This window comes from Manacus vitellinus, unplaced genomic scaffold (genome assembly GCF_001715985.3).
Source record: "Manacus vitellinus isolate BGI_N305 unplaced genomic scaffold, ASM171598v3 scaffold_12_pilon, whole genome shotgun sequence".
In the NCBI taxonomy this organism is placed as follows: Eukaryota; Metazoa; Chordata; class Aves; order Passeriformes; family Pipridae; genus Manacus; species Manacus vitellinus.
In genome coordinates this window covers 9,935,000-10,076,744 of record NW_021938949.1, presented here as the reverse complement: position 1 = coordinate 10,076,744, position 141,745 = coordinate 9,935,000, and the positions used below count along the sequence as shown (strand labels likewise).

Below are 141,745 nucleotides of genomic sequence, written 5' to 3'. Positions count from 1 at the left end.
TGTTGTAACCAAATAATCCACTCACTAAAATCCCCGTTTGAAATTGTTAAACAGGAGTTGTTCTGGTACCTAAACCTTCATTTTGCTTTTGGATTTGTAACTGAGCGAAGAGTTACACTGCCCAAGCCTTGTTCCTAAGGCAATACTCAGAGCCAGCAGTCAGTGACCACTTGATGTGAAAAATGCTGTTTTTTGAACATTACACAGAACAGCAGCCTGGGAAAAGCAGAATTCAAAGGAAATCTGCATGAAAGAGGATGTGGGCAAAGACAGTGATATTTTTAATTTATTTTTTAAACTTAAATGTTCTACTGGCCAGAGGGCTATTTGTGAACATTATGAGATTCTGTTTTCCTCAAGAAAAGCTAATCAGTATAAACTGAGGTTAAAATTTTGAGGGAACTGCTACTTCTCTACCTCAATATGGGGGAGAGGTGTCAGAAGATTTGTCAGTTTGTTTCAGTGCACATATGAAAGAAGTTCCACCTCTTGCACCTGAATGATTTACTGACAGCTGGGGCAGGAGGAGGCAGAATGTCAGTTGGTAATGGTCATATTTACCTTAGTATTTACATGATTTTCTCTGCAACAATTATGCACACAGAGGAAAAAGGTTTCAGCCACACAATAAACACTCGTTCCTAAATTAGTTACATCTATGTTCTTTCTTCAGGGAGACCTAAGCATGCAAGGACATGCACTTCATAAACACTTAGGGTGCAGAAAGGTAGACAAACATTGTAAACATTGTTCTAAGTACACAATTAACTCAATGCTTGCAAAATCTGGGCTCATATTGTTATTTCAGCAGTTCATTCAACCTAACTTTTCAGCATGTAAGGAGGGAATGCAGCAGGAAGTGTGGTACAAACCCCGATATCCTCTTGTTGATGTTGTACTGTTCACAAATGTCCGATGCCAGCACGGTGAGCTGAGGCCCAACAATGCTGTCCAGCTTCCGGCAGAACTCCAGCGTGGGCGGGATCGAGGCTGTGCCAGGGAAAGGAAGGGCAGAGGTGGGATTCCCTTCCCACAGCTGAAGGTACAGTTTCTGTAGTTGTTCTCTTTAAACATCAGTATGAGTCCAAGGACAAATTTTTCTCATAATTACAACCTTATGGGTGATTTTGAAAGTGGCTCACTGAAGCAGTATTTAGTGTGTAAATTGAATTACTTAAACCATTGGAGCAGACTGATAAAAGCACTCATGAAAAAGAGACTCAAATAACAAATTAATGTATTTTTCAAGAGTAAAACAAGCTGCATGTGAAAGTATTTTGTACTAACTACGTCTTGCCAAAGAAGTGATGCTGACAGGTACTTACCATCAATCATAAAGCAGACAGCTGCACTCATGGCCTGGAACAAAAAAAGTTAAAGCAAAAAAACCATTTACAACAGGTTACCTCAACTACCTCAAATAAATGACAATACTTCAGTGAGGTCACACACAGGTGAAGCAGTTAAATTAAAGAAGAAATTAAAAAAAGGTAGCATTTCAACAGGATAATCTCTTTGCAATCCTACACAACAGAGTCAAGCTATGATTTTCAAATCAGCCCAGTTAACAGTTTAAGTTGTAGGGGAAAGGTAAAATTTGGTAAAAATGCATTTATGCAAAGATGTCTTCAAGAAATTTGGATTTAATGTAAAAAAAATTTATTTTATTGATTAATCCTACTCAAGCCAGGTATGAAATCACTTAAAGCAACTGAAGGCTGGTACTTTGTTTTAATAAAACAGCTGCTTGTTTTGGAGAGGGTACAAGAGAGGGGGAAAGAGGATTCAGGCTTTGAAGTTGGTTGCTAGAAATGTTATTTTTCTGTCTCTTTGCTTTAACCTGGTCATATCTGTGCACCTTTCTATACATTCTTAAGTACTTCACATCACTGTCTTAACTGTACAGAGATTCCCAATTCTGTGGAGGAATTGCAGAGAAAATGATAATACCTTATAAACAATTAAATGAAGCTCCTCGTAAGTGTCATCAGTGTTAACAAATATTTTGGGGAAACGGCATTTTGTTTCTGGATCATTAAGATTTAAAGGTCCAGTAAGAAACCTAGAAAATAATTCAACAGGTGAGGTGAGATGAATTCCTGTATTTCAGTTTCTCCAGTTTAACAGGTGTTCTCCAAACTAACAATTATTTGCATGTATGAATAGATTTGAATACAGTGAGTTTTCAGCTATCCACACAGGCATAGAGCCCTTTGTACATTATCTCAACACTCTTACATTTTTTAAGGATTATTTGCAAACATGCCTCAAAGAGTTACAGAAACAGCATCAGAAATGCAGAATAATGCTAAGGAAAAGCTGTGCAGATCATCAAAGAAACAGCAACAAAATTCTTTCCATCTTCAATGTGTGAGTATCTTTAAAACCCCTTTTTTGTTGCTATGGGGAAGCCCCTTCCTCTCCTGTCCAACAGTACATCCAGACTAGTTTGGTGTAGGAAGGGGTGTACTAGAAGCACCTAAACTTGGGAGAGGGGTGTAGACAGGGAGTGTGTGCCAATGTCTTGATCCCAAAGGAATACAATAAATCAAGGAAGAGGAATTCTTGTGATGAAGGATGTCCAAACCCACAATTAATCAAAATTATGTTGCCCAGCTGTTTAAGTGCAGAATTCCCCACCCTGATGCTGAGTACAGAGGAAAAGCAATTGGTAAATCCTAGATTAAATCTACACCTTTGTCTGGAGTGTCTGATTGAAAAGAAGTGACTGGAGCAATTCCCAAATTTGTCAGGCAGTGCATTAAGAGCAATGGGAAGAAAAATAAATGTGAAGTTACGTTAACGAAGCATTTTCTCTTTTTTCCAGAGGTTAGGTTTCACATTGCAGCACCTACTGTGCAACCCTCTGGAATGAACTGTGTGTGGGTATGTACTCAAAATACACATACTTCTCCCAGGGGTTTTGCCCTTGAGGGAAGAAGCAGCAGATGGGGACAGTAAAACAGGACCCACCTTCCATAGTGCTGCAGATTTCCCGGCATTTCAGCACGTATTGGAGAGTCTCTTCCCGCTAACTGAAGCAAAAAAGGACACACCAGAAAAACCAGCTTAGAGGCAGAGAGGAGAGAGATATTTCTCCTTGGTATTTTAGCCCTTAGTAGGATCAGAGGTACGGGGAGAAAAGAAAAAATAACAAACACAATACCCAACCCAACCACTTTCACACCCAAAAAACCCAACCCAACTATAATACCTCAGGTTCCATGTGCCTTGGAAACAGAGATGTTGTGAGATATTTGTACAAAATTCTCATGTCATCTTGCTCCAGTCCACTCCTAGAAAAAAAACCACAAATGATGTTTGTGCTGCAGTTCAGATCACACATTTTCCTCCAACCAAAACTCGGGCAGAGCACATAATAAACCAGGGCAGCAACATTTCAGTGTCTCAGTAGAGTCAATCCCAGAACATTAATTTCTATTACAATGTTAGTTTATTTGCTAAATGCAAAACACATAAAAATTAGCCATAAACCAGAAAAGAAATAAAATTATACTTATACAAAGATCCAGTTTGCTATCCTTAAATCCATTTTTAAGTAGAACTCTTCACAAGCATTGCAACTTCTAGTACAGAATTACATGAAGACCAATCCTTAATTTAATTACCTTCACTACTAAAAATTCCTATGGAGGAACCTGTGTATATTCACAGAGGCTCTTGTGATGGAGATGACAAGGACACTTCTCCAGCTGCTCCCCAGGAAGTAATAATTTGATACAGGCTAGAGATTTTAAAGCTCAGACCAATGCCTTTTCTACTGAATGGTAGCATGACTCATGTTTTCTCATTTTTATCCAACTCTTTCACTGATTCAAAAGCTTTTCTATTTTGACACTTATTTATAGGATGAGAAGTTGAAGACACACAAAGGAATTACTGAAGTACCTACCAGATAAGCTGGTCATTGTAGAGGAATGCAGTATACTTGACTATGTTCAGGCTTTCTTCCATCCTATTAATAAACGACTGAATTTTCAAGTAAGTCATTTTATCCAGTGGGAAGAAGCTGATTCCACAAAACACATCCAGCAGATCACAAGACTGTAAGTGCAGTGTCTGCAAGTACTGGGAGAACAATGATAGGTGGCTTTTAGAATTCAGAAAACTGCCAATGTGTAGATTTAAATTACAAATTTGAGTCTAATCACCAATAATCTGGAATAACAAAGAAAGAAAATCCTTCCTGTTCTGCTTGTCTTGGGAGCAGATAATTAGCTTTCAATGTGCAAAGGAAGAGATATTTTCTGTTGTTCTCTTTCTTGATAGAGTGTAACCTTTACCAAGAGATTTCTAATGCACTATCCAGTGCTCTGTGAAAGATGTGTTATCCAATGGCTCCCTCTACAGTCATTTCACATCACCAAAAACACACAAGTAATAATTACAGCATGACAGATTTCTCTCAGTTTGTAATCTGTCTTATTTCTTTTCAGAGTTTCAGTGCAGTGCAAGCCTGCCAGCAACATGTTGTTAACTTGTTCAATAGGGTTATAACAGACAATTTGCACGACTACATTTTTTAAGCTCTTCTAATTTCCTGATGAAAAAGAGAAATTTTCATTAGGTTTCTTTCTATTATACAAATCTATAGAAATTACTGTTTTATCCTCAGTAGGAACATCAAAGAAAAACAATGTTTTAAAGATAAAAATACATTACTTTCTCTTTTGCCATGGTCTATTTTTAATAGACAGAAGCACACATCAACTCATCAAAGTACTCCTTGTGCCAGTGGTGTTTATTCTAAAGCCTACAAGTCTCACAAACAAACAAAACAAGACCCTCCCCAATCCACAAGCAAAGCCTGTACTTCTGTTTACACTGTCACAATCTTGTGTTATTTTAAAAATCTGTTAGGAGAACAAAATTTTAAACACCATTATGCAGTGTCTCCACTCCATGCTTACCAGGGATCTCAGGATTCACATCTCTACCACAAGAGCACTAACTGCTGACAGCAGTCCTGTTTCCTTCTGTGCAAACAAGGAAAATGGGGGCAGGCAGGCACTTGGCTGCCACCTTTTAAAGCTTGATGAAACTTTTTATGTAGGAACTCAAAATTCTGCCAGACTATTCAGTCACTTACTTGGTGTGAAAAATACATGAATAATATTTGATTTCTTGCTCAGAAATAGATTTTGCTTTTCATTCTTTCACTGAAACATCAGCTTTGAAATTATACTCTGAAGACTAGTCATAATGAAGACAATATTTCCTCTAACCTTCTCAGGCATGACTATTAATTCCACCTGAGGGTGTGGTAGGGGGAAGAAGTTAAAAATTTAAACTATTTACTACTTCACCATGTGCACGCAGGGTGTGGAATCTCCACCCCTGAATCTTTTCAAGACTCAACCATCCAAAGCCCTGGGCAGGAGAGTTTAAATACAGTGTTTCCCTGCTTTGAGTAGGAGGCTGAACTGGATGACCTTCCCAGGTTCCTTCCAAAGGCAATGATTCTGCAACAGTAACTCAAATAAAACTCAAAACTGGTATCATAGTAACCAATTCAAACACCAAAACAGAATTTCTGAAGAATGAACATGATTCTGTTAGGTAAAATATCCAACAGCTAAGCTGTTCCATCAAGCCATATCCATGCTTTGTGGTTCAACTCCACTTGAAGAACCTACTGTGCTAGTAGAAGCAGGAACTCATTTGACAAAATGAGTACCCAGATACTTTGTGTTGCCACCACACGTTTTCCACTGCCTATGTTTTATAGTCACACTGCTGCCACTTAGAGGAGATTTTTGCATCTTATTTCCAATGCAGAATCACACTTCATGTGCCTGAAAAATAAGGTCTTACCCGATGGAAGAATTTCTCTAGTCTCTCCTTTAGACCTTTCACACCTCCATCTTCCATGGCCTTCAGGAACGTGCCATTGAAAAGCTAACAGTTAAAAGAAAAAAAAATCAGTTAGTTGGGCAATCATTTACCATAATTTCTTGTAACTTGGCTATGAATATAGCTAGATTACAATACACCTCCCATTCCTCAGTATTTGTACTCCACATCAATCCAAATGTACCCCTTCTTTATTGAAAAAACATCTCAGATTTGCAGAGTCCAGGTAGATATGGCAGCAGAGGCAGAATATTTATGTGTCATTTAAGTGTCTTATGCTCTTGTTTTGTAAAAGGCCTTTAACCAGGGCTGTTTCTCAAGCAGATAACATTTAACACCATCAAAATCAAATACTTATTAGTGTAACTGCCCATGAAACTTGGACTTTACAAAAATTAGAAGGCTTTTATTATTACAATAAGCTATTGAACCAGCACAGAGCTGTATTTTTCTCTTCCATGAATTCCATTTCAGCTGCAGGAAGAGAGCAGATAACAGTGATGAGATGAGAATGCCAAAGCAATGATGAGCTTGCACACCCAAAGGGTACCATGAGGATCTTCTTCCCTTCCCAAGAGGAGCCTCTGGTATTAACTGTACCTTGTACATGCTGTAGCACTGCTGCAGGACCGAGCTATAGACCTTGTCCTGCAGGAAAGAGAGCAGCACATCAGTGCAGCAGAGGCAGAATTACAAGTATTTTGGCTGAGCTAAAAGTAATGTATGTTTCCAAAGAGCCAGCAAAGACACAATTTAGAGAAATCAATCTCTGAAAAGTTAAATAGCATTTTCAGTCAGCATTTAGAAATGCTTTGTACTGTCTTTGTGCTCATAAAGTACAATTTCAATAAAGGGAGTCCCTTCCCCCCTCACATTTAGTACCCAAAGCACCTTACAAACTCATGCCCAAGATTCCAGTCACAAATAGTGCCCTCCCTGAGGCCAGCAGCCAGTGAACATGAACCTACTTCTGGCAGCTCTCTCTTCATCCAGGTCGAAGGCTGAAGGAGGTGGGACACCATAGCAGGTTTTTTGGGGCTGAGATCTTAACCCAGATGCAAAAAGACTATTAACTGGCAGAATAGAGTCCCTATGACACCCATCCTTTTGTTAGCACACAATAAGGAATGGAAGTAGTGCACACTGCAATGAACAGGGGAAGGGGTAACCAACCAGCTTTTTAAATATTACCCCACCTGGCCAAATACCCTTCCTGTATATGATTAAACAGACCTAATGATCCTGCAGTTTGGACAAGAAATCTCAGGATAGTTATGAACTGTTTGGTTTTCCAGATTATTAGTAAATATTACTAGCAGTCTTAAGAAAGTAGTAACATGTATACTTAAACCTCATAAAAATATGTAGACTTAAAATCTTGCGAGAACCTCATTAAACAAACAGATCCTAAGAAATATTCACCTATTCCAAGCTAGAAATATTCACCTATTCCAAGCTAAAGTCTCATAGCTACATATTTTGCTGATGCTTATGGGATGATCTTGAACTGTTCTCTGGATAATCCTCTATCTTGTACTCTTCTTTCAACTTGATTGAAAGTACTTTGCCCTCTTTCCATTTATGGAGATAGATATGGATATATAGAAAAATCAATTTGACAGCAGTTCAAGAAGAATCAAACTAAGATATTTCTGGAAGTACCCATAAAATACAATATAACCCATTAAAAAAAAAAAAAAAGTTCAGTCTTACCAGCAATTCTTCTTCCTGATATTCATAGACTGGCTTTCCATCTTTGTGTTTTTCTATTATGGGATTCCGTACAACCTAGGAAGTGAACAGGCTGGTATTAGACAATGCAGAATGCATGGAGAACATTGCAGGATGGTGCTTTAGGAACATGCAGATCACATGCATAAGTACCATGACCATCCAGAAGTTTTCTTCAGGTTCATGGAAAAATTGTCTGTTCTTCTGTGTATGTAGGGATTTTGCTGGTTTTGTTGGACTAAAGGTCCTGGAAAGAAAACATATATATGGGCACAGGTATTTATACACAGTCACAGCAAGAAGACATATGACTTGAGAGATTTAAAATACAGTGCTTGTGCCAACACAACAAGCCATGCAGTCAGACTTCTTACCTCGTGAATTGCACTATAGCTTCACACAGCCCCACATTTCTAATTTTTTCATTCTTTTCTACTTCATTTGGGTGATAGAAGAGAATCTTCTTTTCTTCCTAAAATGTGAAAAAAGAAGAATCCAAGCAAATGAATTTTAACAGAATCAGAGTTAAAGAATACTGAGTACATGGTTTGCTTGTTTTTTAACTTTAATCCCTGTATTTCCTAGGCAGAATTTTATCTTGTACCAAAATGGGCTTCTGTAATAATGGATAAAAGCATATTTAAGCACATTTAAGCAGTCAGTCATCCCATGATATCTCAAAATACTTTATAAATTGAAGGCTATTGAAATCACTTCTCAGCTAGTTCAAAGCAAGGCAAGCTTCAAAGCCAGATCAAAGCAAGGCTAGTTTCAAAGCCAGCTCAGATTGCTCCAGGCCTTGTCCAGTCATGTTTTCGATATATCCAGAGATGGAAATTCCACAACCTTTCCAGGCCCTGCTCTCCTATTAGACCACTTCACTGCGAAGAATGTTTTTCTTCTAGCTCATCAGAATTTCCCTTGCTGGAACTTAATCCATTAGGTCTCATTCTTTCACTTCAAGAATCCAACTCCACCATCTCCAGCCATTCTTTAGGCTGGTGGAACTGCCCTCAGACCCTCTTCCACATCATCTGTTCTTCAGGCTGCACAAATACAGTTGAAGGCTCTCCTGGCACACCACAGACTGGCTCAAGAGCTTTTCACTAGGCTTGCTTCATCTTGTCGGTATTTTTGCTACCCTGGGAAGCCCTGGAGGAACACAGCACCCACCAGCAGTCCCACACGTGCTGGAGAGGGGGAAGCAATCGCTCCACTGGCCCTGCTGAGCCACAGCCCGGCTCCACTGCCACAAGTGCTGCTGATTCACGTACGACCTGTTGGTCACCAGACTCCCTGGTCCTGTTCTGCAAAGCTGCTTCCAACCAGTCAGCCCCTGACCTGCCATGGTGTGTGAGATTATTTCACCCCACACACAGGACTTTGCCTTTCCTGAGCTCCACCAGGATCCTGCCAGCCCATTCCCCAGCTCGCCGAAGGTCCCTGCAGAGCACAGACAGCTTGCCCGGGGTTGGAGTCACCCAGGAGCTTGCTGAGGGCACGTTCAGCCTCTCTGTCCCGTCACTACTAAGAATGTAAGTACACTGCTCTGTTCAAAAACTATTACAGCTGAAGATTATCACATGAGCCACACAACATGCTGTTTTCTAAAGCTAGAGACCAGAACTTGAGTTTACTTGTTAAGGGTCACAGCACCAAGAGAACATCAGCAGTAACTTGAATTTAACGAAGTTAAACAGTAACCTGTAACAGTAATAGTAACCACATTGTATCTACGTCCAGAAAGTTATTTTTAGAGAAAGTTACAGCATCTGTAAAACATAGTTACTGCCTGTCCAGCTCCCCATCTCCAATACAGGCCCTGCCGGTGACAACCCCCCCAGTCACTGCTCCTGTCGGTCTGAAGCAGAGACCGATCCCGGCCCCGCGGACACCCAAATCCCCGGGGCTGCTGCGGGCCGGGAAAGCCGCAGCTCCGGCCGCCTTTGTCGGGGCGCGGTCCCGGGCCTGGGCAGGGCCAGCCCCGCCGGGAGGTGCCCGCCTGTCCCCGCAGCCCCGGCGGCGACAGCCCCCGGTACCTCTCCCTCTTTGGGCCCCAGCTTGGGGTTGTAGATGAAGAAACTGAGGAGGGTCGGAGCGAGCTGCTTCTCCTGGCCGGCCCCCCCCCGCCGCGCCATCCTGAGCCTGGGCCGCAGCCGCCAGAACACCATCGGGAGCGGCCCGAGGCCGCCCCGGCAACCGGCCACCAGCCCCGGCCCGGCCGCCCTCCGGCCGGGCCCTCCCCTTCGCCCCGGAAGAGCAGGATCGGCCGGGAAGCGCTTCCGGCGGGCGGGGATGGACCCGCAGCGCCCCGCCAGACACGGCGGGCACGGGAGCGGCGGGAGGCCCGGGCAGGGAGAGCCGGGGGGGCCCGGTGTTCCCTCAGCGAGGGGCTGTGCGGGGACCTCCAGCGGCAATCACAGATCCCTGAGGGGCACAGCCCCTCCCGGCGGGCCCGGGGGTGCCGCTCTGCCCCAGCGCACCCCTGTTCGCAGAGGCAACACAGGCGCGGTTCACCCCCCTCTAACTCGTTCAGGGCGGCTGGAAAAAGTAGAAACGATTTATTTTTAGAGTTAGAATTCGATGTTTGAAAGGTGAGATCGACAAGTTTGAGTACGTTGAAGGAAATGTAATCCAGCATGACATAGTGCAGGTAATCCTTTCACCATAAATATTATGTCTGTTCTGATTATTTTTTCAGGTTTTTTGTCTGACATTTTATGATAGTGGCATTTAACTAATAAAATAAGCTTTTCTATTAGTTTTCAATTCCCATTTTAATAAAATTCAGTGTGAACTAAATTAGGAGTAAAAACAGCTATATGTGTGGACCGGACGGGTAGGAGGGACACAACAGGCCGAGCCACAGCATTCCCAGACAGTTGTAGGAAATGTTTCCAAAACTGCAGAGAGAATCTGCTTTATCATTTCATGCAGGTGTTTTCAGAGAGGCCACAGCAGAGGGTGACTCCTGTCCCTTGCCAGCAGAGCAGGATGAGGAAAGGCCCTGCTGTACTGGGCCCCCCAGGGTTTCTCTGAGGAAGCATCAGGCCAAACATGTCAGGATAAGACATCCACATACAGTAATTCTAATTTTCTACCCTACAGCTCTGAGTTTAAATTCAGCAGTGTGTGCAGATGAGCCCTTTCTTTAATAGTCTGTCCATTTGAAGGCTGCAGCATAGCTGAGACAATTTCTGGGAACATCCAGTCAGGATTGAATATATCGAACAAAAAGAGCAGTTCCCCTCCTTGTTTGTGCTCTGCTGCAGGCAGGGGTGAGGTGGTGATCAAGACTGTCAGAGGGGAAGTTAATTTCTTCATGCTATCACTTAAAGCAAAATGTGGAAATTCTTAAAATTGGTGCTATTTATAGTCAAGTTAATTAATTTCTCACCAAAGAAATTATGAAACTGCAGTGACTGTAGATTTTGGGTTGTGTTGGTTTCAATATTTATATAATTGTTTATAAATATTTAGATGTGTATTTGGTCAGGACTTAACAAGATGGAGATTCTGGGCTATGACTAAGGTGCCTGTTTACTGCTGTAATACAAATACTGGTGCAGGGGTTACGTTGTGGAGGCATGTGCAGTTGGACAGTGGGGACTCACTGTAATTGGTGATTGCTAAGGAAGGTGTTTCCTTGCCAAACGTTTCCTAGGAAGGGAATTAATATATGTGTAGTGATTGATAAAATATAATTCTGCTTGGTGCAACCTCATCTGTAACTTGACATTGCTTTTGGTGGAAGTATTTGTGAGAATCTACAAAGTGTAAGTGATAAGAGATTCAATTAAATTATTACATTTCTAATGTACACATTAACAGGGCAGGAAGAAACTTCGATTGTGGTTTCAATTTCATCCCATCTTCTTAATTGTATGTGCAGTAACACCACACCTTGACATTTGCAAGGTGGCATCAGATCACCCCGAGTTTGAAATGTGATTCCTAGCCCATGATTATGTAAAATTACACTGCTGCATAAGTACATGGGGAATTTGCAGGACAACCCCTGCATCAAGAGGCAAGCAATTAACAACTTTATGACTGCTTTCTAATTTATTTTTAAAATAACATGGGAGTAAGAAATAGTATTGTGTAGGCATATGTTTTGGTTTGTTGAACCTATTTCTGGATACTATTTTTGGCATTTCCGTCAGCTGCATAGTAGCAGACTTAACAAAAAGGTATACTATAAATCACTCTGGGTGTTAGAGCTGACAGCTTTAAATAAATACAGCTGACAGCTCAAATAGCTGCTCCATTGACAGTATGTGGTCTAAATGTGTTAACAAATGCGTAGACTCAGCAGTTTGGGATTAGTTTAGCAAATAAATTACAAAATAATGCTGTGATCCAGCAAAAAGCACAATGCCTGTGTATCCCTGGTCTGCAGGCTTTGTTAACACTGTCCCAGGCCTTTGAAGCTCTCTGTGAAAACACAAGCCTGCAGCTGGAGCAGGGCTCCTGCTAAGACAGCGCTCACCTCCCCCAGATTCCTTCTCAGTGTGGTGTCAGGGAGTGTGAGCAAGTGTGAGTGTCGTGGTGAGTAAAGATGGTTTAATAATGGATGTATTTGCTTTGCAGGGTCAGGGATTTCATAAAGGGAGATGGTAACCTTACACTAGCTTGGGTTATGATTAAGGACACAAAGTTACTGAGTAGCAATAAAAAACCGCTTTCGTGCAAAACTGGAGATATTTAAATGTTTTTGGTTTGTTTAATGTGTTGTTACCACAACACATAACATAATACTTGTGAAAGAAAAGCTGGGAAGAGAGGATGATGAAGGGGCTAGACTGTTAAAAGGATTTCAGCTCTGAAGATTAATTATACTAATAAGTTAATTATTTCCCTGATGGTCACTGCAAGAAATGAGAATTGCATGAAGAATGATGTCATAGTTTGACATATTTAAGGCATGGTATTTTTTGTGCTTAGAGGTTGAATAAAGCTACTGTTTATTCTTTCATATTTTAATTGCAACTATTCACAGAGTGGATAGCATGGCACAGGGTATTATAGAGTATATAATGTGACCATGGAACTCTCAAGACCTGTATTTTAATGTAATCACAAGTATTCTGGTGTTTTCCAAAAATGTATTTTTATAGTAGTCGTGTCTAGTGAGTCATTTCAGCGTGCAGTGTACAAGTGATAATTCTGATAACTAGTTGCAACTTCTGTTGCCATCTCTAAGTGTGATTGTCAGTGGTGGCTGATTTCTGACTGCTGCCTTTCATGTCAAATCGTTGTGGTGAGTGCAGCAGTTTGATGCAGCCCTTATTTCCATCCTGTTCATTAAAAATATGCTCATACCCATATCTGTATGTTAAATGGGGGTTAAATATGGCCAACATCTTTAGTTTTTCCTTCCTTGTCAGTCAATAAGACCCTGCCCAGGAGCTTTCTCAATTACAAGTGCCTACTTGAAGCAGTTGGAATTCTACACGCCGTGTCTCCAGAAGGAGTATTTTGGTTTAGGCCAGAGAGCAGACAAGTATCTTTGTCAGTGAGTAAATCCAGTTTGTTATCACTATCACATGTGTTATAAGAGCATTCCAAAATATCATCTAGTGTTTCAAGGATCCCAGGGAAGGAATAAGTTGTTTTAATTTTACAAGTTTCTTCCACTTCAGAAATCCTACAAGTCAGCAAGTGTTTCTTTACTTAAAATGTTCTCCCACAAAGAGCAGTAATCTGCTGGGGTAGGTGCTGTATGATTTAGGTTCTTTAAGGTACTTTTTTTCCTGATGGAAATGCGTGGAAAGAGTCTTTAACTGCAATGTTTTGGATGACAGAGAGATCTCAGAATATCTCAAGTAGAGTAAGTTTATTTTTTCCTGTTTGGTGCTGTAGTGCAAAACTTTTATACAGTAATAAGTTATAAATGAATAATTAAGACATGTTTTGGATTAGTAATGAACAACAACGTTTTTCTGAAGCCTTTACATACAATTCAGTTAAAATTTCATGTCAGGCCAAGAAGTGGTTCCTTTTTGTTTGTTGCCTCTTGGCTGAACCTGAGTACATTTTGTTGTTTTACAGGAACTTCAGATGCAGACAGTTGAGGTATATTCTTCTTCCTGGGGAATGAAGGACATTCTAATTGCACTCACAAATTTGTTGAGGGCCAGGGCACTGCAGGAATGCTCTGTCTACCTGTGCCAGTGACCTGCTCCAGCATGTTACATCTTAGTGGAGAGTAACAGAATTTGTGCTTTGCCTCTGGGTTTCTTTGTCGAGGTTCATGGTGCAAAGGCCGAGGTACTGAGGGGAACTAGAGTTCAGAGTGTAACAGCACCTGGAAAATTCTTTATTTCACATGCATTTGCCTGCCTGATGCAACGTGATTAGTGAAGGTCAGGACACCTAATTGTCAGCGAAATGGAGAGCACTTTGTTTGTTACTTACATGTGAACTACTCCAAGACCCTTCTGTCATCAGACTGATTTCATTGCCAAGAATACACTTTATTTCTTGTGACTATCCTGTGACATCCACCCCATGCTATGAGAATTGCTGTGGGTCAGTTCCTCATGGTCAGACCCTTGGCTTGTAAATCTGAGTAGCTCTGTTTAAGTCACTGATACTCTAGAAATTTATGCCAGCTGAGTGTATTTCATAACATTAAAAAACAGTCTTAAAATTCAATGGTAATTTTTTATCAGTTTGTGTGAGTTTTGCACAGTAAGAGAAAAGATGTAAGTGTCATATGAAATTCTACAAACAACTTGTGTGGCAAATTAAGCTGCTCAAAAACATTTTGAAATGGGACAAAAAATCTGTTTTCATTTGTCAGCTGTTAAGAATTGTGGATTAATAGATACGTGTTTTTTCAAAAGGCAGTAGGTATTTCTTGGCTGGCTTGCCAATGCTTGGCTCCCAAAAGAGTAAATAGCTGCAGAGAGCACATAGAGGAGTCCTGAGGGAGGAATCCTTATGGAATTTGTGTTGGTGTAGTTGTGTAGGGTGCCTTGGAGAATGGCATTGCATGAGCTTTTCTTCACACTGAGTGAAGGAGAATTTTAATGTATTTGACTGCTTTTGCTTTGATGATGAACACTTTTGAAAGCCAACAGAAAATTCTGAATTACTCTTTTGTTAGGTTTGCAAAACACAGGCTGGGAGAGAGCAAAGGGCCCAGCATATCAAAGCATCAGCATCCCCAGAGATGGTTGTGTTTGTGAAGGGCATTTTTAATATGTCACTCATAGCCCAGAAATACCAGGCAGAGGACACTGGAGCTTTTCAACATTCATTTTTTACAATGTCTGCTTCCACACTTTTAGTCCTCTCTATTGAGAAAACTAGAAAATACCACCAAGAAGACATCTTTTGCTTCCCCTCTGCTTCTTAGGACCTCACAGTTCTCTGAAACCTCAAGTCCACGTGGCTTTCCTTTTAATTCTTTCTGCAGGAAAGCATGTGGGTTTTACTTTCCTCATCTATTAATTGGCTAATGCAAAAAAGTGGTTTGAAACTGCAACAATCTCATTCAGAAGCCACTTTTTAAGCAAAAATGTGTGACTGCTCTTCACTTGGAAGTCAGTGAGAGATTTTATCCTCACCTAACTCACAACTGCATCTGAGCTCCTAGTCTTTGATGGACATCTGAGTGTTCTGAGAATTTAGGCTTAATCCAGGAGGAACTCTCACTAATTTCAAAAGATATCCCATATACAAAGGTCTGATAAGACCAAGATCTTGGAGGGATGAACACTTTTAGTTTAAGAATTCACATTTCAGTTTAGGAGACAGAAAAACAGACACAAGCTACAGTATATGATTAATTTTTATTGGGTATTTTTAAGGGAAGTGTCTGCTAAATAGAGTTTAGAACAATGTGAGTGGTCCACACAATGAAAAAAATCAGTAATCAGTGTTTCATTTTGTTACTAAGGTGATGAACAAATAACAGACACCATCAAGATAAACAAGGGACTTCTGATTTTCGAGGGTTTGGAGTGTCTCGTGCAGATTCATCCCAATTCTATCTTGTTTGGTCCTTAAGAATCTCTAAGCCTGCACCATTTCCTGGAATTCTGTGAAAGATAAGAGATTATTTACAGTAGAAATACTAATATGAAAGGATTAGCAGGAAAAGATTAGTAACATATCAAGAGATTTAGAATAGGAACGAACAGAAAACAGTTCCCTGATAGATGACCAGGGAAAAGAGGCATTGCCTAAACATCCTCTTCTAAACAGCAGATGGAAAGGCAGTGTTTTGCTGACACTTACAGGGAGTAATAAAATATTCAGGGTAGCTTTAGCCTTCTCTCTGCATAATATTAATCCTAGGCAAAAATACTGGAATGGCTTATGTAGAATTTGAGTAAGAAGTAATTAAGAGCTGAACTAAAAAAAAAAAATGAAAAGTGAGTCTGTGTGTTTTATTAGCTGTTTGTAACACTTCCATAGTTGAGAAGTGTTGATTTAGAGCACTGTCTAAAGCCAAAAAATTGTGCAGTTCCACGTGGTATGATCCTGGAGTATTGTGTTGTGCAATAAGATACTGTTATTGAAAGGTCTTCTGAATGTTTGGCTTCAGTGAATTAGTGTCTGATCAGTCCTGTCCTGAATGACTATATTAGTATATGGATTGCTTCATAAATCATGTGTGTTTATTCTGGCATAGTTCCTAAGGAACTGGATTTAATTCCTTCCAAAGAAAGAAACAGAAGAGCTCTGTCCTGCTGGTGCAGTGAGCTGGGGAATCTGCCTGCCAGCACATTCCCTGCGTGCTATTCCCTAAGCCTCTTTCATGCTGGCCTGGGCACTTACTGCTCTCCCAGGGCAGTGCCATTGGCTGCCAGCCTTTTGTGTGAGTGTGCTTCGTGTTCAAAACAGGGCTCAGAAATAGGGAATGAGGAGATCAGGAGGTTTCTGCACTGAGCAGCCATTAAATCCCAGCAGCATTTGCAGTGGTGAGTGCAGCCTGCTGCTTCCTAGAACAGCTCCTCCTTCCTGTCGGGTCCTTACCCTGCCACTGAAGACAAATAGCATCCAACACATCCTGCTGGGGGATCTGGTGTTGGAGTAGTGACACTTGAGCATTCTGTTCTCCTTATTATGCAAAACAAATAAGGAACTATGTGCTGCTGGCTCCTGCATTTTGGAAATGTCAGTCAGTGACTAGTGGAATTTCTGTTGGGAAATTGCTGCTGTAAACGAGCTGCTGTGTGTGCTGTTGGTTCCTCTGGGCACAGCTGGTTCTTTGTTCTTGACCTTGCATTTGTGCGTTACAAGTGGTACCAGTGCTGCCTTACATCAGTCAGTGGGAGGAGAAATAAGGGGCAGTTCCCTTCAGAACAACTGGAAATTTGTGAGTGAGAAGCAACAGGAAAGTTCCTCAGTTTTTTTTGACTTGCTTGTACCAAAGCAGCTGCAGGGATGAACCTGTAAGATCAGGGACCCTTTCTGCCTTTAAAAGGTTGCTTCTGCAAGGATTTCAGTAAAATCACAGGAGGTGCATTGATGTACCATCAACATAAAAGAGAATCACACATCATTGCAACACACCCCAGGGAGCCTTGTCCTGCATCTGAACAAGTCAATACCTTCAGCCCCGATTTTCCCGTCCCCGTCGTGATCTGCAGCTGCCAGGAAGGTCTTGGTTTCTGAGGTGGTTAACACTCTGGCTCCACACTCAAACCTCTGAAGGAAATACCTTGGAAGAAAAAAAACTTAGGTTTAGATTTTCACACAATATTATTTTTCTATGCTTGTTATATAATCAAACTGATAGCTATCTCTAAATCATTCACCACAATAGCCAAGTCCTTCAAACACTGCTTTGTTTGATAAGCTAAATCTTAGTTGTATATATTCCTGCTTTGTAAGTCCAACCCTGATACAATTGATTCTGCTATCAAAATCCAGCCCCAGGGAGTTATTTTCTTCTATACTAAGCATCAAAGGCAGGTATTACTAATTTGTTTTTCTCTGTAGGGATTATCTATTTAAATACAAATTTCACAATCTGCTGAAGGATTTATCAACATTTAGCATAACTTGTGTTCACATTTGCAGAACAGTTCTGGAAAGTAGAAAGTGCTGATAGCTTGATAACATCTAAATAGTTAATAAAGTTCTTACTTGAGCTCATCTTCCTCAATATAGCCGCTTTGGTCATTGTCGAGAATCCGGAAGATCTCCTTGAGCTGGCTGCTACTCTTTTTAGACATCCCACTGATCTGAAAGAATTTTTTGGGACTAAAGGAATCTGGAGCTGAAAATAAATTAATAAAAAAATTAACCCCAGACCACTTTGTTCACTGTTCCTAAATGGTCTGAGGGCACTGCTCTGTTACATTAGAGTTGTTCTAAGCATGAACAGTAGGTGAAGCCTGTCAAGGAGAGAATGAATTTGCCCTACTGGCCCATACCCTCCTAAACATCAAACAAAATCTCCTGGGGATAAGCTGCAAACTGCCAAGATAAACCAGTTATGAACATTCTGTGACAGCTGAGTAAAGAGATCATGGAAATCAGTTTAAAGTATGCACTTGTTCAGGATTCCTTCAGGCCTGAGTCAAACCTGCCCTGTGTTACCCAAAATAATCGGGTCAGAGGGTGTGAATTGTTTCTCACCTTGGCAGTCCCGCAGAGCAGCAGCAATATCCGAAGGGCTTAGAATGTCTGTGAGGCTCATTTTAAACCTGTGCAAAAGAGTATGTTGCAAACAGAGTTGTGAAATGCAAATGCATCTTACAAAAAAATTGGTTTTCTTGTGTTTCGAAGAATGCTATAAGGATAACAAGGCTTCTAGGAGTAAATTAATCTAATTGATCAAACCAGCATCTCTGCTATTCCTAAACAAAGGACAAGATTTAGTACACTACCTCCTTAAAAAAATTCAGTGCTGAAATAATGCTCTTTAATGAGATGCTTTACATAAATCATGTTGTGAGTTGATTACCAATTTTTTGTCATTTACCTTCAACCTGTTAAAGTACAGCACATTTTTAAACTCTGTGTAACTATTAATTTAACTGGAACACATGACATCTGGCAACACAAATAACAGTAGATGCAGTGGGAAAAGGAAAGGCAAGAAAGTTTGCTTCTATTATCTCCCCCAACAGCTCTGAAGAATAAAAAGAAAACTGATACTTATCTATATAAGGTCCATCCATATGTAATTTCAGCAATTAAAAGAAAAATCTTAGAACAATGGTTATTGTACTTACTACTGGTGCAGCTCTGCACAGTAATTTCATTTAATTATTCTCAAGTCAGCAGCTCACCTTTAGAGTTTTCTCAGCTAAGTAAAGGAAAAATAGCTGAGGAGACACCAGGCAAAATAGTAATGTTGGCTCTACTTGCTACTCTGTCTTATAAAGGATTCAAAAGGTGACAATAACCACTGCTTAGGTTACACTTTCATGGATCAAATGTTTGAATTGAGACCTGGCTCAAATTTCTTCCTTAACTAATTAAACTTTTCTTTCTATTTATATCCTAAGATAATATGGACAAGAAAAACATTTTATTTTAATAAATCCACTATTGTTTAATTAAGTACAACTCTGCCATCAAAACAGCCTTTCATTCTCCAAGTATGTTAACAGGTAACCTCTGCACCTGAAAGTCTCTCCTCAGAGGAGACTCCAGCAGTCAAATCCTTATGAAAAGAAATGACTTTGTTTTCCCTAAGTCTGTTGATCCTTTGGAATGTGTAGAGGAGGTTGGAGATGAAAGATCAGAGGTGACAATATGTCATTCTGACAAAGATGACTTGTCACCAAGACAGAGGAAAGCAAGCCCTAATTTGGGTGATCTTTCTACAGTCAGATTCATTTCATACTTCCTGACCATGTTCTAAATTACAGAAACAGAAACCAAAGCCTTCAGTGACACAAAACTTTGAACTAAGTAAAGCTGAATAAGTTGACCTTGCTGTGAGTATTCCTTGGAAGATTATTATTATGATCAGGTGGCCTGTGTAATAATCGATTTTGAATATTTTAAATTACATTAAATCAATAATAGACTATTGCTATAAATAATAGTTGTAGTGAGTTGTAGGAATCAGACTTTGTCAGTGTGGAGATGAACTTATATACATCTTATAACACACACTCTCACAATCTATTTCCTTAATAGGACATTTGAATTGGAGGTATAAATAAGTGGTGGTTTATTATATATTTCAAGAGCATTAATTTTGGAACGAAAAGCAGTAAGAAAACTCAAACCAGCAGATATGAGGTTTTTCTTCTCAGACAAAAGTCTGTTTCCAGCTTTAAGCAAGTTTATGTGGACAAAATTCTAGGATGTAAGCCAATAAAACTCACATGTATTTTGGTTAGAGTTTATTGTGTAACAGCCTATTGTGGTATCTAAAGCAATGTTCTCTTACTAGCTGAGCATTGCTTTATTTTTCATTAATTGGAATAGCATGGTCTGCCAAACAAGTAATATTTTTTATAGTAGCAACAGTTACAAATTATACTGTGGAGTAGATCAGTAATATATTTAAACCCTGGTGTAAGTGAATAGACTGCAGTGAGTTTACTCCTGCTTGGTTTAATGGCAGTGACAGAAGTGGCAGTCACAGCAGTTGTTCCACAGCACTGCTTGGGTTTGGATAGAGAAGAAAAGGTACCAGGAGCACAAAAAGCAAACATAATGTAATGATACTTTTACCCTTTTTGCTACATCTTTTGTAAGCAAGAGAAAGTGGCTTAAACCACAAATAATCAGGCTCACCTTTGGTCCCAAATCCCAGCATCCAGTAAGGAAATGATGCTCTCTTCTATCTCTCCCAGTAGGAAAACTGGAAGAAGCCTTTCCTGTTACACCTAAGGACCCTGGGCTATTGTACATCACTATTGTCTGACTAAAACAAATTAAACAAAGCTGAAGGTCTGATCTCAGACCTTTGGGTGTTCTTTCCATTTATCTTCTTCATTCATGAGTACTATATACTCATGTTGCTTTCTGGCTGAGATTTCCATGGTATTATGGTCTATCAGGCAGTGGCAGTGACAGATCTTTCTCCAAATGATCCTGAAATAATGTTCATCCTCGTAGGTACCTTTTTGCACCCCATGTGAGTTTTCTCCTTTATAATCATCTCAAGCTGACACGAGTTTGAACAGAATGGTTGTTTTACTGATTCCTCTTGTCATTTTTACTGCCAACATGTTTCTAGAGAAAAGGTGGGTTTTTTTATACCTCAGTGATAGTGCTTTATAGGAGACTTCCTTTATTTCTGCTGGCTCCTACACAGTGCTCATTGAACTGCTTGCTTTGTTTGAATGTTTGACTTGCCATCCAACACTAATTAGTAATGGAGAGAATGAGGAAATTGAAATGAAGTAGAGAAAAATGACAAGATCAAGGTGAGCATGTAATACTCAAGCTCAAAATATGCCTGCAACTAATTCAGGCACTGCATTAAAATATAAGCACATATGTTCAAGGAACTGCACGTGGTTCCCTCCTACACTGCCATGGCACACAGGGGGCTGAGCTGTTCTTGCATTCCACAGGAGTAAAGTGGCCAGAATTAGTGTTATGGTAAAATATGGTCTCAACTAAAAGTGAGCTAATTGCTGTTATTGCTTACGAAGGGATCTCTGAATGTTTGAAATTCAACACTGACAACAAAAGTGATGCTAATCCTGGCTGAAAGATGGTTTACAAAAGCCTAAAAGAGCTGAATTTCAGAATCAAGTTGATGTCACTGTATATTGATACAGGTGGGAATCTAGGGTTACTGGGTTTTATTTATTTATTAATGACACTTCATCTGAAGTACAGGGTTCCCTCCACTACAATTAGAATGCAATAATCAGGGATTAGTATATTAAGGGATGTTTTAATGAGATAATTTATTTTACAGCTAAATTGTCTGCTTTTCTTATTTCTGGAGTATGTGTTAACCTGGGTGATTGTAATTATTTTATGCATTCAAACAGTGAGATCTATAAAAGCGATTTTTTAAAAGATGTAATGCAAATGTAATGCTATAAAGAAAATCCCCAGTAATAAATTCCCTAATGCTGCTAGGTAACGGGCAGTTAACAGAAGTGCAAAATCTGGCACAGAATCCAAGCATTGCACGATTTCCAGGAATGTTTAGCATCTGTTCCTATGAAAGTCAAGAAAAAATATTAATTTTTCTTTGAATTTGTTTACTTGTTTTGGGTTTTTTTTGCTCTACAAGAGACATCTGAAAGCTCTATTGATTCGTTCATCTGAATATTTATGTACTTATGTATCTATTGTTTTCACCTGAGGTGTCTTTATTAAATAGTATTAAAGAAATTTTTTTTTTTGTTTTCAGACTTCCAGAATTAAACTTGAAGGTGTGATTCTGAGAAATACACAGCATTCATATTGATAAGTTCTTGCCAGGAATCTAAACATATGAAACAATTGTCTTCAAAGCAATTCTCTAAGAATCAGAGGAAAGTTGTGTTTTGGTGAAGCATTGACAGATTGTGGACTACTCCCCTTTGTGTTCTGTTTGGCATCAAGGACACAGTTAATTAGCAGTGGCAATCAACCAGAGCCATGACTTCAAGCAGCTGCAAAAGAACCATCAGCAGTTGTCTCAGGTGAGATCAGAGGAGAGGTGTTAACCTGAGACCAGCTACAATAGTGTAAAGAGATGCTGTAGCAGCTGTTCTAAAGCCCACACAACTCCATCTTTCAGCCCTGGCTGTGTCAGGGCCAATTGTATCATGATCCTGGATAACAGATTCTGCCTTTGTAATGAGTTTGGAAGTAACTGAAATAAGCACCCAGTAACCTGTGTGGATGCTCAGTAGTGTTGATGCCTCAGTGGTGATGGCAGAGAATCCTGGTGTGCTTACAGCCCTAATCATTGCAAAGGACCTTCAAACAAAATGAGATATATCCTACCCCTTCCAGTTTTCTCTTAAGGCACGTGCTTTAATCATATAGAAATAATTGCAAATACTGATTTGAATTGTTGCTTGGACAGCAGTATTTTACCATATTAAACCGAAAAGTTTGAGCACCTGGAGCAGTATGTGGTTTTTTGGTACTGTACCTTTTTGGGATGCAGGATGGAAGCCAGGCCCCAGAAGCCTCAGTGACAAAGCTCCTTTTCCCTGCAGGATGTTACCCTGAGCACAGAGCAGAGGTCTGGACTGTAGAATCTGAGACACAAGACAGATCCTGAAGCACTCTGGTCTGGAGCTAAAGCAAAGCAGGTACTTCTCTCACGTTAGGGGAAATGTCACTTGTGCTTTGCCAGCTCAAAGGGTGTCCTCATGGTTCTGTGTGAGTGGAATGATTTCTGTTTGAACACGACAGCAGAATAGACTGACATGAGGGAGTAACAGTGTCACTAATTCACAGAGACTGGTCTGATCAACATATTTTTTCACTTAAAAAGCTATCCTGGAAGATCTCTGCTAGCATTTGATATGATATGTGTCTTTAAATGCACTTGGAAGTGCTTCTGTGACTCAGTAGCACAATTTTCTGTCTCAGATCCTAAGTGTAATTGTCTAAGATGTTTCTCTCTGCTGTCAACATTACAGACAGCGTCAGGTGGAGTGGTTTTAAGAATCTAAATTGTTCAGGTTTTCTGTGTATTTTGAGAATAAACACGCCCTAAGGTTCGAGGCTGCGAAATAATTTGGATGCTCCCTGTTGTGACATGTAAAAGATAAGTGCAGTGCTACTCTGCTGTTACCAAAGGCCCTTTGCACGTGGCTGCATTTCACTGTGCCCCACAGTGGGTGAACAAAGCAGATAGCACTGAGGTGCCTCCAACTATTTCTGTATTCACTGCCTGCCCTCATTGATGTTAGTGGGATTCCTGCCATTAATTTCAGCAGTAGGAGGATGTATAACCCTTAGTGAGACATAAAGTACAATTACCCTATAATGAGAGTTAACCTTATCATAAATAATCATAAAAAATCATTTCTTTAACAGAAATGACCTTCTAAATAACAGGAAGCAAGTGTCTAGATTCAGACAGGCTCTTAAAACACATGCACCAGGCAGGTGACAAAATTCCACTGACAAAAAGCAACCACGTATTTAGGGTCTCAGACCTCCAAATTTGTGATTCCAGTGGCATGTTCTTTGTTTTAAGGGAGCTGTTTGGCAATGTATGTTTATGATCAGGCAGGAGTCTTTCCAGCTGGGGCCTTACAGGCACAATTTGAAGAGCTTTCTTAAAGCACCCAATAAGTAGTTACAGAAATTTCACAGCACCTGACAGCCCGTGTGAGTGAGAGACACAGAGGAAAAGAAAGTAAATGTGTTCTTGTACATAGAAAGCAGCATTTTCTCCACCAACCTGCTAAGTGGTAATACTGAAAGAAGGAAAGGTCTAAAAACATCTCTAGTCACAAGCTCTTCTTAACTTTCTGGAGGGATCAGTGAAGCTGATATCAGACTTACCTTGTCATTAATTTTTTACTGTTCTTAATGGAATGGTAAGTGGTGAAATTGTCTTAGATTTGTAGGCCTAGCAGGCTAATCAGGGTGGAAGTAAGTGTGGTTAAATAAAGGAGCTGCCTGCTATCTCAGAAGTTATCTGAGCTGTCTGGGCTTCTCTTATTTAGCCATTAATGTTGGTACAATGCTTGAAAATCTCCTGCTGACCCATATTGCATAGTGAAAATGTAAACCATAATATCAGCTGAGATACAAAGCATCTTCTGACAATGATGAGAGCTTTTAGCCCTGCAGTCAGGCTGCGCTTACTAATTCTGCAAAATTTCTTTTTTTCATTGCTCACCCAGGTGACACTGAAAGAATGAATGTCAATTTGTCAGATGGATAAATTTTTTTTCACTCTTAAAGGAAATTCTACAATATTAGGACCTGATTAATTCATTAGAGTTAATGGAAATATATTTTTGGCTAATTTATAAGTCATGAACATTTTATTGAGCATTCATTGAAGTCTTGCAGATGGCTTTAATTTTGTGTAATATGATGAATTTCCCAATATTGTATTGATATTTCCTTCCTTCTCCATAATGTCCCCTCACAAACGTGTTATGCATCAGCAGATAATTTTGAAATTAAGATTTTTCATCTGCGAATACTGAAACATCTTCTTAAATAGCTCCAACAAACAAAGTGTGTGACAGTTGTCTACCAGTTTTTGCAAAATTAGTGTCCAAAAACAGAATTGTCAAGAGTTCCAAATTTTTAAAGAGTATGTAGGAGCAACTATAACGTTTGGGATGGTTAAAGCCATCAAGAATTGCTCTCCCTTGGATTAATTCAGGCAGCTGGAATTCCGGTTTAACTCCTCGGCAGTGGAACAATAGTGCCATCGGGTGGGCACGAAGGTGAGGGATTCCTTGGAGGATTTTGAGTGTATTGCTGTTTCAGTAATCTAGATTCATCCTGGATCCAGTTGATCTTAAATTGGTGGTTTAATTGGTGCTAGGTCCTGCCATATAATTAGTCTCTGAAACATAATCAGTTGTGTAAAGAGTGACATAAAAGCACATGGAACATTAAATACACCTCTTGATTAAATACCACTGATACCAGTTACCATAACCAGGTTTTACACCTGGACATTTTATTAATTCTATTTTTTTCCAACATGTGCTAGCTATTTATGCAAATATTGAAAATTCGATGGCCCACATAGATGCTTTCAATTTCTCCTCTTACTACTTTTATTTGTACCTTTAATGCCCAAAATCCAGATGAGCAGAGCGGATTCCAGTTCAGTCTCCCAGTGGTATAGACCTTCTGCTTAAAACGTGGTTTAAGTGGTGCTTGTACTACTTTAGATGTTTTCCAGCAGTATGAAATCACTTGCCAACAGTCTTTCATGACCTTCCAGGGTACAACATACGTAAATAACTAGTAGACTTGCAATAGGAAAGATTGTTTATGGCACAGATATCTTGGTCTTTATCTTGACTGCTTGTTAAGATTTGACCAGAGCTTGAAACTCTGAAAAATAAATAAAAGAGCAATAAAATGGGACCACATTTTGTAGTTGCACAGTTTAAAAATTACTTTCTTAATTTTTAAAGTTAAAATGGGAAACTAATGATGCTTTTTCTGATAATCTTTCCTTAAAGGAACTACCCATTGTGTAGTCATAGTACTAGGTACTTCAGGCAAAGATAGTGTTGTATAGACCAGTTCCTGTGTTAGATCCTCTCTCCAACCCAGAGCGGATCTGAGCACCTCAGACTCCAATCCATAACATCCCGTGCCTGGAGCAGGGCAGCTGCCTGGAGCTGCCATTAGGAAGTCTCCAAGGCAGGTACTATTCCTTTTACTAAAGGCAGTCTTACCATCCACTCCAATTTTGCCATCTCCATCACTATCCCCTGCTGCCAGGAACGCCTTGGTCTCAGCGTCAGTCAGAGCTCTGGCACTGGCAGAGAAATGCTTCAGGAAAAGTCTGTTAAAGGAGAGAGGACAAATGACTGAGACATGCTCAGTGTTGGAAGAGTTTGGGGTTTGATACTGGCAATAGCTGTAAAATGTCAAGCCTCATTCAGTTCTGCAGACTGTTTCAGTGGCAAAACTTCCTCTAACTTCAGTGAGAGTAAGGGTAAGAAAGCAAGAGTATGCTGCATCACAACATGTACAAATGCTTGATGGCATCTTGGTTTCACTGGATTAAAAAGGCAAAATTAACACTGGCTCTGCAGTGGCAGGAGTCGTCTTCCCTTCCTCATTATCTTCCTTCTTTATCCTAAGATGCAGATCCTCGAGAGTGACAAGAATTTCTCTAATCTTACTTCTAGCTTCAAAGCTGGATGAATGTGATCTGGAAGGTAGAATTCATGTGACAGAAAGAAAGATGAGAGAAAAATAGCCCTTTGAATTCAGTCTAGTAAAGATTCTTGCAATAATAAGAAGCAGCTGTAGCAGAACTGCTATTTTTATCTTCACAGTCTGTCAGTTATCACTACATGAAAGAAATTTTTTTGGTGCTGTCAGAGAGTTTTCTCGTTGTGATCCAGCCTTGCCTTTGTTATTTGAGTTGCAGCTCCTCCAGCACAGGCACTCACACATGTGCACACCCCCCCCATTGTCTCATCCAGAGAGAGAGAGAAGGAAAGGGAGTATTTCTGATCTTGTTTTTAGATGACAGAACACAATCTTGTTGGTAACTCATTTTTTTAATTTACTTACTTCAGTTCCTCTTCCTCAATAAATCCACTCCTGTCCTGGTCAAGAATGCTAAAGACTTTGGTGAGTTCGTCTTTGGACTTGGAGTTGAGACCCACTTTGACAAAAAAGGTTTTGTAATCAAACGAGTCAGCAGCTGAAATAAGCAGGAAGGGGGAGAGAAAAGTAGTTAAAGATCTGGAATCAAAAAAAAATTAGCTTTTTGGTCAAAAACCAGCAAACTATTCTGCAGTACAGTGAGGGTCATCACAAACCCCAAGTAACAACCTTTGATTTTCCTGACTTTACATCAGATTAATGGGATTTTTCCATCAATGATGTCTCAAACCTAGGAATATAAATAATGGCTCTGGTCTTTATCATGCAAGAACATACATTTGTAAATAGATACTTCGCTCAAACATAAATTCACAGAACCTGACGGTAAATATTTTATTGAAATCAGCAGTATTTTTATTATTATTCTCTGAAAAAACAGGATTTCTGCCTCAGGACTTCAGGCATTGGTTTTTTTCATACTTAATACTACTACAATGCACAAGTGATAATGGGTTCCTGTACCTTGGCAAAGATTAAAACTTGCCTCTCTTCCATTACCTTGCCTCCTTTATCTCTTTCTCAAACAGCCTTTTCTGTTTCTATTGGAATTGGGACCTTGAGGTAGTGGGGACAAAAGAATTTGATAGCTAAACTGAGAAGCCAAATTTAACCCATAAATATTACCTTGACAGCTCTGTAGGCCAGCTGCAATTTCAGCTTCTGTCAGGATACCAGAAAGAGCCATGGCAAAGCTACTGCAAAATGAAAAGCACTGTTGGGCAGAGTTCCCACTGCTCTTGCTCTCCCAGCCCGTGGTGCCCAGGAGGACAGACAGGTCTCCCCAGGGGGGCATTTGCAGCCCAGGTCCAGGGCAGAGCAGGGGATCTGCCCTGCAGGAGCCAACTGCTCCATCCTTTAGTCCAGATCTGTGTCCCACATCTGACTCACTGTTATTTCTAGTTAAGGCTTCAGGTGCCCAAGCTGAGGAGAAACTCAAAGGTATTTGTAGAACTGCCCAGCATTTGGGGATCTCAGGTTATTTCCATGCATTCTTTCTGTGAATTATTGTGGTGTCTTCTAAAGCTCCAAAGGAAAGATTGAACTCACCTTGCCTCTTAGTTTCCCCCCAGCCAAGAAAATTTTGTAAGGCAAAAAATCTGCAGAGTCCTCTTGACTTAATTCTTGTTCAAATGGCAGAGATAACGACTTATATAGATTTTAATTAAGTCCTCTTGACCTTTTACAGAAGTCCCAGAGCCACGTGATGGCTCAGATACCCCAGGGGATAAGTTACTGTGACTGACAAGATGTACTAGCTAATCAGATTGATATTTATATCCCAAAGGAATGCACATACTGTTTTAGACAATATGGAAATTTTAGTGCCACATAAAGTAAATCCTTTCAGCTTGCACCTATTTTATTGAAGTAAATTACTTTTGATGTGTGATTTAAAAAAATATAATTTTTTTTATAGCTTAATGATAGCAACAAATGGGCATCTTCATGGGACACTTTGACCTTTGAGGACCTGATCCTGATGGGAATTTCCCATGAAGCATTACTCCTGCAATTGCCCTAATTGTCTTTAAATAATACTAGCACTGGTACATTTGTAATAGATATATCTGACACATCTAGGAATCTAGCTTTGCCTTTATTTCAGATTACTAGGGAATAATTGAGAGTGTGGCCTGGGTTTAGAGAGGATCTGATAATTGTGTCGGAATTAATGAACATGCAAGAAGTAATCCTTGTGAGAAGCCCACACTGAGATTGCAAAGCCTTCATGGATAGAAGTTTTGGAGTATCTCTGTGGCAAACCAGCGCTTGCCCGTAGGTGGCACCAAAGACAGACAAGTCCAGCCGTGACACCTCTCCGGGGCTACTTGGGGTGAGGGAAAACGGAGGAACAGAATGAGAACAGGGTAACAGGTGTAACGGGGTGTTCAGCAGGGAGGAGGAGAAGGGGAAGGAGCAGGTATTTAAAACAAAAAAGTCTAATCTACCAAATCACTTGAAAGACAGGAATATAAAAGACTGAGCTGAAAACTCTGAAATAACTCCAGAGGACTCTCTTTCCATGATGATTACGAAGAACAGGTTAGTTCATCCGTCTAACAAAAACAGGTTTTACTGTGTTTATTTTTATGCTGGCCAAATATTCGTGTCTGTTATGGAGATCACTGCAAATATAAAATCAGTGTGTTCTATAGGCCTGGGAGTTAGAGCAGAGAGTTGGTATCCAGGAAATACAGCTGACTGATATCTAGTTGTGATGGAACTGATGTGATTCCCTGAGTCAAGTATTCACGTGTTCTACTTGGACATAAGTTCCCCCTTGAATTGAGGGTCAGTAAACACCTTTGTGACTGCAGGGTGAGGCATTGTTTCAGGGTACCTTCTTTGATATCATAACTGCTGTGCTGATCTGATTTTCTTTTCTGCAGCTTGATATACAAACCCTCTGATTTTCTTGTTTTCATGAGTGTAGGACATGCTGACAAACAAATCCAAAGTCATGGAGCAGCCATATCCCAGCTGCTGGTGTGTTCTGTAGGCCTTCAGCACAGGAAAGGTACCAGGCAGTCCATACCAATGGAATGGTATTTTTCTGTGCTTGGAAGCAAAAGTAACATGGAAATTAAGCTTCATAAAATGTAAACACTTCAGTTCATATTCCACAGTTCCACTTATTAAAATGTTTTAAAATGCATGAAAAATTAAACATGAAAATGCTAGGTACGTGTCTGTTCAGGGATTTAATCAAGATGTATCTATTTCAGTAACCAATTCCAGGAAATTAATCCAGCCTTGGCCCCCTCTGCCCACACTGTTTGTGTGAAGAGCTCCAGGCGCCTCTGATGATGCTGCATCAAAGATTTTCCACATGGGCTGGCTGCTAACTCAGAGAAGAAACTTTACCAGTCTATGTGTGCAATGAATGTTCTGACATCCCCTTGCCCTTTCTGTGCTCTCGTACTTGTTAGAAGATGACCGTGAGATTTTGAACAGTTGGAGAGCTGAAATCGAATCTGAAGTTTACAAGTGGCTCTAGGTTGGGATTTCCAAAGGAATATGAAGTTAGGAGGCAGCCAGCTTCCACTAAATATCAGGAGATTTTAACTTATGCAAGGTTCTGCTCCTTTTTCAAGACAACCCAAGATTTTGGTTTGTGAGAGATGATGGATTCAGTGGCTAAAGCACTAGGCTGGGTTAGGGATATTGACCCTGGCCCTTTATATCCTTTTTTTAAGAAGTTTGTGTTTTGTTCCCTTTAAAGAGATCATAGTACATCTTTATTTAACGAGAAATATAGGGAGGATTAGAAATACAACCTTACAGGGTGATCAGGGATTGAGGTGTTTGAGAACTCACAGTCTTTGGGCTTAGTGGAACTCAGATCTGCCACTCACATTTTGGATTGCTCTTTAGTTGTCTTAAGTAAAGGTAAAACACATGAACAACATTTCTTTTATCTTGGGAATTATGAAGCAGTATTATACAGAGTATTACACTGAGTAGAATGGTTTTACTCTAAACCTGAGAACAGGTGTGAAAATCAGTGTGAAAATACAGGGGGTTGTTGTTGGATCCTTTCTGGTTTGATGTAGAATAAACAATTTCTAACAGAATTTTGGTATTTAACTCTATACTCAGCAGTGTTTTATTTGTGTAAGTCATTCAAAAAAGCTGGATGCAGAGAATTGAATCCTTACTTATCAAATTGCCCAAAAGGGTTATGGAACCTCCATCCTTGAAGATACTCAAACTCAGCTTGAGCTACCTGCCCTATGGTGGCCTGGGACCAGAGAACTCCAGAGAACCTTTCCAGCAGGAATTACTCTCTGATTCTGTACATCAGTTGTGGTAACACTGTGATACCACCACATGTCTCTGCTCCTTCAGCACATTCACAGAGACCTCCTGCAATAGAAGTGTTTCTCGAACACAACGACCTTGTCAAATTCAGAGAATGCTCCATGCTCTTCCCTAGGAAAACTGAAGGCTGTCACTGGCTGAAATTAAACTAATTGAAATGAGCCTTCCCAGAAAACTTTATATTTTTTGAATTTGTTTCCTTTACTTGAAAAATACTCTTTTCTATCTTGGTTAAAATGTGGATTCCAGTGCCAACAAAATCCTTAATAGAGAGCAGGTGGTGTTTTTGCTGAACAGTCTATGGGATTTTTTAGAAATTGGGGACTTTTTTGAGTTTTACTGTAATTTCTTCTAATGAAATGGCTGGATGGTTTTAGTGAGATTTAAAACACATCTTCTTGCCACAGGTTAGTGTTTCAGAAGAGCGGATTTTCTCGTAAGCGTAGTGAAGTTACAGCACACAGAGGAGTGCCTGATTCTCGGGAACACCTCATCCCCCTGGGGCAGCAGAAGGCAGGGATGTGCAGTTGTTCAGCATCTCTGAAATACAGGATGGGCCACTGTGCAGTGTTGCATTTCTTGCATTCCACATGAGACTCTCAGAGGTGGAAGGAATGCAGCATCAGGTCTGTCACTTATTGTGCTGGGGGTGCTGCCTGCTTGTGAGCCAGTGACAGGAGAGTTGGGAGATCAGCTGTGTGGGGAGCCAAAGTGTGTCTTACATCTGGATATTGCTGCAGGGCTGGATTGCTCGGGGGTTTTTTCTTCAGCGGGGAAATGAATAAGGTGAAAGGAACCAACAGAGTCTCATCATTATGCAAAATATTTCTGTGCTGCAATTAACAGCAGCTATAATTTAAGCCCAGATTTAACATCAAAGGCAGTTGGGATAGAATTAGGATTTATGTTCATTATAATTCTGCCAAGGCTTCAGTGAGTCTGATTGCTGGAATTCCTCTTTTGCATTAGCCATCTTAAATCTGTTGACCAGCTCTCCTACAGGCCTGGGTATGAGGGAGCTGTACTTGCCTCACATAATCATCTTGCAACTCATGGAAATGCCAACACTGGATGTTACATAAAAGTTCCAGAAGGCTTTGTTTCTTCTCTTCTTCAAAACAGCTGCCAAATTATAATTATCGTTCAGCTTCAGTGGGGAGTGTTAAAATGACAGTCAGTCTGTGAGCTGGAACCACAGCACGGGACAAGGGGAAAGAGGCAGAGAAGTGTTGGGGGGAAAATTTCCAACAATCAGCCAGAAATGCCCAACATCCCCTCACTCTGCTGAGCTCTGCATTTAACCACAAACATTATTTACTTGGCCCATTAATGAAGACAGTGCTGTAACCAGCTCTAAATCCTCTAAGACACTTGTCAAAGGGAAGACTGGTTCTTAGTAGTTTTCAGACTGAAGAAAGTTGCTAAATTATGGAATATATAGATGATTATTCATATAATAAATGAAAGAATTGAGTGATAGCAATTATTTAACAATGTGACAGTGCTTCAAGGGAATCAAGCAGCAAGACTGGCTGTTGTTTCATCTGTAGGAAACACAGAAATTCACGGATGTGGCAAAGGATTATTGTTTTGTGCATATTGAGAGACAATAAGCAACGTGGTCATGATTCATGGAAAACCCTCCAGGCCCGTGGCCCAGGTTGTCAGGGGACTGTGACTTGTGACAGTGTCAGACTGGGATTAGACCCTTCTCCTCTATCTCACAGCTGCCTTAGATTTCATGAGAGATAAATCTTCTTAAGGGAGAGTTACATTTTAGGCCATAAACACTTTGTGAGGATACGTGCTGTAACCTAGTACTTTATTTTGTAAAATTACCCACAACCTTATTCTGTGCTTTGAGCTATGTGTCAACTCCTCTTAAATTTTTTTCTCATATTTTCAGGGTTGGGACTGAATTATTTTTAGCCATCTTGTTAGCAGTGCTTTTCCTCAAGGATCAGAGAATTAAGCAGAAATAAACCTCAATGAAATCAGTACAATTAAGCCTTAGAAGATATCATATTGTTTAAGATGATCCAAACTGCATCTGGCGAGTCAGCATGCTCAAGTATGAGGATGGAGAACCTAAACAAAATTTAAAAAAGTAGCTTTCCCCCCCACCCCCCGAAGTTCTTTTTGTTTGGTTGGTTTTTTAATTTTTTTCTCCCCTCTTCCGGCCACAATTTCAACATTATCAGTGCTTGAAAATCACAAAGTGCCTTCTTTACAATGGAAATGTAGCAAAACCACATGACCAAAACATTGCAAGATTTCTCAGTGATCCGGGGTGGGAATTTCGTGTGTGGGGAACTGTTAATGCCTGAAACAATATAAAAATGTACAAACACATGCTGAGTGCGAAGTGCTTGTTGGACGAGGTAATTGGAAGAGTCAGTCCAAGGTTGCCTTTGGTCTAATGCTGTTTATGCCTTCACCAGAGACTGGAATTCTGTCAAGGAAGAAAATGAGAAGGCAGGGAATAAAACTAGATGATAATGTTTTTTGACATCTTTAAAAAGATAGATAAAAATGACTTAAACTCCTAAGCATGGAGGGCCCCCAAAGTTATTATAACACTGCACAAGCTACTGCTAAACTGAGATTCTGGGGGCGTAACAGATTTTTCACTCCTCAAAAAGAGTAAGTGCGGAGAGGAGGAGTGTGTCTGTAAATTCACATTTGTGGGAAATCCTGAGTTATAGGTAAACTATCTTTACCCCATTACAAACTCTGATAATAGCCAAGGAAGCAGAGCCTGTAGCTCTCAGTGAGAGGGATTTTTTTGTTTTGTTTTGTTGTTCCAAAGAAAAAACATCAGTAGCGATGTAATTTCAGATGGGAGATTCAATGGTTAAGGGCTAAGATCTCCATAATACAATGCCCTATTTGGGGCTTATAAACAGAAGCTGCAAAAGCTGCTGCTAAAGCAAATTCCTCCAACAGTGTATCTCTCTCTCCTCCCAAACTCTGGCTAAGATTAGCACGTGTGTCTGTTGGAGTTATTGCCACCTGTCCTAGTTCAGCTGAGACAGCCCTGTTTTCAGTGACTTCATCTCTAATATATGATGCATAATGTCCTATTTTTCTGTGCTGCAATTTCTAAAAGAAATATCCTGGCTAGTTCACATCATCCCTGTGAGGTTTTCTCCAGGAATTTGGTTTAGTTTCTCCTAGGAGGACTGCCTGATGAAACGTGCACTTAGCAGATGACTCTCCAGCACAAAATCCTGTGCTGCATTGCAGCAGTTGCAGCCTTGAGAAACAACACCAGTCTTATTCACATTAGTGAACTAACCACTCAGTAATACTGGCACTGTTTGATAGTGGTAGATGAGGGAATACGTTTATGTAGGTGGAAGTGTGTTTAAAAATGAAAGTGTCAGATTGCCAGAAGTGCAGAAATGGAAATTTGGAGATGTTTAGGTGTTCAGGAAGTTTTAAGGATCTGGCACATTGAGTCTGTGGATCAGACACACAGCAGGATTAACCCCAAAGCTCTTATTATGGGCTGGAAAGACCAGACTCTACATAGGGCCTAAATATTCTGTTGGTGCAACAGAGACCAAATGGGAATAAAGTGATGAAAACAAAGGAGTATTTGCTCATATAAAACCTGTGGCAGAATTATGAGGCTGAAGTATTCAGATGTGTTCTTCATGCCACAGTTCAAATGCAGCCTGAAATGTGTGGATTTTAAACCACAAACTTTATCAAGTTTCCAGAAGTCTTACCTTCCACTCCAATTTTGCCATCCCCATCGGTGTCACCTGCAGCCAGAAAAGCCTTGGTCTCTGCCGAGGTGAGGACTCTGGCACTCGAAGAGAAATTCTTCAGGAACAGCCTGAAACAGGACAGGGGAGAGTGCTGGGCTGGAGTTTTATTCTCTGAAATGTCCCATAAGGTAATGCCTGCTCTTATTATCTGAGGAAACCCACACAGATTCAAGGAAAGACGACGAACTGCATTTTATTTTTGAAAGAACAAGTTTCTTCTAGGACACCAGGCACATTCAAAGGTTTACATTGCTTAAAGGAATAGAGCAGCTGAACAGTACTTACTGCAGCTCCTCTTCTTCAATGAAACCACTCTTGTCCTGATCAAGGATTCCAAAAACTTTCTTTATCTGATCAGGAGTTTTGCTGGATAAACCAACCATGGAGAAGAAAGACTTGTAGTTGAAGGAATCATCAGCTGGAAGAAACAGAAGTCATTAAGTATTTTCTCTTGAAGTGTCTACTGTTGTAGACACTTATTCCTTGTGAATATGTGAATGTTGTAGACACATATTCCTTGTGAATATGTATGTCTTTTCTTAAGCATCAGCCTGCTTCTCTTTCTCTTATTCCTTGGTGTAGCAAAAGAGCAGATACAGTGGATAATTTCCCTTTCTAATCACCCTGTGCCTGTGGTCGTATATCCTTTCAGCCAGTTTGAAGTTTTCTGCCACAGCCCACATTCTGCTAAATCAGGATTTATGCAAAGTGTCACATGCAATTAATAATAAATATTTAGAGGGTGCTACTATGCCCTATGAAGCAACTCTCATAATTCTTCCCTCATTTTCACTGAGTCCTTACTTAGGTGAAGAATTTGGTAGAAAAGTAAGTAATTCACAGACGAATCAGATCTTTGAATATTTGGAAAATGGGCTTGATCTTGCTGAGCAGCTCTCAAGAGGACTGAGGCTGGTCATTGTTTCACAAATGACACTTTGATTCTGCGAACTAAGGCTTTTTTTTTTAATTGTTAAGGAAAAAGCTGACTATTTAAATATAAGTCTTTAACAGGTTTAAACATTGACAGAGTTAAGCCAGCTCTAGCCGAAACTGTGGCCCTTTTAATTGGTGCTCACCACTTGTGAGACTTTCTGAATTTAAGGGGCTATACTGTAATGTAGCTTAGAAAGAGATCTCACAGGGAAGGAATCTAAGGGGAAAATGATAGGCATGTCATCTTAAGACATAAAAATGGTATGCATCTTCTGTCTGCAGAGCGACCATTCCTTACCCTGGCAGCTGGAGAGAGCAGATTCAATATCTTTAGCAGAAAGGATGTCAGTGATGGCCATTCTTGAACTGTAAAATAAATTAAATGTGAGCTACTTAGTCATTAAAATGACTTCTGTACCTCTTTCATGACTCTATTTGAAGTTGCTGCTGTGACAGTATGTGATAGGGGAGACATTATTCATCCCCTGGTAAGTGGAGCACAGTGTGGCAGATGAACAGATGTCTGAGCAGGTGCTTCCACTGAAAGCTGGGTAATGAGGGAGGAATTCTGCCTGTGGAGCGTGGGGCTTCAGGAGGATCTGCTGCCTGTGCTGTGCTGGGAGGGAGAATCAAAGGTGTCTAGCACCACAAAGCTTCACGACTTCTGTGTGGGTTTTCCTGGAGGTGGATTATTACTCAAATAAAACCAGCATATATTTACAGCACACATAAAAGATAAGGCTCGGAATGTCCCCGAGAACTATATCTGGAATAAGTGTAATTGGAATTTAAAAAACCCTAGTATTATTATCAATAGATAATTAGAGATCTTTACAGAGAATGAAAATATTACGGTAGAATTAGTAACAGTGATTTTACTCATTTCAAGGAAGTGTAAATTTGGAGAATAAGTTCCTCCTCTGTTTAGTTGCAACAATGACTGTGTTGCTGGGCTGCTGTGCCATTGAAAGGCTACATCTCATGAGAGCTTCATAGAAAAGTTTCTAAGTATATTGTGAGATGGGGGTTTTTTTGCATTTTATGTGATGATAAAAAACTAGATTTTCATCCAGATTTCGGCATTTCAGTATATACTGCTGTGTTTAGAACAGAAGTATTGAGGCTTAATATTCATTCTTAGTAGAGTGGAGAAAGTGTTTTCTTCTGATACAGCAGCATTTCATTTGAGAAGAGATACCCTTTGTCCCCTTCAGCCACCAACAGCTGCAGTAGTTTGCCAGTGTAATATAGATCACTTAACAAAATGCTATAATGCCTGAATTTCTAATAAGTTTTTTATGAATTTCTAATAAGTTTTTTAGTGTGAACATAACACTGATGAATTTACAGTTTGGTAAACTGCTCCTACCAAGTGCAGACTGGTTACAATGTAAAACTTGCAACATTACTGATAATTCATGTTAATGAAAGAAGGGGAACTAAGGCATAGAAAAGTTATCCTTGAAAGCCACAAGAGAACACAAATATCATTTCATTAATCCCAAACTGGTCATCAACAACATCGTTCTTCCTGTCCAAGCATGGAAAGCAGCATTTTCATGAGAAGGAATCCACTCCTGGAACCCATTTATGGTCTGTGCACTGGTTTGAGATCTACACACAGGTTTAAACTTAGCCTAAAATATGAAATGGCTGAACCTGTACCTGTTGGTTTGCAGCAGAGGGAAATGTCAATCGTTTTAGTCCTTTTCTGAATATCTCAGAAAGTGTAAGAAAGCAATGGGACAAATTGCCACTGATGGCAGTGGCTACTTCTCCACCTCAGGCAGCTAAGTTACTCTTGTTTCACTAGTAATTATTTTGTCCCAACTGCTTCTTGTGCAAAATTCCTCCTTTCAGCACCAGGCAAGATAATTTGGAGCTCAGCCATTCATCTAATTCTCCCTGCTGACCGGATTAAACACGGAGAAGAGTTGAAGGAAAGTCTAAAAATGGCAGCATTTTTTACAATGAGCATTGTTCCAGTCTTGTTCCATCCTATGATCCAAATGCTGATTCTATTCTATGTTAGCTTATGAAGATACAACAGACTGGAAGCTGAGGTAAGAACAGATATTTTAATTGCACAGGGACTTCCCATTTAGGGAGCATTTGCTTTTGTATTTCTTCTTCTGAAAGCAGAGGATCTAATCAGCTTACCTTTGTGGTCTTCTTGGCTGGATAAGGAAGCAGTCAGGTTGAGAGGAAGGTACTTGCTGTGTGTTTCCAGCAGAGCTGGACTTGCATATATATACTTTAAGTTGTATACCATATACAGATTTTAGATTTCAGCGTCACGAAGGGGGAATGGTGTCAGATGAACTTGCCTAACTAATCATCTTGCACTATTTTTATCTCAAGAGAATACATATGATATTTGCAAACGAAACAAGATAAGTGGCCAGATAGACAAAAAGAACAGTCATGTTAAATTTCTTCTGATTTAAGCAGAAATCACCAACTTCTCTGTATGATGTAGGGCAAGAAACCCTCCCACTATCTGATACACTTGATCTGAGGAGTCAGATGAAATGAAGCAGAGTAACTTCTGAAGAGATGACTTTAATGAATGTTTAAATATGATAACGTGTTATCTTATCTGCAGACACTACGCGTGATAGAGTTTCATTGTTAGAGCACTAAACAAAATAAATTAAAAGTATCCTGTTCGAGTACTGTTTGTGCAGCAAACCATTTAGGGAAATGATAGCCTTGTTGATAGCCTTCTTGATATCCCAGAATGTCTGATCTGGTGTTTTGAAAAAAATGCCACACAGTCACTTTGTTGCTACAGGAGGTAAAATAATATTATGTCAATCCATCGGAACAGTTGGTTGGGGGAGGGTATTTCATCTGTTTCCAGAGAAACTCTTACAATTCTGCAAGGTTCTGACAACCTGTTTAGTTGGGTATGTGTGAAGCAAAGGGGTTGTCATCTACCCAGCTGTCTCAGAGACAAAAGTCCCTGAGCTCTACATGAAAGATCTTGGCTTTCAGAATACAGAGAAAAATGTTGATAGCAACATCACTGCACAATACGTGAAGAGTGTCTTTGCAGTTTGTCAGCCTGCCTTCAATCTCTATTTTTTTAAAAATTGTTTGGACAGTTGCTGTTTCCAAAAGTCCCTTTGTGCAGTTGCCTTTTTCATAGAAATATTTTGGTCATCTCAATTTCCTTCCATGAATGCTGCAGCCTCACTGGGTGAGGAACCTGTCAGCTTGGATCTCACTTGTGTCTCCAGGCAGCAGAACAGTGAAAGACAAGTCATATGGATGTCAGCACAAGGGATCATTATGGCCAGGACTGAGGGGTGGTGAGGGATCACAGTGCAAGTGGCATCACAGCTTGAGGTGGTGGCGCAGGAAGAGGTGACGGTGCAGAGACTGTCTCAGTGTCAGAGACAAGGCATCTTTTTCCCAAAGCACTTCCCCCTAAGATGGAAGGCAAACTCAGCCAGTCACTGATGCCAGTCACTAATAAATCATAGGGTCAGACAGCAAAGTGGCAAATGGGGGGTACCTACGAGACCTTAATGCATCCAACACTGAGGCAGGTGATCAAAAAGTGACAAAAGACCAGGGAAAATGATTCTGTGTGTGGAGGAGCTGTTATTTCATTTATAAAGATAAGAAAAGTTATTGCTACAAGTTTTTTATCATTTTACAAATTGTGTGTGTATGTCCTCCATGAAAAAGTTTCGGACACCGATAATTCTTATTCAGGGAAGAATCATTGTTTGAGAATGGCTGTGGAAGATTTCAGCTTTCCCCATTTTCTGAATGGGTTCTTGACCAGCTGACGCTGAAAAAAATTCCAAGAAGAATTTGATGGATAGATATTTAATACTGGCTCTTGTCACTGGTGACATCTGGTAGAAGGGATACAAATATCACTTTCCCCCCTCAAACTCTTCTAAGAAATTATTACAAATGAGAAAAAAATTCCTCTCCCTTTTACACACACCACCCTTTTCTCCCCCTCCAGTTCGGGAAATTGTCCACATAGTGCCAACAACTGATGTGCAGTACGTGGAGCATCCAACACAAAAACCAATGGCATGATATGACCTAATGAAGCTAAGTTAAGAGGAAGGCCAAATTCTGCTGAAACTCTTGGACTGCAGGAGTCTGCACGGGAATTTGGTCTCTGGTGTCTGTTTCAGAGAATGCATTTGATTTTAGATGCTATGGCTTCTCATTTTGCCCAGAGCTAATTCCACATATGTTAACCCCTCGCCCCCACTCTTCCCTTTAAAAATAGCATTGATTGCTGTTATTTCCCTTAATGCCTGTGGACTGTTGCCATTAGTTTGAACTTTAGTATGTGAAGCACATAAGGATGCAGTCTGTAAAAGTGTGCTTTGTTTTCTAAGAGGCTTCAGAGAGGTGATTCCTTTTGTGCCCTGAGGTTTTAAGGATAAAGCATGTACATCAAATGATTTATGGCTCTGGTCTGTTGAGCTGTATTCAGACTCCAGCAGATTTTGGAGTCACTTTTGCAGTGAGATTGGAGGCACTAGAGATCCAGAACATGTGCACTGATGAAATGCACAGGAATCATGTAACTATTTACAACCAGCCTCCAACAACCATTTTCTTTACAAGCCCTACGTTAGAGATTGCAAAAACATCTGTCTGCTCACTTTTACTTTCTTAAATCAAATACTGTTAATAACTTTCCAAGTTATTGGAAGGGAAGTATGAAAAAGTAAAAAGAAAATATCCCTTTTGGACCATCAGGTTACCACTAAAAGCATTTTTAAACCCTGGGATTTGGCATTTCCCTTTGCTCAAGGCTCATTGCCTTCTGCAGGCATGGTCTTGTTTTATTCTTCCCATTTTCAATCTTAATTCTTCTGACACTTGAAGTTTCCTCTCCAGGTTGAAAAGCTGTATTTCAGGTCATCATAAATTCTGGGGTTGTTCTATAATCTATTCTTGTTATTCTTCTTTGAGTGTTGATGTAAATCATGTGTGCAATGGAATAACAAAAGTGCAGCTAACAGTAGTGAGTGCCTGCTTTAATTTAAATAAGTGTGACCTTGTATATGCCTGAGATAATTTTCAGATGAATGAGATGAATGCTCCTGATAGGGGTATCCATAGTCACGAGTCAAGGAAAAGGAATCACCTTACATAATGTGTTTAACCTATTGCCAAATGACATGTGAATAGAGAAAGTGGGATATTCATTCAGCTTGTAATTTGCTTTGGGAATATATGAGATGAAAGAAAGAGTATGAATGTAATTTAATGTAATTGTATGAATGCATCATGCTCCAGTCATTTGAGGAATGTAGCTCTTGGAGTGATCTGGAAATATTTGTCACTAGTTCTAGAATTCAATTACTTAATCTCCTGTCTGTAGATACCTCGTACGTAGCCTCCAGTAAAATGCTGAAAAAATAAAAAATGCCAAAACAGTTGCTGTGGAGGGAGGAGGCTGTACATGGGAAATACACCAAATAACATCTGGTTTATTTTTGCAGACTTGAATGAATCATTCAAGTCATTCAAGTAATTTAGTTTTCACCAGCTCTCATTCTAGTGTGACGTGGGTCCAGCCTCTGAGGTAGATTTTCAGGGATTCTGAAAGTTTTCAGCTTTAAATGCCCATTAAAGTGTAAATCCACCAAACACCTTCAGTCATATTTTTCTTACATGTGTAAAGCATAACTTTTAAGCCAACTGGATCGATTACAATTTCTGGTTCTGCATATATGAAATTTGCAAGAGGAAGTTTTAATCATGATTCTTAAATTTGAAAGGAGTTTGGTCCAGATATAAATTCTATGTGAATTCTCAAGCTGTAGCTTGAAACTTTTGGTCCTGAATTCAACATTTCCAGTTTAGTTCCATTTCTAAAAATGTCCATTCATTGATGCAAAAAAAGACTTTTTTTTTAAGAAAGAAATTCTCATAGACTGATTTCTGAAATGATAGATACCTGGGTCTGTTAAATATAATACAATCATTCATAAACAGACAAGATACTTCAACCTCCAAATAACTCTCTCCATAGTTTTAAAATTACTTGCAGCAAGTGTCAGAAAGCCTATAGAATCAATAATATTCCTGCTTTAATTCTGAAGCAAAAAGCTCACTATTTTTGAAAGTATCCTAATAAAAGTGCCAATAACAAGGTATGTGTAGGATAATAATGGTTTTTGAGTAGAAAATAAAGCTACTTCTGTCAAGGCAACCTCCTCTAGCTAAGCTGGAAGCAAAAATATATGCTGAAAACAGAACTTCTGTTCAATATTTGATCTACTATATTCTGTTCTTGAACTGTGGTCTTCAACTCCCGAGTGGTAAAATCCCTAAAGGGGATCCTTGTTACAGGAATTGTAACTTTAGTCTGTGTGTTTACACTGTGTAGCCCAGTGCAGTCCTGCTCCATGACTGGGGGTTATAAGCACTATAAATAATCCTCACTTGCAGCAGGCTCTCAAATATAGATGTGTTTGAAATGAACTCAGATGTTTTTCAGCCATGTCTGTGTGTTCTTGCACAGCCCCTCTCACACGGAGTAAACACCAGAAACACAGACAACTCCTTCACTTGGACAGTTGCAGGAGCATGAAGCAAGAATTGGGTCACCATCCACAGGCTGATCCAGTGCTGATATTGCTGAATAAAGCAGGGCCTTCAATTCTGGCAGAGCTGCTTTTCTGGGGGATAATAAATATATATTCCAAGGATATATGGCTTTCAAACGCTAACTGACAATAAATTGACTGTGAGAGATGGTTTTTCTGAGCACAGAGCCTGTACCCAAACTGATTTACAGGTGCCCAGTGAGGTGGGACTTAATTCCCTGCTCCTCCATTTGCTGAGATCAGGAAATGGTCAAAACTTGTCCCTGCTCCAGTCCAGCCTGTGTGCTTGGGCTTCTTTTCTATGGAAACTGGAGCGTGATGAGGGGCTGATGTGTGTTTGGGGATTGTCCAAATGTGGAGTTCATGTCTCCAGGGCACGCACCCAGACCAGGAACTCAGGGACATTCCTTCGGCCCTCATTAGGCGTTGCCAACAACACTGACAATAATTAGAATGAGGACTATGGAAAAGTGAGCTGAATGAATATGGAAATTGCTCCTAGAGACATAACAGCATCAGATATGAAAGAATTAAGTCTTTACAAAGAGGAATCCATTGAGCATTGGAGAGCTAAGCCTGGTTTAATCAATTGGTGCATCAATGAAGTGATTCCACTGTTCAAATATTTGAAGGATCAGTGGGATGAAAAGACAGAAGCGAGCATTGTTCTTCCTGTACAGAGCTGCATTTGTGCTGCAGCTCCTGAGTGATATCAGTGTCCAGATAGTCCAGTGGTTTCAAGCTTTACTGTATAGCAAGAACAAACCAGACAGAAAATGGGAGTTCTTATTTTTCATTTATGGGCAAACCACATTATATTCACTATGGATTTTATTACCAACTTACTGCAGTCAGATATAAAGTAAATAACTTCAAATCTGTTGCTCTGAATGAAAAATTAAATGTCTTGCACTCTAGTCATTAATTCACTTAACAGTCTTTCCTTGAATTGTGATGGCCTCAGTCTGAGCTCAATTATAGCACTGATTGCACTTTGCTAAAAAGGATACATTTAAAAAGGAATTTTACTACGCTGGAAACTTTAGGAGGAAAAGGGTAGGTGAATTTCTAGGCAGAAGGCCTGTCTCCTTCTGAACAAGAATTCTGGTCTGGCTGAGCCTGGTTAGCTGGGAGAGCAGAAAATGTCCTGGATCTGGTAAGAAATTGAACCCGAGCTCTGCTCACACAGGACCAGGTACACGGGGAGGTGCTCGACTGCACCTCTGGTTCTCTGAGACAACTCAGAGTAGCTTTAGAGTACAGAGACAAGAAGTAGGTGAACAAAACTCTTGAGATTCTTGGATCAGTCTCACAATTTTTGAAGGATTTGACTTATTATTTTTTGGCTTTTGCATTTGGCTGTACTGTATAGCATCCTCTAGATTTGAAAATCCAGACACCGAGAGCAGAAGGTGTCTTGCTGATTCCTGAATTCTCCTCATTGGCTTGTCCCTTTCTGAGTAGAGGTGAAAACAGGTGTTAAGCAGAATAAATGCTTAAGTGTTTTGCTGAATTTAAAAAGTAAGACCATTTTGCAAGTGCACTGTGTGTCCTACACAACGCTGAGCTGGGCTGTACAAGCTGGAGTTCTGGGCAAAACTGGGCATGTAGAATTTTTTCTGGAAAGTTAATGACTTCTGTGGACAATGTGATGTTACTGAAACTTGATTATCAAATGAAATGTGAAACCTTTACTAAGAAGTGGTCCAAGGCTGTTATCTCAGAATACCATGGCAAGGTATTTTCAGAATACCAAATCCCAGCTATTCCCTGAGAGTTGCAGTTATATAAATCCTCTCTGAACAGCCACGTTGAAAAATGCATGTTAATCAGTGCAGATCTTGCCCATCACCTAACCTTGTAATTGATGGTGCCATCAACAGCAGAGACAGTCATTTAAATTATGAATGCTTCTGGTTATGAATGATGGAAATTTTTTTGGCATAGGCATTAAAATGTGTGCATTATTAGAACGAGTAGAAGAGTTCCAGTCATGCTTTGGAGAAAAGTACAAAGTGACAAGGTTTAACATTCATGAATATTTGGGTAATAAGCATATTTTTCTATTAAACATGTAGACAGTACAAAACAGAGAGAGAAGCATCCGTTGAGTAATGCTTGAAAGTTGTTCTAAGCCTTGTTGAAATCGATATTTAAGGACACCACTTTTAAATTCAAATGTCTGTGAGCAGCTATGGCAGTGCCAGCACCTGAAATGATCAGCCTAATCCTTGACAGAGCCAGTCCAGAGAGGTTGTCTCTGGATGGATCTGAGGGCAGTGACTCTGATGGATCTGAGAGAGAGACTCCCTGCACTGGGGTGACCTGCTGCTCTGGGGCATTTACCTGAGCATCTTCTGTAACCACCTTTATTTGCAGAATATGTTTCTATTTAGACCCTGATTATATGGACAGCTCAGCGTTATTAATAAACCAAAAACATGGAAACTTCTCTTTGCTGATATGGTCAGCAGGTCGTCTTTCCAAAAGGAGGATTTCCTTTGAGTGAGTGGAATTGGATTTCACCCAGTTTTAAAACTGGGAGTATGAAAAACACGACCTGATAATCAGGCATCGCTTTCACTGTATGTTGGTGTCCTAATTCTGCCACTTCTTCAGCAATCCCCTGGAGTTTTCCAAGGAAAGCTGCATAAACAACAACAGCAAAAATAGCAAGACTGCTGTTAGAGAAACAGACCCAGCCAGTAAAAAGGAAAATGAAGGTACAATCTTTAGAGGTTAAAATGCTGCAACTCCCTTTCCACGACAGAACATCCATAAACCTCCTGGAGGCTGCACTCTGTGGAGTATCCCCTGCGTAGGGACATCGCCAGGGAGGTGGGATTTGGGAGTGCTGACTCGGGATTGAAGCCGTGGTGCTCTGGCCCTTGTCATCTCAGCTTCCCCAGCAAGCCCAGTTTGAGCCTGTGGCGCTGGGGACACTCTCAGATGTCTCTGGGCAGTGCAGAGCCATTTTTCAGCCTCTCAGGGGGAAAAACAGCCTGAAATTCAGCTTCCTCAACAGAGCAAAATCTGTTTTGAGATACTGTCTCATGGCTGGGGAGAGTCTGAGATTTTTCCTGCTTATATGAAGTCTTCTGGGTGAGCCCCATTGAAACAGAGCAGCTGTTTGTTTTCCTGAAGGATCTTCCATCCCTCCGAGTGCGAGCAGTGCCCAGTTCCTACAACAGATTTCCAGCCCTGCCATGAACAGCAGGAGTGAGACTGAGTATCCCAACCTGCTTGCTTGGCGTGACATGGCCTTGATGTAAGAAATTCAGAACTGAGCTAATAGTGCTACTAAACTCTCGGTTTGTGTCCAGGGAATGCTGAACACATGCAGAGCAGATGGGAGAGATTAAAAAAACATGGAATTATGGATGAGAAATGTTCACAATTAAAGCAACAAACAAGATTTCTATGTTGTTTCCTTTCTGATCGTTTTGAAGAGTGTGAGGGGTGAAAAAGGCTTAACATAGAAAAATTATTGTGGACTTCATTTAGAATCAAATTAATTTGACTCAAAGAATACTTTTCAAAATGATCTTTGTTTCCCTGCACTCCAGCCTAGCAAAGGCAAATCAGTATGTTTAACTCCACCACTTAATTTAGGACCTTTTTAAGTTGTCTGATGAATTCGATAATTCAGCTTGTCCTCTACTGTTTCAGCTAGTAAGGAAATTCCAGTTAGGAATTGCTAGATCAGATATCCTGTGTCTCAGCTAACCCAAAATCCCCATGATGGTTTTAGCAACATTCTTAAGAGAACCAGGCAGACTTGTTTGTCTGATGATGGCAGAGCATTTAATTTAAAAGAAAATAGCATCAGTATTGGAAAGCTCGGATTTAAAGGATGATGTCTCAAATATTCTTTATTTCTGCTGTTATTAGTGTAGTTCCTTAATAACAATGAATTCAGCAGAAAATAAAAAAGGCTTAATAAATCCCACTTGTTGGTGGGAAATTCTGTTCCACCAAAATTGTGAAGTAAAAAATCTTTTTTTCTAAAACTCTACTCTCAGGGGATCATGTGTGTTCCTCCCACTTTGCTTATACTGAGCAAAGCTGAATAATACTGCAGCAAGGACTTGTGCTTGTGCTGCTGCTCACAACACTCGTGGTGTGATCCTGGTGCGAAAGCAGCGGTACAAAATTTAAAAAGACCATGAATTTCACTCCAGCCCCGGGGTTTTCTAAAAGCAGAGGCTCTCAGTGAGCTAAACAGACCTAGTTTGTGTCAAGACTGTTTTTATGGATCCCTGACAGGGTGTAAAATTACAGCCTGGTCAATGCAGATAAAGCTGACACATGCTTCCAAGCATAGCGAGAGTTTAGGGCTATATTTAACAAAAACACTGAGTTCTGTGTTTGGGAAATACACTCTGCCTCCATACCCAAAAGAGACACTGGCATCCAAATTCTCTCCAGCTTCTCCTGTTGATTACATCCCACATACTGGTTTCAAATTGTATCAGATTGTGCCTACTTGGGGAAAGAGGTATGGCTTTGAGGTAAAAGACAGTTTCTTTAAATGCATTCAGTTGTAATTCCCAAGGACTTAGTCTCTTTTCTCCATGGTGCTGGTAAAAATGCAGCATTGGATTTCCTTTCATGCAGTGGAAAATGTGCAGTCTTGACGAGCTCAGGAGAAGGGACATATTTTCTGGTGTTGCCTAGAGCACATCTGTGCAAGAGAGTTAGTGTGGACAAAACACCTATTTTTGCCTTTATCTCACAGTTGATAACATCAGACTTGTAGAGTTAGGTTTTTGAGGGAGCTGATTGAGTTCTGAGTTTTAAAAATCTATCTGTAGATATCGTAGTAGAACTGCTGGTGGAAAACGTGGACAAAATGACTCTTAACACTGAAATTTAGGCCCCCTCCCCAAACAAAGGTACTGCACTGCCTGTATTGTATCAACTTCAAAATATTTACAATTAGTGTTCTAAAGGCCATTTCTTTGAACCATATTGTGACAGGAGCCTTTCCCTGGTGGTAACACCTGTTTCTGTTCTGGGGAACGCTGGGCACTTTCCAGATCCTTCTGAGACAGTTTTGCATCCCCTGACATTTCTGCAGGCAGTGTCTGCTTGGTGGTGAATGGCATTGTAAACTCTGCAGCTGTGAAGTTACAGGAAACAGGACTCCTGGCAAATTTCTAAATAAAGCTCTGGTAAGGACTGAGGGGGAATTTAAAGAATACAGGCTGTGGAATCAATCTTTTCATGTGTTTTGATTAGGGTAAAGCGCCTATATAATAGTATTCCTTATTGCATCAGTAAGTATGACAACATGGAAATTTATTACGTGCTCCTATTTATATTATTTTTCTGTGCTTTTCATTCCCATTAAATTTTTGAGTTTCTCAGGATTGAGATTGTGGCCTCTCAACTTTTTATTTGTATTTAAATCCTCCCATCTTAGGAACTTACAAAGAAATGATCTTTTGCATTTGAAAAATCCTTGGAAAGGACTTTTCTCTGTGCATGGAAAGTCAGGCTCTGTACGTGTGTTGTAGCTATGTCAGGCTTTTCTTTATGATTTTTGTGTTTACAGCTTTATAAGAAGAAGAATTGCTCAGAGAATTGCACTGGTGGTTTTATCCTGCATTAAGGAATCTCTCCGACCAGAAAGAGATTTTCTGGGCAAATGAATCGAGTTGAATAAATACAATACACAGACCACACAGTGTTCCTGGGTCCAAGACAAGGAAATTCCATGGCTTTCTGCTGCGAATGGAGTAAGATTTAATCTTGCAAGCAGGGCCATAATTTATAATTTGTAGGGACAAACACATAATATTTATAAATGCCCACTAAATGAGACTTCCTGTTTCCATTGAAATCAATGGCAAAATTCCCATTGACTTAAGTGCCAACAGGACCTGAACTGCAATAAGACAAAGGTTTCCCATTAAAATTGTGTTATAATTAGCATTTGGAAACTGCTTAACAAGGTGGATCTGATAGCTACAGAAGCTGTGGATCATTAGTATGAATTGAATCTTTTTTTCTCTACTGCTTTCATTTAAAATCAAGTAATGTCTTTGTTTTCACCAAAATCTGTAAATTTTCCATGCTGTACCTCATCATGGTTAAAGCCATCAGAGTATTATTAGTGAAGCCTACTTTGTGGGCTTGGTCAAAACACATGGAAGTTTCTGTTAAGGTGACGTGGTTATTCTCAGTCATATTCCTCAGAATATTACCCATATTCTGCAATTTCCTTCCCAGTCAAATGAGGAACATTTCAAAGTCTGGTCAAAGCAAGATGGTAATTGTCAGTATGAGGAGGAAGCAGGCACTCCTGAGGCAGCAGTGGCTGCAGGATCCCCAGGAATAGCAGCAGGTTTTGGTATTTAGTTGGATAGTTCACATGGCTGAGTTTAGGAGTAAGGACTTACCCTAGTAGGGATCATCACTGGACCCCACTACTGTACAGTCTGAAGTTCTGCCTCCAGGGAATCCAGGAGGGACTATCTAATTCTGATGTTGATGTTGAGCCTCCCTGTGGCCCAGGACAGTTGTTATTTACTGTTTGCTGTGTGTCACTACCTCCCTGTGCAGTCTGCCCCAGGCATTGAAGTGCTGGGCTTTGTCCTTAAAAAAGGGTCAAAGAAAGAGGTCAAAGCCGAAAGGGAGAACTGTGATATTGTCTCAGTGTATGTTGAATAGATTCTTGTGCTACAAACTGCTTCATTACAAGACAGATGATTCTAGGAATCAGATCCTACTCAGGGAAAGTGTATCACAAAGTTGTTCCTACGTGTTACTTAAAATGCTGTTTCCCTATAAGTAAAACTTGGTTAATCTCTTTAATGATCAAAAAGACTAAAAGAACTCGATAGTTACCATTAATTATTTCTGGAGACAAAAAATTAAACATAGGTCAGTAGTTTTGTGTTGTTTTGGTGTTTTTCTTTTGTTTTGCTTTGTTTAGTTTTTAGTTTTTCTATAGTTTCTTCAGCTTGGTAAAAACAGAATTAGGGTTACATTAGTCCTGAGTTCTTGCTTATCCCTATATTGACAAAGTTTGCACTGAAAATCAACTGAAACTTTGCCACATTAAGGGCTGCTTTATGGTAGATTTGGTCCATGTACGAATTTTTCCCAGTAATCAAGATGGTAATTTAACTTTAAACTGAAATAGTCCCATCTGATCTGCTGTGCAAGCCAATAATAAATGGCAAAATATTCAATTCAGAGGAAAGAAATTATGGGTATTTTTTCTGTACTTCATTTTGTGCTGTACGGTTCATCTTGGGTTGGGGAGTGAAACAAATATTGTTATGGAGAGCAAAGAAACAGTGCAAATATATTTATGTATTTCTAATTTTGTCTTGGGTGTTGAATTGCCCTGGGTTCAGTTGCATAATGATAAGCAAAGCAACTGGACACAATCCAGTGCAAAGTGATGCATGAAACCAGCACTTTTCCCCCCTAGTGTGTGAAAATTTGTATCAGCAAGAAACAGATAGTCTAACTTGTATGTAGCTGGAGAACTGCCTGCATTTTGATACCTACATTCTTTTAAAATGAATCATTCTTCAGTGCAGACACAAGATCTCAGCTTGCTGGAGCTCAGCAGTGACTTGCTGACACCACATTAACCCTCCATCCTCCCTCCTGCTGGGCACTACCGTGGCCCCCCGCGGGCAAGGCTGGGGGCAGGTGGGTATTGTGTGGGATTAGAGCCCAATCCTCTACTTCACAAACCCATATTGGAGCCAGGGTTGGAGCCAGGGTTAGGGCTGAGCTCTGCTGCCTTCTTGTCACAAACCCAGTGCTCGAAGCTCCTCATCGCTGGTCCTTTGGTGTGTGATGCCCTGGGGCGGTCTGGCTGCAGAACCCACCGACCTGGGCAGCCCTTTTCTGCCCAGCCATGGGCAAGGTGCTGCCTTTTTAAGGAAAAGGCCAGTCAGAGCTTTTCTACTGCGAATCAGGCAGATTAATTGCTGAAGGCTCAACAATTACCATAAAAATAAACTCTTACGGTAATGATTTTATTCTTTAAGCATCTTTTACCCTGAAAACCCGGTAGGTGACTTTCTGGTAACTCTGCAACAAGAAACACTCATGAAAAAAGGCCTTTGGTGTTTAAAGGATTTTGCATTTTTTAATAAATAACTTATTTTTAAAACAGCCCTCCAGCATCAGATAGAGAGTAATCAGGGAATAATTTCTCTGTTTTGCCTTTACTTTTAGAAAAATAAAAAATGTAAAGTTTTCTGGCTTTAGGCAACTGCCCAACATTTACTTTTATATGTCATAGAATAACCATATTCATGTGAAAGAAAGAGAGGAAGGTTCAATTCTAGAGTGAAGCTCATATTTGGTTCTGGTTTTGTGTTGCCTTTTCCAGATCCACATCTAGTCTCTGGGAGGTAGGTGTTGTACTAGGATTTGGAGCAGTGCAAGGACAAGTATTTAAATAAGACAGATTAGTCTCAGGAGTGGGGAATGTTTTAAGTAATGTTACAGACTAAGCCAGTGTAAAATTGTGGATAAAGATCATGCAGACTTGGCCTCTTGCACAATCAGTCAGTCAGCAACTCTATACTTGGGTTTTTCACCGTATGCCCCTTTAAACAAGGCACAAACATATAAAGACATTGCAGATTTCTCTTATTTTGGTAGGTGAAGACCTGGAGCTTAATTGCAAGTAGAAGTAGCAGTTTATGGCCGGCTTAGAGACTGAACAGGCAGTGGCAAAGTGAGCACATCTTTCCCTACCATGAGAAACACCCCTGAGCTTTGAGTGTGCAGCAAACCTTTGTGAAACTGCTGGGATTTATTGATCACTTGGATTGTTCTAACTGACAAAAGGGCAACTGAAAACATGGTAAGTAGTGATGGATATGGGAGTGCATCTCTGTGATCTCTGAACAGCATTTAAAGGTTCCTGATTTGTTCCCAGGTGACTGAAGCAGTGGGGTGGGAACTGAGGTCTTCCAGCTTTTTGTAGCAGATGCTCAGTACTTTGCTTTTGGATGAGATATAACCTAAACTGTGCTGTTGGAGCAGTCAGCTGGGGAGTATTCTGCTCTTAGAGTGGGCAAAGGAATGCTGTATGTTGGATAATCGTTGATGGAACAGCAGAGGGATGAAGCTGGGCAAACTGATTGCTCTAACTAAAACTGAAGCAGAAGGGTAGACATTGTCTCCTTGAGGCATCCAGCGGTGGCTCAGGGCTGTCCCCAGGGCTGAGGGACACAGTGCCACCAGAGGCTTTGCAGTGGGTCTGCTGTTGCTGTGGTGCTCCTGGAGGGTGATGTGGAGCAAGGGCAGTGGATTTTTATTTATCCCAAACGTGCATCTTGCGCTCTGTGACAAGTTCTAGGTATGTAACACTCAACAGCCATGGAACCAGTCTTTTCAAAGGATGTGGCCAGCGTGTGCAGACTCATTGAATTCTACACCCACTTGGCGGTCAATCCTTGCAGATTAGGCTATTTTTTGAGTCCTCTGTGATCTTGGAGCAGGCAAGATTTGCCTAGGAAGAAATGTCATAAGAATAGGATGGAAAAGATGAGTGCATTCTGTTGCTTAAAGGCTGGTTCTGGAAGAACAGGAGGGATAATGCACTAATCAAATTCTGACAAGGTATTAAGGGGAAAAGATGGGAAAGCATTTCTGAACTGCTTGCACTAAAGCTGGATGCCTGAAAAATAAAGCAGTTCTTATGCATAAACATAACTTTGATTTAGTTGGCATTACCCCGGGATAAGTCATACAGCTACAGCAACCATAACGTCAGTGCAGGCAAGAATGGGCCTCACACATGCTGGTGATGCCAAGAAATCAGAGAGACCACCTGTTCTAAGATGAAATACAATATAAATAAATACAGATACCTCATCTTGCCCAGCTGGGATCAGCACAGGTAGCTCGTGTGGCATGTGACCATGTGGACACGATTATGTGATTAAAGTATCCATGGCCTGACCTGCTTGTATAGCAGAAAGATAAGTAACAGGCTGTAGTAGTGAACTGCTTAGGGAAAGTGTTCCACTGTGCCTTTCCTTCCCTGTGATGTTGATGTAAATGTAAGTTCTTCAAACAGGAGCTGATTTTCAGGCAGCAGGGAAGGACAGGTGATCCATCTCTGAACTGCCCTCTGCAGTGGGGCTCTGCTGCAGCCACAGAGGCAAAGATGAGGATATCAAAGCCTTGGACATGTCATTCAGGGCTTGGCTTGCTGAGTCCTCTTCCTTTGTGTTTTCTGAGAGACGAAACAGCCAAAGCAGAGCATGGAGACTGAAGAGAAATACATAGGCAGGGAATGACCAAGAGAAAGAAAAATAGTAAGAGTGAAAATGTGAACAAGATCTTGTCATGTACTGCAGATCTGAGGTGATCCTACCTTTTTCCTTTTGGCTACCATTGTCTGAATCTGGCAGGAAGAACAGGACAAATCTTGTTAAGCCTGCAAACACTGTTCCAAGCTCTGATAGGATTAACATCAGTGTGTTAAGATGTTTCTGGGCTCTCCAAATTTTCTTTCCCTTGATATGTTTCCTTAATATGTTTGTTACACTTCATAAGACCTATTAAAATGTAAAGCTGTTAGAGGTGGAGGATTTGCAGACACTGATGTAGGAAACACTTGCTCAAGGACCAAGCGTGTGCAGTCCTCGCCCAGCTTGGCTCCTGGCCCCTGGCCTGTTCCTAGCCCAGCTCTGCATCCCTTCGGAGCGCCCAGCGCCGCATCCCGCCGGGAATGCCCGCATCCCGCTGCAGGGAGGCTGGTGAGCGCCACCTTGTGTCTACCGGGCTGCGGACACGGCCCCGGGGTTTTTGGGAAGGGGTGGTGATGGCTCGCTCCTCGGTGCCGGGAGGCAGCAGGATCAGGCAGCGGGCTGAGGTGCTGAGCTCGCTCCCTTCCCGCAGGACATCGCGTCCCCGGGCACCTGCGGGCTCTGCACTGGCCGTGCGAGCTGCACAGGCAAGCTGAGGCCACGAGGAGGTAAAAAATCAAGCCTGTAAGAACATCTTTTATGTGGAAAGCTGCTCCTCTGACACTGCTGAGTTAGCCGGGAGGATGGATATGAGGATTTGTCAATAGGTCACTAAATCCTGCTCTGCAGTGCAAAAATCGAGAGATGAAATGCCAGTAGCAGTATTGGAGAAGTTTCCAGTGCTGTTCCTTCCAGCTGCTCTGCTGTTTTTGTCCCCCCTGGCTGTGACTCCTCTGGTTCCCTCAGGTGAGCACAGAGCTGCTCTGACATAACCCAAACCCTTTTCATCCTGTCAGGGTGTCCTGTACATGATCCTTCATCCTGCTGCCATCTTTCCTAGTGCATTTGTCCACAATGGAGGTTCAGTTCTCCAGAAAGATTTTTCCCTGTAGTCTTGGTTCTCTCATCAAGCTGTGAAAAGCTTCCATTGGCATCACTACCTGAATCATATCCAGCCATGCTAAACCTTTCGTAGATGCATTCTATTATGTAGAAACCTCAGACACTGGATCTTCATATGAATAAAGTACCCAATTTCAAACAAAGCAGTCCTTTGGGATTTGAAGTGTCCTGCAGTGCTATATCCACTGGGATACAGGAGTGTCTAAGTGCACAGTCAGGGCCTATTGGAATTATGCTTATTCTAAGAGAATAAACCAGCTTATCCTGACAGGCTACAAGTTACACAGGATTTTGGGATTAAATCAGAATAATTCAAACCAATTTCACATGTTCAAAATTCCAGAAAAATAAGAGAGGATTTCATGTGGTAGACAACCTGAGTGGGCTGTGTGAGAGCTCTAGAGACAGATCATGATATCATTGGAAAAGAGCTTAAAAGGAGCATAACAGAGTGAGTTCAAACCATGGTAGATGTGTTGTTATTATGTTACTATTACTGTTTCCACAAATACAGAAATACAAGAAAGGATTACATTTGGCCAGGTAGTTCACAGTGGGATATGAGCTTTTTTTTCAGTTTGACATGGAAACAAATAAAATAAACACAACATTGGCAATTACTTTGCTTCCTGTTGAGAACATGTTATGTAACTATTCTGGCTTTCTTTCCTCGTAAAATAGGGTGGGGAGGATGATAACTGTGGAGAAAAGAATAACACAAACATTCAGCCACCCTGCAGTAGTTCAGAGAATCACCTTTGGCAGGTACAGGAGTGGAGTCCTTGAACTCACATGGCATCACAGCAGAAGTTCTTTATCACATGCCACACTGTGATAAAAGAGAGCAGAATCAATAACACAGGGAATGTGACTGAACAGCTGATGCTGAATAGAAGTCTTAGGAGGCAAAGGGTATTTGGGAGGAATATAATAAGCAATCCAAGTGTCTCTAGTAACCCATGTCCACTTTCAGTTACCAAGGGTGGGCCTACAGGATGAGTAAGAATAAAATAATGAGGCACTTAGGGAATGAAAATTCCACCATAAGATTGTAGAGAATAAAATGTAAACCAGTGATTGGTTTAGGCAATGGAAGAGAGTGCATTTTGTTTGGAAAGGGGGAGCCAGACTGCACTACTGGTGATGTGCTACTGCACTGGAGCCAGGGCAGGAGAAGGGGGCTGGAGAGGAGGAGCTGGTCCAGCGAGGTCCCATCTCCAATCCACACATCTACACACGTCCTGCCACACATCACTACACCCAGGTACAAATCACAGCTGGGTGGGATGAGAACTCCCTCGTTCAGCTGGGTCTCATCCCACGCACCCTGCACTTCCCATTCCCGCATTTCTTTGTTTGGAGGTGAAACCAAACAATTGCCAAAGGTCCAGTGTTTCAGAGAGATGTGAAAAAACCTCACAAACTCAGTTGTGCAGCACTGAGGATGTGCTGGGAGGAGCCCACTGGTTCCCTGCTGGTGGAACATTTTGGCAGTTCGAAAGCTCTGTGAAGCTTGGGATCCATACACAAGAAAAACAGTGATCTAGTCTTGTTTCATGCCCCTTTTGGTACATCCAGAACATTTATTGATCACAGGCTCATTTTCTTGGTTTACAAGTCTTCCATGGGTATATCAAGTTCTATATTAAGATTATTTAGGTTCCTTGCCTTACTGTTGACTTTGCAGGACCTTGCTGATGTGTGATCTCCTTCAGTAGTCAGAAGTGCTTTCTTTAGTTTTCTGTCTAAACACACCGTTGATCAGATTACAAAAATTTGATCTCACATCAGGTTAATCTTTAGCTTATTTCCTTTTTCATGTACTTATCTTAAAATCCATTTGTGAAGAACTTGCATATTGTCCCTCCACTGTCACACAGAACAAGTCATGTTCTTTTTATCTCTCCCTAAAAATGCTAATTCTGTAATTGCTCTAATAGCCAGTCTGCACTGATGCCAGTTTAAGCTAATCTTTTTCAACACTCTTGACAGGAATTGTATAAATATTTCACATAAAATCTTACCAGTGCCTTGTCTAAAAGTGCCAATATTTCCTTCTCTACTAAAAATCCCACCTAACCCATGTGAACATTACATTATCTGTTTCCACAGCTGTGTTGTACTGGCAGATCTGGCACACTGTCAGTCCATCAGAACACTCGGATCTTTTTCCTTCTCTGTTGCTTCCAGCTGATGAATCTCAAGAACATGACTTTGCAGTTCACATTATTAAATTTCTATCACTGCAGGCAAGAAGGTCATCTTATTCCAGTTGGGGATCTGGTCCTCCTCAGTATGGGCAATATCTTCCAGCTTTGCCTCATGTGCACAGTTTTTGAGGCTGGGCCTGATAATTATTTCGAGTTCATGGAGGTATAGATTAAATGGTATTGCTCCAAAGACTGAATCCTGAGGAACACTGTCAGGTAATTTGCTCCATTCTTATAACTCCTTTTTTACTGTGACCTGTTGCTCCTTGTTCACGTTGCTTTTGTATTAATCCCTATCACCTCCACTTTCAGGAATGATTTCCTGCAGAGCACTGTATCAAACGATCTGTTTCAACTCCAACATGCTGAGTTCACTGCATTATTTCCTTCTAGAGAGACAATTATCTTACTCAAAATACACCAGCTCAGCCTGACATCCTCTGCTCTGGTAAACCATGTATGTTTTCTCACATTCTGTTTGCCTCCCTACAACTAATTTTTCTTTCTTTCAAAGTTTGTTCTAAGACTTGGCATTACACTGAATTTTAAAAATACATTTTATAATATGTATACTTTCTAAAAATACTTTTTAGAATATAAATATTATATTTGCTATGCTGAAGTCCTAGGCAAGCTTTTATTGAAATTCATTAAACACTGGCTGCTTTTGCTTGTAAATTCATATACCACTTATTTCAATATGCTAGGGAAGAGATTATATGTATTCCTCAATGTTTTTTTACATTAAGAAATGTAGTTTGTTCCTCACAAGATATTGTAATTTCTTTTACATTACTATTTCCTTTATATATCATTTCCATCTGTCATTAGCCTTACGTAAGTCACAGCAAAGGACCTCTTTGTTCATTCTTGAGCAACATCATCTTGTTAGTTAATTGATTGCTAAAGAAAACCACTTTATGCCATCCCAATGTCTTTGATGAAGCTCTGCCATCACTGGTGGCATTTATTTTCTTCTTTAGATCTGGGACATTAAAGTCTTCCATAAACAAGGAATTACATTTATTATTTTCCTGTAATTTTACATCCCTTTTAATTTATATCCAAGCTTGACTAGAGAAAGAGGATGTAAAAGATCCTCAGCACTATCCTTCTGGAGCAGTTTGTGTCTGAGTAACTTCCACCCAAACAGAATGTATTTGGTTGGTGTGATCAGATTTCTTTGCACTCAGCCATTTCCTTCAGTGACACCCTCCCTCTCCTCTCATTTCTGTCTTTCCTAGGAAACTCCCTACATAGTGCATCAGTGGGAATATTCTGTCCCCAGCTGAAGTGCAGGAGACCTCTCCATGCTCCAGCAGAGTTGCAAATAGACCTTGGAGCTTCTACTATCTAACCTTGCCTTTGACAAGGTCTGAACACCCTGACTCCACAGGTCCCTCAGGCCCTGACCATCCTCTCAGGGTTATCATCGAGAAGTATCAATATGAAGTTTGAGTACAGAAGCACTGATTTTTGTACTTGTTGTTTTGTTCCCCTGTGGATGTCATTTTTCCAGTATTTTTCTGGCATCCACAGCCAATGGTGAGGGCAGTTCCTGTGGAGAGATCTACTTGAGCTAACAACTCGTCTCCATGTCTTACTTGCTCTTTACTTCACAGAAATTATTTTAGCCACATCATGAAGGCATTCACTGAGGTTATAAATTTCAGCAGGGCCAGAGGAGAAATGTGCTCCCACATACCTGATCCCCTGAATCCACCAGAGATTTGCTTCTCAGCAGTGAGTGCAACATCAAACAAAAACCAAAGGACTTGTTGAGAAACGACATTGCTGGAGTTCTTTTCTCCCCAGTCACTCGTGTGCACACACCCAGCTGCTGTGGCTGGGAGTGTCTCCAGACAGAGCTGGGTGATGCAAAGCATTTGCCAAATGTTTGCACAATGAAGAATTGCCATCATAGGCTCAGGAGCAACTGTTTTCAGAAAGTAAATATTGTGTATTTCTAGGGTAGATAATAGCTAAGGGCAGCAGGCATTGTGGCTGGAGCCTGAAGGGAAAGCATGGCAGCAGGTCTGAAGAGAGGCTCTTGTCTCCTAAATCAGGATGAGACTTGGGCTCTGCAGCTCAAGGAATGCTTTCCTTTTCACCCATTACCACTGGCTGTGATGCATCATGCTTCATTTTTCAGAGATGTAAAATTAAATTAGAAAGGAGGACAGCAGCAAGAGGTTCAGTGAATTGGAGAAAGAGTAATAATTTTGTATCTGAGTCATCTTCAGACCATTCCATCAGATCAAAAATAGCCTCACTCCTCTTCAGAGATAAGCACCAGCAGCAGCATCCCAGCAGTCTCACAGGATTTACAGTTTAGCAGCTCTGGCCAGAACTTCTGCATTTCTCCATGTAGCAAGAGCAGTTCATTAACTGCAATGTTATTAATTCAGATACAATAACTCTCCTGCCTGTAACACTTTCTGACTATGCTTCACTATTGCTGTTCTCATGCCTTTCCATTGTAGTATGTTACTTACAGAAAGGATTGGCATTTTCCTGGCGTGTTGTATCTGCAAAAGGGTCTTAGTAGTGTTCAGAGCATACCAGGAGGTCATTTCTCAATAGAAAGAGCAGGAACAGCAAGCTCAGTATTGAAATGTCCTACTGGTATTTCTGTGAGCTCTGTTTGATGCTCAGAATACTTTTTGAACAGATGCTTGGTCAGAGTCACATCTTTTGAGGAGTTTGGAGATTGATTACTGCAAAAGGACAATATGGTTTAAAGTCATACCAGCACTGCAATAGTGTTTCCAAAATGATAGAATGGTTGGCAAAGAACTTTTGGCTCAATGGTAACTAACTGTATATGCCTTCTTCCCACCAGCTGAATTGCAGGAAACTATCTGAAGTTTCTTGCCTTCTTGGCAAGGTACCAGACAATCTGCAGGAGTCTCTAAGAGATCTTTGTGCTTGCCTCTGCTGAAAGGTGGGTGAGACAGGAGGTTGTTTCACCTGGGGGAAGAATTCCAGGTGGGAAATGACAGCTGAAATAAGCACTTGATCTTGTGTCTACAGTTTTAGGATGGAGAGTGAACGTGTGTCTTACCTATGTCTTGGTGAGATGATCCAGCTTGTGTGACTCAGGAGTAATTCCATGCAATCTGTCCAATGCTGCTGGGGTTTTAAGCTCCATTGGGTGGATGTGATTTTGCCTGTGATTTCAGCTCTTAGACAGTGTGCCACTGCAAACAGTACCACAATGAAATGCTGACAAAGAAAATTGGGCAAATGGGTGCTCTGCTTCTGAACATCATCTTTTAGCTCCAGCTCAGGTGGGGTTTTGCATGTGCAGCAAAATCTGTGACAGCTTAATAGAGATGGCAAGTATATGATAGTATTAATGATAGTATAATTAATACTAGTTGTGTTTCAATAGTACCTAACTGCCAACATATGTCCTAGGTCCAATCCAGGATGACAGATTGGTTTAGAAAAATGTGTAGTTTTGGTGCCTTTACAGTCAAGGCAATTACAAGTTCAGCTCCTTATAGTCTACAGCATCAATCCAGGTCTTTCAAAGAGTTATATTCACATTATGTTTTTGACTAAAAAGCTTTGCAATGGGAATTCTCATTCTGATTTTAGCTCTGCCAGGCAGTACTACCTAAACAGGATTGTGACCCTGTAAGACACACATGAGTCAGCATTGGTTGAAGTTCTTCTGACTGCAGAATCAAAGTGCAAAGACTCACTTGGCTCGTGGGATACAGAAGCCTAATTCAATATCTCACTTTCTTTCTATAACCTGAAGATACACAGTGTGAGTTCCCAGGGAATGTTTGCTTGAGGGTTGAGCAGAAGGGAAGATCCCAACATCCTAGCCTGTTATTTTGTTCCACCATACATTCATTAGCTTTTAGGAAAAATATTTCATAAGCGATCCCATATTTGTTTGTTCAAAACAGAATTGCAACATGAACTACATGTCAGTGAAAATATAGAGTAATCTTTCTTATTTACAGAACCAAAGCTGCACAGTCTAGACCTCAATTTATTTATGGTATTTATTTAAAGCTTCAGTTTTGACCCAGATCCAGTTCTCATTTCTGAAAGCAGCATAAAGTTCTGACTTGCAGCAATTTTCTTCTTAAGACCATTTATGTTTATGCATGTAACTTCAAGAATTCCAGCCTCTTATTACATGAACTATATAGTGTTTTCAACAAGAGCCAATAGTTTCTATGCAGAAGTATACACAGGATATTGGAGGCAGGGGGAAAAAACCATGTGGTTCATACATACTTGTTATTAACTGCTTTAACTTGACCTACCTGGTTTTGTAAGCAGCATTTTCAGGGGAATGAATTGCATCAGAGTCAGTGGAGAGAAAAATCAAGGAAGAATTCTACTCACCCCAAATTAAGCTTCAATACTGCAAAGCTGTCATTATGTGTATCAAAGGCTGTTGAAAGTCATGTTGCTGGGAATAACTAGGGGGCTTGTTAATTCAGTCATGATCATCTTTCTGACAGAAGCTCACTTTCAGGAAATGTGATATGAAATTTTCCTTAGGTTCTCATCTCCTTCCCATACTGTGTTTCTTTCACTCTTAGGGTGCTTCATCTGTAATTTCTCAGTTAGGAACTCATTTTTCAGCAACTACAAAACTCTATAATGAATGGTGACCAAGTCTGAAAGGATTCTTAAGTGAATGCAAGCTACATCTTCTTTTCTTAGTTTTGGTAATGGGAGTTTTCTCAACTGATTTGAGTTGAGGCCCTCGTGTAAATAGGGTCGTATTGTGCTTCTAAAGATAGCACAGCACAGGGCAGATCCCTGATTTCTGCTTCTTGTGGTTCCATTTGAAAGGCACTGTTTCCTTCCCAGCACGTTCCTTTTAAGTGGGTGTATTTCTTCCTTTCTAGTAATCTCTGCAGTATCTGATCAGCCTCTCTGGGGCTGCCCCTTCATTCTCTGAATGGCCAGAACTGCCCCTGAGGTCTGTGGCAGTTAAACAAAGGGCACAATCTCTGAGGGGTTCTGCCAGCAGCTTAAAGGCTTGCAGAATTTGTAGCACTAGTGTAGACAGTGTTTCATTGGGATTTTATATATTCTTACACATGTATGTCTATCACGTGCTAACCTGTCTGTGGAATTCTGTTCCATCCTTCCTCAGTAATTCTCTTTTTTTTTTTTTTTTTTAAGATCAGTCAGGAGTCTGAGTTCTTCTGCCAAATATAGTAACATGAGGCAAAAAGCAAAAGCATATCAATAATAATGCAGTAGGCAGAGAACACAGGAATGCCTGTTCTATTTCAAATCCATTTGACTGTCTCATTTATGCTGAAATTGCTGCACAGAAAACAGTCAGACCCAGTTTGAGAGTCTCTTTCTGTAAATAAACATGACTATATATGATAGCTGTTCTCGGATGATGAATTGAACTCAAAATTACATACACAAAGTGCATGACCAAGTGCATATTTTAATTTATAATTATCACAAGTGCTTATGTTAATTGCTTGTTGTGCAGTGGCAGTAAAATAAAACATAACTGGTTTAGTGTTTGTTGTCCATGCATTTGCAGTGTACAACAGCTAATTTATCTGTCCTTATTCTTTCTCTGTGTGAGTGATCCATATGTATCTATAAACCATTAAATGCAAGATTCCTTTAACACGGGATCAGCAAATCCATAAGTTATTGAGTGCCTGTGTTTCAAATGGTCACCTTCATATCTATGTCTTATTTAGATTTTAGCCTCTAACAGTGGGCTGAGCATTGTGTTTTCATTGTACAGCACTAAACACACTTTCTCTGATATTTTATAATGTCATGAATTCTGTACAGCAGCACAAAACTCTACCTAAAGAAAGCAAATACCCAGAGCCATCTGGAGAGGTGCTGAATTTCTCAGTGGTGGACAAACTGTATTTCAGGCAAGGACAGGAATGACAGAGCAGAAAAGCAGCTGGAGCACACACGGGAAGCAATATCCATTGGTGAGCTCTTTGGACACTGAACCACTTATGGCAGAGCTCCTGGGTGTTTCTCACTCAGAATTTAACTGTAGGGAGAACTGTGTGCATTAGCTGAGCCACCTGCAGAAGTGCTGCAGCACCAGAGGTACAGGGAAGGTCAGCCCCAGCTCAGGCTTTAACTGGTGCTGTTCAGATCTCTGTGGGAGTCACTGGCAGGTGATGGTGAGGCACAGACAGGTTCTCCTGCCTTTCAATGGTCAGCTTGATGTTCTAGAGACCTTCTCCCTTGTTGTGGTTTAACCCCAGCTCACAACTAAGCACCACACAGCTGCTCACTCCCCCCTGGGGATGGGGGGAGATTGGAAGGGTAAAAGCAAGAAAACGCTTGGGTTGAGAAGACAGTTTAATGGGTAAAGCATTCTTCTTCTTCCCCCAGCTGCAAACATGGAGGATGAAGACCCCTAGTGTGGAATATCCCCATGGTCAGTTGGGATCAGCTGCCCCAACTGTGTCCCCTCCCAGCTCCGTGTGCACTCCCAGCTTCCTCACTGTGGGATGGGGTGAGGAGCAGAAAAGACCTTGGCTCTGTGTGAGCTCTGCTCAGCAATAACAAAAACATCTCGGTGTTATCTACACTGTTTCCAGCACAAATACAAAACACAGCCCCACACCAGCTACCAGGAAGGAAATTAACTCCATCCCAGCCAAACCAGCACACTTCTCCACTTTCTCTCCTCTCAGCACCTCCTCTACAAGATGAGGCTTGCAGTGGATTAGACCAGGAACCCTCAGTGTGGATATTTCCTCTGCAGTGCATCTGCCCAGGCAGGGAATGCTAACAGATTGTTGCCAGGCTTGTGTTTGCCAGCTGGAGCAAAGCACATTGCAGCAGGGATGGGTGTACCAGCCCTTTGCCAGTGGTGGGACCAGCCAGTGAAGGGGAAAGCTCTTGGAACTGTCCTGATCTCCAGCAACTGGAATCAAATGTAGGCAGAGGAGAAATCAGACATGATACACTGATGTTACTGCTTGTGCACAGAGAGCAGTGGGAGATTTTCTTGTAAGACAGGAGTACTTAGCATGTGTAGGAATGTGAGTTGTGTTAGTTTGCTTGATAAAAATAACATTTACTGTTACCTACGTTCAGTGATTCAGCATTTTGAGACAAGTCTTTGACAAAGCTAAATATGTCTAGAGGTTTGTGTGAGATGAAGATTTTATTTGGTTCAAATTAAAAAGTAGTCCACACCGTGGTGGATGGTTAAGCTGTCAAATTTAACCAATGAAAGGATAAAAGTGGTAATCTTGTTTTTACCAGCTCAGCAGTGAACAGAGCAGGTGCAAGCCATGTTTAATCCATGACCCCTGGGAAATGGTAATGCTCATTTCTGTTGTCTTCCTGTGCCAGATGCCAGGCTCCCTGAATTCCTAATTGAGAGCACTGGCTCCAAAGACTGATAAGGCACAACTGAGCACCTGGGTCGCATCGAAATGAGAAAAGCTCTTTAGCTGCTGCTCATTGTAATATCCTACTGCAGGCAACACCTGTGGTATGACTTTATAAATAGATAACTTGAGCTGTGCTCACACAAGGGTAATTCAGAAGTTGTCAGCTTGTTAGGCAGTTTTCCAGCCGTGTGCTGATGGCACATGCTCATAACACAGGAGGAAATAATTCTTCATGTGTGTATAGTACATTATGACATGAAGTTGTGGGGGGATTTGTTATCTTTAAAATTCCTAATTTAGATTCTGTGTTGTCTGATATATCATAAACATCCGACTAAGGTATATTTGTTGGTTTTGACATTGCTTTGATATCAAAAATGCCACCACTTCCCCATAAAGATAAATGCATTTTTTATTTGGACCAATTTTTCCTTTCTGGGATTGGAGACCAAAACTGTAACTACTGACATTTAGTGAATGAAATTAGACCTTTTCAGCTTAGTCACAGCTTTGAGATGCAGCAAAGAGGGGAGAATTTGGAAAAATGTCTTTTGTGCTCAGGTAGATCCTGTTCATATTAGATGAGCTCATTCCCTGGATTTTCCTAAAGTTCGTAGGCAAAAATAAGAGATGTATTTCTCCATATCCTGGCACACACATGAGTAACATCAATCACAAAAGCAACTCTACTCTCTTGTGGGATATGGCCAAAACAATGTAGTGCAGAATTAAGGACAGACAATGCTCCTGTGAGGTTGTACCAAGGTGGGGAAAAGAATGTCCTGCATGGTGAGTTGAGCTCAGTAAATTGTTAGTACTGGAGATGGAAAGACAGTTGCAGTATTTCTGATCCTTGCCTAAATTTTTCACTATCTTTTTATCTGTCTGTATTTTATAATCCTAAAAGCAAAGCAACTTCACCTGTGAGACTCCACAATTTAAATAATTTCAGAGACCTGCTTCTGTTGGATTGTTTTTATTAAAAAGATAAAGGGATTGTGGAAGATTGGAGGTCTTTGATTCCTGGATGATCTTTGGACTCAGAGACTGCAAGGATAAGGAAAATAAGGTACATATTTCAGGTCTGGTTTTGTAAGTAACCAGTTAATAAGTAAGCTTTTAAAATAAGGTACTGTCCTTAAGATTGCCAAGGGTTTTTAAAATGCATCTGCACTTTGTTTTTAGGCAGTTGTTCCTTGTCTGTGGCATAAGCTTTACTCACTGGTTTTCATTGCTTTCTCTGTAACAAATTTTCACTGTGGTATTTTATACCTCTTTACCTTCTGATTACCAAATAGTACAGAAAGTTATATCCAATTACTACCTTTGATAAATAGCTCTTGTTCTGAATATGGTCTTTTGAACCTATAATTATTAAAAATAAAGGAAAGTATCAAAAAAATTGTTTTCTAGCTTCCACGTGCTGGATATATTGGTTTGTGCTCCTTGCCCAACTGGCATGATTCTTCCTGATCCTGCTTAATTTGTCTTGATTCACCTCAGTTCTTCTCATGTAATTGCTCATGTTAAAATGTCAGTGCTCTGGAAGGCAACATTCATTAATATAAGAAAAATACATAAGATTGGAAAGGATAACATTTCAGTAGGAGGCAGATCCTTCCTTCCCTTGCAGTGCTGCAATGAACTGCACCTTCCTCTAAATCTTGAATCCTTGTGTTTTTCTTCCAAGTGTCTGAAAACATCAATTCACCAGTTGTCTGTCTGTCAGCAGCAGAGTTACTCTGTTCATTTATCCTTTTCTGGATCTGCCCTCTAGATCCAAGTGCTTCTTTTTAAAAATTCCTTTTGCAAATCATTTCCAAATCAGGATGAGCTTCCCCCCCATACACAGAGTGGTCCTCAGGCTGAAGTCTTTGCTTATGCTTTCACTAAAACTAAGTGTGGAAGCCAATGAGAGACTATTGAAGGGGAATGTGAGTGGTCAAAGGTAATTTCTGGTTTAATTTTAGAGCAGTTACGTAGGATTTGGTTATTAAAGATATTTAAAATGAAAGGTGATTGTCTACATATGTTCAAAACATTGTCCTTTAATCTTCCCTGGGCTTGTTCAATGTTAATGAGAGCTAGAACTGGTATGAGACTTTTTCTTAATTATTTTCTATAAAGTTAGTTATAAAGTGGTATGGAAATTGAAAATATTACCTTAATAGGCAGGTTGATCAAGAATTCCCTGTTTGATAGGACTCCAAACAATTTTTCCCTTTCAACAGGTGACACATTCAAATGATGACATACAATACTTACCAAAATTTAGTATTAGAGAGACATGCAAATCATATTTTATCTTCTGCTCAAAAATTTGCCTTCCTTTATTGAAAGGATTTGTGATGAAGAGATTCCTGCTGCTCAAGAGGTCCAGAAAGAGATAATGCTTTTTTGCAAAGCTTGTGTGAGCAGAGTTTACATCAGCAAGACACTTAAACGTGGCTAATTACAGGAGCATCCTGCAGCCTGGAGATGGTTTGTTCCCAGAGGCACTGGTAGGTTCTGTAACCTGTAGGTAGTTTTACTAAACCCTTGCCCTTGGACTGGAATGGTGCTGAATTATTCCTTTGCAGGAGTGCTGTTCTTGCTGCCTCACACCTACAGTGCAAAAACACCCCGAGCCCTGAGCAGTGACATTTGATTTTTGGAGTCTCAGACGGGACAAGTTTTTGAGAGTTGCTGAGCAGCTTCCACAACTCTTGGGTTAGTGAAAGTATTACATGAGCAGGAGCTGAGCTGCAACCTCCTTGTTTGATCTGTTGTGTCTTACTCTGTTTGTGAGAATATTCCTTCTGCTTTGCTTTTTTCTTTTTTACCTTGACACACATACAGTGTATATTTAGATCAGGACTGCATTAGACATTCATTTGGTTAAATGGTTTCTCACTATATTCAGTACAGCTTTGCTGCATCTGGAGCAAAATTTAATAGTCCACATGGTTTAACATTTGCTAAAAATAAAGAGGGGAGGGTGGAAGGAATTTCTAATGTAGCTATGAAGGTTTTACAACAGCTTCTTTACACAAAAGTCACAACTTTGCATTTCCTTTTGTGTCAATGGAAATGAATCAAATCTCCTTCACCTTTGGAGAGAAGAGACATAATTTGTCTCTCAAAATTTTGGTGAAAGGTTCTATAGGAAGCTTTAAGATACAGATTTATCACCACAGATGTATCTTTTATTTCAGCATTAGACATCTGTCAGTGGCATAAAAACCAGTTTCAAAATTGGCATGAATTGGCATTTGGGCTGGCAACACCATCAGAGTAATAAGTGGGGAAAGAAATTTGCCCACTCATTACTGTATTTTTTTGTAAAACAAGATAAAATCCTGTTGAGAAGAAATTTGTACCGATGTTGGCACTTCTTATGCCCCTCTGAGGGAGAAATTAATTGCTCTTTCAAAAAAATTCATTCTTTTGATTAACTCCATTGATTCCATAGAAGGGTTCAGTGGACTAAAGTGAAATGAATTGGATTTAATAAGGCAAATGGAGTAAATTTAAATGAATTGAATAAGATACATTTGCAATTATGATCCATCTTCATGTCTTAACGCTAAAACTTATTCCAATTCTACCTGTTTGAAGCCAAAGTAAGTAGCACCCTTCCCAGTCAGGCCCATCAAAATCCAGTAGGTATTCCTGACTCAAAAGAAATGAAAGTTGTGCTAAATTTTCCAGGATGTTAGTGGCAGGTGCAAATCCAGATATTAAATGTTTCCCAAGAAGAACACAACTTCTTAATGATTTACAGGGAAAGGATTAAAAAAAGAGCTGTTTGGTCTTTATTTAACACATTTTTAAAATCATGGCAAACTGAATTTTCTACCACTGATTCAAAATATGCACTGCTATATTTGCCAGAGGTTTGTTTTGCAAGCTTCAGCATTCGTGGGAAGAAACCAGAGAGTTCTGACCTAAACCCATTTTGGAATGACAGATAGATACTAAGAGGAAAATAATTAACACAAATGGGCAAATTTCTTTCACTGATTGTTTTAAATGCAGCTTTCTTCAGCCAGTTTTCCTTGGGAGCTACATGAAATCGTTTTGGATGCTGGGGTAATGGAATGGAGAAAGAAGCCTCCAGTTGTATAAAAACACCATTAGGTCATTGATGCCTGAAAGCAGAGGTTAAAACCAGTGATATTTATTTTGCCTCTGTCAGGTGGAGAAACAAATCACTTTGTTAAATAGAAAAAGACAACACTGACAGGGAAAGAAAGGTTATATTTGAAAGGATGAGACATGATTCTTCTGGGGGGAGCAGAGTGAGTGTCTCAGCATTCCCACATAGAGAAGCCAATCTTTATGCTTAAAACAGTGATGTGGAATAAAGACCTTGGTCCTCTGCTCAGCTTGGTGATAATGTTTTATAGTAAGTGAATTGTGAATCTTTTGGGCCTTTATTCACAGTTACACTGAAGACCTTTAACACCCCTCTGGCAACTTGCTCAGCCTGCCAGACAATATTCCTTCCACACCAATAATGTTATCAAAAATATTGAAGAAAACCAACTGAAAATAAAACTATCAACATCCTTTAGTTGATCCAATTATCTGTCTCTAAAAAAGGGTTTTAACACCTCCCACATGGAACAGCAGCTCCAGTAATTTGGCAACGATAACAGTGCATAATCAGGAAACACGAGGCTGTGATATGTGGTAACACATCCCATTTTGTGTACAGGAAGAGTTTCGTTTAAGTAAATATATTTTCTTCTTAAGTACCTTTTGGATTACTCACTATTAGGTTGCTCATCCCATTAAGCTCATGGAGCTACCACAGGTGTTTAACTGCAGAAATTGTAAACGGGTGAATCTGACATTGCTGAGGATGGAGATAGGAGATGAGGCTTTGCATCTCTGGGGTTTTTTTGATGTTTGTGGTGTATTTAAAGACAGGGAGTAACTGTGACTAACATCTAGAACAAAGGATTGGAAGGTTTGGTTATTTAGCTCCTACCAGTGACTAATTCGCAGCAAACCTTAAGTGTCCCATCATTATAAAAGAGTGCTCTAACAAGTCCTTGTAATGATATGCTGCCATAACATCCCAGATGATGTTACAACACCATGTTTTATCAGCAAATTACATCAAAGCCTAACATCCAATTAAGACAGGGTGGGTTGGGAAATCCAGCAACCTGCTGTGTTTAAATGCAGTGCATTGTTTTCAGTATTGAAATGAGAACACCCTTGCATTGTAAACCTGCTGGAAAGCTACAAGGGAAGGTTTAAACTTCATGTCTGTAGCTGCTGTCAATCCCAAAACTATCGAGGGGTGGAATTTGCCTGAGGTCAGAGACAGAGCCCAGAAGTGCCTCAGCCCCATGGCTGGAACAGGGGATGTGCCCGTGTGGTCACACCACAGAGGCACAGGGTGGTTTGAGTATCCACAGTCACACCCAGAGGCCCCAGCCTGGGTGTCCATGCTTGGTGGAGGGAGATGGAATAGAGAGAAGAATAATCCCACTGGATATTCCCAGTCCATACAGAGAGACCTGGCTGCATGTGGGTGACCAGAGTCAGTTTTACAATAACAAAGCTATTTAAATTGAGTCAGTGCCTGTTTATATGGGAAAAAAACCCATGTGGTACATATTGTATATTAGATATTGCTGATTTTAAAGGGAAAAGATCACATTTTGTTTCTCATCCATAGAATCTCCAGATAGCTTACAAAGAATACTCTGGGACTATTTCTTGGTTTGTATTACTTTTTAAAAGTAACTCATGATAAGCAACATAATGCATTAGTAATAATTTACTAAAACAACAAAAGAGGAGATTGTATTCCATGTTATTATTCAAGTAAAATATTTCCTTTGGAAGGAAAATTAATTAGAACATTAAAAAAAATGGGTCATTTGGTAACACAGTTAGTGTCTTCAAGGTAGAGAGAGGATATCTGGAGGTAGACACAGACTTGGTAAGAAGCAGGTAGCTTGATTTTAGGTAATATCCCTGTGGTAGAAGAAAAATTACCCTAGAAAAAATACTTTGGAACAGAGGGGATTTGGGTTTATGTTTTGTCTTCCTGGACATCATGTTCCAAATACTACTTCGAGCACAAAACTTTCCTTTCATGAGTTCCCAGAGGCCCACTCATTGTACATTTCTTTGGACAATCTGTGCTCCCAAAGTCATTATATAATCTTGACATAATTAGTCTTTTTGCTAAATTATTTGGAAAAAGGAAATCTAGTTTGCTAGAAGTGTGGTATTTCCCTGTTTCCTCACCACATAGAGCCCCTGATTCCTCGGGATTAACACTTCCACTTATGCTACTTAGAGCTGACACCTCATTTTCATGTACTCAAAGTTCAGCAGAATCACAAACCTAAACCAGAATAATCTTTATTTCCGAATCCTGCTGGTATCAATAATTGAACAAGGTCACCTCCAGCCTTGGAAGCGCTCGGTTGCACGGTGAGGGTGGTGTGCCCGTTTCACTGTCCAACTTGGGATCCACCATCCTCCTGCAGGGGAGCAGGAACACCCCAGGAATGGTGGCAGGAGCTGTGCCCTGGGGGCTCATCCCGAGGGATCCAGGCGGGGCTGTGTCCGGTGGGGGTCAATCCCGAGGGATCCAGGCGGGGCTGTGTCCCAAGGGGGGTCATTTCCAATGGATCCAGGCGGGGCTGTGTCCCGGGAGGGTTCATTCCCGATGGATCCAGGCGGGGCTGTGTCCCAAGGGGGGTCATTCCCGATGGATCCAGGCGGGGCTGTGTCCCGGGAGGGTTCATTCCCGATGATCCAGCGGGCCTGTGTCCCGCGTAATCCCGGACCTGCCCCGCGACGCTCCGGCCGCCAGGGCGCCGCCCCGCGGAGCTAGCGGCATCGCTGCGCGAAACCGGAACAAGCCCCGCCCTCTTCCCCGCCCCTCTCGCCATGGTGAAGTTTGCCGTTCAATCCGACTGACGCCCGCCCTCCAGGCGCTTGACTTGGCGAGCCCGCGCCGCTGCGGCATCGCGCCGCAGCCTCCCTACGCCCTACCGCCCCTGCAGGCGATGTGGAGCGCTCAATCACGATATCTCCGTCCCAGCCAATGATCCCGCCTCCCGAATGTGAGACGCGCATATGATTGGTCGTCGGCTCTAATCAACGACGCCCCCGCCCCGTGGCCTCAGTACCCGGAAGATGGCCGCGGCGCGCCGCGGCTTGGCTCGTGAGGGACGGCGCGGAGCGATGCCCGCGGCCGAAGGGCGGCCGCCTGCCTGCCGCGGGGCTCCCCCGGAGGCGCCTGAGAACCTCGCCCCTCTTCCCGCGCCCGGACCTGCGCCGGAGGGAGGGCTATGCGGCCACCGGGCTCGCGGGCCGCGGCGCGAAGGGGGCGGCGGCCCTGCGGCCCTGGACCCGACACCCGCTCGTGCCCGTTCCTGCTGCCTCTGTGGCATGGCTGCTGCCGGGAGCGCCGAGGCGGCTCGCTCCGCCGCATGACGTGACGCGGAGGGATCGGGCGCTCGGCGGCTCCGCGCGGGCCCGGAGCGGCGGTCACTGCGGGTGTTGCTGCCCCCGGCCCTCCCTCCCTCCCTCCTTCCTTCCCTCCCTCCCTCGCTCCCCGGCTCGGGCACGCCCCCGAAGCATCGGGAAGGGCACGACGCGCGGATGGGGCTCCCGTGCTCTACCGTGATGGCACGGAGCTCTATCCCCGGGCTGTGGGTCGCTCATACCCCTGGGACTGAGCCGCGGGCTGGTTCTCTGGGTGCTCGCCCCAGCCGTGCTCTCTGTAGCGCTGCCGTTCTTGCCCGTACGGACCTCGGCGGGGCTTTTCTTTTCCTGGTTTTTGGCTCTGAATCACCGGGACTCCCGTTCCTGGGTGGAGGCTCTCCCGGGCAGACGGCGCTTCCCTGTTTTCCGGTCAGATTAGTCGGATTCCCCCCCGGCCCGGGCTCTCTAAATAGTCATGAGTTCATATTTATTTCTCTATTATGTTAGGTAACGCGAACTTCCTTCGGTTGCCTTGCTTATTTTCCTGTTTGCCTTAAAAGCACAAACTAAACAATATGTCCTCTCAGTCGCAGGAGTGACTGCTCAGAGGTTTATTAGGACTCACAGATACCAACTAAGCATTTGATTCATATTTTTTTGTTGGTATTTCGTTGGGACTTGCCAAGATAACATTGTGTTGAGGCTGAATTTTGTTAGGGTTGGTTTGGTTTGAATGTGTGCTGAGATTTCCTTGCAACCATGAGGAGTTGTGCAGCTGGAATACACAAGATGTTCAGGGAGGAGGAGCAGCAGTGGGGAGAGAGAGATATGAAGCACAGAGATTAGGTAATTTGGCTGCTATTCCATAGAAAGTATCAAAACTGGGAGTGGAACCCATACTTCCTTTATTTTTGGACCTCTGCCTCTTTCTTATATTTTTAATTCCCAGAACATTTCTGAATTGTTCATAGGTCACTCAGCCTTCTTTGAGGTCTATTTTACTTTCTATGGAAGGAAACTTCTGAAAAAGAGAAAACTGTCCCTGAAATCTGTATTTCCTTTGAGACTGAGTTATAGGCTGTTTCATTTATGAAATGCTTGAGGTTTGTCCAAATAATATCAACTTGTCATCGAGCTGTGAGGTAAGACAGCAGAATCAGTTCTGTGTGGAGGACTTTTGTGCCTTTTCTGGGTCTTACTTTTCCTGAAATGCAATTAATTTTTCTATTTAAAGATAGATGTCAAAATGTTCTCTTTATTTTTTTTTTAAATACAATTTCCTCTTTGCTATGAGGACTGTGTATGCACCTTACAAAGGTGGGAGATCACAGCATAACTTCCATGACACTGGTAAAACACTTAATTCTCAGAATGAAAAACTGACTGAACAAAATGCAGGACATAGTATTTGAGTGGTTCGTGTTTGGGGTTTTTTTAAATCTGTATTTTTTAAAAGGCTGAATCAGGTGTGCTAACTGCAGCACTGCCAAGAGTAGTGTTTATGATGTTGTAATGTTGGATGAATTTTATAAGCGGGTTTTGGTTATATTTAGGCCAAAATAGGTACATATGGGATGTTATCTGAAGTTTAGCAAACTGTCCAAATCCTGTCATGGAAAACTTGGGGAACTCTAGGAAATGAAACTGTTGCTTTACCATACATTGTATCTTTGCCTTATAGTGAGAAACAATGTATTTGGATTCCTTTATTGATGGATCTTGAGTATTGAGAGTTTAAGGCCTCAGTGGGAACCTTTTCTGGTTTCACTGGCATCATTTTTGCTGGGAATGAATGCTCCTGAATGAAATAATGTTGCAGGTGATTTGCATGCAGCAGATTCTTAGTCTGCAATGTGTCCTGCATCATTCCCTGTATCAGCAGCAGGAACCAGCTGGAAAGCTACAAGGACTTTGGTTTTCCCTCCTGCCTTGGAGTAGCTTCCCAGTGGATGACAAGGAGACTTTTGTCTTGAACCTTCTCTGTCATTGCAGGCAAATTTGACAGCCTGTCTGAAGACAAACCTGTGACTTTGTTCTGCAGGGTTGAGTCATGAGTTGTGTTTAAAACCAATCCAGCCACGTTGTGAATGTCCCTCTCCTGTCCCATGCCAGGTTGCTTTGATTCCCTGTGTTGGGACTGGCTGTGCTGGGCTCCATTCTGGGCCTTGGCTGTTCCTGCAGTTGGCTGTAACACTTGCTCTGATCCATAGGAGTTGTAAACTTGGGGAGAATTTAATGGCCTTTTCATAAAACGACTAGTAACTGGTTTCAGAATGATTTCAGGATCCCACAGCTCTTCACCTAACAAGAATGGTTGCTTCTTTGACAATGGAGAAAGATTTTTTATGTGTGTTGCACTGAGCTTGTTACAGGAAAGATGGAATCCGCAGAAAAAGGAGGGAGGTGCCTGTAGTTGTACTGAACTTTGCAGAATATTTTGTGGGATATAACTCCTCTTCTGGGGAGGAAGCTGGAATGCCAGAAGTGATTGGATTCCTTGTGCAAAAATGCTCCAATTTGTGGAAGTGCTGTGGAAGTTTGCCAGGCTGGGGAACTGTCGGGTTCCCAGGGCCTTGATCAGGATGAATGATGCTGCTCTGTTCAAGTGGGGCTTTGTGGTGCTTGCAGATGAAGGCATGCACTGATGATGTGTTCTATATTCCTCTTGCATTTTTGATATTACAGTTCTAAACTAATTGGCATGTTTTTTTATCTAACGACAAGGAGAGGAGGTAAAGGAAATCAGGCTTTAACTTTGTAGGGTTCTTAGCAGTTATTGCAGGAAATATGAACCCAAGATGTCAAAGATGCATCTGGCTGAAAATACTTTGACCAACTTAGATTTAATTTATTCTGTGAGTGGAAAAGGATACTGATACGTACTGTGATAGTTCTGAATTTAAGGTTTCACTTTATACTGGGGGTGAGAGCTGGGGCAGGTGTGCTGGGAAGGTGTTTGTAGACTGAAGTGCCAGAGTTGTCCTGAGCCTGAGGAGTGTTGGTGACTTGACCTGAATGCATCAGGCTCAGGTGACTTCCACTGCTCCTGCTGTGTGGCTGAGGTGAGAGCATTGGGGCACTGCTCTTCTGCAGCAGGATTTAGAAGCATATAGTGCATCACAAACTGCCAGGGCTGCTTTACTGTGCTAAAGCTTTACATTTACATTCAGGCTCTCAGTTCTTCTGACTTGGATTTCCATACTTGACCTTAATTCAGCTGCCTCTCCAAGAAAGCTGAGCATCAACGGAGTGTGTGTAATATCAGCCAAAGTGTTTTCATCATCTCTGTGCTCTATGAAGCTCTTTGCAAATACAAAGTAGCAAGGACTCAGAAATACTTTTATTATCCTGTAAAACTTGAATAGGTGGCAGCATTTCTGACAGGTGTGTTCAGCTTCAAAGTAGTGATGAATTACAGTTTCTGTTCAGCTGAATTGAGGCAGCTGGACTTGGTGCTGACATGATTTCTTATGGAGAACCTCAGGTTTGGGACTCAAGGGCCCAGTTGGATGTCATAGCAGGGAGTCCCTGCTGATAGACTTGGTTGTGTCCAATCCGGGAAAAGATGCTTGGTAAGTGGTGTATAGCATCCAGAGACTTCAAACTGAAGTATCTAGATGTTCATGCAGCTGTATCTAGTGTAGTCAACTGGTCACTGTTCACACTTTGAGATTAAGCCACTTATTTTTTTATTATTATTTGTTAAGATGAGTTCTGTGGCACATCAATACTCCTGGGAAAATTGTTGCTTTTGATTTGCTTTGGCTTGATGCTTCCCTTGGCATTCTGTCAGACTGGGGCCAAATTGCAGTTGTGGCCTGTGGTTTGGGACAGTGTAGAATGTCTGTGACGCTTGCACATAACAAGAAAAGCAATTTTCTGAGTGTATGCAAGTCAGTGACTTGATCACTTGAAGTTAAGAAATATCTTTGCAAGAAAATGGGGGTTTTAATTGTGGTCTGTGTCTTTCCTGGAAATGGTCTGTCCTTCCTCCCCCTTTCAAGCACTGGACTCGTTTGCTTCTCCCTATATTTCTTTTCCTAGCTTGTGTCCCAGGCGCCTCCTAATTGTGGAGCCAGAGCTGGGAAGTTGTCTTTTATCTTTTGTTTCTATCTGTGAGTTTGAGGTAAGAAGCCAACCCTGACTTAGCCCTGCGGGGATGTTCACGAAAGGCTTTGTTCACAGGCTTGGTTTGCTTTCTCTGCCTGTGGCTGTAAAGTGTCTGGACTTTGCTACAACTAGAACTAAAGCAGTGCTCAAAGGAGGAGGTCACTTTCTGAAGTTATTTCTCCTGTCTTGAGTGCTTGGGTGTATTTAATAATTCCTCAGATACCATTGCAGCACATTAAGATAGCGCCGATCAGGGCCAGTCTAAAGGTTTGTTGTCACAGCATCGGGTGCTGGGCATTGGTTTGAAAGGGCCCATTAGCAGGTGCTGGTTGGGCCCTGTATAAAAAAAAAGTTTGTTACATAGTGAGATCCAGCATTCTGGACAGGCAAATTTGATTGGGAGTGATTTTCTGGACATTTGCTGTGGTCTGGTTTCAGTCCCCATCCCCATGTGGTTCACCCATGCAGGATAAAGGGACCCTCAGTCAGTGTAATACCAGAGCTGTGAAAATCACAGTCCTGCTTCAGTCCCAAGGCAGCAGTTCTGCAGCAGAAGGGCAGCACAGGGAGTACTGGAGTCTTCCTTAGATTTTATTTTGGGTCTGCCATTCTGTTTGGTCTGTGCATCTCCTACTGGAGTTTGATACAGATCTGGATACAATTTGCAGTGTCTTCAATGCTTTTCTTGCTCTCTCTGAGCTCTTTGTTTTCTTTGTAATGCAGTTATGAAAGGTCTTGAGCAACATTTAAATATTGGAAACATTTTGTTGACTTGTATAATCAGAACTGTACCAAGTGTGTCAGGATGGCCTGTCAGCCTGCCCGTGTGCTTTAGGCACAGGCCACAGCAGGGGGTTGTACCACATATAGCTCAGGCAAGGGGATGGTGTGAAGCTCCTTATGTCAGTGAATTGTCTTCTGAGTGAATTGTCTTCAGATTTTCAGTCTGAAATGCTGGTACAAAGTAACACCTTGTCCAACAGTACTACATTCACAAAAACCTCCTTGGTGGTAAGAAAACATCACTGTAGTGACTAAACAATGACATGACTCTTTTGGGACTATGGTTGCATCAAGACTTCTTTGGTATGAAAGAGGTGTAGAAAATGTTAGCAGTAGATTTTTGAGTGACTTTTAAGCTTCCAGCCTATAGACCAGATCCAGTTCTCCAAAATCACTCATTCACTCTATGGTCTGTTCTTCCAAGGGATCCTTTAGCTATGAATAGGGATGAGAAATGGATTCGAATAAGCTCTTTTAGCAAAATGGTACTGCTTTATTTCTTTCCTGCATTTCTTAACCCAGCTGTACATTAGAGTTGGAAAGTGATGTACTGCAAAATAAAGATTCCAGAAAATCCCATCACATGAAAGTTGCATGTACATATTCCTTTCATGTGAACTGAAATTAATCTCTTCAAAAGCAGTGTATCTTAATAGGTTGTATTGATGTCAGATGGTAGGAGAAAGAATTACCTGCAGCATGGGAACCCAAACACCAGTATCTCTTTCTGGTGGTTTGAGATACCACGATGTGTGATCTTCTCATGCTGCCTCAAATTATTGTGGTCTACCCTGTGTGGAAATAAAAAAAATCTACAACTGCTGTGCTTTACTGTTGGAGAAATGGTACAGCAGATGAAAAAATACTGTACTTGAGCAGAAAATAATTGCAAAACCAACATCTAGCAGTGTAGAATAAAGTATGCTCAGCAGAATTTTGTGTGCATATATATATATATATATATACACACATTCACACACTTACAAATCAGTGATGGGTTTGCAAGATAATAATGCTACCCAGATTGTCCAGAAACACTGCCATGAAGGCATAAGGCACATAATTATTTAACATGGGTATTTTTTACCTTGTCTTAAGATGCCTTTGTGCAAACATGAGATTCTAACACTGAAACTTCAAACAGATCTTGCTCTGTAAACACTTGAAGTACCAGCCTATATTTAGTCCTTATTAAAATTGAAGAGTGCTGTTGTGTGAGTAATTCTCTGACATTACTGGGAAGACTTGGAGGATAATAGAATAAGGTCAGTAATGTAAAACTTACCCCAGCTCACAGTTTTACTGGTTCCTGACTGTTCAGCCAACCCTCAGGCCAGGGCAAGTGTTCAGCAAACCCGAGGATCAGAGTGATGTTGTTCTGAGCTGCTGTGCTGCAGGAGGGGCCAGCACTGCCCTGGCTGCTGTTGTCACCCCTGTGTACAGAGTGGATTTAAGCAACTGTAGAAACTCCTTGAAAGCTCACTGTAAAAGCTTTTAGGGGGAGCATGGGATAAAACAGTTTGAAAAAGTGTTGGCTTAGATTGCAGGATAGACTTCTGTTCTTTCTAAGGACAAAGGGAGGACTGAGATAATTAGCCAAGAATTGTTGACAGAGTTACATGTCCAATTGTGATATGAAGTAGCTAAGATTTCTTCTTGAAAATACTGTAATTTATTGCACAGGACAGTAGTTATTTCAGGGTCACATATCCACAAAACAAATTTAACTGTGAAGCTGGCTTTTGTCACTGCAGAGCTATATCCAGAACTCAAGGTGCGTTGGAGGGATGTGTCAGAGGATTTTTTTTTTATCATTTCATGGAGAAAAACTCTCTATGAAATGGCCCCTTTGCTGTCTTCATTAGCCTCACTTGTGATGAGGAAATAACTGTGGTAAAGAAGAGCTGTTGGTTTTTTGGAAGAATTGTCTGTGCACATGCACTGGCCTTTCATCCCACCCACCTGCCCCATGGGGGACTCAGTGGAGTTCTGGAGTAAGGCAGGGATTGTAATGGAAAAGTTGAGTAGAGGCATGAAATGGTTCAGTTTCTGTCTAGAAGAACATGGGAACACACTAACTTGGATGTGACTTTTGAGTCTTTTTTTCTCACACTGCTGCTGAAAAGTCATCTTACTTACATCTTTTGAAGTGTGAGACTTTGATTTAGGCCATGTGACACAATTCAGATTTAGGCAGGAAATAGTTTTATTGACAAGTTGTTAATTACTGCTGCTTGTTTTCAGCAAGGGTAAGTACAGTTGTGCACAAGTAACTTGGACAGCTGTAGTTTTAAGTCCTTAAGAGCTTTTTTTCCTGACACTATATCTAGGAATTAGGATATTCCATAGAAGGGAAAATAAAATCAGGTGATAAAGTGCTTTTGCATAAAGATATGTAATACTGAAGGTTACTTCTGTTAGTTGTGCAGACTTTGCATTATCCAATATAAGGGTAGGAATAATGTCACAATATTGAAATAACTTTTAAATTAATAACACTTTCAATTGTTTGTTCCAGGTTATTGCTTTAAAACAGTGAACATTTGTGCTTTATTTGAATGGCATAAGTACTAAAAATCTGAAAGCAGAAAAATTCAGGTGTAAACTGCGAAACCTAAAAGTTCCTTAAGGAGTGTGGTGTGTCTGTTGTTAGGGATTTGCTCAATGAAGGAACATTTCCAGTCTCTGCTTGAAATACTTTGGGCATTTGGAAAAGGCTTTAGATTTCCTTAAGGTGCTGCCATTGTGTTGAGGACATCAAGGCAATGAAAGTCCTTGGAGATCTTGGGAATGTTTCTTCTTGTAGGACTGGTAATGGTCATTCAAAGCAAAGGGCTGATTGGAATTTGGAGTGTCTCTCTCATACTAAAGTTCCCTTCATTTTATTTTCAAAAGAATGTCTGAAGTGCAAATAACTCCTTCAAAACTCGTGTTAAGTTCTTGTTTGCTTGTGTTGTATCTTAGTTGAAGGTTGATGATTTGAATGCCCTTCTAATGTAGTGTTTTAAAGCCTGTTGTAGTACAGCATTTCACAACTAAATGATGGTACTGCACACATTTCTGCTGAAACTTAATTTCAAAAATGATGCTGTTTTTTGGCTCAGTTGTTAAATGGAGCATAGCAGGAAAAAATGAGATTGCAGGAACGCAGCAATGAATGGAATGTGCTTTTGAGTTTGGGGGTTTTTTTGTTGTGAAATGGAGGAGTTGCAATGTCTGTTGTGCTTTACCTTGTCATACAAATTGGGCATTACACAAGTGATGTGTCTAAAATTGTTCTGAACAGGCTGTTGGTTTAGTGTTCTACCTGTTACCTGCAGGCCATTGGAATTTATAGGCCTGCTTGTGTCTGTACTGGTTTTGTGCTTATTAGTAGCAAACATCTGAAGATTTCAGGGAGTAAATAAATGCAGGAGAAACTCTTTATGAGGGAAAGATAATGATCTGAATCTGACTTGTGAAGAACTGGGTAGGAGTTGATAACACTTTCCCACTTAATTGCTGGCATAGAAGAGAATGACAACATTATTTAGGAAAGTTGGGGTAGCTTTTAAAATCATATTTATCAAACCCACTATAAATTAGGGTGATATTACAATTTTAAATCTGGTTATTTTAATATAGAATAAATAAACTGAGCATGTTCATGAAAGTTACCGTGGATGTAGCTGTGGAGCAAAATTAGATTTTGTCATTCATTAGTATTTTAAAGACTGCTCTGTTATGACTTGGTGTCGTGAAGTAGCATCTTAGTTCATGATCATAAAATTTGAGTGTGTCCAAGAGACAGTTTAAGTGAGTGCTGTCATGCTGGATTTGTGCTGGAAATAGTTGTAGCTATTAGTGCCAGTTATGGAGCTGCTCTCCAAAGGAAAGCTGCTCTTGCTTATGCAGTGGCACTGTTGTTGCCTAGCAACTACTGTGCTGAAAGCTTCAAATCAGATGCTCCCTTGAAGTTCACTGTGCCCTAATAACGCTTAATTTATCTAGGCCTTGCACTGCCTTTATCACAGTAGTGAAAATCTTTTATTAGTGCACTCAGCAATGTCTTTTGTTATGTACTCCAGATTGTCTGTCATGTACATTTACTTTTTCCCCAAGCTTAGAGCTGGGTGGTGTCATGTCATGCATTTTTTAGCAGAGTTTCCTGAAGGTTGAGACCTTAATAATATGATTAATCAGATGGAACCAAATTTGAGAGAGTGAAGAGCTGAAGCATCATGGCCTTTTATAATGTGGGGGTAGAAGGAAGGCGAGCCCGGGGTCCCTCCCGGACAGGCACTTCCACCTCAGCCGGGGTTGTCCTGCGTGGGGCTCTTGGTTGGCAGATGAACATGGGTGGGACACTTGGCTGGTTGGCCTGCTCCTTGCTCCTCATTAATGATAGCAAAGGATGCCACAGGTGCATGACATGTGAGAGTATTGTGGGCAGACTGGAAACTGGATAGAGAAGGAAACCAGTTCTAGCAAGAAAAGAATTTGTGTTGGCTTAGTTGTTGCACTTGGTAGTCGGCGAATTGTCTTACAAAGAAAGGAGGCTTGAGAGAAACTTAGAAAGGTGTAGGGAATCCTGGCCTATAGAAGTTGCTATGAAATGTACTTTGTATGAAAATAACATTTACCATCCCTTGAAAGGTTGTGATCCATCCTGATGAGTGTGTTTCAGGTCTGTACTTGATCCTGGGAATGCCAGCACAGCTCACCATTGTTTTGCCAGTGAGGGTGCTCACTGCCTGTGTACAGGGTTTGCCTTCACATGTGCTGGGCTCAAATTTAGACCTGAGTGTAGAACTGGTTATGAAATGACAATCTGCTTCAATACTGGTCATTGAATACCTGCCCCAGCCAGGGCTTTGGGTCGGTTACGATCCCGTGTGCTTTTAGAAGTGGATAAGTAACAGCATAGAATCACTTTTTAATACTGAGAGGCTTTGAAAGAATACCTTGTTTTCTGTGTTGATAATTTAGGACCCTGTAGGTGCCATTTTGGGATGGGACATGTGCTAGCCCAGAGCTGTGTAAAGCATTATGTTGTGTTAACCTTGCAGTAACAGCCGAGTGACGCAGGTGCACTTCAGCTCCCGCTTATTTTCATGGAGTGCTGATATAATCCAGGCCTCTTCCTCAGCTTAAGTGGTTTGGATATCCCAAAGCAAAGGAGTTTGTATTAGCTGACAGGAAGCCTTTTACTGTTGGCATCTTACAGAGAGTATTTTTTTAAATCTGTTTGGCGGTTCCTTTCCTAAAGAACAGATTTTGACTTGTGGATAGATATTAAGATGCTGTAGGTTGTTACTGAATAGGGTTATAGTAAATATGGCTGGGTTTTAAACTGATATGCAGAGTAAACCTATTATCTTCTCTGCTTTTAGAATTTATTATATTGTGTCAAGTTCTGCATTAATTATGAAAATGTGATTGATGTTTATTGGATATTATCTACCTTTGTATTAAAATTAACTAAATTTACAATGGTTTTTTAAGAGTTTTTTAATTAAAGCATACTCTTCTGTGATGACTATATAAAATGGTCCTCTGCATTTATTAGATTGAATTTCTTGCTGGTTGCTTTTTTCAGTCAGGATCTTACAATAAATAGCTGTCATTCCTTCATACTTTCAAAATTTACAAATAAAATGTGGTGTTAAACATCTCTTACCTTTTCAATTCCGAGTCATTTTATTAAGCTCCAGTGAATTAATCATTGGATGGAAATAGTTGAAAAATGCAAAAGAGGTTCTACTGCAGCAGATTTTTCAGCACTTTGTCAAACACCAGCTCCAATACTTAATCAGTGGCTCCCATCACTGAATATGTATTCATGTAAGCTATTAAAATAGCTTCACTTATAATAAATTTTAGCCCAGTTACAGGTTGCCATAATTTTATACTTAATTCTACATTCATTTCTAAAAAACCCTGCAAATCAAAAATATGACTTATTAATTACTATGTAAGAAACTTCAAAGTTTATCCAAACAGAGATGGATTCTGTAATTCTTAGTAGCTCTTACTTGTGTGAGTCATCTGAAATGTTGTTCTGTCGCTGTTGCAGAAACTTGCCCATGATAATTGGCATTTTTCTTGTATTAAAGCATCTTTTTATAACTTTGTATGTGAAAATTGCCTTGTGCTTTTGGAAGTTGAGATGACTTCCATCTTCTTAACAGACCATTTATGGTTAGCTGCCTTTTCAAAGGTGATCTTTGGTTTTGTTAATAAAATTCATTACTTTCTCCAATTAATTACTGCTAATTCACAGTTTCTTTTCTTGGGAATTATAAAAGTTTTTTAAGGTTAGGAAGTAACATAATGAACAGCAGCAATATTCTTTTCTGTATTCCTTCCAAGACACTGAAAAAGAGGTGGTTACCTTATGGGGAATGGTGTAACTTGCATAAACACTTAGATTGTAGGCTTGATAAATGTGCAGTTTCCTTTACAGAAGGAATTCCAACAAAAATGTTGTCTTTTTAACATAAAGTAGCTGAAAACACATGTGGTGTATCTAACATGCACAATAAATGGTTGTTAGTGCTCATTGTATCTCACTTTGAGTTAAATAAACCACAAAACTGGCATAAGGCCACCAGGAGCTTGAATCCTCCTGGTTGGATTTGCTGTGATAACTTGGAACTGCTGGGGGGGTTCAAAGTGGGATCCCAAGTTGGAATGAGCAGGACAATATTTGGGGAAAATAGAATATTTATTGTGGTTGCGCTGCTGTAGCTGTGAGGGTGCAAGGGCAGGGTGGGGGCTGTGTGGGAGAAACAACAGCGTGTTACCAGACCAGATGTGCTTAGAGAGGAGAGGGACTGGTGGGTGCACAAACCCCTGTCAGGGCTTGAAAAGAAACAGGGAGATTGAAAGCAGTAAAGCAAATCTGGGAGAGCTGCTCCAAGCTCTGGAGAGAGGCTGGTCCAAAAGGCCCCCAGGAGCTCATGTGGTGTTTGGGGCAGAAGGTGCTGGTGAGAGGTGGTAATGCTCAGCTGCTGTGGGGAACAGGTTAGCCATGTGGGCATCAAAAAGGAGACCTTGTAGTGCACCAGAAACCCAAAATAAAGTTTAATAGTGTTTTATACACATGACTTGTGGTGCTTTATACCCCCTCTGAAGGACCTGGTGTGAAGTGAAGTCTTCAAGCAGCACTAATGCTTTCTGGGAATGATGAGACTGTGCTCTTGGGGGCTGAGCTCATTGTGTAGGGATTTGCTTGGCAAACTTTCCCAAAAACATTCCAGGGGCTTCAGGAGCCTTGGCCTTCTACTAGAAAGGGAATGTCTGTTGTGACTGTGGTGATGGGATCTGGGTGTTTGTTAGGGAGAATCTGCATCTGTTCAGTAGATGGTCTGTGGTGAGTTCACTTCTCCTTTCAGTGAAGTTGGTGGTGAAGGTGAGGAAGTTGTTTGGAAATTGAGTGGGATGGGCTTGGAAAAAATGACTTTAAAATAATAATTTTAATTTGTAATACCTGGTAACACAAATATTTACCTTTTTTAGTAGTAAAGCTACCTTTTATTACTTGCTTTCAATTAGAAGTTCAAAGGAATCTCTTAAATTTATCTACAGCTGTGTGTTCTTTACAGTAATTAGCTAATGACTGCACAAAATGCTTGTATTTGTGGTTCAGGTAATTTTCAGTCTCCTTAGGCAGGTCAACAAACATCTGGAGGGAGTAAACATAAATCAGCTGTTACCTTCCCCTTTTTTCTGGTTGATGCTCAGGAATGGAAAAATACCTGAGTGTTATGTAGAAGACTTAATTAAAATTAATATAAATTGTTCTATTGAGAGGGATTTTTTTGTTCTCGTCAGAATTATGACTAAAGTGGCTTCACATTGTGGTTGATCCGAGCTTGAACAATGCTCAATATCTGCAAATGGAGCGTTCATGTTCTCTAACGAGGTGTGAATGCCAGAGCTGTTGTGCAAACTAGAAACAGAATCACTTGTTTGAAAACCTTCCTTTTCGGTTAACTTTTATTTGTTGTATAGATAATATTCTTAATTCTTCAGGAAATATGTGATCTTCTGAAAGTAGGCTAACATGCTTTAAAGCAGGATTTTGGTTATGTCAATTTGCACTTTACATATAATTAAAATAAGTAAATATTCTGTAAGTGTTCTGTGGAACAGATGAAAAACTGTAGCTTTTTCTGGAAATCTCTTAATTTCTGTAGTTTTTTGAAGGTTTAAGAGGTAGCTGAACAAGTCTGTGTGTCCTTTAACTAATGATCAGCTTCTGGTTTTCTTATTTTCAAGACTTCATTCACACTGTATTCTATTGGCAGACATCCCTATAGATACTCACATGTTCTCATAAAATCCAGTTAGTCCAATTCACCTGACATTGTTAAAGTTTACCACTGATGTAATATCTAAATATCAGGTTTGGTCCAACTGCTTTTCCAGTCCCCATAGTTTGAAAAGAAAACGACAACCTCTCAAGATGTAGTTCCCTAGGAGACCAGAGCACATGCCTTTGTTCTTTACTGAGGATGAAAACAGGGGTGAAAATGGGTTTAATTTAAGATTTTTATAAAATGCCATTTGAGGCTTTTGATCCTGTGTGAGTAATAACCTGACTTGTCATGGAAAATGTGTTGTAGAATGTTTATGTATAAATTTTGGAAAATTATTTGGAAGTGTGTTTGCAAACTGGTTAGGAGTCTAAAATGCTTGAAATGGAGACAAATCACCTGGTGACTCACAGGAAATAGAACCCGGGGTGGAGCTGATCAGATCCATTGCACTTGTGACAGCAGCTTGTGTGTTTGGGAGACTGTCACAAATGCACTTACTGAAAGAGAGAGGACTACCTTATATTTGGATTTTGTGCACAGTTGAAATGAGGATTTCCTCTGGCTGCCTGTTCTCTTAGGTCAAGGGTTTTAGCTCATGGGAGGTGTCTTCAAAAAGACCAGATTTCTAATATCTGTGATTGGGTTTCCATATTAATTTATTGATTTTAACAACATCCCAAGGCTTGTGACTATTGCTGTTCCTCACCAGCTTCAGTAAATCATGTTGGCTGGGGCCTCTTAGGTGGGATGAGGTCAGTCCAGTGCAGGCAGGTGGGAGGGCACAGATACATTTGTCCTTTCTGTTCAGTCTCCTTACGTTTGATCACATCCACAGAGTGAAATGTTCACACTCCCATCTCTTAAATAAATGCAGGTGGATAATACATTTTGAAGGAACTTCTTAAAATGCTAAACATGTTTCTCTAATCCTGCATCCCTGGTTATTTCTAGGAGAAGGAGCTGCAGCTGAAGTTCCCTCCACCTTTGTGATCGTGTCTCTGTGTACCCTGGTTGTCCTGGTCATCCTGCTGGCAAACTGTGTCTCCTGCTGCAAAGACCCTGAGATAGATTTCAAGGTAAGCACTGAAGGTACCAAGGGGTGTACAAGGGGCATTCTTAGCTGTATCCTCATATCCAGGATACTTGGATATTTGTGCTAATACCCTGCAGTTATTGATATTTGAGTGTCTCTGTTCTGAAATAACCAGTGACCGTTCCTATGGGCTGTGAAGTCTTGATGCAACCATTTATTGTAACTAATTGGTCCCTACTGCATAAGGGTCTTTAATAACTTTTCAAAATCATAACTAAACATCAGGATCAGAAGGAAAGATTATACCCTTGAGACAATTTTACTGTGAAGAACCTTTTTGTTGTTTTTCTGTGCTTTCTTTTGTTTTTCTTAGTCTGCTGACAGGGTTTAAGACACTCCTGTTGAATAAGAATACTGAAGATGCAGATCCAGTGTAGCAAAACTCTTGAGAAATTGTTATCATTTGAGAATAGTTACTTCTGGAACATCAGTTATCAGTGTTCCTAAAACTGAGTTTTGCTCTCGTGTTTAAATGGAGAATATTTGGCCTCAGCAGTTCATGGTAATTCATTCAGAGCCAGGGTTAGCATTTAAAGTAACAACAAAACAAAGCAAAAAACAAACCACCAAACCCACAAAAACCCAACCAAGGAAGAACCCCTTAAACCTCCTTTGTATTAAAAACAGTATGTGATACTTTGATCTCTTTAAATCAGCAATAATTGGAAGATAAGGAATAGAAAACTAAGTCTCTGTCCCTGTCCTTGGAGAACAGCGAAGCCTCCTGCATTGCTCATTGGAACTGAAAGCAATGGATTTGTGCTAATTTTAAGACAAAGATCAGCTTGTTTACTAAGACTTTTTTGTTTAGGAATTTGAAGATAACTTCGATGATGAAATAGATTTTACACCTCCAGCAGAAGATACTCCATCTGTTCAGTCTCCAGCTGAAGTGTTTACTCTTTCAGTGCCCAATATTGCTTTGCCAACTCCCTCCCAGTTTCCGTCTCGTACAGGTAAAATACTGGTTTTTGATGCAAAAACAAAAGTAGGCATTTTTGGTGTCAAAAACTGAGCGTGGCTGATCATGTCTGACTTTACTGTAACAAATAATTTGTTATGAACTTACATAAACTGAGCCCATACATTTTGTAGGTATAGTTAAATGTTAAATACTGCTTCTAAGATATTAACCTGGGGCAGGGTGCCATGTAAGCTGGTGTAAGAGAATGAAACTCCCTTTAAAAACCCTCTGCAGATTACTGTCATTATATTTCTATGTACCTGAAGGGTTTAAAGTACCCTGGGACATCAGTGACTTCTGCTCTTTAGTGGTTTTCTTTGGGGCTAAGTTGTGGTTGGATTTTAGTCACTACCCTTAAATGGAAACAAAAGTGAATGCCTCAGTTGCCAGCAGTGCTGCTGTTCAGCTGCATCACTTTCTGAATGTCACTGTAGACTATTTGTGCTGTAAATGTGATCTTGGTAAGATAGAGCATTAGATTTCATTTCCCTGTGTGGAAGGGTTTTTGAAATGTGTTCTTTACAATACAATTTTTGTGGAAGGAAACTTAAGCATCTTAGAGTATTATAGGCACAGTTTAGCCCAAAATGGTTGTTCTCATATTATGTTATGGCACATAATTTTACATCTTGCTTTTGTTGCTTGATCACTAGATGTTCAGGGAAACTTCTAGTAAAATTTCTGTACCAGTTTCAAGGAGCTGTCAGTGTGCCTTAATACGAATGACATGGTACTTCTCAGTGTTTTAAAGAGCTGGGGAAAATTATCTGTGAAGAATTTCATGTCAGCTCTTCTATGTTGCCATAATTGTTAAAATGATACTGTCACTACAAGTGTTTTGCCAGAAAGTAAGGCAGTGTGCCTGAATAAGGTTCATGGGTAAAAATGTGCTTGTACTGCTGTGGCCTTCTCTGTGCTTAGAAGCACATTGATGGTGTATAAAATATTCCAGTAAAATAATACTGCTGTAAATGTGGTTAATGGAAATGAAATTGAGGGCTAGAATTCTCAGACAAGTAGTGGTGAGTTTTTGTTAACATCTGATGAGTGTTCCTAACCAGCTGGGTAGCAGAGGGGTGAACACTGCTGAAACTCTCCTGTAGTGTGGGGTCTACCATTGTTGCTGTCCATCCTCTGCCAAAATCTGGGGCTTCTTTTCTGTCCTTTCCCTCTCTGGGCTCTTTACATGAAGTATTTTTAGTTGAAAAATGTCCTCCTTCCAGATGGCAGCTACAAGTAGGGCAGTTGGGCTGAAGAATAAAACAGTTGAACCTTTTCTCTTAAAATGGTAACTCTATGGAACTATAAATGTTAAGATGTACAATGAGTTTTATCTTGGGTTTTCTATTTTATTTACATAGGAAACTTGTGTAAGCAGGTTTTTTGCTTTGCCCAGCTACAAGCTATGATACACATTTATACTGGAGGTAGAACTTTAGCCTTTTTGCTTTCTTACTGAATGTGTTAAAAAATTCAAAGTTCACATTTCATGAGGACAATCACTGTTGTTTTCTAGTTTTTTTTTTTTCTAGTACAGTTTAGAACCTGGGCTTGAGAACAGTTTCACTTGAGTGCTGTTTTCACAGCATTACCACTACTTTATATGTGTCTGACATGGGCTTGGTGCTTGGGCTGAATGTGTGCAGCTAATTGGGAATGGATCCTGTAGGGGTTGCATTATTCCCTCAGCAGGTGCTCACTTTCGCCATGTGGGTGGTTTGATACGTGTTACGTTTGTTTCGTTGTGTGACAGATGGATCAAAGTCTCAAGTTGCACGTCAGAGTCTAAACTACATCCAGGAAATTGGAAATGGCTGGTTTGGAAAGGTGAGGAGTTATCTTTTAATATTGCACAGATCGAGTCTTACTCCTAGCTGACTATTCACTTCAAAATGGTATTCAAGAAAAAAAAGTAATAGCATAAAAAACCCTGAATTTGAAATGAGATGTTTCCTTGCATTCACTTTTTAGCTGTAATCACAACACTAATCAGTGCTTCTTAAATTTACATGTTGATTCTCACTAGAGCTACTAGGCAGACATTTCACTTCCATGGATTTGAATTAATACATTCTTGTTATTCCAAGTCTTTCTAGGAAAATATTTTAAGTAAATAAGTGGTCTTCCCTAGAAAACATGGTTTCTGAAAGTTGACATATAGATCACTTGTCAAGATTTATTAATTATGGGTGTTTAATTATCTGAGCTTTGCTTGCCTTTGCAAAAAGAAAAAAGCCAACAAATCTTTTTTACATCATATTTTCAGTTCTTGCAGGAAGACTGAGTACTTTTTCCCCTCTGATTAAAGACACAATGGTATCTCTTTTTCAGGTTCTCCTTGGAGAGATCTACACAGGCACCAGTGTAGCAAGGGTAATAGTGAAGGAGTTGAAGGCAAGTGCTGGTCTCAAGGAGCAAGAACAGTTTTTAAGAAATGGAGAACCATATTAGTAAGTAATGTTTCACAGCTTCCTACTGCTGCAGATGGATCATGGACATTGCCTTTGTTCACTGGTGGTGTCCCCACTTGCCCTCCCATAGAACCGAAATGCTTGTCTTTAGAAAGTGATACAGTCAATGCAAAGTGAGCAGAAGTTGTGGTCACTAGATTACCTTGCCTCAATGTGCTGCAAGTGAGTGGTCATGGAGGGCTTCTATTCTTAATGCTTTCTTATATCCTGGTTATATGTGCATTTAGGCTTAGGTTGTTGGCAGTTGTCAGAAGAAATTTCGTGCCTTCTGCTGCACTGGCACAAGTGGTTTGGAAGCAATTTAGAAAAAGTAACTGATCTGGCTGGGAACTAACCTGGCTAAGAAAAGGGTTGGCCTTTAGCCAGATCTGCACCTGTAGTTCCTGAACCAGTTGCATGCTTATTTTTGGTACAAGGATGAGTGACTTTCATGTGGCAGTGCTGGCTTCTGTGCTTCTGAGATGCTCTGAGTTTGGGCTTCTCTCAGTGATGCTGCAGCAGCACAAGGAGATGCAAAGGTGCAGGTGGAACCCGTGGCTTTGGGTACTTATACCCTCTGTTCATGCCACCCCCCCAATGTTCACATGTTCTGTGTTGAAACTTGTGGTGGGGATTTCAGTGTGTTGTGTTCTACTGTGATCTTTCTGGCTTTAACTGTATTTTTTCACTCCAGCATTCTTCAGCATCCAAATGTTCTCCAGTGTATTGGGCAATGTGTGGAAGCCATTCCTTATCTCCTAGTTTTCGAGTTCTGTGATTTGGTAAGTGCACTTATACAAAAGGCTGCAGTTGTTTTTCCACTGATGTAAATGGTGTGTGGTGCATTTACTGCCCTTGCTTATGAAATGTTTGTGTTTCTTAACCAGATTAACCAGAATTTTGATTAACTAGAATTTTGGTTAACCAGGATTTCAGAAGATGTTTTTGTTTAGAGACACCACGGTTATAATGTTTAGTTTGTACCCTTTTCAATTCATCATGTACTTTCTAGGTGCTTTTGGAATGTTCTGAAGAGGAAAACAGTTGTTCTTTCTTTGATAAAGGAATTACTGGTCTCCTTCAGTCTGCCTTCAAGAGGGAGCTGGGAGGGCAGAGGATGTCTGCTATCACATGCACGTGCCAACATCACATCCTAAATTATATTTGCTGTCTGGGCAACCTTAATGTACTTTTATTACTACTTAGGTGAAAATGTTAATTGAGGAAAATTGAAGAAAGAATTTTCCTCCTTCTGCCTTCTCCCCCACCTCTAGAGTGCCCAAAATTTACCCATGCTGTGCAGCTTTGGGCTAAAATGCAATGGTGGGCTCACTTCTGGAATTAGCCATGTGTATTCCAATACCTAGAATTTTCAGTTTGTGTTCATTCTCCTCCTGATCCTTTTTCTTACTGTATTCTTTTTTTCCCTATGGTCTTATTCTTTTATTTCACTTCCCACCCCCCAAGCAACTGCCTTCTGCTTTCTGGGCACCATAAGAAAAGCTGGGGACACACTGAAGGGTGTTCTCATTGCTTTCTGCTCTGTTGTCAGTGCCACAGTAGTCACTGAAATGGGAAGGAGAGCACAAAGCCTTGCTCAGCCACTGCATTCCCTTGGAATGGACAGGAATGCTGGGAGGAGGGGGGTAGTGCAGGTATAGAAGCTTTGAACTGTGCTCAGAGTCATCAGAGACAAATTTGGATCCATGGTCTGGAAAGACTTGAATTGTTTTATTGTAGCATAACACATCACTGAAAACAAACCCCAAAGTCCAGGTGTCTGACTAAACATTGGCTTGGGAGCTACTTTAAAGTTTGGTGTGTAGATACCATCTAAAGCAGAGCTCCTTGGGAAATGTCGAGGCAGAATTGAACTCCAAAGTGCACAGATGTTATTAAGAAACAAGTCTTTCAGAAAGAAGATAGTTTGCATTTGTAAAATTCAGCAAAATCCTTTTTATCAGCTTTACAACTGCAGAATTTTCCTTTCAATTCAGGTGCACAGATCTGCTTCTAGTTGTGTCTGTTGCCTCAAGCAGTTTAAACGAGCTAACATGAACTTGAGTTTTCTTGAGAAACATCAATTAATCTGTGACCTTAAATAACTATTTTTTCATTGCTGCTCTTTTGCTCAAACATATTATCTGTGGTAAATTAATGAGACAGAAGTGCTGATAAAATCATTCTTTTTCAAATGGCAGAAATGCCTGAACTTTTCAAGTAACTGATCAAAGTGAAATGTTCCAATTCTGCTAACAATTAAAAACTTGGTGCCTAAGGTTAACAGATAAGAGTTTTTTATAGTCTTTCAATATGTAGAAATAGAATACTTCTTACTGGTTTTTAAACCTGCTATTCAAATTGGAGTTTCTTTAAAAGGACCCTTGAAAAAGAATTGCATTTTATGGAGTCCATCAGCTATACATCCAAATGAAATTTAATTGCTACCATGTTTTCAAATAGTTACACAATTTAAACCAACTTTAAATTTAAAGATGGAGTAACTTTTAAAGATTGCCCTACTTTAGGTATACAGGAGAAAATAATATCCTTGTTTGATGCCTGATTATTTATGCCAGAAGTTGTCATGATCCTGCAGAGTAATCTGGAAAGGATTTTACTTAAGGGGATAAAATAGATTTTCACTTTAACTGGGGGCAGTAATCTTGACAGTTAAAGTGGTAGTTGTACAAATTTGAGTGTAGTTAGGTAATTTCTTTGGAATGGAAAATAAATGTCTGTGCTCATTTCTATTCCAAGTGAACTAAACCTTGTTTCTAGAAAATTATATATTATAGTGAGTTAAACATAACATTCATGTTAAAGGCTCACTTAAGGAGTTCTTGGTTGGTACAGTTGAGTATCTCCTAGACTTAGTATTTTTTCACTGTGCACAGAAATACACAGGGGCTGGTAATTTTGGAGTAAGGGGAGAGAAGAGACAGGAAGAAGGAAACAGGACAGCACCATTTGGAATAGCAGGTGTTGACTAAACAGCTTTTTCTAGTACAGTTGTTTTAGGGGAGTGTCAGGAGGCTTTTTATCACTGTGGCTGGAATGGCAGTTATTTGGATTTTTCAGACTTTTAGTAATAAGTGAACTCAAAAGCTGGTAGCTCCTTTTGTACTTTTTCCCCCCTTAAATTGGGTGAATTCTGGTGTATGGAGATGCTTCCAAAACATGCAAGAGTGATTCTGCAGCAGAAAGACCACAGGGGCAGCTGAAGGGGTCACCTAAAGGTTCCAGTGTCTGTGGTGACTGTGTATTCCAGTGGGAACATCAAACATGGTCCTCTTTGGCTACCACTGGTGCAGGGCTGTGCCAAAGCCCTTTGCCTTGTGTTACTGGTGGTGTCTTTGCACATACAACAAAGAGTGAACTTGGTTTCATCCCTTGTACTTACGTGATTAAGAATTCAATGGTTCCGAAAAAAGGTGTCAAGTATTTCAACTGTGTTGGATGGGAAATTAAATATCTTCAGGTGACCAGTTCTTTTGAGGCCTTTTGGGCAATGTTGACCTCGTTTTGCAAATCTGGCATGTAAAGTAATGAAAAATGTGGCTGTTCTGCTGACCAGCAGGGTCTGGAGGGTGCAGTGGTTGTTTTATTCTCAGTCCTTCAAACTCAGAGCCTATCCCAGCATGTACCCCTTTTGCTACTTCTCTCACTTGGATTTGTAGCCTTTTTAGGGCCAGTTGACCTTGCCTTGGCTGCTCAGGCAGCCCTGTTGGATTAGCAGTTCCCAGGCTCCTTGGCATTGAAAGGTCTTGGTCAGAGGCACTGGAAACTAGTGCAGAGAAACTAGAGCTGTCAGGGTGGCAGTGCTGGATGTCAGGCAGGCTGGCTGACTTGTTTTCTTGGCCACAGAAACTACTGATACATTTCTGTTACACAAGATTGCTGGTTGTGTGTGCCATGACTGCTTTGGCTACCATTTAACCTATTTTCTAATGTAATTCAAGTTGCTTTGCAGAGCTGGGAAAGAAGCAAGAGAGCTCAGTTGCACATAAGTTATTTAAGCATTTAAATTCTAATTTTCCTTTGCCTATGTTAAAATGGTTAAGAAAATAGTAAATATAAAAAGAAATGCTTGAAAAGGTCTCACACCCCCTCTGCCCATATTGGTTTGCATAGTATGTTGGTGCAGTCTGCTATGAATAGTTAACTGTTCACTGTTAAACATTGTAGAATGATGCCAGGTTAAAAATAGTGGTAGCTGCCTTATTAACTTTAATATATTACTTAGCCCTTATGTGGCCAGCATTTTGTCTGCACAGCAAATCCTCTAATGGATTGACATAATTTATGAGAAAAGGAAAGTTATTCAAATGTGGAAGTTGCATGTATATTGTAAGGCTGATTTGCCTATCAAATTCTTACAGAAATTCTTCAGGTCTTGCAATTCCCTGAGCAGATGAGATCAGCAGGATGCAGTATTTGCCTGGAATGCTCTGTAGCTTGCTTTAGGGATGTTGCTGTTAGGGGAAGGTGCCAGCTTGCAGTGGTTGGTTCTTTTTTTAATTTGGGCTTTTTTTTTTTTATTGCTACCACTTGAAAACATCTTCAAATCAAAACAGAACCTTTGCAATGAAAACTTCATCATCAAAGAGTTCAATGAATCTGTTTAATAATCATGGTCAATATGGATATGAGGCAAATAGATTTTTCAGTGGTGTGGTTTAAAAAGAAGGGGGAACTCGTCAATTCATGACAACTTCAAAAATTATGTCTGAGTTCAAAGACTCTGCTCTCAGCACTGTTTAATATTTCTTAAACATGTATCTGCCTAAGCAAGGTTCTGATGAGGAAGGTGCTCTATCCCATACTGCAGTTTCAGCCATTTTAATGGGGTGACTGCAGGGTTACTTACACTGCAAAGCAGTGGAGGGGGAGGCAGGGGGAGTGATTTCAGTTGTCCAAGAACTTCCAAAGGGACAATAAGGTGCTATTGTGTGACTTGGCAGGTAGTTTTCCAACATGGTAGCAAGTGTTCAGTAGACATAATCTGGTAACCTCTTTACATTTTTAAAACCATTATCAACAGTGCCTTCTGGGTTAAAAAGTCATGTCAGAGCCATGTCAGTCATGTTGGCTGTTCCTGTGAACCCAATATGGAATTTGCACAAACAAAAATCTGCCAAAGGGTACCACATGTAAATGTGCCCCAGCTTCTGGCTGTCACAGAGAAAAAGCATATTAAGACTTACCTAATAAGTAAGTGGCTGAACTGATCCTGACTGAACTGAGAAGGGTGGGAGGAAAGGTGAACTCCAGCTCTTTGTGGGGTCCCAGGAGAGGAAGGAAAAGGCAGGGTGGCAGAGGAAGTTGGAAAGAAAGTAGAGCCTTCTTCAAGCATGATTATTGAGCTTTTTATATTTAGATGTCTCTGCAGTGAATTTTGCAGAACTGCATTTATTCAGATATATATAACCTTTGATATTTACTGCATTAAAAAGTCTGTCGATAAAGGGCCATTTCGTGGCTCTCAGTGTGGGGATAGTATTGCTGTGTTGCTGCTGCCTGCTTTTAGGCAGGGAGGCATCCTTGGATAATTCAGGATAATTCTCCACTCCAACCTCCTGCTCAAAGCAGTGTCAGCCTGAGGTCAGACTAGATTTCTCAGAGTTTTGTCCATTTGGATCCTGAAAACATCCAAGGATGGAAATTGCACCTTCTCTCTGGGCAACTTGCACTTCTGCTCATGTCCTTGTGTGTAAAAGAGCTTTCCTTATACCGAGTGTGAACTTTCCATGTTTCAGCTCATGCCTGTTGTCTCATCCTCCATCCATGGTCCACAGGGAGAACCTGGCTTAGTCTTTATAACTTCATATGGACCAGGCAGCTGCTACTGGGTGCTCCCAAGGTCTTCCTTTCCCTGGGCTGAGTGAACCCAGTTCCCTGGGCCTCTCCTCCTGGTGTAGTGCTCTGAGCCCTGACTGTCTTGGTGGCCCTCTACTGAACTCATTCCAGTTTGTGTTGTTTTGGGGCAGCCAGTACTGAACACAGGAGCTGATGATGTCTGACAAGTGCTGGGCAGGAGAGAACACCTTCCCTGGCTCTCCTGGCCCCAGTCCTGTGTGTGCAACTCTGGAGGCTGTTCCCAGTCTGCTCCCAGGGCACACATAGGGTTGATGTGGAGCTTGCTGCCCACCAGGATCCCCAGGTCCCTTCCTGCACAGCTGCTGCCCAGTGGCTGCTCCTCAAGCAGTGTTGTTGCAAGGGGTTTTTCCTTCCCAGGTGCAGCAGTTTGCATTTGTCTTTCTGGAGTTTCATAAGGTTCCTGTTGGATCCTTTTTTGGCCTGTCCAGTCCCTCTGAAGGGCAATTTGACACTTGAGTATGGCCATTGGTTCCCCCCAGGTTGGTACAAGCAATGTCCTTTTAAAGCAACACTAAAAATACCTGGTTTATATTTTTAAACTTGATCGTAACTTTAATTAGAATAGAATGGGAAGGCAGAAACAGTATGTTTCAAGGTGCTGGATTTAATAAAAGTTGGTTTTCCTACAAAAATAAGTGCCTGCATGAATAATTTACTAAATAAGGGATGTCACACAGCACTGCTGTTACTAATGCATTTAAAATTTAAAAAGTATTCTTCGGTGCGCTTCAGGCATCCTAGGAACTTAATCCACCTGGGACAGCCCTAAGCAAGCAGTTGCTGTTTTAATGAATGACAATTTGGGAGAGTTTGTGTTTCTCCAGGCTCCTGCTGCCACCTACAGTCAGCTCAGCTGAGTGTTCGGTGCTTGTATTCCTTGGGCTTGGATTCCTACTGGGAACCCGTGTGTGTTACAAGTGCTGTTCTTTCTGTAGTTGTTTGGAGCTCTGCTCTGGCAAGATGGAAAGGGGGGGGTGTCTTTGTTTTATATATAAATGTTTATCCATATAAACCTGAGCCCGTATGAAGTGGTAATTGTAAGTCACAGAGATCTTTTGGGAAACATTTTAAAAAATTTAATTCTGTAGGCTGCAAATACATCAATGTTAACCTAATTACTAGCTAGAAACAGGATAAAGAGAATGTAATGAAGGCTTCTACAATGTCAAACAGTATTAGAAATTCTACATGCTTTCTCTGAAGGTGGTGTAACCACTTACAGCATAGGTAGAATATCCAAAGCAAATGAAGGTAGAATAGCTGCTTCTGTGTACTATAGAATCTATTCATGTTTTTAAAAATTAAAATGCTGTTTTGCAAAGGATTAGTGTCTACTTCTAAGTGGTTCTTGTTTTATTAAACATATCCCAGGTTTGTGACTGTCCAGCTCAGCTGTCACTGCACTGTTACACTGTAGTGCACCACAGACATTCTCTGCCTGAACTATTAGAATTGTAAATTGTCTGCCTCAGTTAACACATTAAGGACGAATGAGATGCTTCAGTTATAGCTCCATAATTATGTGAGCACCAGAGATCTTCAGTCTTTTCTGGACATCAGGGTGACTTTTAGCCAGTGCAAGGACTGTCTTGTCTGCTCAACCTCAGAATCTCCCTTCAGTCTCCTTCCTGGCCCGAGATTTAGGCAGACAATGGACATGGACAGTTAGACCCAGTGAAATAAGTTGTGATATATGTTATTCAGTCTCAATACAGAAATGCCCTCTGAAATAATTTGCTAAACATGCAGAAAGTCTATATTTTAAATAACAAAAGCATGGGAGTGTTAGGTTTAAAGACCCAACTGTGAGAAAAGGAACAACAATGCCATGGGAAACTTGTTCTTTTCCCCCGCTTGGACTCATTTACTGTAAGTCTTCCTTTTCCTGAATGTTTGGACAGCATTCAGGTATTTTCCCTCTATTTCAAAGCTGTTCTTTTTTTAGTAGTTTATGAAGTGCTTCTCTGGGCTCATTAATTATGTGTCTGTTGCTCAGTGTTGCCTGGGTTCAGGAAAACTGCTGCCATCATTGGAATTCTTGACTAGAGTGGGTGTATTACCATGCTTTTTATATTGAAAGTTCTGTGAGCTGGCAATGTCTGAAACCCTCTCCTCTGGTCTCTCCCTTCCTTCCCTTACAAATTCCAGACAGTCAGCCTTGCTGATTTGGAGCACTTGAAAACTCATTTAAAAACAGAGGCTCATCAAACTTTGGTTTTTTTAGTGGAAAGTATTAAAGTATGACAGGTTCTATGTGGCAGTCTGATCTAGGTTGTTAATTACTAATGATTTGATTAAAACCCCTTGAAATGACAATAGCATATGCCTTAGATGGCTTCTGTAAGAATCCTTATGGAGAATGGAATCTTGAGATTATTTTATTAAGCACAAGTGTGGTTAGTAAGTACTGTTGGATCTTTATTAAAAGATTTTCAGATTCAACCAGCATACAAGGCTGATGAATATTTTCAACTTCTTTTACAGGGTGACCTGAAAACTTATCTGTGCAATGAGCAGGAGCACATGAAAGGAGACTCCCAGATAATGCTGCTGCAGAGGATGGCGTGTGAGATCGCTGCTGGCCTGGCTGTGATGCACAAACACAACTTTGTGCACAGGTATGACTCCCAGAGGAATCTCATCCAGCTGGGATGCAATCTGAGATTCCTGGGGGTGTGTTCATTAAAATCCATGCATCGAAGATTGTACTGTCTGTGCCATACCCTGAGCCAGGCAGGTGTGATGCTACTGAAGGAGCTCACTGAGCTGCAGTGCTGTGGTGTTGCAGCTCCACCTGCCTGAAAGCTGAGCACCTGCAGCCCAGAGAACACAACCTGCTGCCAAGCCAGCCCAGAAGATGTAGTTTGGTTAATTCTTGGCCAAGTTAAATTTGTTTATTGTGGGGGGAGGGATGTTAGAACTTTGTTACGATGAACCTTACCTGCTGTGAATCATAAAAATTTAGGACTTCTGTTTGGTGGTCTGTTACCTTTGTTACTAAAATTGGAAAAAAATGCCTTTCTAATGCAGTAAAGGGGAAGCTGACTTGAGATAGAAAATCTGACTAAAATGGGTGTTCTCTCCCTGAATTTTTGTTCCTGTAACCTTTTCATAGTCAGTAATTGAGATAGTCAGATTTTGAAGTAATCATACTGGGAGAACAATTTTGTTTGAACTGGGGGGAATGCTAGATTTCTTTCTAATTAATATAATTACTTTAAATTTAATGTAATTGATATTGAAAGAATGGCAGTAGTTGCAAAAGGCTGGGAAAACTTATTCATGAAACTAGTTGCTCAGAAAAATACAAAAATTAATCTTTTGGCTTTAAGTGAAAAGGTTCTAAGGAACTGGAAGACATCAACCTTTAGGATGATTAAAATATGAAAGTGTACTTGTTCCCCAAACATGACTGACTTGGTGAAGCCTGGGGTATCACAAGAGTTTACTTTGCTGGTCTCTCCTTTGCTGTAGAAACAGGACTTGCATCATCCTGACGAGCAAGTCAGGAGCTTGTCCTGGAGCTTATCAATGCACATCTTGCTGCTTAGAGAAAGCAGAGACCTTGTGTTCAGAGAGAAATGAGCTGAAGTGTCAAAAGGTGCAGGTGTAAAACAACAGCAAAACCCTGAAAAAACCCTAAAGCCCTGGACTCAGCTGGTGGCTGATCCTCTTTTCACCCATTTAACAATCTCAAATGACTTGAAGGTAATACCAATTGTACCTGTCTAACTGAGGGGGCAGTTTCTTGTCTTCAGCAGCATGGCTCTGTAGGTGTTAAATTTAACAGCACATTTTCAGTGAAATACAGATAAACTGGGTGAATAATTATTCTTTGGATCTGCAAGATTCTCACTGTAAATGTTTACTTCTAGCAACACTATCCTGATGCTGTCAGAGTAAGTGGTAAATCTCCAGCATCAGTGATTTTGTTGTTAGTGGTAAATTCAAGCAGCCAAAAATTTTTCTCTTCCAGGATATTTATTTAAATAGTATAAAACAAGTTGGCAAGCTCTGGGGAATAATTGAAGGTTGCAAATGTGTTTCTAACCTGTGTAGTTCAATGATTCTAGAAAGGAAAACATCATCTTTCTTTGAAACAGGAAAACTGTGTGGTTTTAAGGCTGTTTGTACTTCAGAGACTTTTTTAATCCACACAGAAGCAAAGGTAGAGCTGTTCCAGGGCACTTAATTGCCTGGTCCCCTTCTGTGAAACTGAGAAGTGAAATATTTGAGCAATTAGTCTGCTGAGCTCTTTGCTGTCACAGCCACAGTTCCAGCTTCATTAAACTTGCATAAATTTCTGAGTTTGCACGATGGGTTTCCTAAAACAGCTTCTTGGTATTATTGCAGCAGCACTGCTGGCTCATGAATACTTGTGGTCTGGTTTATGGTGGAAACTGGAAGCAACTTCTGTGTCTGTTCAAGAGCTTTTTGATTTGTTTATTAAAGGACTTGTATGGAATATGTTACTTTTTTGGTTGATCTTTTTCAAAGACTGTCTGTAGTTCTGGCTCATGTGTAAGGTATGGGTTTGTTACTTAGAGGAACTTAACTGTGGGTGTAAGATATTACTAGTTGCTTGGTATCATATTGTAAAGTATTTAAACCCAATCTGAATTGTTGATAGACTTTCCTTAAGGTAATTAAATTCAAGACATGCAAGGATAGGTGTGAAGAGGGACAACACCTCTGTGGTGTGTGAACAGCCTCAGTAATCTCCAGGACAGGATTATTAGTAGAATGAAATAACTGCACATAAATTCTGTGTGTGGTTTGAATGCTTAAAAATAAATGCCACTGCTCTAAGGAAATGACTACAGTTTGAACTTTTTTATACAGGACAGCATAATAGTCTGACCTTTTTGTTTAAAATCTTTAAATGTGATTACCTTGTCACTGTGTTTAATTTTCTTTGGGTTCCAGAGCACAGATTCTGCTTGACTGTGTGTCTATAAACTGATTTTCTTTTGAAACAGTGGGAGTCCCCAAGGGAAATCATATCCTTTTGGCCACAAACAAATGTCCCATAAGTCCAATGTCAGGAGAAACCCCAGCAGTGTTTGTTTTTTCTGGAAGTGATCAGTGTTTGTACACACTGCAGTGTCTGCAGTATTCCAGGGAGATATGGGATCAGTTTTTAGCTTGTACAAAATTGATAAAACTGTAAGCAACAAGAAGGCTGTCTTGAGGTTTAGTTTGGATCAAAATGGTGCTTTTGAAATTTTTCTCCCCAGTTCCTGTGCCTGTGTTTGCATTGTGTATGAGCTGGTCTTTGGGAGAGCATGGGCTGGTTTAGTGTCCTCCAAAGACGATGAGGAGGAGGGCAGTTCCAGGAGCACACCCTTCTGCACCCCCCTTGCTTCAGCCTTCAGTAGGGTTTGGGTTTGTGGGATTGCCCTGCAGCTCATGCACATGGCATTGTTGAAGTGTATCCAGAGGGGATGCTGAATCCTTGGCACTGTTTGTGTTACCGATGAGTTCCTGCTTACCAGTGACTGTGACCTGTAACTGTGAATAAGTCCTTGATTTCTTAATTATTTTTTTTAAATAACTTTGTTGGTTTTTCATTCGATGCTTTAAGCCCTGGCCTGACTCTTCCAGGAGGTGTCACTTCTGTTAAACCCATTGTCTCAATTTGCATGGAACACTCCTAGGTTTGTCTCACTGTAATTTGTTTGCATTTTCAGTGACTTGGCCTTACGGAATTGCTTCCTGACATCCGATTTAAATGTCAAAGTGGGAGATTATGGGATAGGATTCAGTAGGTATAAGGTAAGTTAATGTAGTTGTGCACCACTGTTTTTAAGGAACTGGGGCCTAAAGTTAAAACAAGCATCCTTTAAAGTTATAAAATGATATTAGATTGTCCTGTATTTGAATGATGAACTTTCAAAGTACAACTGACAAATAACTGTAGCAAGTTGATGTACCAGAATAAATGAACTTTCTAGGGATGAGTAGAATTCGTGCTTGTAGGAAGAAGCTTCTGGTAAATCTACCTTTTTAGGTCCTATTTATAGTAGTCCTAAAATATGAACAAATTAATTTTAATGAATTTTAAGGAAAACATTGAAAGAAAAATTCAAATTTCTTAATGAAAATTTTAACAATATTTAAATGTATCAAGAAAGTGAAAAATCCAAGACATTAATTAAAACGTTCTGTGAGTACTAGTCCTTAAATAAGAAATTGGCAGTCATGTTTTCTGCTATGCAATGACCAGTAAATGCCTTTCCTCCATTGCTTTATTCTCTGCTAGTTGGGGAAAATAGAATTTTTTTTAAAATTATGATTGTTTTACATGGGCATCACATAAGACCATATTAAGGAAAGAACTATCACTGTTTGGAATTCGATCCAATGTTTGTTCAGTCTCTTTTTTTGTTTTGTTTTCTTTTTTTAATCAATAATTTAGGAAGATTACATTGAGACAGATGAGAAGAAACTTGTTCCTCTCCGATGGACTGCACCTGAGTTAATAACAAGTTTTCAAGACAGACTGTTATCAGCAGAGCAAAATAAATACAGTAACATATGGTATGTAGAAGGCCTTAAAATTACTTCAATGAGAGATTTGTGAACAGATTTTCAAATATCAAATGAAGGAGTAAATAATATTTAAATTGTCCTGTCTTATTTCATCAGATGTACAGTAGGGTAATCTCTGTAACCCTGAAACTGTGTCTTGCTTTGGAAAGATGCTTAGAAATCTGTTGAGAGAATAACTGGAGTAAGCAAAAATGTTTAGCAGAAAAATAGGTGTTTCTGCTAATAAAAATCATTACTGTGTGTTTGCCAAGTGCCTTCAAATGTTTTTAAATGAAAGAGATGATAAGTGGTGTTTCCAATAATGAGTAGCTGGGGATGACATGAAAAGTTGATCCCACTAGACCCTGATTTAAGTTCCATTGGTAGAACAGTGGCATCTTAATTAAAATGCTGTGTTCTTGCTGCAGCATTTGAGGGCAGCAATTAACTGTTTGTCTCTGCTCCAAAGAGCTGATAGACAATGGCTGGGGAAGCTCTTGAAGAGGAACATTTTTGAAATTGCCAAGTTCTACTTCAGTTCTCAAGCCCCAAGAAATTTGGATGATGGAAATTGTGGATTAGGCTAACATTTCTGAAAACACTAATTAAAAACTAGGCTTTATTTGCTGATTTAAAGGTAGGGTTGCAGAATGCAAGTGGGATAGATAGAAGTTATGTAAATACTGATTTACTTCCATCCTCCAAGTGAGCAAACAGTTCTTCTGTTCATCTTGGGTTAGTTCATCTGGACTATGAGCAGCTGGGGTCTTAAGGTTTCCAAGTGGAATTTTAGTGCCTTTCATACAGAATAGGTTTGGACTAGATAATTCCAGACACCACTTCCAATCTAAATTATTGTACTGTAACACATGCAGAGCGAGTTACTTTGCATTCTGAGCACAGAAAGATTGCTCGTGTATTAACTGTAATCACTGAAAATGTGGTTAGTGTTGTGTACAGTGCACTGAGCAGAGAGGCAGCTTTTGACCACTGCAGCTTAAAAATAAGGAATTTTTTGAAAGCTGAAACAGAGATGAGTTTTTTAGCAGTTTAACCTATAACTGCAGTTTCTGATGAAAGCTTTTTCTTCTGTTCAACTTACCATAAGGCTTTTTCATCTTGCTTCTACACATAACAACTTGCTTCAATACATAATAAAAAAATATAATGGTTTTTTTTATTATATGTGGATTTTTTCCCATGGTTGAGTCATTTAAGGCCTCTTATCTTTTGTTGCCTTCATTGTCATTGCCTTCAAGCAACTTTATTCTTCAGGCTTCTGACATTCTGTCAAATAAAACGAGGTAACAGGTTCTGAAGTTTAGAATTGTCTAGGGACAATGGGCAGTTGTATTTATTTCTTCTTGCCAGTTATGCTTTGCATGTCCTTACTTTCTTAGAAAAGCAGCTCTAAATTAGTTTTCAAGCAGAATGCACAGTGACTTGCTGTCTGTCCCAGGGCCCTGGGGGTGACGCTGTGGGAGCTGTTCGAGAACGCTGCTCGCCCTTACTCGGACTTCTCCGACAGGGAAGTCCTGACCCATGTCATCAAGGAGAAGCAGGTCAAACCCTTCAAGCCACGTCTGGAGCAGCCCTACTCTGATAGATGGTAAACTTCAACTGTTTTTATTTATTCTTAAAGCTGCTGAAGAAGTGTCTCAAATTACTCAACTCTCTTAAGTATATTGAAATTGCTACATGGAATCGTTCTCCTGGCAAACCCTGGATAAAGGGGTAAAAGGACTTGCTAGAGGTGGAAGTTCTTGCCAGTGGTATTGGTACTCTGAGGCTTGTTAGATATCTGACTTTTATGAATTCCTTTTCAGTGTGAAACCTATTGAAACATGTTTCCATTTGTGTAGGTATGAAGTTCTGCAGTTCTGTTGGCTGCCTCCAGAGAAGAGACCGACGGCAGAAGAAGTGCACAGACTCCTGACTTACCTCCGCATGCAGAGCCAGAGGGACTCAGAGATCGATTTTGAACAGCAGTGGAATGCCCTGAAACCAAACACCTCAAACAGAGAAACAAGTAATTCTGCATTTCCAATCTTGGATCACTTCACAGGAGATAGACTTGGCCATGAGCTGGAGGAGGTTCTGACTGTAACTGAAACAAGCCATGGGCTCAGCTTTGAGTATATCTGGGAGGCAGCTAAACACGATCACTTTGATGAATGTGGTCCCGTGAATCCTGAGGAAGCAATGACCTACACAAGTATCTTCTATCCAGTGGAGGTGTTTGAGAGGTCACTGTCGGAGCAAGGATCGGGAGCACAGGATGGAAGTGGCCAAGAGGCATCCCTTGCTGTCCCTGGGGTGTTACCTGTGTTTGATGCACACAAGCTTTCTGTGGGAAATGACTACTATATCCAATTAGAGGAAAAAGGAAGTGGCTGCAGCATGAATTTTGATAACCAGTCAGTTGTGCTAACAACAGAAGTTGATCATCAAGAAGCTGTACAAGAAAAAAGTTCTCATTTCACGGTTCTCAGGGATCTTGATGTTGAAGAATCTAGTACTGATGGGGACTTCTTCCACTACAATACAGATCCTAAAGAGGAATTTTTGCCTGCTACTGGTAGCCCAGAAAGTCCTTTCCAGAGTATATTTAATGACATTGACAGATCAGAAGAACTGACAAACAGAAAAATACTTGGGTTTGCTGAAACAAATGATATTCCTAAAGACTTTAAACCATCTGTTTTGAACTCAAACACAGATGATAGAAAGGCAATAGGATGCTCTGAGGAGGAGCATTCTAGTCATACTTCTGAAAAAGAAACAGTTTCCTTATGTGAAAATATCTCTAACCAGTCTGATGTGATAACTTTAGAAGAACTTTCTGATAACTTCTTATTTCTTCAAGAGAAGAACTTACTAACAGGGTTATTCTCTCAGAAAACCAGCAGTGATCTGGGGCAAAAATCAGATGATGTTCTAAAAAGTATATTAGAAACTTCAAATAAAAACTCTGTAGAGCCTGAGCCTGTGCTGGCTGAAAATGCACAGGTCTTTTCTTTAATACATGAGAGTCTTAAAGCAGTGAAAGATGAAAATTTTAACCCAGTGACACTGAATAAAGATCTGAATTCTCAGACTCCTGTAGAGGTGCAGGCATCTTCTAGTCCACCTGCAGCACATAAATTGTGTGATAAACATGGAAATCTTCCTATTTTGAAGGATGAGGGAAAACTTTCAAATGTAGAAGTGAATGAAGTTGTGTCCTGTAACACTGATACTCTCTGTCAAGAAGAGCTATCCTATAATGCCAAAAATAATAATGTTGGAAATGGTCCTTATTATGGTGTTGCTGTTGAAACAGATGAGTGTGATGCACAGATTAAGCAGGCACTGCTTTTCAAGTCTGATGAAATAACTTTTAATGGAGAAAAATGTAGTGATCAGGAAGATAGGAAAAGAAACTTGCAAGATAGTTCTCCCATGTTAAAAAAAAATGAATGTTTATTGGAGGAAATACAAGAAACATCAAATCACTTTGAGAACTGTAAGGATGTTCCAGAAGAGGTGACCTTAATTTCTGTTGCTGCTTCAGACTGTACAAGTCAGGATAGTCTTTTGGAAGACAGCCCTTCTCCTATACAAACTGTAGAACAAGCCTTAGAGACACCTGATTCTTTGGATTCTTTAGATGTAAATGAGGTTTTAGAATCTTTACAGACTCAAAGTCCTCAGAAACTTTTGCCACCTGATAAACCTGCTGACAGTGGCTATGAAACAGAAAACCTGGAATCTCCAGAATGGACTTCCCATATCCCTGTTGAGGATGCTTCCAGTGTGGATACAGCTCTGTGTGGTGTCAGTGAGAACAGTGTCAGTGCTTTACCCTCTAACCCAGTCATCATTGTTTCAGAAGCAGCAGCTTGTTTAGATGCAGTGAACAGCAATTTTGAAATAACCCCAGTGGTTTTTCTGGGTGGAAATCAAAATTCCTATAGAGACTCTGCCTATTTCTCTGATAATGATTCTGAGCCAGATAAAAAACAAGAGGAGTCTGTAAATCTGTCAAGAGAGCCTGTGTGTGTTGTTTCTTCCAACAGAGGGGAGAATCATACAGAAGAGACTTATGGGTTTGAGGAGAGCCAGCAAATCTGTGATGTGAGGAATTACCAGGAGGATGATAATCAAAACACAACACTAGAACTAAACCACGATTTAGAGATCCAGGAGATGGATGTAGGGATGCAGGGGTGTCCTGATGAGTGGGCTGAGGCAACTCTGACTTCCCTGGGAATAGAGATGGAAGGCAACCTAAGGGATGAAATAAAACTATCGGAGACTTCCCATAAGAGCGTCTCTTGTGTTGGCACTAACACTTCAGAACTTCTTTCACACAGAGACTTAAAGGCTGTGCACAACATGCACGGTCCTTTAGATCTGAGTAACAGTGAGAAGTCCTTCTATCACATGGAAGGGCAAAAACTGAAAGAGCCAGATATTGAAGGAAAATACCTTGGGAAACTCAGTGTTTCTGGAATGCTTGATTTAGAAGACGGTGATGATGCAGATGAGGAAGATGAAAACAGTGATTCTGAGGATGACATGAGGACTTTTCATATGCACAGTCTGAGTTCTGACAGTGAAGATGAAACTGTTCATCAAGTACCTGAGATAGTTACAGACAAGGATGATGGAAAGCATTTGAGAAGCTTGTTGAAACTTCCAAAACCTCTGAATGAAAGGCAACATGAGCTTTGGAAAGATGAGAAAAAGGCTGTAACGTTCTTTGATGATGTGACAGTCTATTTGTTTGATCAGGTAATTTTTTAATTACTGACTGAAGTTTTTGTTGGTTTGCTTTTTTGTGTGTTAAACAAGTAGTAGTAGAGTAAATAGCTTAATATTGGGGAAAACCTTTTTACAACATTACCTTTCTTGTTTTGGCAGGGTTAGAGCTTGTTTGAGATGTGGGTTATTTTTATACATAAAGAATATATAAGAAATAAAAAAGAACTGTTTTGCTTGGCTAGGTGCAGTTTTATGTTGCTGGTAGAATAGCAGCACTAATTTAAAGTGAAGGAGGGTTTTACTTTGGGCAGGGTTGATTGCCAAGTCCTGAATCTCCATTGCTGTTGGACCCTTGACTGCATGTGCTGATGAAACATGTTTTTTAGTGATGTTTTTAAGCTGTATTTAATTTGAATATGTAAGACAGCATCACTATGGACCAGATCTGATCAATTTATTTTGACAGAATATTGTTGTAACTTTATAGAAGCAGCTTCTCTGTTTAATGTGTTTGAGGACTTTGAGTTCAGATGCCTTTATAAAAGAAAGGAAGAAAGGGGAAAAAAGCCAACAACTAACGAAACAAAAAAAACCCAAGCTGAAACCTGACTCTGACTGTTGTGTTACTTAGCACTAAAGCAAATTTACCTAAAATCATGAGGGAAGATGAGAACAGCATGCAGATGGTAATGCTAATTTTTATTAATCCAGTGTGATTCATGTTCAGTGAAATACTGATCTGCTTATAAAATTCAAGGTTACCTTTGTTTCCCTGTCTGCTTTATCAATTTTTAACTTCTGTAACTGGATACAGGGGGGATTGTATTTTAACATTATGGCAACTAAACTAGTCCAGTGAGTTTAAAAGAACAGTCACATTGTCAAGCTTTGGAAATGTTGCTTATGATGACGTACATAAATATTGGAGTTAACTGTGTTTTGGAATAGAAAACATAGGTGATATATTTGTGTTTAGGTAGCCTGTAGAATAGTAATCCTTTTGTCAGAGGGGAAGGAAAAAAATTAGCTATATTGAAACTGCTCTTAGTTGTTGAACTCTTTACTTGTTATTCCAGTAACTGATAAAATGTTGGCTGCTTCCAACACCAGCTGTACAAAGTCTGTCTCTTTATCCTAAAGCTTGATTAAGGGATTAAAAAGAAAAATAAAATGTTGGGAGATGGGATAAGGTTTTATTAAAGAGGAAAAAAACCCCTACCTATGTTAGGCTGATAAGGGAACTGTTTTCAATTGGAAGATATTTTAGCTTTGTTCCTAGAAATATGAAACCTTTTTATATAATAAATAATATTTAAATAGTGATTTCCTGCATGTATTTCAGCACAGATGTGATACAGCTTTCACTGGAACTAGAAGTACTTACATGGGCCTAATCTATAGCTCAAAGTTTTGTTGTGTAGTAGGAACAGTTCACAGACCTTTTAATTCCACGTTTGACCTGATGGCAATGTGGGGCAGTGTATTTGTGGGGCAGGGACACGTTGTGTGGAAAACCAGTTACAGCAGTGCCTTTTTTGCCTCAGGAAACCCCCACCAAGGAGCTGGGAAGCCGTGGGGTGGACGTGAACGGGGAAGGCGCTGGCAGCTCTCCTGTCCCATCCTCCAGTCTTGGCTACTTAAACAGATTTGCAAATTCAGAAAGCTCAACAGATGAAGAAGGTACTTGAATATATTTATACACAGCAGGGACTGAGACTGTTTTATGCAGAGTCTTTTCTGAAATGTCATTTAAATTAAATGTGATTTGTAAATTCACTGTACCACGTTGGCTTCAGTTTTACATCCTAAGCACACACTGCAGTTGGGATCAGATTCCCATGTTCCTGAGGAGCAAAATGTGATACTGGTTGTTTATATACTGATGTGTCCAGGGTATCCTGAGAGGAAACTAAACTGTGGGTGACAAATCTCTAGCCCAGGGTACAGGTTTTGTTTGGGGTTAATGCAGTGTTCCAGGGGCATACTTGTAAAGCTGTGTGTGACCTTCCATTACAGAAGTGTAATGATGCTTTTTGCTCTTTTTTCCCCTCAAGGTGGGGGTTTTGAGTGGGATGATGACTTCTCCTCTCCAGAGCCATCCTTTATATCCAAGGCAGCTAATAGTCTTATTGGTTCTAAATCACCCCTTCAGCCATCAAAGTACTTCTCTCCACCTCCACCTTCCAGGACTCTTGATCAGAACTGGTCACATTCATCCCCTTATTCCAGATTCTCTATCTCTCCTGCAAACATGGCAAGCTTTTCTCTTACCCATCTTACAGATTCAGATATAGAGCAAGGAGGTAAGTGATTTAGCTGTAATAATTATTTTAAAGATACAAGGTAAAAATGTTATGCAAAGATACAAGTCATAGGTACAACAAATCTTGTTCTATTTTAAATGCTTAATGTATAAATGCATTTTTAGCACTATAAAGGTCTGGTCTTGTGTTTCAGTTAAGACATAGCTTTCCATAGAGATTATTTGCATCCAAGTTGCTATAAACTTGTAAGTGTTCCATAGACTGTTCAACCACAGGACAAGCTCTGAATTTTTCTGGTAAAAACCCTAGTGCTATATTTATATAAATGAAACCTCTGCAGTCCCTAAGCACTGCTGTTACACCTGCCACACTGTAGCACTTAATAATTCTCATTATTGCACTGTCCTAAGTCGCAATTGTGTTTTCATTGCACAGGTGAGGATGCCAGGAACATAATGTTTCTGCCATTATTGTGTGAGCTTATTTTACAGTTTAGATTCTTTTCATATTGCTTTTTAGACAGTGCATTCTTGACATTCTCTCAAGAATTGCAGCATTTTTTCAGGAGCTGTGAGTAGGATAGTTTCTGTTAGGAGAGCCAAACAATCTGTTCAGAGCAATATTGAGTACCAGCAGTATATTTATTAACAAGCCTTGTCTGTAACAAAAAGCTTATTTAAGCTTTGATATGTTTTTGAGGACTAAGAGAAGCAAAAATAAGGAGACTTGAATCAGTTTGGCATATTATTAATCTCGGTAACACGTTGCATTATTAAAAATAAATGTTACTGATTGCAGAGCCTTGCTAATGGGCAATGTCTATAAATGTGTAATCAGTGTTAAAGAGAGTTGTATTGTTCCTGTATTGTGCTTATTGATTAGATAATGTTTGCTGCTTAGTAACTTACAGATAAGAGAGATTGTTTTGGACATCCTGCATTGCCTTATGTGTCCTGGGAAGTGACATTGAACTGTGTGATTGAAGCAGATGTCTATGAATAAATGTACCAAATGTTTACAGTAGTTGAAAGCTGTAGGGAAAGATTAACCAAACCAATGCCAAGTTCTAGGAAGAGTCTTACAAAGAACTGAGGGTTGTGCAGAAGAATCTCACTGTACCTTATGACCTTTCCTCTATTAATAGGAAGCAGTGAAGATGGAGAAAAAGACTAAATTAATTTAAATTTCCTCGGACTACATACATAAAACACACAGACTTTGTGTCTGAGACTTCTTCATGTAAACTCTGGATCCTCCTGGAGTAACACAGGTAATCAAGAAGTACTGAGAAACGAAAGTAAACACTGAAAGCAATGTTAAATCAGGACATTAATTTGAATGTGTATTTAACTTTGTAATGTATTTTTAAATCAGTGCAATTTTGCTTTTCATTGACAGACGATTCTGCCGCTGTTTTCAAGTACTTGAAGTATTTTTCAGATAACTTAAACAAGTAAAGCAATTACACTACAGTCTGGTTTATGTATGAGATTGTATAATATTCTTTTTATATTTTTCCATGTAGTTCATTATCTATTTGAACCTACACCTGTTGTAGAATTGTGTATAACTGTCCTGTGCAACAGGTGGCTGTGTTGATGGAACTGTATGAATGATAGTTGATCAGTAGTGAGCCATATTTATTCAAAAAGATATCACTACATATTACTTTGCTTATTACAATTGCACTATGGATTATTCTTCCTTTATTTCCTGATGATGTACAGAATCAAAATCTTAAATCTTTCAAGGAAAATAAGACAAGTTGAATTGGCCCAGTTATCCAGTTTAATTTGTCCTTTTTGTAGCCTTTGCTATGCACGGTACTTGTAAAACGTACATAACTTCTGAGTATTATGTTAGACTTGCTGAAATCTTATATTCAGTACCATTTCTAAATGATAATGATTATAGAATGGTTGTTAGTGTTCATGTTTTATAGGAAACTGGAAAAGAATATATGATATACTCTGGAATTTTTAGATGAAAGAGAGAATGTCTCTTAATTCCTACATATGATCCTACTGACTGCTCAAACTGTAATAGCATCTGACTATATCACAATTAAGGGCCTTCCAGTTTTTACTGCAATTTCTGCCTTGGAGAAGGAAGAGCAAAAATTGGCTGTACAAAACTGTGGAATTTATGAATCTTATAAAAAGACTGATTTCAGTAGCCTGGCTTTGGGTACACTTGGCCCTTCAGTTGTACATTCTGTGAATTTTGAAGCTCTTCTGCCGACGGCAGACGGGGCTCTGTTCAGAGGCCTGTGGTAAATCTACCTCTCGGTGATGTGATGACAGTGAAGGTTTGGATTAACAGTTAATGCCCAGTTTTGCACCCTTGGGAAGGCCAGACCCACTTTAAAATGTCTGCAAGGCTGCATGGTACACCTTGAAATGCATCCTGAGCAAAGGGTGCCATCCTGTAAGTTTGCTCTGAAGTCTGTAGGGAAGGGAAGACACTGGGGGGGTTTAACCTCCCCACTCTCCCATGTATCTGGCTGCTTCAGCCCTTCCAACTGCTCGGAAAAAAGTTATCCTTAATTATTACTCCAAAGTGAGTTCAGTTGAGAAACAAATCCCTGACCTCTTGGAATGCCTTATGCAGCTGTGGATCTGTAGGAAACACTGATAGGAACAGTTTACCTGGGTTTGTGGTTTAGGACACTACAATACAAATGTGCTGAAATATGAAGTACTTTGTATTTTAGTGGCGGTTTTGGCAGGGCTTGAGCTAATGGTGGTCCAAGTGCTCTGTGTCCAGATCCTGTCACCAGAGAATTTTCATCAGATGAAGATGGGAAAACTAGATATTTTCAGATGTGTAATTTTTTTTGTATACCTCTGTGTTAATTTTGATTTTTAAGTATGTCTTAAAATGACAGGAATATGTCAATTGTTTTTTTTTCCAGCATTGTTTAGCCCTTAACCAGAATGGCTTCCATACTGATCAAAAGGGAACGATGTAGTTATTATGTTATTTGAAGTTGCCAATGAATTGTTGAGATATCTTTTTCTGATGAGGCACTCAGGTTTGGAGTTAGTCAGAACTGTCCTTCAGTATGAAGTGAGGAACTGAATTTTCCCATGGACTTTTCCCAGAATATGATTTAAAAGGCAAAGTCAAGTAGTTCTTAATACAGGCTTACAGTATATACTGTAGAGGGTTTAAGGAAGCTGTGCACTACTCCAAATATTTAAAAATATTGGTAATAGACTTTGTGCACAAATTATTGCTTAGAAATTCTGTGATTCCAACATTAAACTCCTTGATACAGCTAGATTTAGGGCATTTCATCTGTCTTCTGCAATTCTCACCACAGTAAGAATGGAACTCCACAATGGTCTGCAAAGAACGTGTGGGCTTGTCTGCCTTGTGTGGTGAGAAGCCTGTCAGACCTGGAGTTCAGCCTTAATTTTGAATCATTTGCTTTACAAAATTATTCCAGAGTTAAGTCAAAGTATATACTGCAGAATGTTGTAATTTGGTGGTTCATTTTGTTTCTTATAAGTCTGGAGAATCAGATGTTTATCTTGCACATAGAGAATTTTCTTTGCTTGATGGGAATCCAAGATTTTTGTTCTCTACCTGAGTTTAAAGAAAATCTTACACAGGAAGTGAAAGTTTACTCCTTTGTCCACATGGACTCATTGCTAATGAATTGCCAAAGGAGCATTTTTTCCAAAATTAGATGTGTATTATATTAAGCAAGGTAATGTCCATTTTAGCTGTACAATGAAGAGAAAGAAATATTTAAAGTTGACTCACCTCACTTAAACAAGGATTTTAATTTCAGTAATCCAGTAGGCTGGATTGCAATAATATAGATGGTCTTTTGGGGGAAAAATATACTTAAAGATCTGATCAACTACTAGCAATACTTCAATATCTGCCTGGCAGTCAAGTGGCACAATGAAGATGAATCAGTAATTCCAATGTGTTACATTATAATGAGGGGATTTGCTACAAACCATTCACTACAGGTAATTTCTTGCACTAGCTACTTAAGCCTGGTCTCTCTTTGAGGAGTACATGTATCTATTTTCAATGGTTTATTATGAGGACTGGTTACAGTTTAATTCCTTCTCTAGTAGAATACCTGGATTGTTTGAATAATGAAGGCGTTGTCTCAATTTGGCTACTAAAGGTATTTAAAAGATCTGATTTTTCCCACCTAAAGAAGTTTGTTTAAAACTTGGGATCTGTAGTAAGAAGCCAAGAGAGCGAGAAGAGTGTCCAGTTTCCATGGGAACACCTGTACTCTCCCAAATCCCCCAGCTGCAGATACACTGTGTATAACTGCATTTATGGAAATTGCCATTTTCATGAAATGAGATGATTAAACTTTTTTTTTCATATCCTTGTTGATGCACTAATGAAAGCCATTTAAGCCTCATTCTTTTTATCAGTATTTTTAGCAGATTTTTATGTAGTACTCAATCTCTTTCATAAGGAGGCTGGTTAGTAGAGAGACCTTTTTTTTTTTTTTTACAATTAAGCACTATCCTAAAATGTCAGCGTTGTCAGGTGTCAGTGACATGGCTATTTGTGTTGGAGTTGCTGAAAGGTGGAATCCAAGTATTTTAGCCTTATAAGAAATAGCCTTAAATAAGAGTGGAGTGTACAAAATTACTTCAGCTTTAAGTCATACAGAAATATCCTTGTATGTTAAAAGTTTTGGTACAAAACAGGAAGAAATCTAGAGGAGAGTCAAGCATCATATAAACTTATTGAAAATAAGTATTTGTAATACCAGCAGCCTGTTTTTCAGAAACTTGAATATGACTTACAGTTAATTTTGTTTATGAAATTGTTTGAACTTGCACAGATGTAGGTGTAACTTAAATGATAAATGGTACTGATGTGTGTGTATATATAATGTTTAATTCTATTTGTAAATGAGAAACTATGTAACAAAATCATAGGTATGAGGTTTTCCTATTGTAATTTAATACAGGTATGAGGTTTATGGCAATATATCATAGTTAATGAAATTTCAGGTCAAAATGTCTTTAAATTGTGTACATTTTTAAATTGTAATTTCTACTGTATATTGATTATCATGCATAGTGTGATTCAAGAAACTGCTTGTAATTTAAAAATATTTAATATTAAAAATAAAATACAGTTATATATTTATAATCTCTTTGTCTGTTTGTTCATTTTTAAACAGATGGCAGCAATGGATCAGGTCCACAGTGTAGTTCCAGTGTAAGATATATTTATTAGAGTCCGGAGGTTGAGAAAGTACCAAAAGTTCAAAGACACAGTCCCAGCAGATGAGTCTACACTAAATAGTGTAGTTACCATTAATTTCTTCCAATATCATCCTTGTGAGAACCTCAGGTAATGTGTGTACAGTCAGTAGAGCAGCAATAATTGAAATACAAACTGTAGTTCTGAACACTGAATATTGGTTTTAATCATAGAATTAAGTATCAGTAAGAAGAATGCAGACTTCAAAATTTATAAGTACTCTTCAGAAAACAGGTTAATGATGTTTTCTCAGTATTCATTTAATTTCTTTCTAGAAGATTTTTGTGGTTTCTTTCAATCCAAGTGCATGTGCTGAAGGACCAAAGAGGTAAATGTAGTCCTTGTGTACATTGGGAGCTTCTTTCACATGACATTGAGACTGTTCCAGCCTGAGCACGTGGTGAGGCAGGAGGAGAGTGCTGGTTTTCCCTGTTATTCCTTCAGTTTGGGATGGGGCTGGCAGCAGTCAGGGGTTAGTGGAGGCTGGGGGGGAAGCCCCCACATCACATCGCAGCCCTTGAGTCCTGGCAGCTGCTGAGAGCTGGGAATGAGAAACTGATAGCAAGATAACAACTTCATTAGGTAAAATATAACTACTGCGCTGAAACTTGACCAAGGCAGCCATCATTAATGAGAGCAGATGTAAAAGATCCCATGACACTAAATTGGTCATCCTATATAGAACCTATTACCGAAGAATTTGAGAACTTGCAATCTTTAGCAGCAACAGCTCCCTGTAGGGGATGGCATTGCTGTGTCTGTGGGCCGGTGTCACACGGGGGCTGAGAACTTGCTCAGCCCTTGGCAGAACAGAGCTGACACAGCCTTTGGCCCCCTCCACCCGCTGAAGGAGGCACTGGACTGCCCCGTGCTGTGGTGGCAGTGCCCGGCTCAGTGCCCGTCAGTGACACCCGCGCTGCTGCAGTGCTGCTCCCCCTGCCATGTGCCCCCGGGAGCCTTGTGACCATCCCGAAACCGGCAGGGAGCCTTTGTTCCGCCGCTGTGCCATTGCAACGGCCCCGGCTGTGGTGAGGGGGTGTCGGCGGGCCCTGGTGTCCTGCACCGGTGCCTCCCGCGGTGGGACGCAGGCCTTACCCAGCCGCCGCGCCGGGCCGCCCACCGCTGCTAAGCGACGTGTTCGGAGCGGCCCGCGGCCGGCACCTGCGGCGGCCTCAGCCTGCGGGGCTCGGGCCTCCGGGGCTGTGCCAGCGCTGCCCCGCCGCCCCTGCGGCCCCCTCAGCGACAGGCACGTCCTGCTTCCCTCGCAGGCTCCTGCTGACAGACCCTGGCTTGGCTAGAGGACCTGCAGCCTTCCGTCCCTGTTGCCCCCGCAGAGCCTCCTGCTGCTCCTGGCTCCCCGCGGGTCTCTGCTATGTTGCCCCGTGGGCCTTAAGCACGTTCTCTGCAGCTGGTGCAGTGGTAAGTCACAGTGGAGGGACACCAGCCCTGATAGACGGCTGCAGAGGGTGGAAAATGTGTTGGTATTTGGCTGCTCTCTCTCTTTGGTTTCTCTTGACCACCCCAGTGTGTTGCTTCTGAACTCCTCCTCCATCTGTTTCCTCCTTGCACACTCGTACCACCTCCCTGGGGGGTCCCAGCAGCTCCTGTGGCTCCGTAGGGTCTCTTCTCAGGGTTAGGGCAGCATGCAGCAGTCTGAAAGCAGACCTCAGCCAGCTAGGCACCTTCTTATCCCATCATATCCCAACTGCTTTTGCCCAGTCTGCAGTTTTAAAGATTACTTTGCTCCCACAGTTTGCTGAAGGTTCCTTTCTCTTGGATTTTCTTCCAGCTTTCTCTGCTGGCTGCCTCCATGAATCTCTTCTTCACCAAGTCCTGTGGGCTGTTTTCCTTCCAAGCAGCAGCTCTCCCCAGTGGTGCTTTGTGCTGTCCTGCAGTTGGGCCTTTTCTGCTGATTACACAAACAGTCCAGAACAAACCCAGTGCTTGCCCTTTATGCTGTTTTCCTGCTGAAGATACCCCTGTGTCTCCAGCATTTCTTTTAGGCTCCCACAGCCGAGCTGCTTGGTGCTGTCTTTCTCTCAGCATTCATCACCTGGGTGCCACCCTCACCCAGCTGCTTTGTGAGTTCCTGTCATGTTTGCTAAAACTGCCTCCCTGGTAGTACAGAACTGGGGATGGCCAGGGTGCCCTCCCAGGCAGAGAACTGAGTCCCTGCCTGCCCAGCAGCTGAACTTGGCTCTAGAGAAATGAGAAACAAGAGGGGAAGTGGTGTTTACCACAGCACACCCGGGAACTGCCACCACCTGCTCCAGCTGAGGGTGATGTCCTGTGCTGGGGCAGTCACACACCTGGGGCAAGGTTTTGCTTCTTCTTTTATTTATTTTTTATTGGCTCACCAACTCTCAAGCTGCTCCTATGTAATAGAACTGGTATAAAAATATATTTTGTTTAGACCAAACCTTTCTCTGACTACATCAAGTGTAAGAGCACAGAAGGAACATTCTGAGAATGTCTCTCAGTAACTCTGATGGTTGGTGTTAGAGGCAGGGTTGCTGTAAGGCTGTTTTCTTCAGATGTAGTGTGGGCACAGAATCTAGGCTGAGATAGAGTAAAATATCAATGCTGTCATCTGCCCTGCTAATATGGGGGAAGGAGTGTTGCTGTGTCTTTTTTGGATAACCTGGGAAATAACCTGCCCTGCTGCTGTCGATCTGGGGCAGCAACTGCAATTAAGCCCTGCAGTTAATGGATTATTGTTGGAAGAGGGAAGTGCTTGTTTTTTTTTTTTTTGGGGGGGGGGAGGGACGCGAAGACTAGCCCAGAATGCAGAAATACTGCAGCTGAAAACACGTGGCTGACTCTGAGCTTCTCCAGGAAGTGAGTGCGCCATGTGTCCCTCTAGTGGACTGCTCGGAAACATAGTGGGAACCTGTTCCTATACAAAGCAATTGCCAGGAGTTCAAGGAGAATTACTCTGAGTAAGAACCTGAGGGTTCTGTCTAATACGCCCCCACACAGGTAGAGTGAAGCCGTGTATGGTTTTATTATAGTGTGGGGTAATGAGCTGTGACACAACAGGAGTGCATGAGATCAAAAAATTGAAGCAACATGTTATCAAATCTAATTGACCATTGAACTCTACATGAGTTTTGAGTTGTAGTTCACTTTTCTACAGGAAAACTGGATTAGCTTGGGGACCATTTTCTCTTATGTACAGAGAAATCTCTCTAGTTTGAGACCTACTTCTAAAGAAAGCAGAAGCATCTGTTTTTCACCAGTAGGTGACTCACTGCATCTTCGTTTCTGTGGTTCCATTCACTTGTCCTCTGCTCCCTCTGTAACTTCTTCCTGCCAGCTGAAGGAGGATCTGTTCTCTACAAAAGGATTTTCTCCTCTGTTCATCTGCACAGGTCATCTTGAGTAACAACGTTCACAGCTTCTAAAACGAACGTCACTTAAATTGAGAGCCAGTGACGGTTTTCCAGTAAGTGAACCAAGTAAACAAACACATCAAACCAACCTGCACCGGATCATCGGCTCAGCAGGGAACTGTACAACAGCCAACCATATCGGGGGCATGTTTTTAGAGCAGTGGTGCTTAATACCAGCACATCCAGCAAATCATGAAGACTAAAACCAAAGGAAAGAAGCAAAGGCAAACTGTTGACAAAGAAGCATTTTCTGAGGAGCCAGCCATGAGAAAAAAAGAACTGGCGAAATGTTTGCGACGCAGAGAAAGGAGGAATGGGGGAAACAAGGAGAGCAGTAAGATCAGTGCAGCCAGAGCCAAGCGCCCTTGGAGCACCAAGGACAGGCATCTGAGGAGGCTGGAAAGCAACGAGAGGGAGAGACAGAGAATGCACAAGCTCAACAACGCGTTCCAGGCCCTGCGGGAGGTGATCCCTCACGTGAGGGCTGAGAACAAACTGTCCAAAATAGAGACTCTCACACTGGCCAAAAACTACATTAAGTCCTTGACCTCCATTATACTCAATATGTCCAATGGACACTTTCCAGCAGCAGAAGGGATGGGGGGAACCTGGGGGTCCAAATTGTACCAACATTATCAGCAGCAGCATGGGGAGGATGACCATGAGGAGCATCTACAGAAATGTGCCATGTAGATTCATAGCTTCAGCCAGAACACCCACAGTTAGCTGCTGCCATCATTATTTTTCCTTCTTACATCATAATACATATCAGTAATTTGAGCTTTTAAGAGACTGTTTTTGCCTCCAGCTCTCCCCTCTTTTTTTTTTTTTTTTTAAAGACAAACCGGCAACACTCATGGCTACAGTTTATATGGCACATTAAAAAGCTACCTTAAACTATAAGAATTTTTCAGAGCATAATGAATGTATTTGTGGGTTTGCCAGAGCTTGGAAACCTGTCCTGTAACACTGGAGTTGACTTGAATATAAGGATTTAGTAACTTTTGAAAGTCACCCTCCTTGGGAAGGTTGTGAGTTGAGCTTTTAAGGTCTGTGTCACCTGAGTTCTTTGGAGCTTGGGGAATTGTGGCTGTAGCTCTGTTCCCCAGCCTTGCAGTGCCTGTTGTGATCTCCCAGGCCACAGAGGAAAATAAAATTGATGACTGAAGTGACTGGATAGGAAATCAGTCACTAAATCTGAATATTCATCTTAATATTTATCTTTTATGGATCTGCTCTGATAATTTTGAACGTGCAAAGCATAAGAACTTCTAAAATACTTGTTGATGCAAACATCTGCAAAGCTTTCTTAGGCTGTAAGCTCTCTAGAGTAAGGGCAGTTCTGGTCTGTGTTTCTAGACCATCCTTTAGTGGATGTCTGGGTATCATTGCAATACAAATAATAAATAAGGGACAAATGACTTATTTTTGCCAAAACAATGATAAAAATGCTTTAGTATAGTTTAAGTTAGACATGATTTAGCCAATTTAAATTATTTGCTAATGAAGCCTGTGATGTGATCATGTTCTTTATGGGTTAGTATTAGATTCTGGTACTATAAAAAATAAATGCAGAAACTCTTCAAAAAGGAAAATGAGGGTTTTTTTCACCTCTCCTCCCCCCATTTCCCCTCTTACACTACAATGTTTTCTGTCCCTGAGGAACCCTCATTTTCTCTTGTATTCTCACACCTGAAGCTGGAGGGGCCTCAGTTGGTGCCCGTGGGGTCCCCTTGGTACAGCTCGTCCTCCCCACACCCCCAGGCCTGTGCTGGGATAGCAGAGGGGACATTTGGCATCTCATGCACCACTGGGATTGACAGACTTTGTGGTGTGTCTCTTCTTCCCACAGAGTAGGGCTGTCCAAGGAGAAACAGTGGCTGAGGGAGGATTTATTGGATCCATGAAGGTTGTGCTGCTCTGTGCAGTTGGTGTGTTATTTGTTTTGCTCCAGCACAGCATGATGATTTCATTTGGACTAGAAGGTGAGGTCTCCTGGACTGCCTGGTCAGGGATGTGAATTGTTTTCCCCCCCCCCATAACAATCCACAGCTGTGATGTAAAACAACACAATGGTTTGTGTGTGTGGTTGCCTTACTGGAGAGATTATTTGGATCCTGCCTCAACCTGACATTTTCTTAGCTTTTGAACTGTTTTCACACTAAAATAGATGTGACTCCAATGTTAACTGAAGTATTGCTGAGTTACAGATTTCAGTTGCCATTACAGTGCTGGATCTTATTCCATTCAACAGCTGCCCTGTTGATAAATTAGTCCTGTGTTGATAAATTAGTCCTTATCGTATTTATAAGTTGTCTGATTGTAATGGGAGAAATAAGTAATTCCAAGGCCTTTTCTTTCCATTGTTCCACTCAGCACCTCTCCAAGTTAGAGATGTGGGATGCTCTTTGGTCATTTCTGAAGTGCTGTGCTCTTGGAGATGCCAAAAGGGATTTTTTTTAAGAAGCGGGTTTTTTTCTGATAAATTACTTTTATTTTTCAAAATTGCTTTAATTTAAAGTCACTTTTCCTTATTTTAACTAGCCACAACAATGACATTATATTTTAAATTAAATAATTTCTCTAAATAATCATTTTAGAAGGCAAATACTTAGTACTCAAACACAACCAACTTATAATTTATCTTTTTTTTTTTTTCACTTAAACCCAGCTATTTACAGTAAAGTAAGTAAAACTTGGCAATGTAGGGAAAAATGCAAAGGTACATTATCAAGCTTATTGTGTGCAATCAGGTTGATTGTTGGATATGTAAACACTGACTATTAAAAGGAAAAATCTTTTGGATACAATGCAGAGAAAATACAATCCTAATAATTCTCTAAAAATACATGTAATAACGTTATTTATTTGGACAAGATACTGTGCAAGTTATGCAAAAACTATACTGGTAATTAATGCAAACATGTTATTTATGATTCTCCCACAAGGTAGGTATAAATCCGAAATCTCTACTCACATACTGAAAAGATCAACAGGTTCTTTTGAAACAGTTAAGCATCTTCAGTCTTCATTCACATTTGGACTTGGAAACAGTGCTTTCCTTGGCATTAAATACCAAATATATTCCTTAAATACGTGCAAACATAAGTTTTACTTCTACAAATACAGTACTGAGACCACACCAAACTGCTCATCATATAAAAATAACTCCATATGGTCACACACACAGAGGAAAAATGAATGTAAACTGTCCAATTATAATAACTGGGGAAGAAAAGCTTTTTTTTGAGAATAGAAGGTGGTTTCTTGTTGGAAAAAGGGATGAGTAAATCACTTACTAAAAACAAAGAGCAGAGCTTCATTCTGAACCCCCATCAGTGTTACACTGGCAAACTCCACTGATAGCAGTAAAGTCCCTTTGCACTGTAAAGTCAGAATTTAAGCTCTTCTCTTGAGTTTTACACTATGAAAGCATAATTTGCAATGATCTGGAACACAGCCTAACTCCTCAAGTGTGTGGTGCCTTCCAGCCCCTTTAGGGAGGCATCTGTACACCCCAGTTATCACAGTTCCAGTTAAGATGAAGACAAAACATAATTTACCCCCATTTGGAGTGACAGTTCAGAACAGATGTCACTGCTGGACTCTGCTCCCTGCCCAGTCTGGCTGAAAGCAGTGGCTCCACTTCTCGAGTGAGATATTGCTCACTGTGAGCAAAGGCAGCCCAAATTGGCCCTTCCTGGTAACTGCCCCCCAAGCTGAGTTGTTCAGGATTTGATTTTACTGATGGGAGCAGGAACCCAAGCTCAGTTCTTACCCAGGGAGCACCCAGAGGAGCAGAGCTCTGTGCAGGTACAAAACAGGACCAGGTATGTTTGCCTTCATTTAAATCAATCCAACATCTTCATCTAGGCTCAAACATGAATCTGAAGAACAGTGTGTGAATATGAGAGAAATGTAGGGAACTGTAATATTTAAAAAAAAAAAGAAGTTAATGTAGTGATCATCTGCAGATATTCACATTTGTATGGGGTGTAGCAGCTATGGTAAAGGGTCAGAAATACATTATGGTTAAAAAAATCTTGCCTGCTTTGACAAAACTATGAGCTCTATCAAGTCATGTTTTACACATGATGTAGTAGAAGAATTCAGTACTTAAAATACCCCTTTGCAAAGTCCAGTTCAGTCAAACACATTTGTAGCACAAAAAGGTCATGTGTTTCTCTCCAAGCAATAGACATTTAGTTTCTTTTCAGCTTATACTGACTGTGCCTGTTTGCAACATGTAGATGGCGACAACTTAACAATTAACAGCATTTCTGTCCAATTCTTGACTTTCACTGACCATCAGAGGGGTTTTAGAGTGTCCTGTTTTCCCTTTACTCTCCTCATCTTCTAAATCCTTTGACACTGCAAGGTTTTCCTCGGAGGTGTCATGACCAGTGGCCCGAGATGCTTCTGTTGCATTTCCTCTGACTGTGATGTGCTCCCACCCACCCTGGAAAAGATTGATACAGAAATTCAAAAGGAGAAACATCACCCTGTAAGTGCAATATCTGATGTGATGCTTTATGGGCACTATTCAGTTTGTTCTATTTATTCATGAGGAATCAGTAAAAAGGCTCCTTGTAAAATGAAACAAAACACACCAGACCTCTCTAGTAGGGAGCTATAGAGGTGCTAAACCTGAGGATTATTTTTATTACAGGGAGCTGAGATTACTAGGGTCAGGTGTTTACAGCAGAACCACTGCAGGTTTTCCACCAACTTAAAAGGGGGCAAAACCTTGAAATAGCCTTTCTCAAAACCTTGAGAATAATTCAGGATACAACAATGAGGAATAATCGTGTGCAGACCAGGAAGGAACCCACTTTTTCTTTTTAAATGGCCCTTACTCTACTAGTTTTTCCATTATAACTTTTAAATTCCCTATTTAAAATGAATACTTATCAAATGCAAATAAACAACTTCCCAGCTGTAACTGCACAGCCCATTATATTGACTTAAAAAAGGAGCCTAAGACTGAAGAACAAAGGTCAGTCTCCTGCAGGTACATGTGAGCTTTCCAACACTCACCAGCTGGGCAGGATGGCACTTTCCTTCCTCTGGGTGCCCGAGGACATCTGGATGTACAATTTTTAGGCAGGATCCTGCCCCCAGCACTTACCCCAATGCCATAATCCCAGGAGAGGCCTTTAGGTTCCAGGGGCTGGACACCAATCCGATGGCAGACTGTCCCACAGCTCAGACTGTGACTTCCCTGCACTTTGTCAGCAATCACCCAGACCTCAAGAAAGCAAAGAGAGGCAATAAAATGTGCTGCTCTTCCCAGATGTGAAAGCTCTGTTTGACCACTTTCAGAAATCAGCCTTGATCTTCAATAGGCCCAAACTGCTCTAATTTAGGCAGAGAGACACCCGAGCTATAGAGCAGTGTTCTAATTAAAACATTGCCAGATAAGACTTGGCAGAAAAGAGATTAAATATATAAAAAGCCTTGTTAAAAAAAAAAATAATTGATGAGGCTTTTTACAACAGAGGGCTGGAGCACCATTCCATTGGTACAACTTTCTGTCTTGCTGTCAGGATTCCAGCATTTAGACCAACACTTTGTGGAACAAAGCTAAACAAAAATAATTCTGAAGAACACTTTAATTACTAAAGTATGTTATGCATCATTTTTAATCAACTAATGAGATCCAAGGAAGCTCCATACCCACCTGGTCCAGGGGCCCTACGGACATTTTGCGGATGTTGTTTGACACGTGATCCCAAGCAGATCCCTGGGGGTAGCTCGGGGTGATTCCCTGCCGGTACCAAAGATTGCCTGGAAAACACACAGTGCTGGTTACAGCTCAGGGGGCTGTTTGTCTGTGCTGCAAACAACACAGCTCATCAGCTGTAATTCTTCCTGTGTCCTGGGGAAATGCATCATGGTTTTGGCTAATGTGTGACAGTGATGGGCAATGAGGTTCTTACTTTGGAACTTGTATTTCTATAGTTGTTCTTTATAACCTTTCTGAAAAACAGCAAATACTGTTTTGTAAAATTTCTTGGGAAAAAATGTTCATATAAGGACCACTGGAAAACAAAAGCAAATGAGATGAAGGTCTCTAAATCTGGTGTTAAAGGCTTGTTTCTTTTACAAAAGGTACTTCACATTTTATCTTGCAATGATGGGGTTATTTCCAGGTCTTGCAGCAGGTAAATATTCCTCTTTAGTTTTGTACATTTGGGGTTCCAGGCAAAATCCTGCCATGCAATTTTCATCTGTGTCTTCCCTCCCCCAAAGAGCACAGATGCTGGATTGTTGTTACCCAGGGCACTCTCAGTTATAACAAACACCAAGTACTTCAATGCACTGCTACTCCAAATCTTTCAGCACAAAATATTCCTCCTCTTGGAGCACCAGTCATCATCTGTCCAGCTCTAACTTAGCCTCTCCTTTTTAAATCAGTCCAGTGTATAGTGATGTATTTTTTTTAACTAATAATTTTTTTAAATTCTTACCATTTGTATCCAAGACAAACACAGATGTTCGTCCCACTGAGACTTGCTTTAACTTTTGTTTTTGAGGTGAAGGAATATGGTACCAACAGTCACCTAAAGGTCAGAAATACTTGAGTTAAACACTGAGAAAACAGAATTATGCATGAGAAGCCTTGAAAATGCTGCAGTTAAAATACATTGCTGTGCAAGAAAGCTGTGAATGACATTACACTTCATATATTTTTGTGAGCTTGTTTTTACAAATAAGCACCTTAAATCATGCACGTGAAGAGCAAATCAACTGCTACAGTTATCATATTATTTGTATGCAGTGTTTTGCACAGCTGTGGGAAAGGCCTCTGTGAAACAGGTTGGTCTTTTGCAGCCATGGCAGTGTAGAAAAGAGAAAGTACAGGGACTCACCTGCAGGTTTATTGGGAGACACTGAACCCCGGTAGAAGGCAGAACCATCTCTAGCAATTGCCCACACCTGGTAAAATGCCCCAATTGAGATGGAAATGAAGGGCTGGTCTGTTCCCACGTGCAGCCAGGACATTCCCTGAAAAATAGTGGAAAATGAATTGCCAAGGAAAGGTTAAAAACTCCATGACAGAATATCATTGACTATTACCAAATGGGAAAATACCCCATACAGTGAAGAATATTATGGGGAATAATTCTTAGTAACTTTACAACTGGTCTACAGCAGGGCCTTTTATGTTTAAATTACTGGATTTTAAGCACCTACACGTGTCTGAAGAGATGGACTAAAGCCTTCTTTTTTTTTTTTTTAATAATCCCTTGGCTTTGATTACCCAGAACAATAGTCTCACAGAACTCAAATGATATGGGGCTTCAGATTCCAGACACACTATTCCAGTTCTCACTGCTGCACTGCCTTACAGATCAGTGCTATTGTAACTGATTGGACAGGAAGGAAAAATATCATTCTTATAAAACTTTCAATTTCCTGCAGTTTTTCTCCAAATTCCAGTAAAGTATATTGTTAGATTTCCCCCCGTTGTAAATATGGCTTAAAATCAGTGCATATCCACCCTTATTTGGTGTTTCAGCATGTGTCTATTAGTAAGAAATAAATATTCCTTTTGAAGTTATTGGGACTATTTGTTCCTTTCTGCACACTTTACTGGACATTTGCTCATTATTTCTGTCCCAGTCCATTAAAAAAAAGTCAAATCTGTAGGTTTGTCCAGACCCATCTCTCTTAAACAGAGTCAGTTCCAGGCCCAGAAAAGTCAAAGGATAAACTCTGACTGATATCACCAGACTGGGACCACACTTTAGAGAAATTCTGTTCCTCACCAATCATTTAAATGGGATGTACATTATCAACAATTTAAAAAACAATGACAAAAAAAGAACTAAGCTATCAGTGCAGGAAGTGGAAGTAAAACACTTCATGAGAGGATGGGCAGGGGCTGAGAGAGGCCCCAGCAAGTGCTGTGGCACAAGCTAAGGTAGATTATGCAGGAACAGCACTATAAGGGAAGTGGGCAGCAAACTGCTAGAGTTGATGGACAGGGACTTTCAAATCTGGGACATAAAAGGGTAAAAAATACCAAGGTGCTCTGAGAGAGGGCACTGTGTGACTGTGTGCATGGACTTGCATAAGGACATTAAACACATCAGTAGGGCAGGGAAAACAAACAGGGAGCCTTACAGCTGGATTTTGCTGTGTCACTCCAAGCCTGCAGAGCACGTCTCCTTTGTCACTGATTGCCCACAGTGCTACTGCTTCTTCATCATCTGCATCTGAGCTGGGAATTATGGAGATGTCCCACAGGGTAACAGGAGGCACTTCCAGCCATGGCCCGTTGGTGACTATCTTACATTTTCTGAAGCAGAGAAAACCCAAACCTGTCAGAAGTGTGTACTTTCTATAACTGACTTTGTCTCCCAGACCATTGTTGACTTCCAGTCCTGAAGTCTTTTCATTAAGCAGTACTTTTCATTAAGTATCAGTATTTTTAATTTGAGATTTTTAACAACCAATCATGCTTTGCATCAGGTTTTGCATTTTGAACTATTACTGATTTTGCAAGATTTCTGTGTTTTGTTTTGTTTGTTTGTTTGTTTTTTAATTACTTTATAAAACCAAGACCACCTAAAAAGTCTGCAATTTGTGCTCCTCTCCTCCCCAGTTCTCTCAGACTCACTGGGCAACAGCAAGATAATGAATCTAATTGCAGAGAGAAATCCACACCCAGTTCTAGTCTTCCTCTCTCTTGGTTAAGGGAATAACTTTAAAATTCCTTCTTTGGTGAGGCCTGTTAAAAAGTTATGTAGCATCTGGAGGTAAGCAGAGGTAAGGCAGCTCTAAATTAAAGACTTGGTTGGTCATGCTGAGAATTTGTGTATTTTTTCTGTGGAAACTGCAACAAACTAGTGCTGTCTATTAGGGAAATCTTGTCAGACTATTATCTCATAACTAAAGGAGACTTGTAGTAAGCAGTTAACATTCAAGCTCATACCTTTTATTTATATCTTAGTTCCTCACCTTGCCCAGCGCCTCCGTCGGACAAAGTCTTTCATTGTCTTGTGACCATGGTAGGACCTACCAAAACAGATTTAAATAGATGTTCATGAGGATGTCAGAGCATCTCCAATGTCAGTGCCAGCCTGAGAGCATCTACATCTGCCCACCAGACACACCTCCTTCCTTTAAAACCCTTGAAACAATAGTTTGCTAAGTTCACCTTGCTGCCCAACCTCCCCAGCACATATCAGTGTCCCCAGAAAAAGGGAGAAATCAAGGCAGTGTTGTGTCCCTGTCGAAGCACAGTTAATGTACAAGCCAGCAAACAACATGAAATGAGGAGTTCAGTGTGGATTGGGTAGAAGGAGGTGTTTCCTTACGCTGGGAAGTCTGCTGCATACTGCCAGCCCTCCCGGTCCGTCCCGCCCGACACGTTGAAGTCAATGTACCAATCTGACACCTGTTGTCAGAAGGAGACAATAACAAGCACAATCAACACCTGATGGATAATAAAAATAATCTCTTCTGCTGTTTCCCTACACCTTCTGAGTGGAATGACTTGCTAGAAATCTTCCAATACTAGAAATTGAAATTTATACACAGGTTCCCACGTCCCTTTAATTCAGCTGGAAGGGATCAGTCTAAGTCCTGCTAAACAAAAAACCCCACTTGATGCTTAACATTCTTTTGCCTATGGACTATTACCAGTGAAATGGGAAAAACAAGGTTAAATGTTGCAACAAATCCAGGAAGAAAATCTGGGTCGCTTGAACTCAAGTCTTGTATCCCACTTGCTAAAGCCTTGCCTTCCTCATTAAAAAAAACTTCCAAGACAAAATTTACCCAAGACCACTGTGGAGAAGGAGGCTTGGTGTTTATCTTTGTACACTCCTGCAGGCCAGATGCATCACTCCACATGTATCTGTCTGTGGGCAGCCCTCTGTGGTGGAACAGCAGACAAGGAATGCAAGGTCATTTACAGCAGAGAATTTAAGAAGCGAGGGAATTAAAGCCTTTTTGTAGCACTTCCTACTTTCATACACAAAACAGTCAGCTGACATTAATCTCTGTTTTTAGAAATATCATGTGATTGATGAGGATAGTGGGAAAGAATCTGTACAATTGCTTCCAGTTACACCAAACTTGAGGACTGTTTGAACTCTCTGTAGAGTGATATTCCTCACCACTATTTAAAATTGGAAGGTGAATCCTGAGTTTCTCTGGTATAGACCCTCATATATGTGATTATATATTTTCAATACTTTTGTTCAAATATACTATTCAAGGACCCAGTGTATTTACCAGAGTATGTATGAATATACAGATGCTAATAACTTTACTGCCTGGCCTTAATAATGAAAGATATTGCAAGTAGGCACACTTTGTGCAATCACAAAGCACAAATCTGCAGTGTTTTGCCACAAATGCTTTTTGAATGGATAATTACAAATTAGAAAATTGAGAAACACTGCTTCTTCTATCTCAGGTTAATTATAAGTGCTGAAGGAGACTGAAAATAGAATAACTGTAATAACTATGCCAAAAAGCTAGAACAAACCCTTTGTTTCATTTGACAGTGATAATATTACAGTAAATAAATACAGTAAATTGACTAAATAACCTGCTGCTGTATCCAGTGACTGGGTTCCACCGTTGGTTCTCATAGATGTAAACACATTTCACATCTGACTGTGTATAAATGTTATCAGCACTACTGGCCAGTCCTGTGAGAAATAAATAATTTGGATTAGAGTAAAGCTAAAACCACTACATTTTAAACTCCAAGATGCTACATTTCAAATTCAATATCTCACTCTTAAGCTGAAAATCTGAAACTGCAATACCAATTCATTTCTAAGGTGTGGCCTGTTCCTGTACAACCCATGTCAGGCTGCAGGAAGGGCAGCACAAACAGCTTGACCAGCTGACCCAGTCAGGAAGGTCAGTCAGGAACGTGCCCCCAGAGCCCCCCTGTGCATACCTTGGATGAAGCCCCCTCCGTAGCCCCCCGTGTGCACCCAGGCTGTGTGGTCGTGGCCGATGCCCCACACGACGCCGCGGTTGTTGCACTCGATCAGCCGCAGGTGACCCCCCACCTGGCGCCAAAACCTGCCAGAGAAAGGACAGTGTTTTACCCTACACCACATCCATCAGCAATGTCTGCTTTCCCTGCCTGCAACTCAACAATCTTCAGGACAGGCAACTTAATATGCTCTCTTGTTCAACCCCTGGGCAACCTGTAAGTGAAGGCGGTTGCCAGCTGAAAGCAGTTCACTCTGAACAACTACTAAAAAGCAGATGGTGATGTTTGTCTTGAGGAGTTTACAAGTACCATGTTGTCACAGTTGTAATAGAAACTGTAAAGAAGCTGCTCCTGGACTGCAGGGTCTACAGAGGACTGAAAAGTTCAGATTTTCTGACTCAGTTAAAACTGAACACTCCAATTACAGTGATTAGGTTTACTTTTATTTTAGGCTATCTCTTAAGTAATTATGACATTAAAGATGCAATCACAAAAAATGAGATCTCAATGAGAAAAGCTTTTGAAATCACAAGAATTTGAGAAAGGCTTTGGAAATCACAAGAACAGTTCCAGCATCTAAGAATTAAAATATTATTTCTTCCCATGCAGTGGTGAATATGAAGGCTGCCATTAACCCTGCCATTGACAGACATCTGCAGTGCACTGTGCACTCCAACAGCCCATCAAAGCCATTGCATTGACAGGAAGGACATTCTTTGCTGGATGGCATCCCCTACAGGAAGAACAGCTTCTGAAAGCTCTTACATTTGATCACAGGGCATCAGCTGTGGTCCGGCCTCCAGCTCAGGACTTGGCTCACTAACAAAGATGTCTCCTTTGCAGGTAACAGACCAAATGGCATGGTGAGAAGGAGGGCCCTGAATCCGTCTGCTTTCACAGCAGGACATGGTCAGCAAAGACAGCTACAAAACAAGAAGCAAAGAACCAACAGCTTCCATTTACAGTGAGAACAAAAATATAGATGTTCAGTACTGTAAAACAAAGCTTTACCTTTGCATGTTCTTCCAAATCAGCAAAGTGACTCTGCAGCCTTTTCTCTAAGGCACTAGAATTCAGGGGTTTAGAACTTATCACACAATCACTGGAGGCACTGTGGTTTGCAGGGACTGATCAGTATGAAGCATGTTTCAGGTTTCCCTTGCTCCAGTGTGTATCTGCCTGCCTGCATGTAAGGCTTTCTACAACAGTGACAACAGAGAATGGTTCTTCTGCCAACATAGAAGAACAGATTGAATTCAACTCCTAAACTCATTTGTACCCTAATCTATATCCAGAAATTGGAAGGAAATGAAGAACAGTATTGGTCTTGCTGTGGATAACTGCAGCACCAACACATGTGCAAACTCCAGAGGAGACAAGAAGCCTCAGGTGCCTGTAAATAAATTTGATCAGATGTTTCAAATACCTAAACTCTGAAAATATATGAGTAGCCTGGATAGTGCAAATGTGATGCTGAGATTTCAGAGAGTAGCTTTTATGTTCTATTGCAGATATTGCCAGCTTGAAATGGAAGATTCCCAGAATTACCCAGTCATGCATTTCTTGCTCTGTTGTGGCTGCCAGGCGGATTGGCCATCGCTGCTTTGTCCTCTCAGGTGTGTACAGTGCAAAGGAGTGTTTGGCTTCATTCAGCACTTCAACTATAATAGTCACTTCATTCAGGAACACGTGGATGTACTAAGACAAGAGAAAAAAAATTGTGACTAAGGCAAACTCAGATAAGCCTTCCTCAGAGCCAGCATTTTTGCACTTTGGGACTCCAAACAAGGCACTCCTGCCAAGGATAGCAAAGAATCAATTCTTGGCACAGAAGGAATGGGGCTCAGTTTCCAGCCCTGCACTTCCTCTGATTCCTATTGCCTGTAGGCATTAACCCTATTTGTGAAGACTCTGGCCAGCCAAACCTGGCTCTTAATTCACAATCAAGAACATTTTGAACTTCCACCAGAACTCCTAATTAGTGCAGAATTGATGGTTTAAGCAGTGTGGGTGGTTGCTGACTGGGTATTTCTGATGTAGCATTGACAGAGCTGCAACTCAGAAAAGTCTGTGGTTTGCTGATACCCGGGGCTACCTTTGAATTGGCTCCCAAAACTCAGAACATTAGAGTGCCATAATTTGCCTCCTTTATGAAAGCTGATTTCCCTGCAGAGGTTTCCCTTTGCCAAATGCTCTCTCTCCAGGGTGTCAGGCTGGACACACCTTTTTCTCCTCGTGGTACATGTAGTAGATGAACAGGATGCTGTCACGCATTCCATCGCTCCCCGTGAACTGCTCAAGGGCCACTCGAACATCCATCCATTTATGAGGCTTCCAATTCCTCCACCACTGCAAGGCTCCAGTTTTAACCCAAACTGACTACAAGGCAAACACATATTTACAGGATTAAGGAAACTGTGGAAACTCTTTTTCTGTCTCCCAAACACTGTTTTTTGTTGCCACAGGTTCTCTCTGCTGAAGGTTAGTCTGCATCATATCAGTTAATTCTGACACAGAGTATTCCAAAGCTGAAGGCAAAATGAAAACTCACAAAAATGGACTGAAGGGCACTGTAATAGCACGTGTGCAACAGTATTTTACATTTAACCTCTGCAAGCACACAGGTACTAATTGACTCTACTGTGCTCCTGTTATAACACAATCTCTGTTTGGAGTTTAAAGGCTTTTGACATAATCTTTTTAAACTTGATTAAACCCCTGGGCTCCAAGTGTTTTTAATCAAATGAATTCCAGATGTCATTTGGCAATTAGCAACCAAGGGACCAAAAATGTGAATGAATCTGAAAAAAGCCAAGGAGCCATAACAAAGGGAACATCAAACAGAAGTGCTGCTATTTAACAGCTGCCATTGACATTTGCATCATTGTTTTATTTATGCAAGTTAAATTAATCTTTGAATGGCCACAGAGAGAAAAGTTCACCTACTTGAGTCACTGTTTCAACTAGGAAGCCTTATCTTGTGGTAAAATAATCTATACAGTGTGTGCTGTTGCTAACATTTATCTGAGAATTTGAGGTTTCAGAGTACTCAGATAATGCCAACCAATTTGTTTGTTCCTATACAAAACTATCTGATAATGTTTTTGGAGGAAGATTGCTGTTCCTTGTTTGACAAGCTGTTAATTTCCCACAGGGAGCTCAGACAGTAATAATCCAGGAAAGCTGTCATAGACAGGAATAAGGGCAAGAATATGAAGCTGACAGTAAGTTCAAATCATCTTGTCTCTTGTCAGAAGACAAGAGATGTGTCCCCACCGCTCACCTGCTCAATAGCCTGCTCGTAGTGCCTGAAATTCTCCAGTTCCCGCTTTGTCCTTTCACTGAGCTGCTGGAAAATCTGCTTCCTCCAGGCTGCTGTCTGAGCTGGGGTGATGGACAGGGACAGGGACTGCACAGAGCATGACAGACCTAGAGCAGAAGTAAACCCAGTAAACTCCAGGGAGCTTTGAACACAGTTTTTGAAAGGTAAAATCTTTCTAAGCCATAACCTGTCAAAATGGGAATTTTGTTGCTGAACTGCAAGATAATGAGGTGATACAATGCATTTAAAGTTACATTGTTACATACTGGGATGCCATAGTTCACAGTTTATTTTGAAAATGTGGTTATATTTCACTGTCTGTTTAGAATCTAAATTCTAATGCCACCCAATTATCAGCTGGGCTGACATTCACAATGCCTCTGTATAACTTCTGTCTCATAGTCCTGTCTCAGTAGGAATGGCAGGAATGACTTATTGGCATCTGCAACTCTCAAGAGAGCCCTTTTCACTGCTTTCTGTTACTATTCAGTGATATGAGTTTTTCCACAAGTTGCAGTTTCAGTACAATTAAAAATGAGATGTAGATCCAGCACAGATTATTTTACAAAATTCTTAGGAAACTCAGAGCAAATATCACTTTTAATTTATATATCTCAAGCCCAAAGTGCTTCACAGCTAATAGCTGCAGCACTGTGCTCAGACATAGAGGCTATTACCAAACTGCAATAGGAGTAAGTGGGTTATCAGAAGTCTTTCACCATGGCTTCATTCCAAAACACCAAAACAGTATTTGTCTTAAAGAGCTTATTGAGCTGTGATTGGGAACTAGGCTCTGCTGTGGTCACTGGGTAGTACCTGATGGAGCAGTGAACCACTTCAGTGGGCTGTGCAGATCTACCAGGCAGCCTCCCCCAGACACCCAGGCCCACAGTGGGTGCTCATCAGCTCCGTACGGCTCCTCAGCTCCCGCCGGGAACACGCCCAGGGAGGACAGGCTGGATGTGTCCCCAAAGCTGCTGACGGAGATCACTGGGTGCTTCTGGGCCTCCTTCAAGTCAATGTTTGTCCACTGCAGCTCTGCAGAAGGATTTGGGCTTGCAGCAGGTTTATGCATTTCAAGATCAGCTTTCTCATGACTTGTTGAAGCAGCAGTGGCTTCTCCTTGATCAGAGTCCAGAGGATCTGCAGGGAGGTTTGCAGGTATTTCTGCCTGGCTGCCCGTGCCATTCCCACTGCTGCTGGATGCAGCTCCTATGGGGGCAGTGCTGGTGGGGTTCATGGGCACGCTGGGAAGCTCTGTGTCAGAGGAAGTGTCTGCATCACCCTGAATGATGGCATTTGTTTGGGTCTGAATATCATCAGTAAAGAAACAGCCAGCACTGAAGGACAAATAGACAATTAATTAACTATCATCCAAAGCATTAATTACCACAAACGTTAGACCATAGACACACAGAGAAACAGCAGACTTCTTTTTTTCTATCAGGGGAAAGAGTCCACCACAAATCTGGCAGAGCAGTCTAGTAAATCTGAACCCCAGGAAGGAATCTCATTGATCTTTTCAAACAGTCAGTGGTGTTGGCTGCCCACAACTCTGAGGAAAACATTGAAGCAACATCACGTTTTCCGAATATGAAATAACAAATAGGATTTTTCAAAGCTCACTATTAACTTTATGATTTGTCTTAGCTAGAGAGGTCTTCTCAGCACACACTCTGACTCAAACAAGTAGCTTCTGCAGCACTCCCAGATCCATTGGCATGTCTGGCACAGCCCATAGGCCAGCATGGAGTAGCTGATTTAATCTCTCAAGGAAAAGGAATGTACAGTGACACTCAGGAAGGGTAATTCCTGAGTAAAGTTGACACTCCTTCATGATATTTCACAGACAACATTTCCTCTTATTAGAGACTGGTTCCAGATAGTGGTAGTAAAGCCCAGAGGAACATGCTTTACTGCAAACATGCACTGAATTCCAGTGTGGGAGCTTCAGTTTCTACTCTGAATCCAACAACTGCTGCTTATTGGTAATTTTAATGGGAAAAATGCAAATGCCTTTTGGCATACATAATGACTGGAGATGCCTTCCCCACTCCTCCCTGTCTGTATGTATGTAAAGAAATGTAAAGAAATATCTCTTGATGTAAAGAATGTAAAGAAATATCTCCTAGCATTGAAACTCTGGGTGTACAAAGGCTTGGGCAGGCATTTCACGTGGTACCTGAGCAGACTTGTCGAGCTCCCGGTCTGAGATCTGTCGCTCTCTCGGCCAGACACAATTGCCTTCCATGTCTTCCCACTGAGCTCGCTTGGTGTGACACCTTGACGAAAATAAATGGCTCTGTCATCACAGCCAATTCCCCAGACCTAGGGAAGGAAAGGGCTTGGTGAGGGAAATGGCTTGGAATGCAGTAGATACCAGTTACAAAAAAGGTGCAGTGGTGCAGAATTCAGCCCAAAAAAAGCTGCTGGATGCAGCATTTTCCTTTTGTGTTCTTCCTTAATGCTGATACTGTAGATGCAGTACAAAATTGTGTACCATCAGGAGAGAACCATGTGCACCTCCCTGTGCCATTCAAGACACGCTGACTGTTATCTCCTGGTGCAGAATTCAGCCACACTTTCCTCTCTAGCAGCTGAAGCCCGTGGACCTCTTGTTCAGCCAGCCCTACTGGCACTGCTGACAGTCCTTGCCACTTGTGAACAGTGCTTGTACAAAGGGGAAAGTAAATATCCCCACAGCTGGTATGCAGCTCTCTTACCTGGTTATTTAAGCCTACAGTTACCATCATCATTTCTCCAACCATTTCAATCCAGCTTGTCCCACAAGGATTATGTGAGTTCACTCCTCTTCTAAACCACACCTACAACAAAAACAGCAGAAAAGCCTAAATTTTGTTTCTTCTGCATTAGCAGGCAGAGAGCTGGAATTTAGTTTCTTTAGTGGATTAATCTCTAATACTGACTTGCTGCATTGTCTTTAAAATTCAATTACTTCCTTGATTCTTTTTCTTTATCAGATAAAGATAAAGCAATTCTCTTAATAGTACCCACACTGTGTGTCCAACTACAGCCAGAAGAGCCCACTGGAAGATTTTTTGGTATGACTTTCTGTGACAGAGTTGGTTTCTCTGCTTTCTATTACATATCAACTGTAGGCTATTTTTGATCATTCTGAATGGTCTTCAGTGCTCTTGTGTTCAAACTCTAGAAGCAGAGCTGACAGAGGGAACTGTCAGAGGGATCTTCTAAGTGGTACAGCTCTTTAAATTATCTTCTCTTAGATCAGATTTTACCAATCTGAGAGTATCTGTGGGCTGGGTACCTGAAAAATTTCCCTCTATATGACAGAGTCATATAGTGACAATCAACTCCTTTAGAAGTTGTTGGTTGAATACAATAACATCAGTATACTTGATTGTCCTTTGGCAGATCTGGAGGAAAACACAGCATCTTATCTCCATTTCTGACAGTGGATTTCTGTGGCAGATGGAGCAGGCTGGGCACAGTCTGTTGCCATGGCTCAGCTGACAAGTAGTGACTCATTAAACCAGAGAAACTCAACACAACTGCGACACATGCACAGAGTTCATGCATGGTTTTGAATTCAGGAAGAAAGGATTTGATTGCAACCAGCACAAGAGCACTCTAATACTAGAGTGTTCCAGTATTCTTCACAACTTTCAGGATTCCCTGCAAGGGGCAGGGAGTTGGATTTGATGATACCTACAGGTCCTTTCCAAGCTGAGACTTTCTACGATTCTAAGTTAAAAGCCCAAGAGGAAAGTAGTCACACATCCACATAAAAGATGCCTCACCTAACAAATACAAAACCCCCCTATGTTAAAAAGCTGATCAAGAGAGAACAGTTGCAATAGGAATATAAAAAAAATAGCATCATGCAGGAAAGAGTAAATAACAATATTCCCCATGCTGCTTTTGATGTAATCTTCAACCCATGTGGAGACAAGATTTAGCAGCAGGAGTCTCTTCCATTTCAGTGCTTAAAATCCCCTAAAAGTAGACTCCTTATTACATCCCCACCAACATCCCTGCCCACCTGCCACATCTGTCTGACCTGGGTCTAGAAAATTCCTTCTAGGAGAAAACAGAAATTCTTCCTTAAATTACACTCAACTACATCCATCATAAACCACAGAGCATTCCCATAACATAGCAAGGGGAACTAGAATTCCCCAAACCATGAGGATAGAGAGTTCAAATCCCCAACACTTCCTGTGCAAGGACTCCTGTTTGAGAAAAGCAGACAGGAAAAGGGAAGAAAAAAGCAGAAGCAGATCATGATCCCTCTTACTTTTCTATCCTTTGTAACACACCACACCACATCAACACCCACAGAGACGTGCATAATCCCATTGTCAGAGCTTGGAGACTCCACAATACTCCAGGACATTCCTGCATGAAACAAAACCCAGAAGGCATTGTAGGTTAGTTTCTTATTCACCACTATAAAAATCAAAGGGGTTTCCAGCTAAATTTAACAAACTTTACCTTGAGGGTTATTCCTATCAATTCCTTCTCTCACAATAGCTTGCCCTTCCCAAAGAGTTGCCCAAAGGAGGTCATAAGGTCCACAGCTGATCTGTACAACTTCACCAGGAGTGGTGATTAAGGACCACGTGGAACCTTCTGGATTGTGGTGGCAGACATTTTCTCTGTACCATACCTAGACAAGTTTTAAAAAAACAGAGATGAATAAACCAGGAAAAATATCACTATAACAATGAAACCATTGAGAGAAGCATAAAGACAAACTGGAAAGAACAGTCCTCCTTTAACAACGGGATGTTTTTACGTAATATATGGCACTCTGACCTTTAAAGGTGCTTTCTTATGTTGATTATGCAGTTGAAGCAATTTCCTTATGTACTAAGGGAGGAGGCTGTTCTACAGAGCTGCTTTTATCACAGAATCGAATCTGGATTGGGTACAGAAACCTATTGCTACAAGTCCTGTGTATATTTTAACATTTAAACCACTTCAGTGTATTGCAGGGTATGTTATATAAACCAAGAATGAACAAATACATAACGCAAAAATGTTTCTGTTGGCTGACAGCATGACCTCACTTTCACTCAACAGAACTTGCCACAATATGGGGAAAAATTTTCATTCTCTGTGCAGCCTTCAGTGCCATCCAGCCTTTTGCTAGTCTTGGACTGTGCACTTCTCTATAGATCACAGTCAAAATAGGAAGGTCAAGCATAGAAAATATCCTGTGGTAGTCACATGAGCACTCCACAACATGACTGCTGAGTATTAAATCCTCATTTTTAGAAATACTTTATTTCTCTGGTGGCTGTTACTTGGGAAATGAAAGCATTTTACAATGGCAGTCAAGTGAGCCTGTAGACTGGGATGCTTGTCACGTACTGCTGGAAAGTATGAGGCATAGGGAATTTTATTTTAAACAATTTAACCAAGATTGCTTGCCTCTCCAGGCAGTGCCAAGTGTGACTGAAAGCTCGGGCAATCTGTTAAAAATATTACAAACTGCCCTGTGAAACCACAAGTTAGAAAATGTCTAGAGACAAAGCAATGTTGGATACATGCTCTAAGGATGAAGGAAGGAAAGCAAGAGTCAAATCTTTACAGCACTGAGCAAAAGAGGAGAGACATCTTATGGTGGGCCTAACAACAACAAAGAAATATGTATAGTTTTCAATAGAAAACAAACAAAACATTTCAGAGTTGGGTACCACATTGCCAAGCCAGGAGGGGACCACTTTCTGATTAGTGAGTCTCAGAAAACAACTCTGTCTCTCCACCAGAGAGGCACAGCACAGTGCTTTGCAAGAATCTCTATCAGGTTTTAAGGTTCCTTTTCTTGGTTACCCGTGTCACAGTCAGCACTCTGGGCAGTTTTTCAGGATATAAGACATTACTCACTCCAAGTTTTAAGATTCACCTGTTCATAGAGGTTTAAGGCTTCCATAAAACAGCAACTCTATGAGATACTTAAGCCTTTCTCCATTTACAACACAAGTTGTTACATAATGTAGCCCCAAAGCAGCTTTTCATCCTCTGCCAGATGCACGAACGGCGTATTTCATTACCAACATAAGACAATAACAAACCTGCCTTCCTTTAAAAGTATTTAACTCCTTTCCATTAGTAATTTATGTCAGAAAACACAGGGAACACACACATACCCTTCCTTGTAAAGAAACTGCCCACACTGACAAGCGGCCGAGAGGCTCGTCGGTGATTTCCCACCCTCCGATGGAGATGTCATTGAAAGGGTCTGGCAGCTGCTCTGGATCATCATGTGACACGATCTGAAGCAAAGGGAAGGAAGATTGAGAAGAGGAGACACTGCACTGGTGGCCTAACTTGTGTCTTGCAGATTGGTTTATGTATCACTTCCTAAAGTGGCTGAGCATGGAGATTCTCCCTCTCGTTCGAGGCTGTTATAAGCAGAGAGGGGAAACGCTGCTGGAGCAGCACGAAGAAGGCTGTGTTTTGTACCCTACCTAAAGGAAATTTTTCCAGTGCATACAGAATTGGAAAGCTGAAACATCACAAATTACAATTTTTGTATGTTCTTAGAACGGAACAAAAATTATTAATGAACAGTTATTCATACAGACAAAGGACAGAGCTGGTGAAAGATGCCAGGCAGATGGCACCTCAAATGAGAGTGCTTTGTCAAGCAACCAAAGGAAGTTAAAAAGTTGGTCTGAAATTTGCAGTGGAGCTGAGCATCCATCTCCAATTGCATCACCATGAGATTTGGCACCTTATTACCACAGGTAATAATCCCAGCCTTCCATTTATGCTTACAAGAATAGCAAGCTGGAAGTCAAGGAATCCAGGTCCAGCCTACAGACAAGTAATAAAAAATCAATTTCCCTGCACTTATAATTGATTATTTCAGAAAATCAGTTTATTTAGTATTCAAAAGGTCTCCAGAACCTTTGCCCAAACGTCCCGTGATTTGTATCTCCTGTATCTGATCCACCGCCTGCGCCGGACACAGGAATTCCATTTCTTGTCCTTTGTGTAGGTGCTGGGGAAGTCTATGGCATAAGTCCAGCCCTGCAAACAGAGGTTTTCTTGTATGAAATATGGGATCAAGGGAAAGCTTGAAATCATAACTCAGAGCAATTCTGCACGAGGGTCACAGTACAAGTTACTGTGTGTGTCTCAAGAGCCCTGATTAACAGATCAGCTAATTCCATGGATGATTTATGAATCATCCCAAATTCCTCTGCATGATACACACAGAACAAACAAGACACAGTAAAACATTTTGCTTGTTTTGTAGTAAAGATCTTAAATAACAATGGCATTCAGTTGCCAGCATTTCGTGGCCTGATCAAAAGAGAAAAGCTTCTAGGGAAGTTCCTATGGACTTCAAAAGCCTTCAAACAAGACCTTTCCTTGTGTTGTATTAGAGTTGAGCTATTTCCCAGGAAGATGTATCTCTGGGAAGTTTTATTTTTACAGACCTTTTACACTTCTATAAAAGTGCCTTTTATTTTACAGACTAAGGATTCCCAGAATAGATCTCTTTTTGGTATTGTTCACCTACCCCTTTCTCTGTTGGTTCCCCTCCAATATTTTCATCCACATACCAGTCAGACTCCCACTCCCAGTGTGGAGAAGGCAGTGTGAAACTATCGAGCTGCTGATGTTTTAGCCCGCTCACATCACTCCACTGCCAGCGGTCACTGGGCAGTAATTTCTCACAAAAGCCACCAACCGGATTCCAGCGCTGCCAGAAATAATAAATAAAGGATTTTATTGGAGATCACATCATCTCATATTGGACATCTACAGGGAGCCATAAAAGACACATTTCTTATTTTCTGCAGTAGAAGAAGAATAAATTCCTGGGGTCAATGAGAAAGTGTTCCCTCTGTGAGCCCCTCCCTAACACGGTGTTTTTAGGAAGAGACTTTGAGACTTTGTTAAAGTCTCAAAGCAGGGCTGACTACAGAGCTGGTCCCAACCAAGTCCTCTTTGGCTACACAAATAGGAGCATCTCATGATATATATTACTCCTAACAGTGCTTTTTTCTTTGGTGATGTATGGCACCATGACACTCCTGCATTAGATGGCCTTGGGATTTCTAATCTACACTCTGGACAAAGATGATTAATATCTTGTCTGCACTAGAAAAATAGCACTGCCTCTGTGCCAGAAACTGTGTCAAAATAACTATATGAGCAAATCTCCCCTGTATCTTATGTTAAACTAGAGGGTTCTTTCCCCCTAATCTGGCTTGAATCAATAGCAGTACAAATAACACAAGGATTTTCACCAATACAGCTGTCATTTTTATTTTTCTCCCCACACTCCTACATACTATAGAAATACTGGCAAAATCTGTCACGTAATATTGTCTTACATTTTAGAGCACATGGAAAATGAGTGGCTCAAAATCCTTCTATAATTTTTACACAAAATATTATTTACTTTTACTAGGAATATGGCTAAGTTGCTTTGCATGTTATCTGTAAACTACTTGAGTTTAATTTTGTCCTTGTTAGCTCTTGTAGAATGTTTCCTTTTGTGCTTTCTAGTATTTTGTTTTCCATTTTTCATAGCCTAGAACAAACAAAACAAAAGTTTTAAAATAATGAATAAAATTTTAAGTTTTGCTTTTTTAAAGAACATATTTACACAACAAAAGGAACCTTCTTAAATGGCTGAAAAGCTGTATCAATATTAAATAATGTATAAAATTAATTTGCTGTATTTTTACCCATGCAGATAAGTTAGTGTCTTTTCTCAATTTCTATTTATCCCATTGTCCATTAGAAATCAGAGAAATGTGCTCAAGAGAGAAAATGTGCTCAAGAAAATGTGCTTGGTTTCTCTCTCAGCCTTTAGTTAACTTAAAAGAAATTCATAAATTTCCTTTAAATACTGTTTTAAAGACATTACTTTAAGTACACCACACAGGGAGGATCATCTTAACACTTCTATGCAAAGAAGCTGGAAATGTACTTCAGTGGAAAGTCATGCCTTTATTAGAGAAGTGTTTGAAACACTAAAACCCAGCATTTTCTTAAGACTGATATAAGATATTATATCTTTGATAAATAAAAAGACAATGTATCTTTGCTGCCTGGAAGTTCCAGTTCCACTGGGCATTTTCTTCAGGGAATTGAGTATTTGTCACTAAGGAAAGGAAACCACCCAGTGAAAAGGCTGAATGTTCCAGTCTGAAATGGCTCACACAGAACAGGCCATGGCTCACACTGGCATTGCTTTTGCTAAGAGCAGGGAGGTAAAACTCCTTTGGGAATTTAAATATTAAAAGAATAACCTGCTATTTGGCACAAATATACTCTTTGAAAACTTCAGGTAAAAAGTGAAAACAAATAAAACTGATCAATCTTCCTGTGAGAAAAGCATACCAAGACTGAGGTAGGGGTTTGCCCTTTCTGCCAAGTGTGTGGTGGTACCATAACTTGTCATACCTGGTTCTCATAGGTTTCCTCCTGGTACCTAATAGGAACATCCCCTGAGAACACGTAGGTGTACACCTGGTGATCACAGGCTATTCCCCAGCAGCACTGTTTGACAGCAGACACCCGTTTGAATTCCAGCTGTGTGTCCTTACAGAGCTCCCAGTACTGGCCAACAGTAGACAGGGTGTAAACCCTCCCAAAAATGTCAACAGCCCACAAAAGGGAACTGGGCATGGCCATATCTGAAAGGCAAAAAGAAGGTATTAATGGAAATGATGTGTTTAAAAATGGATCTTGAACCTACTGCAGATCAGTCCTGCTTTGAGCCATCATCAGTCAAATTAAATAAAGATGTAGGGGATGATTTTTCAGAAGAGCCTGTGCAAAGCTGGCAGCCAGATCTCTTTGGCAGAGCTATGCAGTCACATCTCTTAGATGGCTCTGCAAAGCCACATGAAAGATCTTGCTACCAACCCACTACTGTCCATCCTACAGGAGGTCACCACATGACTGGGACAGCTTTGGCAGGCTGGGGACAGAACTCAGCTCTAAACTGAGATAAGTAGCACAGACCATTTCATAGCAGGCAGCTCCACTCCCAAGATCTGGTGATGCTGATGGTGCTACACACCCTGTTCACCTCAGCTCCACAAAGCCCTGATATCCCACAGTACCTCCTTCTCAGCCTCCTTCGGTGTAAGCAACACACCCACACAGGTCTGAAGGCAGAGATGTGAAAGGGAGCTTCTCTGTAAGCACAAATCTACTTTTAATCCATGGACATCTTGCCTACTGCTGCCAGGAAACCTCTTTCCAAGGCATTTTGTACCAGATCCAACCACTTTGGGATCTGATCTTTAATACTCATAGATGTGATATTTATGAATACTTATGGCTCCACAGCAGACACTTGGCTGAGTTCCATTCCAGTTCTATCACATAATAACCTGCCATTTTCTGGGCACTTCAGCCCTGCCCTTCAGGGAGGGGTCAGCCTTTATTGTGAGGCCAGTCCTTTCAGAAGTCAAGACAGACCAGGGTATTTCTGTCACTTGGCCTTCTGAGTGCCATCAAAACAGACAAATTCTGGTTGTTCTGTGTGTCTGACAGTCAGAACTACCAATGAGTATTTTGAACTTTGCCTTCAGTTCCTTTAACTATACAGTGGAGGACCAGGAGGGGAAAGGTAGAAAAAACGACTCAGATCCAACACAATGAAAGTAAAGAGGAATTCTTACTTGGAGTCAGAGTGGAACACTACTGCTTTGTTGTCAAATGGCAATTGTGCTTTCAACACAAGAGCCTAAAGAGGGTTGCCTGCCTGCTTTCTGACTGATAGAAGTGCTGGTACAGAGGGACTGACTTGTTCTGTGGATGTGAATGGCAGAGGTGAAACTGCAGAGAATCTGAACCAGCTGGGTCAGTGTCAAACAACAGCACAGTAAATTCCCTTGGCATCCCAGGGGGAATGTTCCAGAATTCTTTGATTCCTAGGACTGCTCCTGCTAAGTACCTAAAAACCTGCATCCAACAGGTGAATAACAGGTAACAGTGAGAAGAAAATGTATAGTGGGAGAGAACCAGTGATGCAGGTGAAGGTCACAAGCAAAATTCTCCTATTATTTGTAGCATAACTAAGAGAAATCCTCTCGTTTGACCTTTTTTCCCTCGTTGCTGGGACTGTGAAGGCATGCATCTTTGTCTGCTCTTGGACTAGCCATTTACCTTCTTCATATCCTCCTGTAGGATAGCACAGGACATAATATGGAAAAATGGAATGGAACAAAGTGAAGATAAGGTGAAAATGATAGTGTATGCACCACTGGAAAAGTAAAGGCCATGAAAATAAGTCGTTCAGTATTAGCACTTAAAATTCTGCAAAACAGTGTCTATAACAGAAGAAAATAT

General features: G+C 40.8%; 7 protein-coding genes across 8 annotated transcripts in view; 2 read left to right on the top strand and 5 right to left on the bottom strand.

Moving 5' to 3' along the window:
- The window catches only part of CCZ1 (CCZ1 homolog, vacuolar protein trafficking and biogenesis associated), a 13,776-nt gene extending 3,951 nt beyond the window's left edge, over positions 1–9,825 (bottom strand). Inside the window, exons 1-12 of the mRNA XM_018067335.2 lie at positions 9,645–9,825; positions 7,980–8,077; positions 7,759–7,852; positions 7,588–7,662; positions 6,475–6,522; positions 5,836–5,919; positions 3,914–4,089; positions 3,215–3,296; positions 2,974–3,035; positions 1,951–2,062; positions 1,326–1,359; positions 873–990 (exon numbers count right to left, since the gene is read on the bottom strand). Coding sequence (XP_017922824.2) covers positions 873–990; positions 1,326–1,359; positions 1,951–2,062; positions 2,974–3,035; positions 3,215–3,296; positions 3,914–4,089; positions 5,836–5,919; positions 6,475–6,522; positions 7,588–7,662; positions 7,759–7,852; positions 7,980–8,077; positions 9,645–9,776 — 1,115 coding nt within the window. The 5' untranslated portion in view covers positions 9,777–9,825. The remainder of the gene's footprint in view (positions 1–872; positions 991–1,325; positions 1,360–1,950; positions 2,063–2,973; positions 3,036–3,214; positions 3,297–3,913; positions 4,090–5,835; positions 5,920–6,474; positions 6,523–7,587; positions 7,663–7,758; positions 7,853–7,979; positions 8,078–9,644) is intronic.
- A 5,721-nt stretch (positions 9,826–15,546) lies between these two features.
- LOC103761417 (parvalbumin, thymic CPV3) lies at positions 15,547–18,280 on the bottom strand. The gene is made up of 4 exons (XM_008928019.2): positions 18,208–18,280; positions 17,713–17,845; positions 17,175–17,284; positions 15,547–15,656 (listed from the first exon to the last, which is right to left on the bottom strand). The coding sequence occupies exons 1-4, from the start codon at positions 18,266–18,268 to the stop codon at positions 15,631–15,633; spliced, it is 330 nt and encodes a 109-aa protein (XP_008926267.1). The 5' UTR covers positions 18,269–18,280; the 3' UTR covers positions 15,547–15,630.
- Positions 18,281–25,178: 6,898 nt separating this feature from the next.
- On the bottom strand, positions 25,179–27,954 carry LOC103761418 (parvalbumin beta). Of its 2 annotated transcripts, none has more exons than XM_018067716.1 (5): positions 27,880–27,954; positions 27,457–27,524; positions 26,737–26,869; positions 25,887–25,996; positions 25,179–25,536 (listed from the first exon to the last, which is right to left on the bottom strand). In XM_018067716.1, the coding sequence occupies exons 2-5, from the start codon at positions 27,515–27,517 to the stop codon at positions 25,511–25,513; spliced, it is 330 nt and encodes a 109-aa protein (XP_017923205.1). In that variant the 5' UTR covers positions 27,518–27,524; positions 27,880–27,954; the 3' UTR covers positions 25,179–25,510. The 2 variants fall into 2 exon arrangements, with proteins under 2 accessions (XP_017923205.1, XP_008926268.1); XM_008928020.2 differs by having other exon boundaries at positions 27,457–27,527; positions 27,880–27,947.
- Positions 27,955–30,717: 2,763 nt separating this feature from the next.
- Positions 30,718–37,575, bottom strand: LOC103761419 (parvalbumin, thymic). The gene is made up of 5 exons (XM_008928021.3): positions 37,527–37,575; positions 35,665–35,732; positions 34,716–34,848; positions 34,389–34,498; positions 30,718–33,106 (listed from the first exon to the last, which is right to left on the bottom strand). The coding sequence occupies exons 2-5, from the start codon at positions 35,723–35,725 to the stop codon at positions 33,081–33,083; spliced, it is 330 nt and encodes a 109-aa protein (XP_008926269.1). The 5' UTR covers positions 35,726–35,732; positions 37,527–37,575; the 3' UTR covers positions 30,718–33,080.
- A 32,992-nt stretch (positions 37,576–70,567) lies between these two features.
- On the top strand, positions 70,568–112,636 carry LMTK2 (lemur tyrosine kinase 2). Its single transcript, XM_029957837.1, has 14 exons — positions 70,568–70,685; positions 84,514–84,638; positions 85,467–85,611; positions 87,373–87,446; positions 87,951–88,069; positions 88,764–88,851; positions 96,434–96,567; positions 99,640–99,724; positions 100,368–100,489; positions 101,940–102,089; positions 102,343–105,256; positions 106,771–106,906; positions 107,281–107,529; positions 108,635–112,636. The coding sequence occupies exons 1-14, from the start codon at positions 70,568–70,570 to the stop codon at positions 108,661–108,663; spliced, it is 4,488 nt and encodes a 1,495-aa protein (XP_029813697.1). The 3' UTR covers positions 108,664–112,636.
- A 32-nt stretch (positions 112,637–112,668) lies between these two features.
- On the top strand, positions 112,669–117,736 carry BHLHA15 (basic helix-loop-helix family member a15). Its single transcript, XM_018067334.1, has 3 exons — positions 112,669–112,839; positions 114,018–114,168; positions 116,121–117,736. The coding sequence occupies exon 3, from the start codon at positions 116,334–116,336 to the stop codon at positions 116,832–116,834; it is 501 nt and encodes a 166-aa protein (XP_017922823.1). The 5' UTR covers positions 112,669–112,839; positions 114,018–114,168; positions 116,121–116,333; the 3' UTR covers positions 116,835–117,736.
- An 885-nt stretch (positions 117,737–118,621) lies between these two features.
- Positions 118,622–140,164, bottom strand: TECPR1 (tectonin beta-propeller repeat containing 1). The gene is made up of 24 exons (XM_008928023.4): positions 139,847–140,164; positions 137,949–138,131; positions 137,330–137,452; positions 136,567–136,692; positions 134,906–135,080; positions 134,709–134,809; positions 133,156–133,257; positions 132,615–132,760; positions 131,249–131,772; positions 130,394–130,539; positions 129,334–129,489; positions 128,659–128,808; positions 127,876–128,033; positions 127,069–127,196; positions 126,709–126,811; positions 125,931–126,027; positions 125,468–125,547; positions 125,109–125,165; positions 124,272–124,446; positions 123,014–123,149; positions 122,612–122,704; positions 121,822–121,928; positions 121,270–121,389; positions 118,622–120,600 (listed from the first exon to the last, which is right to left on the bottom strand). Exons 1-24 carry the CDS (start codon positions 140,075–140,077, stop codon positions 120,403–120,405), a joined length of 3,615 nt encoding a protein of 1,204 aa, XP_008926271.4. The 5' UTR covers positions 140,078–140,164; the 3' UTR covers positions 118,622–120,402.
- Positions 140,165–141,745: the final 1,581 nt, after the last annotated feature.

Bases quoted from the DNA above. Each gene is read 5' to 3' on its own strand.
- LOC103761417 (XM_008928019.2), bottom strand. From the start codon at position 18,268: ATGAGCCTCACAGACATTCTAAGCCCTTCGGATATTGCTGCTGCTCTG. The intron at 17,846-18,207 runs GTGAGAAACAAT...ATTTATTTTCAG, and splicing joins TGCTCTGCGGGACTGCCAAG to CTCCAGATTCCTTTAGTCCC. The intron at 17,285-17,712 runs GTAAGAACTTTA...TTTTCTTCCAAG, and splicing joins ATTGAGGAAGATGAGCTCAA to GTATTTCCTTCAGAGGTTTG.
- LOC103761418 (XM_018067716.1), bottom strand. From the start codon at position 27,517: ATGGCTCTTTCTGGTATCCTGACAGAAGCTGAAATTGCAGCTGGCCTA. The intron at 26,870-27,456 runs GTAATATTTATG...TGCTTATTTCAG, and splicing joins TGGCCTACAGAGCTGTCAAG to CTGCTGACTCGTTTGATTAC. The intron at 25,537-25,886 runs GTAAGACTGCCT...TTTATTTTTCAG, and splicing joins TGGCAAAATTGGAGTGGATG to AGTTTCAAGCTCTGGTCAAA.
- LOC103761419 (XM_008928021.3), bottom strand. From the start codon at position 35,725: ATGGCCATCACTGACATCCTTTCTGCTAAAGATATTGAATCTGCTCTC. The intron at 34,849-35,664 runs GTAAGGAATGGT...TGTTTCTTCCAG, and splicing joins TGCTCTCTCCAGCTGCCAGG to CTGATGATTCCTTCAACTAC. The intron at 33,107-34,388 runs GTAAGACTTCTG...CTTCCTTGACAG, and splicing joins TGGCAAAATTGGAGTGGAAG to AATTCCAGTCTCTGGTGAAG.
- LMTK2 (XM_029957837.1), top strand. From the start codon at position 70,568: ATGGCACGGAGCTCTATCCCCGGGCTGTGGGTCGCTCATACCCCTGGG. The intron at 85,612-87,372 runs GTAAAATACTGG...GTTGTGTGACAG, and splicing joins CCAGTTTCCGTCTCGTACAG to ATGGATCAAAGTCTCAAGTT. The intron at 99,725-100,367 runs GTAAGTTAATGT...TCAATAATTTAG, and splicing joins TAGGATTCAGTAGGTATAAG to GAAGATTACATTGAGACAGA.
- BHLHA15 (XM_018067334.1), top strand. From the start codon at position 116,334: ATGAAGACTAAAACCAAAGGAAAGAAGCAAAGGCAAACTGTTGACAAA.
- TECPR1 (XM_008928023.4), bottom strand. From the start codon at position 140,077: ATGGCCATGCCCAGTTCCCTTTTGTGGGCTGTTGACATTTTTGGGAGG. The intron at 132,761-133,155 runs GTAAGAGAGCTG...TTCCTTCCCTAG, and splicing joins CTGTAGGCTTAAATAACCAG to GTCTGGGGAATTGGCTGTGA. The intron at 129,490-130,393 runs GTGAGCGGTGGG...TTTGCCTTGTAG, and splicing joins ACGAGCAGGCTATTGAGCAG to TCAGTTTGGGTTAAAACTGG.